Source organism: Erigeron canadensis, chromosome 8, assembly GCF_010389155.1.
Source record: "Erigeron canadensis isolate Cc75 chromosome 8, C_canadensis_v1, whole genome shotgun sequence".
Taxonomy (NCBI): Eukaryota; Viridiplantae; Streptophyta; class Magnoliopsida; order Asterales; family Asteraceae; genus Erigeron; species Erigeron canadensis.
This window is the reverse complement of record NC_057768.1, coordinates 46660255-46761779: the sequence shown is the minus strand read 5'-3', so window position 1 is coordinate 46761779 and position 101525 is coordinate 46660255. Positions and strand designations below refer to the sequence as shown.

Below are 101525 nucleotides of genomic sequence, written 5' to 3'. Positions count from 1 at the left end.
TACTTTTTAATGTTATTTTATGTTATTTGTGAACTTTAAATCTTATATTTTGTTATGAACAACGTATTTGGCATTATTTTTTGAGTGAATTATAATTGTATTTTGACTATTTTTGTTAGATTATCACAAGTTTTGTAAGATGTTTATAAATAAAATAAAATTAAATTAAAATAGTCGTACCGGTCGGTATTTCCAGTATATCGATAATACCGGAAAAAAATTCCACACCGGTATAACTAAACTACTGGTTTTTAAAACATTGGGTGTAACATCATTCCGCCTATCAGGTACTAGTTGGGTGGCGAGGGAATTGGGAGGGTTGCTCACGGTGAGTCACCACCTGATATGTCGTATTTTATACCCATTTCTCACTGATTAGTTAGTTGTTATTATATGCTTTAGGAGTCGTTTTCATATATATTTGGTGCGTTTATGGTATTTGTTAGTGTTTCAGGGTATTAACATGTACTTAAGTGTTAATCTGGAGAAAACCATATTTATGGAGTAAAATTAGTGCTTATGGACGCTTTACAAGGCACGAAACTGAAGTGGGAAGCAAGTCAAAGCTAGTCAACGAAAGTCAACTGCAACCTACGACACAGTGCTAAAACAGAGAAACAGACTGCTTCGCAATCCTGAGAAGCTGCGATGCAGTGGGACCAGACACAAGCCAGCCAAAAGTCAACAGTTGTCAAAGTCAATGCAAGTCAAACAGCACTGCGACGCAGTTTTTTGCAGTTTTGATTTATTTTTAGGAAACCTATAAATAGAGAGCTGAATTATTCCTTAACCCTAACTTTCACTTTCCAGACGATTTGAGGAGCTTTTGAAGCAGTTTTTCATAGGATTAATTATTTTCGAAGATATTCATTACAATTGGATTGATTCCGTTATTCGTTTTCATTCATTTGTATTCAGTAACGATGAATTCTCTTTATTTGATTTGTTATTCGTATTTTAATATGAGTAGCTAATCGCTTTTTCATCCATCTTGATGGAGTAAGACAATATGTATGGATTGCACACTTTAATAATCTAATGTTGATTTCATTTAATGTTACATCATGATCTTAGTGTATTTGTTTCTTATAGTTTATCTTGAATTGATTGGTGATTTATATGTGTCGTTAATGTTAATTATTGATTTCAAATATTTTATTTCAATTGTTTGGGTACAAATGGTTGGATCTATGACGAGTACGGTAGATAATCATTCAACGATAACTAGAATAGATGTGTTAACGGTCGGATACAATTGGTAGATGTAATTGCTATTTTAATAACCAAAACCATTGTTGAATTAGCAAAGTTATAAAAGATGTCTTGGGGTATCGGTCTTTGTAATGGAAATAGTTTATACAAGAGAGTCAAACGATCTTATTAACTTGACGAGTACGGGGTTGGTGCTTAATTTGAGTCTCGGCTATTTAATCAACTAAATTGGGTTTGAACTTCATTTTATGTGCAATCTGAACATGTTGTCAAGCGAAATCAATATGGATGTCTTTTAAATTATTGTTTTAAATCAAAACTTTCTCTCTTGCGATTAATCCTACGAGATTATTAACTTATTTTACTAACTATTTGCAACGTGACAATTCGGCCACAAAATCCCCCCTTTATTTGAATCATTTCATTTGAACAATTGCTTACAAAGTCCTTGTGAAGGATCTCGGATTTACCGGTTTAGTATACTGCATACGAACGGGTTCACTGCAGTGAGTGTGTTGTAGTCAGTTTTCTAGTAGTTCGTATTTTATAAATTTTATTACTCGATTAAACACATCACCACCTTCCGCGTATATGAATTAGCATATGTTCTTCATGACTCCGTCATACATGATTTATTGTATTTTTTTCGGTAAAAGGCTGTCACCCGTGGTTAGCTTTAGATTCACTATATATTTGGTTAATTGGTTAAGGAAAATGGTAATAATAGCCTTAAACCTTATCACTAACAACTTATTACATGTTTAAATACGTGTACATCATGTACTAAAAACCACCCCTCAAATCTTGTAACAAAGAAACCAATTTTAATGCACCAAATTAGTTTTCATTGTCCTTAACAAAACATATTAGTTAAATGGTAGACAATTACGGATGTTTTAGTTTCAACGTTGCTTTTTTTTGACAAAGAAAAAGAGGAATTCATCTAAAAAAGGAAGAATGATTATTTGTTTAAATAATATTTATGATTTATGAAGCGTCTAAATGTCTATTGAGATTATCTACGTGAAGCTCAAAAGGTTGAAGCAATCAAAGTTCATATATATGGTAGCACACAACGCAAGCCATTTTTTCCCCGTTTTTAAAACAAATTTTAGGTTCAATGGTATTGTCTCCTAATGTAATCAGTTTCAGGGGAAATTATCATGCCAGTTATCTAAAAAAGAACTTGTAGCTGTATGCCTGTGTATCAATTATAATATATACTCTCGTATAATTCTTGATTTATTCATTTCATAAAGATAAAGATAGATATGCATATAAGATGTTGTACATGAAATACTATAGATTATGTATCAACTTGACTAAAATGAATTCGTGTCCTTATTTTTATGGACCATTAGCGGTTGATTAAAGTTACACTCACATGGATGTGGATAATTATACCAAACGCCATCGTAATTTGATAAAAATACATATGCATATGATGATGCTGCTTTGAGCAATCATTACACAAGATTTGTTTAATGACTATAATAAGGCTGGACGGAGTCGTGTGAGGAGGGGACCGGTACCGGGCTGTACTGGATGGCACACCGCGCCGACCCCCGGTACCGGTGGGGAGGGGAGCGTGGTGCCAGATCCCGTGCCTCTCTTTTCGACCGTTACAAAAAAAAAATGGGGCCCACATGAAAACGGTACACACACCCACCACTCTTTCTTTCTCTTTCTCCTTTCTTCTTCATTTTTCTTCTTTTTTCCTCTGCCGCCGATCCTCTATTTCTTCTTTTTTTTCAATCAAAATCCACAAAAATGAACAGGGGAAAGAAAGTAAAAGACCTAAATTTCTCCAATCTACCCAAAAATGATTAAGTGTATGTTTGTTTGTGTTTGAATAAAACTGTATTAGTTTTAATTTTATAAATAAAATGTTTTAGTTTTAAAAATAAATAGAAATTAAATTAAATAAAAAAGGGTGGGAAGGGGAGGGAAGGGGTGGCGAGATGTTCCTAGCAAAAGGGGAGAGGAGGGGAGGAGAAGAAAAATCGAGGAGGGGATGGGAGGAGTGGGGAAGCTCTCCCCCCACCCTTGAGTTTTTATTAAAAGAAAAGAAAGAAGAAAATTGGATAGGGGAAGAAAGGATAGAAAATTACATAAAAAAAGGCATTCTCTAGTTGAAAGAAAAGAAAAGAAAGTTGAGAGTTGAATGTATTCTTGAGTTAGAAGTGAAGGAAAAGAAGGGATAAAAAGATACAATTTTACATTTATAGCCTTGTAGTAATTAAAATCTTTATATAAATTTAAGGGGTATAATAATAATTTCACCATTTTCTTTCCAAATCTTGCCAAAAGTGATACGAAAGTTTTGGGATCAAAACACCCTCTTTTTTCCTATCTTTCCCTTCCTTTTCTTTTAAAACAAAAACTCAAGAATACAAAAACTAAAAGTTTTTTACCCTTTCTTTTCTTATCTTATCAAAATAAAACTCAAGAATGGAGCTTTTTAAGTGATAAAATAAACATAAACAGTATTAGTAAAAGTTATGTACAATGATCTGAAAACACTATTGGTGGAACCAGTCTTCATTGACAAGGAAAAGTTTGATAAAGTCTTCAACTCTCGTGACAAACTCACAAGCCGGACCATGACCAATTCAAATACGAACACAATTATAATTATTTATTTATAAATATTTTGTTATAAACCTAACCAAGAAGGGTATCTAATTTTGTAGTCCAAAAAATCAAAGTTGATAGTTTTTTTGTGTGTAATTGTCCATTAAATAATCAGTAATTTTAAAAAGAAATTGTAAAACAAGTTAACCAACATTTATTTGTGGTAACGGTGTTAAGGTGATCATGTGTGCAAAAAGTTACGGAATTCCTAACCAAAAGCTTATGTGATTAAGTTAGAGCCAGATTTTCAGACGAACCTCCCCTGCCTTTAACATCAAACAAGACAACAATCATTTGATTATTCAGTCATGATTGATATACTAACATACTTACAAAACAACGACACTCAATAATCTGCCAGGGCATGAAATATAAATATCCCTTCCTGAAGTTTGAATAAGGAAAAGGAGTAACACACTTCATTCGTAATACATATTAAACCAGGAAGTGTTGTATGTGGTTGTGCATTTTGTGTTACGTTCAAGGCATCTCGAACCCTCAAAAATGCATAGCAATCAAAACTCTATATTAGAATAAAGAGACGAAGTTCCATCAAAACTGCTCAATAAATTAATAACATACAGAATCAATAGTTGCATATAGCCCACATTCAAGACAATGCAAAAAGAAACATAAAGTTTTGCAACAATCTAACGATATAAAAGTTCTATAATCACCACTTCACGATGGGTGTACGGAATTCAACTTTCCAATAAGAATGTATGTATAGAATTGGTTTCTAAAGAACCAAACCTGTCACTGGTGCGGGCTTGGAAGGGTGATGTTGGTCATTTGAATCAGGAGCAGTAGGAGACTCGGATAAATGAACTTCAGCATAATCATCAACCATCTTCCTTCTTTTTTCATCTTCTGCCTTTTCTACTTTCTCTTTAGTTTGTTGCCCGACTTCACCGGCTGCTTTTGCTACTTTATTGAATGCACCCGTTACCCATGATGCACTGGTAAAGACATACCTGTTTTTCATTATGGCAGAACCTGCACTGCTAACAGTGTTCTCAGCAGCCGTAAAGGCTGATTTGGCTTTCTCAGATACCTGCAGTTTTTGGTCAACTTCTTTGACTTTATCACTCACGATTGACGTGCCCACACTGACTTTTTCAGTGAATCCAATTTTCTTGTCTAATGAAGAAACTTTAGCAGATGCTGTGGATGTCAAACGATGCTTTTCATCAAAGGATTTTGCTTTGCCAACAGCATCTTTACCTAAGACAAAACCTTTAGCAAACATGCTGGTAACAACATCTTCAGCCTTGCGCAGAGCAGAGCCGTTTCCAGCAGGAACATTGCTTCCATATTGCTACAAAGAAATTTATGAAATTCTGAGAAGGAATATATTTGACAGTATAGGAGAAAAGGTTTGAAAAATTAATCTTACAGGAGAAGCAGCTGTAGCAGCTGGTGGAAGCTGGTATTCTGGGTCTAGGGTTACAGTGACAGTTGTGTCAACTATTGTTGCACCCTGATATAACACGAATTTAGGAATTTAGTAACTAAATCTTTATGCGTTCACTAAAATGCAAAATGTACCTAATCAAATACATATAGACTGATCAACAATACCAAATACCGCCATGGAGAGGAAATAGACTGATCAATAAGCTTAAATAATTTCTCGCTTCTCTATTCTCTAAAACTCACTATCATATCAGCTACGTCATCAGGATGGAGTTGAAAGTGTTCAATGGTTGATGATCTATGAGACCATTTTAACTCACAACAAATGACCTTCTATCAACGAATTTTCAATTTAATTTAATGTAATTGACTACCTGGTTAAGTTTCTTTCCCGGACTATGAAATTTAAAGAACCATGAACATTCAATCATTCTGTAACAACTTCACCAGATTTGGCAAAAAATGACGAGCCAAACATAAACGTGTTTTAAATTGATATCTATACAAGATACACCACTTACAAATTTTTAAGATATTGGTAAAAAATAAAGTAGGCAAAATTGTTGTGTATAAGTTTATACTACGATTAACCCATAGAAAGGAATCCATAACAATATTGAATCATTGGTATTAACTAAAAAAAGTTTAATACTATGATGCGTTTAGTTAAAGTAATGTAAAATTTTGGACTTTGTCGTAAAAAGGACCAACAAATTTAAAGCCAGAAAGCATTGTATCGGTGTTGAACGCATACCTTGAGTAGAAAGAAAAGAAATCATTCATATAACTAACTTCACCTAAAAGCACTTTTAAGTGGTATCTTTTATGGGCTCACTTTTGAAATGCACCTAAAGCATTTGGTGTCATGTGATACATGTGAGACGAAAGGTCCAATTTCGTCAGATGAATATAAATTAGAAAAATTACCGAAAGAAGAACAGCAGTCTCTGCTCCTTGACAATCAGTGAACGTAACAAACGCGATTTGGGAACGCTCATTATGACTGCAACAAAATCAGCCTTTAGTATTAACAATCAAAAACAAATTAACGAAAGTAAGTTAAAAAAAAAAAGTGATCAATTAATTAACCCAACTGACCTTTGTGTCTCAACATACACAATATCACCAGAAAACGAAAAGAACTCCCTTACATCTCGCTCAGACGCCCCTAGCGAAAGATTGCTAACTTTAACGGTTTTAACCTGTAGCCGATCAAAAAACTTATTTTAAAACAAGAACATGTTACATCTCTAAATGTTAAATACAATACATAAATCGTCAGCATAATAATAATAATAAACATATAATAAACTTTTGAATCAGATCCTTGTAATAATAAAAATATAGAAAAAGAATCATCATCCACAAGTCCACAAGTCAAAGTTGTAGCTCTCAAATATATATGTTGCCTGACTACTAATCTACAAGGATTTATAATTAACTATTCGAACTCAATAATCAGATCGATCTACTACGTACACTAATTTAACTAAAATATAAAATCAAGCTCCAAAAATAAATTTGTATTCAATAAAGAACAAACATTTTTGAGATGATTGATACTTACAGACATTGTATTTGTATGTATTGATCAAATATAAGATGTAAAAATAGGCGGAGGTTTTGTTATCGATGACGGAGATATGGTCACCGTAGGAACGCCGACAATGATATATATGAAATTAGAAAAGGTCTGCGTTGACGAGTAGAGAGAATTTTTTGTATTTCTGAAATGGAATAGAATGGAATGGTGCGGGTTTATATATAAATAGATGGTACAAGTTTTGATGCACAAGGTATGAGTCGGGTTTTGCTTTTATTTGATGTATTTGCACGTACAAGATAGGTAGGCAACTTCTGACGTGAGTTCTTGCAACACGACGTGCGATTTCGAATTATACGGTGAGAGGATTTTATTACACAACAAATCAGAATACTGCTCCCCACTTTTCCGAATTTTTTAAGTATTATATTTTATTTATTTAATATGAAAAATTTACATGCATAAAAACTTGTACATTATATATTAAAAATTGTCCCCTAATTTTTTAACAGCAAAATACAAATTTTAATGCACCCAATTAGTTTTTACTGACAACCCTAAAGGCTATCACTAACAAAACCCATTTAATATTGATTAGGTGTTATTAATTTTTATTGGGTTGCGTTAAACTTAGTCCTAAGTGTTTTCGTTAATATACATTAAATAGTTGTACACTTAGCATAAAATTTAAGGAGTGAGTTTTTTTTAATATGAAAATGTATAACTTTTTTATGCGCGTTAAATGAAGCCTTAAGGGCTTCTTTTAATATTTTTCATTTTTATATTCATTCTTTTAAATATAATAAATTTGTTATTAATAGATATTCAATTAGTTTTTATAAAAAATTATAAGTTGAAAGGTAGAAAAAGTATATATTGTTAAAATGTGATGATATATTATGAACAATGTATGGTAAGGAAAGCTTTTACTTAAATTTAGGAAGATACAGGTTCAAGTTTAGAGTATAAGGTTTTTCTTAACATATTGTCGTTTATTTTTACGGATTATTGGGTGGGAAGACATTTTAGCATGTAGCTAGTTAAAGCCACATAGTCTTGATTCTTCGTCGTGATATTTGACCGATACTTGTGTAAAAAAAAAAACTCATTTGTTATTTTTGGAAAAAAAATATTTTGAAATTGTTTTGTTAGGGAGTGGGGAATGGGTCGATGAGGGGAGCGGTATCTCTTGTATCACCGGGTGAACACCAATCCTTCAAATGGGTACCGTGATGAGGGGAGGGAAAAGGAAACAACGGTCATCGACTACCTCATGCACATTTGACTGTTGATTGGATGTATATATCTGTATGTATATGTGGTGAGAGGAGGGGAGAGGCATCCCTTGTGTGAGAGAAGGAAAGGAGCAGAAGAGAGAGAAAGTGAAAAAGTGGGGAGGGGATAGGATACACTCCCCACTCCCTTAAGGGATTCCCACCTACTACGATTAGGTGTATGACAATATTATATTCATTTTAACCATATATTGTTTACACATAGTTTTTATTTTATGTTTTTTACTATTTAAATCACGATATGATTTTTGAAATTATAAATGAGTCAGACATATAATACACAATTTGACAACTATGATTACTAGTATCCTTAATTAATTAATTAATTATCTTTTTCCAAATGATAGATAGACAATCAAAGGCATTTTTAGTTTTATCAAAAGTTTTTAGTTCGATCCAGGAAAAACAAGTGTTTTTTTCCCCCCGAATACTTGTAAATGAATAATGGTCAACATCTCATTATTTAGAATACGTGTAAAGCTTTATCACTATACGATGAAGTTTTATTGATTTCGTATCACGATTGAATGTTAAAGAAAATTAGTTTATCTTTGTTGTAAAATATTTAAAGGAAAAACATAAAAAAGAGCGCTAAGTGTCGAGATTTCGCGTGTGAGTTTCAATTTTTTAATTCGGAATCATTGCCGGCTATACATGCTCTGCCAAGTCCCACCACCACCACATTGCAATTCCTACAATGCCACCCAGTATGTATATAATAATAATAATAATTAAAAGTAAAAAGTATTCGATTGGAGATGCTCTTTTAAGGTTTCAATTAAAATTGCGCTCTATTTTCCTATACCTACATTACATACTGTGAATATATATATATATATATATATATTGATGAATATTGACCCAAAGTTTTTTGTCCCACATTGGTGTAGGTAGAAAACTACATTTGTGTCTTGCCTATATAAATAGGAGTTATTGTTAGAGGTTCATGTACTTCATTCTTGTGTGAGAAAGAGTGAACTTTGGTGAGGATTTATAGATTGTTGAGAGTGAGCATCTCCATTCTTGTAATCCAACGTTTGTAGTGATTTTGTGGTAATGGATTAGACTATTTGAGTCGAGCCAAGTAAATCGTTGTGTCGTTTGTTTTTTCTTGTTTACTTTATTATTGGTTATTTGTGTGTTGATTTTTTCGTTTGTGGTGATTGATCCCAACATATTATATATATATATATAGACAATCAAATAAGAACAATGAGAACACCTTAAAAACATTATTTTGATGCATTAAAAGTCCATAAAACTAACATAGTGCAGAACTAATTATCATTATTAAAGTGTTTAATAACACATTGATTTATCAAAATCGAAAAAATCACATTTTTTGTTGGATGTATCATTTTGATGATTATGCATCTAAGATGGATGCACAAAACAAAAAACATGATTATTTTGATTTTGACAGATGAATGTGTTGTTAAACACTTAAATAAAGATAATTAGTTCTGCACTATGTTAATTTTATGGACTTTTAATACATCAAAAAGATGTTTTTAAGGTGTTTTTACCGTTCTTATTTTAAAACTTTCTCGAGTTATATAATATACATATTAGTTAATAAATATTTTACGTCAATAAGTAAGAATGAGTTTTCAAGATATTGAAGCTGGTCGTACTAAAAACAACGGTGGGGTGTAATAATCTAATAAATTGATTAGTGGGATACGAACTTTATGACAACAGAAGTATACGTTTTAGGTCAACATATATCTATGTCTGCTCTTGATGAGAAGGAAATTACAGGATCCGACTCAGGCGGTAGCTTTTGGAATATTCCAGATAAATACAGTTGTCTCTACCTTTTACAGGCTTGTTAATTCACTCGGTACTCCTAAAGACACTCCTCAACTTCGTGATAAGCTGTATGTTGTTTTTATCCTCTCCTCAACTTCACATTTCCACAAATAGATAGATTATGATTATTGATGATGAAATATGTATAAGTATAAATTTGTTTGATGGTGTGATTTGATATGAAAACATCTTCGTAATTTGAAAAAAAAGAATTGGGAACGTTGAATGAGGTTGAATAAATTTGGTAGAAAGGTGACGTGACAACTTATTTAGCATTACATATCATTATTTTTAAAAGAAGAATTTATGTATAATGAAAACAGAGCGCTACGTGTCAAGATATTGCGTGTGAGTTTATTGGTGTATATATAGAGGGGGAATAGAAAACAGAGCGCTACGTGTCAAGATATTGCGTGTGAGTTTTTGAATCAATCGCCGGCTATACCTGAAGTCCCACTAACACCACCACCGTCACCTGTAATTAATAATTGGAAATAGAAGGGTATTTGCTTCGAGGCTCTGCTTAGGGTTTTGGTTTCAATTGAAATTGCGCTTTCTTTTCCTATTCCTACATTACATACAGTGAATATATATATATATATTAACAATAAATATTACCACATATAGTTTGATATTATAAGTAAGTAAGAATGAGTTTTCAAGATATTGAAGCTGGCCGTAATAAAAACAAGGGTGGGGTGATGAGAAAGAAATTACAGGATCCGACTCAGGCGGTAGCTTCTGGAATATTCCAGATAAATACAGCCGTCTTTACCTTTCAAAGGCTTGTTAATTCACTCGGTACTCCTAAAGACACTCCTCAATTTCGTGATAAGCTGTATGTTGTTTTTATCCTCCTCCTTTTTTTTTTAATTTTTTTTTTTTCAGTTTTCGTTCTTATTTTTAAAGTGTTTCAAGTTCTATGCTTTTAATTAAAGACCAAGTCAATTAGTCAATTTATAACCAGGATATGGCTGAGCTAAATATAGAGTTTTAGATGTTCAACAAAAATCATTGGTAATTGGTCATATCAATCAAGGACCAACATGCGTTTTCCATAGCTGTACCGAAGGTCGTAAATGTAGGTATGTTGTCCTGCTCCAATCTGGGACACGAGTCTAGGTAAGTTGTGTGTGAATTTGTTGTTAGGAAAACATGGTTCTATAAAATATTAGCTAGATGAGTGAGAATGATCACTCGAGCTATTGATTAGGGCCGGCAGCATGAGAGGTTTCAATGTGTTGGACGAACTTTGTTGTATAGGTGCCTTTTTGATTCCATGTGTTTATAATTGAAATGTCATGTCACATGTAAAGGTCCACCCCAATTTTGATGGACGTGATCTTAAGTTGTTGGACTCGTATAAATTTAATGTCTTGCAATGAGTTCAGCTTCTTTTGATTGTCATTCGATTGTCGTTTGGTGATTGTTACATGGAGATTACTTAAATGGCAGGCACAAGACCAGATTACATATTGGGCAATTAGTGAACGATACTTCTGACAAACTAAAGCAAGCAAGTGAAACAGATCATCACGCCAATGTTAGTGTAAGGAAACCCCCTGAATTTACATCACATCACATACCAGACCCATTCTTCTTAAATTAATCGTTTGTATTTCTTCTTTGTGTTTTGGAATCATTCTCTTTTCTGCAGGCTAGCAAAAAGATCACAGATCGTAATTTTGCCCAAGATTTCCAAGTACTTTTGGAAGAATTCCAGAAGGCACAACGGCTTTCAGCTGAAAGAGAGACAGCTTACACACCCTTTGTTTCTCAAGTTTCCCCCTATTCAGGGTAAGATGTAAATGAAATAATGACTACCAGAATGAGCAAACAGATTTGTGTGAATTCCCACTTCGGTTTACTTACTGCACCAATTAATTTTACTCTATGTTCAGTGATCCGTCTAGTGAACTAGATGTAAGCTCAGGCAGGAGTCAAGAACAACATGCTCTTCTCGTGGACTCTAAAAGGCAAAACTCTCTACTATATTCTTTATTAGCAACAAGTGAAGTTGCATTTTACTTTAATAGAATTGAAAAATGCCAAGCAATTCATTAGTAGTATCTGTAGAATTCATTCCCTGTTGACACAGCTAACTATTAAACTATAACCGGGACGTTATAATTTGTAGCAGAATATATATTGATGGTAGTATTCATATTGTTGGCTTTGAAAATGTACGATTGTTTGTTGTTAATTGTGTTACCATCTCAATTTATCTTTGTAGGGAGGAGGTCTTACTGCTGGAAAATGAGATTGCATTTAATGAAGCTATTATCGAAGAAAGAGATCAGGGAATACAGGAAATCCAGAAACAAATTGGAGAGGTCAACGAAATATTTAAAGACCTTGCTGTTTTGGTTCATAAACAAGGAACTATGATTGGTAAGGATTTCTCCCAGGTTACTTCTTGTGTTAAACTCTTCCTATGACAATGATGCATTACTTTTCAACAACTCTTTATCAGATGATATAAGCTCCAACATTGAGAATTCTCATGCTGCGACTACAGAGGCAAGATCCCACATTGCAAAAGCTTCAAAGACTCAAAGATCAAATTCTTCCATGGTAAATAGTTTGATAAATTTCTGGTTTTTAACGTGTACTAATATCTAAAAATCACAATTCTTCCATGGTAAAGTTTTCTCTAGCTATTTTGCTTGCTAGAACTGGTAAATATCTGATACACTTCTGGTTTACAATGTCTACTAATATCTTCAAATCCTTGACTGCATGATGTCTTTGATATCTTCATCCTCTATGGAGGCTATTCATTTGATGAGTACAAATACATGTATTTCACTTGATCAATAAGAAAGTACCATGTAATTTTGTTTACCTTGTTAGGGATGACATGAGACATATACGTGGCAGTGTTGCAGTGGGGTATTCCTTAATATTGTAGGATGTTGTTTATCAGTCGATGAATTTCATTCAAATATCAAAATATTGGAAACATAATGTATCATCTTTTACTTCCTCCGTCACAAAATAAATGTAATGATTCTGGATGCCCCCTATTACATGTTAGATACTTACATGTCCTTGGTATATTTTATCTCTTCATCTGTTCCTAATTTGCAATTATTACACTATCTTAGTGACTTTCTTCTTGGTCCACAGGTATTCTCAATTTTCTCTCCTTTGGCAGGTAATTTAGATATCAGATTAGTAGTTAAAATCTCTAATTTAATATGCAGAATGAGTAAAGAATATTAATCAATATGAAAATCAAGTATAAATAGATCATCACCACATAAAAGGAAACCACAAATGGATATTGTGCATTTTCTTTTATTTTTTGTAAAGCAAAAAATACAATTGGTTTTTTTTGGCTAGGTGTAGCCATTATCTGCTCTACATCGTCACAGACATGCCTGTTACATTCCCTTCATTTTTCACTTAGATTCACCCTGTGCCTGGTGGCCAAGGCCACCCAGTTCATCACTTTTCTTGTGACAGTATTACTCGTCTTCCAGTTCCTATGGTGCTTATCAATTTTGTCACTCTTTTGTGCAGACTTGTTTGCTTTTGGTGATACTGGGAAGCGTACTTCTCATTGTGATCATTGTTCTTGCAGTTTGACCCCAAAAGCATGCTCGTATAAATAAACTAAAGCTTATTAAGGGGATCCAATAGCATTTTCAAGATGACCCTTTTCTGTGTGGTGGCTGGTTTTTAAGTTGTCCCATCTGCATATCAGTGTCGTCATGTCATGAATTATGTTTGATTTTAGGGGATCTTTATGTAAATCGAAAATATGTCATGTTAATATTTTGTTAGTAGTTTGTAGAAACTGAGAGCTTGATCAGCTCTTCGCGCCCACCTCTTGAAAGATGGAAGTTAGTTCAAAATGCTAACTTGTGGCCTTTTTTGCCGAGGTTTAGTTAAATGTCACTCTTACAGTTGATGGGAAATGTCATGTTTGTTGCAAATAACCTGATTTGCTGATTGCTTATGATAACTGAATTAGAACGGTCAATTGCAAAAAAAAAAAAAAAAAAAAAAAGGGTTTACTTACAGTAAATTTGTCAAGAAGTGTATGTTCATAGTCGACCAATCATTCTACATTTCGTAGAACTTGGCAGGGTTGTGAAAATTGGCCCATAAAGCCGATTTCCCGGAATCGGATCGTCTATCGGTTAGGTGACGATCCGAGTTTGTCAGGTTAACCTGGTCAAGACTTGGGTGTATTGGTCAAAAATCGGGTGATTTGCTTAATGGACTTATGCCATTAGCTTTTAAGGTGGTTCCTCTAATATTTTGTCGAATTATTATTGTAACATTTTCACGGATAAGATAAAACTTAAAGAGTTAAAGATAGCCCGCCCAACGTTAGAGTTGGTTGCTAACGGGGTAACGTCAAAAGCACAACCTCACACGAATAACCATAGGAGAACCTTGTTAATCTAGTGTTTTTGGGGTAGAGTGCAGTTTGATTAATGACTTGTTACACACACGGTCCGTTTATTTGCATCACGACACAAATGGGAGGTGGCAAACATCAAAACATAAGGGTTTTTTGTATTATGTATTCGTATCATGACATTTATGTTACCGTTCAATGGACCCAACATACAATATAACGTTGGGTTTAAGCTACCGCCAAAATATAACATGGAGCAGATGCACATTAAATATTGGGAAAGATTTCATTATGATGAATGGTATGGGTAAAAACATCATAAAAAGATTTCTACATCCTGCTCACTTGTCTCTACACAAACGAAATTCTCAACTTTTTAAGAATTGGTACTTAGATTCCACATAGTTTTCTGCATCCCATAAAAACGATCCGAATGCGACTGCCTCAAGAACCAGCATTGTCAATCCAGAGAATGTCACAGAAACCACTTCGTCATTAGACGCACCTAATGAACCGTCTTCAGAAACCTTGATATCAGGCCTTCCAAACAGAGACTGGGTTTGCTTTTCTATTAACGAGATTGCTTCTTTAGATCTTATTGTAGCATACCTCTGAAGTGTCTCTGCATCTAAATACATAACATATGATCTTAATCTATATGATTTACCATCATCACCAGAACCACCCATAAAACCCCCATCCACATCATCATCATAGTCTGGCTGGATCTGTATCAGTGAATCAGGATCCCAAAAGGGGCTTTGTGGGACTGGTGGTTCTACAACACTTGACTGCCCCTCCTTGAAACCGTCCGGCAGTGTGTTCATTGACCTCTCAAGTTGAAATCTCTCATCAACCCGTTTCAAGAAATATCCATACATTATGGATGCAGCATACAATTTCCCGAGTTTTATTTTGCTGATCTGGACAATGGACTCTAAGGGGCCCACAAGTCGGTCCCCGATGACAAGGGCTACATGGTTCTGTATCATCTCGAGTGCTTCGGCTGAGTGTACTGATTCCAGCTTCATTTCTTGGTTAGGCCAATAATCAATTCTTCCTGTAGGATCTGAAGTTGATGTTACTTTTGGGATCATCGAAATTTCTTTGTCAATGAACTTATGAACTATCCAGCAATACATTATTTCTTCCAAAATCTTCTGCCTATCCCTTTCTTTCACTTGAGCTATTCTCCTGAAATTTGGTAGCTGCTACATATTATGTATGTTTCTTATGGAGATCACTATCCAAGAGATCAAAATGATATTACTTACTTGTAAAGGCTATCTGTAGATGATGAGGCAGGTTCTTCTTTATGAGCCTCTCTCTCATTTTGAAGGTTCTCGAGCTGCTGATCAATGGCTGCAGGAAGCAGATGAGGGTGGGTTTGCAATATTTGTTCCAGGAGCTGACCAACCGGGGACTCAAGCTGAAGTGGTGCTACTGGAGCCAAATTTTGACCTGAACCATCTGATGCTTTTACTATACAATTCCTTGATCGGTATGATTCTCCTCCAGCTCTCGACACAGGGAGTGAAGAGCCCTATGACACATAGGAAACATGTAGACAATTGAGTGCACTTGATGACATTGGGAAGAAAGCATAAAATTAAGATCTTCACTAATCACTATAAGGTTAAACAACACAAAATAGCAGACATACAACCATGCGTATGCAATAACAGATTTTCCATAGGAGAGCCGCATGCTAATATTAGCACCACTACAGGATACCAGAAAATGTCCCTTCAAGCATAATGTGAGACCTCTGAAATGCATACCCTCGCTTTAGATTTAAGAATTTAACAAAGGTAAATGTAAGGAGATAAGCATTAAGAGTGTCGGTGAGGTGTAAAGTCAACCCTTTTGATCTCCTCAGTCCTCACATGTAAAAACTAAACAGCAACGATTTCGACCAGATGTAGGAAAAGGTACAGAGACTCATTGTACCAGGGAACAGAGCATTACAGTTGAAAAGGCTGGAGGTAAATGACATATGCATTTTATGTCTGAAGAATACACAATGCAAAAATTTACCACCAAGGCAATAGAGACATTAAGTGTTTAAGTATATTTACCAAACAAAATCAACATTCTGATTCCGTACCATGCAATAATTTAGCAGAAAAAAAAAAACAAGAACATGGCTTCGCAACTCTGGTATAGAGTTTCTAAGGCTTAGAATCAGAATCTGAGCAAGGTTTAAACTTCAAAACAAATGATTTTCAATTAATGAATTCAGCTCAGCTAAATTCTGTTCCACACACATTTCCTAAACCAGAGATACTGTCTTACTTAGCGGGCATCCTTCAGTCGGATTTAAACAGTCGAAGAAACGAAAACATGTGACACGATCAGCCATATGAAAATGGAAATGAATAAGCAATGAAGGTACGACTTACTTTGAGAAAGCTGAGAGAAGGAAGGGGGCATAGAGTCAGTATATATATGCTGGCCAAAGTAACAAAGATGGATACAAGATGTCACTGACAATATTTGCATAGTTGGTGGTCGTTGGTATTTGGAAGAAAGGAAAAGAAGCGGAGGACATTAGTGATAGACACTTTTGTTGAATGAACGTTAAAAATGAGTCCAATCCAGATTTTGGTTGTACAAAGGTTACGCTACGTGAGGCAATTGTCACTTCAAGCACATGGAAGACCGCTAATAAGCATACCCTGGCTTTGAAATACACAAAATTTAGTGTAAGGAAATGAGCATTAAGTCTGCCCGTGAAGTATCAACTTGATCAGAGATCGGTATGGTACAGGGTACGTAAATACGGTAATGGTACCAAATGAGTATTGTAGCGGTATTTCGGTACGATTAGGATCAAAATAAGTGGAAGAGTGGCACACTTCCAATTCTTATTTTTGCTTCTGTTTAGCTACTGACATGACCTATGAAAGTGCAGCAACATATCTGGTAAAAAAAGGAAGATTTTTAAACAAACACATATCCAATAGGCCTAACAAAAAAAAATTAAGGGTTGATTATTGATGATGAATCAAATTTATATGGAAATGCAGAGCTCACGCAGTTGCTCAAGTTTGAGACCTGATCATACATACTGCATAGGAATGGGTACCTATTTTAGTCCAAAACTCAAACCAATACCTCACCCTTCTCTCTCTTTGCTACTAAGTTTCGGTACGAATACTCGGAACCATATGCTCGTCCCTAGTATCAAGTAGGACCCTTTCAGTCACCTCATAGCTAAAAAGATTTTGCCCAAACATAAAAATATAAAAGAAAGACGTTTAAGTTAATCTATCATATCCAACAGAAAGAATACGGGAAAAGTCGAAAACAGTGTTGGAAGGGAGAAAAGGGCATGAAGTAAAACTACATCATCATATTTGGGGCCGAAGTCTGGAGAGTACATAATGTTATCAACAAGTCAATTTTACTCGAGACAGTATCACACTAGACTAGCCTGCATAAATATTGGTTCTTTCCTATGTATTGTTATCATTTTCATTTGTATATGCTAATAAATAGTTGATTCTCAACATTAAAAGACTACCATTTATCTAAATTTGAAGAGCATTTTATCCATATCTTGTGACTTAGGTTAGATTGTTGGATGGAATATACTTATCTTAAAGAAGGAAACATGTATCATTGTATCCCATAAAATAAATATAAAAAAAAATATTAACTTCTACATTAACTTTCAGTGAACATTTTGACTAGAAATAATACTAAAGTATAGTTATATAACTTCATTCATTCATTCATTAGTATATTATATATTATAATAATGATAATAATAGTGATAATCACTAGAATAATACCTAGCACACCACACCATACACTCAGCATAATTAATACTAACAGATAAAGAAAGAAAGAAGAGATAATAAAACAACTTACTTTAAGGAAAGGGGGAGAAGGAAGGATGGATTTAGAGTCAGAAAAGGCATGAACATGTGGCGGTGACCACCTAGCTGCTGGTGCCGGGGACGGGTAGAACACGTCCGTGAATACGCTGCCGGAGATTTGCATAGCCGTTGGGTGATTGATTGGAAGAAAGAAAGAAAGAGGGGACTGGCAAGAGAGAGGGGGCAAGTAATAAGATATTTTTGTTGTATGAAAATATGAATATTCTGGAGAGCAAGAAAAATAGAAAGAGAAGCAAGTCACAGTTGAAAATTTGGGGTCGGAGTCCGCCCATGGCTTTAAACAAAATACGACTATATCTTTGGCAGTTTAAATTAAGAATAAAAAAACAAACTTCCGAATGTAAGCCCAAAACCGGTTTTTAATTTTTTAATACGTTAAATATAATACTAGTATAAAATATCTTGATCTATTTTATTATTAGAAGTAAAGGGGCAGAGTCAAACATTGGTTCTTTGGTTAGTTTTTAACCAATGAGAATATGCTATGCTTTTTTTTTTGCCAATTTGTAGCCAAAATTTATCAATTTGAAGCTAAATCCTAAGGTGTAGTGCCAACTTCTTTTTTTTTTTCCCAATTCTTGCAAAAAAAAAAAAAACAAATCAAGAAAAAGCAAAAAGAAAAAAAAAAAAAATTCTTGCTTTATGAATGTTGTTGCCACAATCAGCCAAATATACCCGATCAAACTTGTCAATTCATCGTGTCAATGCTTACCAATACACATGCTACCAGGAAGCCAAATAGCTAATAGAAGCCAAAAAAAAATTGTCAACCAAATGTCGCATGAGTATGTCTAATATTGTTAAAAAAACATGCAATAAAATATGACAAAAACAGTTTTAAATTAAAAAAATGTTATATCTATAAACATATTACAAATAAATGATGGTATATGATGTGGACCAATCAACAAAGAAAGAGAAAGAATATTCGAAACACCAATAACATTCAATTAGGCATGCAAAACTTGAATCATGCATGTACGGAATAAAACACAGATCTTAAAATGCTGCCCATCCTCCCCCGATAATGCATTTGCTACAAATTGTGTGTCATATTTTTCATGATGTAAGTTACACATCATGTAAATTGTACCAAAGAGCGATTTTATCGACCCAAGTTATTTGATGATGTAGGTCACACACTAATTTTTTCAACGAAAGTATTCTAAAACATTCGACGAGCTACAATAAAAAAATCACTCTTCAAACAGATATATTTTAATAGAATGATGATGTAATTTCTCATCACTACCTTGTATGTTGGTTTCGGGCTACAGTATATTATTTATTCTATATATATGAAACGATGATGTAATTTCTCACTACTCCTTTAAATTATTCAATTGGATCCCTTTGTTATATTAATCCTCTTAATTCATAAATCCTTAAATTGGATCCCTTTGTTATTAATTCTTTTAATTCATAAATCCTCTTAATTTATAAAATGATAACACGTAGAAATTCAAGGCAATGTCAAATATTTAGGCTAAAGTTTGACGAAAATTAATATTTTTCTTATTTTATATACTCATATTTGTTTCATAATGTATATGCAAAAATATGAATATATAAAACACAAAAACACACTTGGTAATTGAAACAAAGCTGTTGCGTTTCTGGTAATCACAATTGCACGAGTTCATCATATTATACAACTCTTGATGACCTAACAAATATGCATAGATTCATATATAAATATTAACGTACATAAAAATAAGTCACTGCGTTTATCTACAATAATCAAGTATTTATTTATACATATACATACCATATATACGTGCGTACGTACGCCTAAAAGTTTTACAGAGATTTAACAAGACAAGAATAAAGAAGAGTATAATTAAATTGGAAACTCAGGGTAGCTAGCTAGGGGATAGGCTAAACTAGATAGCTAATACTGAAGAACAAGGCGTCGGGAACAGAGAGTACAGAAATACTTGCGTTTGGTCTTGTAATACATAGGCACGAAACACAATCTCCATTGACTTTCGACATCCATCTCTTTAATCATCCCGCCGCAGTACGGACATGATCCCGCTGCTTGTTTTTGCCCAACTATCATCTCATCTTCATCACACACAAACACCAAACACATACTTCTTTGATCTCTTTTATTAGTCTGCTTTTTTTCAAATATATATTATATATAGTTTTTGCCAAACTATTTGACAGTGATTACTACTATTTATAGACCGAGGAGAATGTTTGATTGATTTGTCGACTGATGAAGACTCGAGAATGTTCTTCCAAGAGGAAAATTAGATACTCGTAATTCGTAATCTAGAATATTTCAGGTGCTTTATAGAGATGTATGTTATGCAAATAGAGTTGTATATTTATTTTCGTGCTGCGAATGCGTGTTAATAACGTGTAAATGTTTGTTTTTATGTCTGCGTGCACCCAACGCTTGACACGTCACATGCTTTTTTATGTTTTTTTTTTTTATTCTATAAAAAAGGAAATTTGTCCATACTCTTTTTTTTTTGTAAAAATAAAAAAGTGATTTCAGAATGGTAACAACACAAACCAAATGGCCACTCTAAACGCACCACGTTGCTATTTTACTCATTTGTGTAAAACACCCGATACGACGTCGTTCTACGGGAGAAGAACCCCCCTTTACCAATCACTCAAAATCCGCCGCCACTCTTCGACTCCCATGGCCTCTACCACCACCGACACGGCGGCAGAGGTCCCGACCACATCCGACGTGGTAGTTCAGTACGTTGTTCTCCGACGAGATTTAATCGACACGTGGCCGTTAGGGAGCGTGGTTACACAGGGATGTCATGCCTCCGTGTCAGCCATCTGGACACACAAAGATGATCCTCACACTATTGAATATTGTAGCCCTGATAATATCGACTCAATGCATAAGGCAAGCACCTTTAAATTCTTTTTGTTGATTTCATTTTTTATGAATTATTTTAGAGTAAATCTCAATTGTGTATGTAATAATGACAAAACAAAAATCACATACAGAAAGCTACTTAGTCGATTACGAGAAGGTTAATTCAACTGCATTAAAGTATAATTTTATTTTACTTGGTAAATAGATATAGATAGTGATCCCTATATAGCTTCCTGGAGCCTTCCTCGAGACTTTGACTATGATGTATGCAAATTATTATTAATCTAAGCAAAATTCTAGTAGCTTTTGCCTAGACTTTTCCCCTTTGCTCATTTTTTCCAGAACGTTTATCTAGTTGTCTCTTATTTCTTATCACTAGACCACTTTGTAGATAAAGTTAAAAGATGAATTTTCATATATTTGAAGTTGTTTCGAAATTGAAGTTATATTTTTATTTATTTGAAAGAGCAAATTTGTTATGACGGGGTAATAATTTGTAGACATGTTTGAGTTGGATTGAATAAAATAAAAGGTTTTTCTTATTAGTCATAAAAAGTAGACCCAGATTGGTTTCAAGTTGAATTTGGATAATAGTATCAAGAAGATTATATGTGCTGGGATGGTATGGTGCAGGTAACTCTTGAGGTAAAAGGAGAAGTGCAGCTAAAGAACTTGTCAGAGAAGCTGACTAGCAATAACATTGATCATAAGCTGTGGATCGAACAACCCGAGAATTATCCAACATGTCTTGCCACCAAACCTTACCCCAAATCACTTGTTTCCATGTTTTTTAAGAAGCTCAAACTATGTAAGTGATACAATTTCATGGTTCCAATTTGCTGAATTAACTGAACTCTGATGTCGTCCCTTTTATTATACAAACTACCATTTTATGTGCCTGACTTGACTGCCTTCTAGTATTTAAGTTATAATAGAGTGCTGGGTTTTTCTTCAGTTATAGAAATATCTGTTAGGAACAGCCCTTAGCCATAGCACAACGGAAGCAATTTAACAAGAAGATAACAACGGAAAATAGATAAACGACACACGAGATTTAACGTGGTTCGGCCCCAGTGGGGGCCCTAGTCTACCGGCTGCAACTAGGTTATTTTATTAAGCTCGGAACCATAAGATTACAATTACAATGAGGAGGAATATATATAGGAGGACAACTAGGGTTTCTTGCTTGGTGAACAAGGAAACCTAATGGGCTTCCTAAACAGCCAAATAAAATAGCCCTAAGGCCAAACACAGGCCCGCAAGGCCTTCACACCCAACAATCTCCCACTTGAAGGCTTTCCGTAAAACTTCAACCCGCCATTCAAGCAAACAATATCTCGATCAAACTGTAACTCCAGTAATCTTTAGATAACAGAAATCCTTCAAGCCTTCGGTTCCAAGAACAAACTAAAACTTCAAAACAGAAGTTTTCCAAGTCTTTAGTTCTCCATGAACAAGCTAAGATTTCAATAAAAACGGATAGGAACAGAAGTCTTCACAGGTCCAACTCCCAAGAACAAACCAAACTTCAATCCATGCATCGAATGTATACCTAGTTGCAACGGCGCTTTTCATTAGTCACCTGAAAGGCCCATTGAAGCTGTAAACCGCTTCAATACAGTCAGACACAACTGACTCGGTCATGGCAAAGTCCACCAATGACTCATCCTCAATCTCAACGGGCTCCTACTGATTTCAAATACCGGCTCCGAGACTCCAGAGGAACAACACTCTCCACTAGCCGTAGCCTCACAGGAGAGATTTCATTCGGAAAATTGGTCTTTAGAACCCAACGTCGATTTCAACATATATCAAAACACTCCTCGTGCTCCCACTGTTATAAAATCCCGTCCAAGTTCAAACCTCCGAATACGTTCGAACAGATTACTTGAAAGTCCCAGAGTCCTCTACCGCACACTAGACTCGTATAACTCTCGAATCCGCGAGCCAAGACTTTTCTTCGAAAGTTGGTTCAATTATTCCGGTAGTGCAGCAATCTGCACACTCCAAAAGTCTAAACAACAGACCAGTGCTTCACTACAGTAGGTAACATAAAATGAAGCAAACCAAAATCTGTAACAAGAGTCTTCACTGCCTTCCAATGAGCTCCAATGCATCAACCTAGACACATTCTCATAAGCATAGTTTTATCAACCTCGGGCAACTCTAAAACCCTGAGCACCGCATGCAACCCTACATGTCAACTACGCACGGCTCCCACTCTTTCTGTTATTCCAACCCATGCTAAACCAGAGTTCATGAGACGAATCTCCACTCGTATTCAACCAGCGAAAACCTTCACCTAATGCCTATACAAAGATCCACTCAAAAGTCAAACCAGCGAATGTATTTTACCGGCATCTAATCCTTACGGGTGAAATGATGGAGATCCAATGTGATTTCGGGCACATGATGCCCTCCTTTACCCTAAAAGTAAGATAAATAGTCGTTCTAAAAATGATATAATAATAATCTACTATGTTCGATTGTGATTTTATTTAGTTTATTAAGTTAAATTTATCAGATGTTATAATTTTAAGTAATTAGAAGAAAAGTTCTAAATTCATGAACATAAACAAACGCAATAATAGAAATTGAACAATCATAAATGAACTTATGAACTTTTATCTATTATTTTTGTTCATTTAGCTGATTAGGTAAATAAATATATTTTTTTTCCTTTGAGCGTTCATGACTAAACTAGCAAATATAAACGAATTTTCTCTTGAATAACTCATAAACGATACGAAGTGCATTAGTAAGTAAGCCTATTATAATTGATATCTTATTTTATATGATATTTTTGGATAATAATAATCATGTGAAATGTTCATTTGAAAATTTAATTTTTAGTAAAAATTAAAAGGAAAAAAAAAACATGTGATATGAATTTAACAAAATGTGTTTTAATTGTGTTTTATGTGTTAAGTTTTAAATCACATTGTGATATGAACTTTACACAATGTGTTTTTATTGTGATATGAACTTAACACAATGTTTTTATAAAAACACATTGTGTTAAATTAAGATCACGGTATGTTTTGGTTAATTTTTTAGTTGTTACGAAAGTTTTAATTTTCAAATAATCATAACCCTAATAATTATAACAAACAAAAAAAGAAGATATCTTCGATCTTGTATTTTCAATCAAGATTTAAGTCTTATATTTGTGATGATGAATAAAGGTTCGGTATTTGTGATGATGAATAAAGGTTCGGTTTCTCAGAAGTCTTGGGTTGTATTTTAGATAGTTTGCCGTAATGGGAAAAAACCTTATCAAAACTTAATTTATCTTTAAAAGATACTTCATTCATGTCCATATCAATCAACTTTGTCATAGCCTTTGTAACATAGTGTGATGAAGAATTTCTTCATATTATGTTATATACGAGTATATAAATTTGATTTGATTTTATCTATACCATTAATATAAAAAAAAATCTTGAAACACATACTGAATACTCGTATATCTTTGGTCAAATGATAATCGTACGTTAATATTTGATATACTTACCACAATGGACATATTTCATACTTGTAACACATTGTTCAAGTATGCAATGCATAACGGTGGTAAATTTATCAATATCTATGGTACGAATATTACTTCTCATATTTTTATTGTAGATACAATATTCAAAAATTTTAAAACTGTCATTTTTTTAAGCAACGAGTTAATAGTTAGTATTCGAGTCACCAATGTGACATCCAATTGGGTAGTATTTGAAAATTGAACCACGCATGCCCGAGATGAAATCCAAGACTCGAAAAACCCCCAATAATCCATTCTTACAAATATAAGAAATGAGATTCGAATCTTAGTAGATTTCTTTAAGTTTTAAAATCTTACCAACTTATTGACTAATAAAACTGTCATTTTAGATTTTTATTCTGTACTCATCAATATAATATATTGTTTTTGGATAAAAGACTTTGTCCCGGTAAATGTCAATATAATATAAGATGAAATAATAACACATTGTTAGTTACTCCGTATAATTTGTTTTTACTTGTGTCTATTGTGAACACGAGATAGTAATCTAGTTTTAAAACAAAACCATATGCTACTGGATTTGTAAGTGTAATTTTCTTTCTACAGACATCATGTTTTGCACTTTTATCACGTAAGGTACAGGGGAGGCCTAAAGGGTGTGCAAATCCAATTCTTTGGTCAGGGCATAAATTTTTGAAATTTTTTTTTATATATATATTATATATAAAATGTATAATATGTTAAAAGATGTGCTATCGAGAACGAAATCTTAGAGAACACAAATTGTGCAAAGCTAATTAACCAATTTGCTATGAAAAATATAAGAGAGCTTCACGGATCATCGGGTAAATAAGAACTACCATGGTATGTAATTCTAAAATTATGATTTTGTTATGCATATATAATTATTTGTTATAATACTAACTAGATTTTAGACCCGTGTCCGACACTGGACACGGGGTTTATGATATTATCAATATTAGATATTCATACATTTAATTCATAAAAACTTATAATTTTGAAAATATACGGTTCTAAGTGTTATACTTTGCAAGTTGTAGTACAATAACCACATGTTCGTTACTGTCATTATTAGCTGATACATATTGATGGGATTGTTTGTCGTTGTCAATCCACAAGGCACATGCTACAATAATTTTTCTATTATATAATTTTTTGAAACCAATTGTACTCATAATTTGATATTATTATGAAAGATTATTAAGAATTAAAATATAAACATACTTGTGATCCTGTACTTGACATTTAAGTATATGTGTTTGATCATGATACGACCCATAACATGAATATGTTTATTTTCAATCACTCTCCTATGATATTTAGATAACAATTAGGATTGTTTTCATATTGTTTGATAACAATTAGGACTTTTGATTTGAGTGACAATTGTAACTTTAAATAATTAAATATAAATACTTTTTGTTACGTTTTAAAAAAATTTAAGAAAAAAATTCTCAAATTGATGGCTAAAAATAAATATAAATTAAATATTTAGGGTTAAAAAGTATAAATTATTGATGGAAAACAAAAAAGTGTAAATTAATGAGACTTTTTCTACAAAATAATATAAATACTAATATAATAATATATTTGGATAATGATTATTAGGATTTTTAATTTATAGTTAATCTAAATGTTGACATAAGCGAGAACCAATTTGATAAAATTGAGCGATTTGATTGGTTAATAAGTTATTAGTTCAACAGTCTAATAGTATATATTAAGATTATTGTTTATAAAAAAAGTTATTTATAAATTTGAATTCAATTAAAGTTAGGACATAATTTTTTTTTCTCGGGGTGTTAAAATTCTTTACCGGAATAAATTGCAAGTTGGTGCCAACATATTCCACATTGGAAACAAATTATACGACAAACATTAATAGCGGACGAAGGTGACCCTTAATTTCTTTTCACCTATATGTAAAATTCTAACCGATCTTTGCCCTATATAAACCAAGCGATATATCTCACTTGTAACACAGCAAAACCACATACAATGACATCCTTCACTATTTCCGCTTTCCTTCTCTTGACACCACTTGTTTTTCACTTAGCCAATGCAACATTGTTCAACATTAAAAACAATTGTGGTCATACCGTATGGGCCGGTGCCGTCCCAACAGGTGGTGGCAAACGCCTTGAATCCAGGCCAATCATGGCCTTTAGAAGTTGCACGGGGCACCACATGCAACAGCCCCAGCCCATATATGGCCACGTACCGAATGCAACTTTGACGGGTCAGGTCGAGGTAGTTGTGTGACTGGTGATTGCAACGGCGTCCTTGAATGCAAATCATTCGGTGCAACACCAAACACAGTAGCCGAGTTTGCTCTTACAGATCATGATTACTATGACGTACATTTCTATAATCGACGGGTTCAACTTGCCAATGCAAATTAGCCCCAATTCCGGTGGGTGTACCCGAGGTATTAAATGTGCCGCGAACATCAATGGTGAGTGTCCTGCCCAGTTACGACTCGTGGTGGGTGCAATCACCCATGTACTGTGACCAAGAGCGATAATGATTGTTGTCTCGGACAGTTCAAAGAAAGTTGTCAGCCAACTCGTCTTTCAAACTTTTTCAAGGATCGTTGCCCAGATGTTTATAGCTACAAAGGTGACAAAACTGCTACGTTTTCATGTCCAAGCGGAACCAACTACGACGTTATATTTTGCCCTTAACTAAAACCATTTGATTATTTATGATCAAACAGGTCGCTCGATCCAATTCAATATATATAAATCAGTAGTGAAATAATTGCACGATAATGCATTAATGTATAAGTTAAACTCCTAGATGAGGGTCCAGTATCTTTGGTGTTTCTATAATATAATGTAACAAATTAGATTAAGGTGTCGTAATTTATTTTCTTACCGTAATATATGAGTATGTATTCTACAATACGATTAAGGTGTAAAGTTAGAAGTAGTGAAAGCTTGGCTCAAGCCAAGTCCGGTTAATTTGGAGTTCGGAAAATAAGTGAGCTCGAGCCCAAATCTAAAATTTGATAAGGTTTTATCTTGGTCATGCCGCATGCGTGATTCAATCTATACATATGGTCTAATTAGATATCACTATAATTAGATATCACTATAATGTCTCGAATGTAAACTAATAGTAACAATTAACTCGTTAAATAAAAAAGTAAATAAGATATATACCTTAGATCATGAGAAATGACGTAACAAATATATCTAAATCTCAACTTTCTATCTATTTATTTTTATTAAACTCGCATTAACAAAAATAATAAGATTTAAATATGAATTGAAAATTGTGCTAAGGTGTTCGTTTTGTAAAGAAGTTGGGTTAGTAAGTAACTGCTCAGTGCCGTCTTCTGCGGGTTTTGAGCCCCAATACTTCGACGGTGTATGGGGAGGTTAAGATGTAGGCAGACCTAACCTCTACCTAAGTAGAGAGTCTGCTTCCAGTTTCTACCTAAATGGTAGAAAAGGCCCTCCAACCTTTGCATGAGATGAGGATCGAACCCATGATCTCTGTCTCCAGAGTCGAGGGTGTTTACCACTGATCCAACCATGCTTCTAAAGAAGTTGGGTTCTTCTAGGTAATTAGGTTTATAAAAATGGGTCAAAGTCTCCATTTTGGGCTAATAAGTTTAAATATCAAGTGGGCTTTAATTATTAAGCATACTATCGCTTGTTCTGCTTTGTTGGTTGTTCACTTGTTCTGATCTAGTGATCTACGTTACCACCTAGATGTGAAAAAGGTCCGGCTCAAGAAACCTAAAAAATTGGCTTGAAAATAGCTCGAAATCGGTACAACCCCGAACTTATTTGGCCGGGTTCGCGGTCCTCAACATGGTTGTCGAAATATTTATCGAGCCAAGCAATGCATTGAGATTTTTTATGACGTATCAAGTCACGTTGACATTTAATAAAAGATTAAGCAAAATAAAACTGATAAAATTTCTCTTTTTTGATAAATTTTTGAAACATAATGTTTTAATATTCAAAATAGAAATACATTTTTTTTACTAAGAATTTTTATAAGTAGGTTATCTTTTTATAAATTTAACTAATTTAAAAACAAATTTCTATTAACATTCGACTCTCAAAGTATGTTAAACCCCGAACAACTCATGCAGGATGTGATTGCGGGGATTTAGGGGAAAAACCCCATAGGCTTAATTATCACTTTGAAGAGTCGAATCCAAAATCTATAGTTCAAAATCAGAGATGTCTCTTCACAGTTTTCACGTAATTGGTTATTCATCTATGCCTCTAAATTAAAAACAATTAAGAACTACTCATTTCGCTAAACAACAGGTGGATACGACCCTCTCTTCCAACGTGCCGTTAATCAATGGGTGTTTGCTTGACATTCTTCAAACCAAAACCACCTCCTTCCAATGGGTCATGACCCGTTAATTATTTAATGACTCATTCTCCAACCCGATCCAACTTGAACTGAAAAATAATCAAGATTAACCCAGCATATATTATCATATCATGGAGTTTGTTAGGCTAATAGGCTTGTAAACTCGTTAGAGCATCCACAATATAATGAGGTGTGTTGGTGTAGTTTAAAAAAGATTGAAAAAGTCTACGTGGCGAGTTTAATCCATTGCAAGAGGACCAAATCAACACCATTAATTATGTCAATAGCCTTGTGTCTCCAAACGGATTAACATCTGTTGAATCGATCTATGGCCGAAACCTTATATTTTAGACAACCCTGACATTAATTTGTTTGACAGTGGTATTTGACCAATAAGATTGAACATTATGATATTATATTGTAAAGGAATATTGTGGTACCTCCTAATAAGCTCAAGTGGTTGAGCACCTGATTTATAAGCAGGAGGTCTTGGGTTTAAAACTTGGGAAGTACATAGGTAATCTTTCTATGAAGGCTTGGCTTGGGTGTACCTAGGTTCAAGTTTGAGAGGGCAGAGTTTACCCTTATTGATCGTCGTGCCTTCGGGCGGATTAGGAGGGAGTTTTCCCCAATCGGGTATTTGAAATAGGCATTTCTACTTCGAGGGAGCTCTCTAACGCGGACCCGATTAAGACAACGTATGTTAGACCTCCCGCTGTCGAATCACGACACGAAGTTTTCAAACGAAATTCACCTTTCAAAAAAAAAGGGAAGATTGTGAACTTACCCTGCATTAGAATATCATATATCTTAATTATCCTCATCAATCAGTACTAACAATCACATACATTCCAATAATTCTGAGATTAATAAGATTGAAAATCTTAATACCTTTTACATAATGATATTATATTGTAAAGGAAGATTGTGAACTTATCCTGCATTAGAATATCATATATCTTAATTATCTTACTCACCGTATTTTGTGTTCAGCCATCATTATACGAGTTATTTATTTATTTATGATCACCCTTTGTTTATTGTTATACATCATATATGAAGAGCAAGCTAGTAATAATTATTTATACTCGTGTATGTTCTTAATTAATATCGATCAAGGGCAAAAGACGACTTTATATTCGGTTCCTCCGGGGCAGGTAAATGTGCTGGTGGCATCATCCTTAGGATAACTATACGCATCGGGACAACGTTCTTTGAAAAACATTGAATAAGTAGTTGGTCCGCAAGTTCCAGAGTTACAACAATATTCATCGGTCTTGAACACGGTACAGGGGTTATTGCACCCACCAGGAGCCCGTAACTCGTTAGGGCATTGCCCGTTGATGTCTGCACTACACACTATTCCCCGAGTGCACCCACTAGAAGTGGGACTAAATTCCAATGCCAAGTTGAATCCGTCGACAAGAGATATGTCAATGAAATCAAGATTATTGAATTGATTCAAGGCAAACTCGGCTAGGGTGTTAGGTGGTGTACCATAGTTTTGGCACTCGAGGCGACCATTGCAGTCACCGGTTTCACACCGTCCTTGACCAGAACCATCAAAGTTGCAATTGGTTCGTGGCCATATACGGCCTCCTTGGGTGCCAGCTGGGACGTTTAAATACCAAGACTGGCCCGAATTAAGCTGTCGTCCCCCACCAGGTACAGCACCAGCCCAAACGGTGTATGGACAATTGTTCTGAATGTCAAAGACTGCGGCATTGGCAATCTGGAAAACAAAAGGCAAAAGAAGCAAACAAGAGATAATGGTTGAGAATATTGTCATATTAATTTGCAATTGTGGGTTGAATATATGTAAGTGTTGGAACCACATTAATGTGGCCGTCATTGATCGTTTATCATTCGTGATATGATAATTGACGATAACTGAAATCCTTATGTCTAGTAACTATACGATGGGCGTATTTACTCTTAAAGACATATTATAGGGTTTCTCATTAGATGATTAGAAATACGGGGACTTATATTGCACATACTAAACACCAGAGGGCTAAAGTTGTAAATGATCTCTCTATAAATAGAGAGTCATTCCCAACTATTTTAACTCTAATCTTCCATTTAATACCACTTTGCTTTGAATTTAACTATGTTTAGATGAATTGTGATCCTAGGAACTTCACGTTCGTTTTTTTTTTAAATAGTGTTTTATTGAATTCAATAATATTGTAGCTCTATTAATTTCTTATAGGTATCATCAGTTGGTCAAAACACTATATATGATTTGATATCTCGTTATTTTCTCTCTGATCCTTAATTTGTCTTGATTAACTTTTTTTTTTTAAAGTAAACTTTCTATTAAAGAACACCCCGGTAACACACCGGCGGTAAATATATACAAATTATTTACAATACATTGAAATTACACCAATCTTCCCAAGTAATACTTTTATGTCTCGACCTCGTACTATACCATAGATATCCTAATGATTTGATGTTTTGAAGAGTCCTCATGTCGTTTCTTTTAGCATTATCGAACTTGATATCGTTCCTTGTCTTCTAAATGCTCCAGCAACTTATCATTACGATTCCTTTTATAACTTCTTTCTCTTCCTTGCTTCTCCCTGGTTGCTCGTGATACATCAGCAAATCTTTTATCCCGAAAATAAAGAATGGTGTCGATCTACACCATCTACTAATGGCATGCCACATTCTTGCTGCTAATGCGCATTCACAGAAGAGATGCTCAATACTTTCGTCCCCTTCTCCACATAGAACACAAGTTAGATCCCCATTGAAACAGTTCCTAATCTTGAGTGCAGCCATAGTAGGGATACGATCTAACGCGGCTCTCCACATGAACACGTTACATTTTTTCGGAATCCATTTACACCATTCTAGAACTACCCTGTTCTCCACGTTTAAATTGCCCATCAGGAACTCTTTGACGTTTCGGACTGTCATCACATTTGTCTTGATTAACTATTAGGGATATCTTTGAATTTCATAGATAGCTCCCAGCAGCTCTCTACTATCATTTGTTAATCTAATTAAGTTGACCAATAAAATTATCTTCCGCCTATATTGATCAGCTACTTATCAGTACTCATATCCCAAATTTCTACTGTGTTATTTAATAAACCAACAAACTGTACACATAATTTAATGTCGCGTGTAAGTTTGCTGGTCTGATTTCGTTAATGTTTGGTTCATCTTATTTTGCCCATTCTGCTCTGACATATCGGGTTGAAGTGACGTAAAGTTGACAACATTATAATAAAAAATGTCAGGTCAGATGGGGCGAAATTCGCCCCTTCTGAGAGGTGTCAATAGACAAAAAGAAGTGTTAATAGTAAGCCCCTATAAAAAAAACTAAAGGTGATTTTTCTTTTCTTTCTATTTTTCAATGTAAAGTTTGTTCATTGGGCACAAACTCGTGTTTTTTCAGAGAAAAAGTAAAAGTTCAAAAGATTGGCATACTTATAGTGGTTAACTGGTTATAGTGGTTTTAAAAATAAGGTGACATTGATGTAATATTTGATTCCTTACTTCTTTCATGTAATCTATTATTTTTGACCAATCACAAATGAACTTATGAATTTAATCTATTATTTTTGCTCGTTTAGTTGATTAGTTGAACAATTTTTTTTTTCTTTGATCGTTGGATACTAAACTAGCAGATATAAACGATTCGAAGTGCATTTTAAGTAAGCCTATATCTTACTTTATATGATATATTTTTGGATAATTGTAATTGTACAAAAGAAAAATATCTTGCATTTTTTCATCAGGATTTAAGTTTCACTTCTCACATTTATAACAATGCATAAAGGTTCGGTTTCTGATTGGGTTATGTCTTAGATATTCTTGTTGTTTAAGAGTATGAATAAGATAGCTTGCCTTTATTTTAGAAACTTTATCAAAGTGCATCAATGAGTAAGCTTATTTTAAAAAGCTATTAAGTGTAATCATTTGAAAACTAAAATTTTCGTGAAATTAGAAAACTGACGAAAACACATTGTGATCTGAACTTAACACAATCTGTTTTCTAAAAACACATTTTGTTAAGTTTCAAATCACAGTGTATTTAACTGGTTTTCACGCACATCAAAAACACATTGTGATTTGAAACTTAACCCGATGGGTTTTTTTTTGTTTTAAAAAACATATTGTGTTAGGTTTAAATTACAGTGTGTTTGATCAATTTTTTAATAATCATAGAAATTTTAGTCAAACTTTCATTTTTAACTTAATTTATCTTAAAAAATACTTCAGGGTCTATACCAATCAACTATGTTCTGTAAATATCAATATAATATTTTACTCTGTATTAATTTGTTATTACGGAAACAAAGTGATATCACAAAAGTTGTATTTTTACCACATATGTATTTTATACTATGTTATAAAAGTTGTACTATGTTGTAAATAAATCATTATTTAAGGTAAATAAATCACTATATTGTAAACACGAGATAATAATTTAGTTTTAAAACAAAACCATCTGGTACTGGAATTGTAACGGTAATTTTTTCTGTGCAAACATCATGTTTTGCTTATCACCTTGTGCACCACTCATTTGGACATTGGGTTGCCTTTGCCTCCACGATGCAAATACCGGAGTACAAGGAAAATGCTAACATATTCCACATATAATTAATGCTAACTAACTACGACCTAGCTATTGGAATTTGGAAACAAATTACACGACAAACATGAATAGCCGACGAAGGTGCCTTAATTTCTTTTCACCTATATACAAAATTCTAACCGATCTTTGTCCTATATAAACCAAGCGATATATCTCACTTGTAACACACCAAAACCACATACAATGACATCCTTCACTATTTCCGCTTTCCTTCTCTTGACACCACTTGTTTTTCACTTAGCCAATGCAACATTGTTCAACATTAAAAACAACTGTGGACAAACCGTTTGGGCTGGTGCCGTGCCAACTGGTGGAGGCAAACGCCTTGATCCAGGCCAATCATGGCTTTTAGAAGTTGCACCGGGCACAACAACAGCCCGTATATGGCCACGTACCGAATGCAACTTTGACGGGTCAGGTCGAGGTAGTTGTGTGACTGGTGATTGCAACGGCGTCCTTGAATGCAAATCATTTGGTGCAACACCAAACACAGTAGCCGAGTTTGCTCTTAAGCAATACGCAGATTATGATTACTTTGACATTTCTATTATCGACGGGTTCAATTTGCCAATGCAATTTAGCCCCAATTCCGGTGGGTGTACCCGAGGTATTAAATGTAACGCGAACATCAATGGTGAGTGTCCTGCCCAGTTACGGACTCGTGGTGGGTGCAATCACCCATGTACTGTGACCAAGAGTGATAAGGATTGTTGTCTCGGACAGTTTATAGAAAATTGTCAGCCAACTCCTCTGTCAAACTTTTTCAAGGAACGTTGCCCAGATGTTTATAGCTACAAAGCTGACAAAACTGCTACGTTTTCTTGTCCGAGCGGAACCAACTATGATGTTATATTTTGCCCTTCTTAAAACCATCTGTTTATTAAAGAGGTGCAGTGGCTCGATCCATATATATATATATAAATAATGAAATAAATGCACCATGATGCATTAATGTATAAGTTAATCTAGATGGTAAATATATCTTGATGTAAGAGTCTCGATCTTAATTTGGTGTTTTAATAATATAAGGTAACAAATTAAATTAAGGTGTTGTAATTAATTTCTTTTCTTACCACTAATAAACGAGTAGACTATAATACGATTGGGGTGTAAAGAAATGAAAGCTTGGCTTGAGCCAAGTCTAGTTATTTGGATCTCGATTGATAAGTAAGTGAGTTCGAGCCCAAATTAATTTCAGATTTGATTAGGTTTTCGAGATCAAACTTAATTAACGAATATCTTATTTAAAAAAAATGGAAATATATACTCCTATTAACGAACAAGTAAAGATTGAGCCTACAAGCTAGAATACTCACGAGTCAAGTCGAGCTCGCGGAAGCGCTCTCCCTCTCTCTCTCAAATAAAACTGGACGAATTTAAGCTAGTCTATTGTCTATATGCTCGTTTAGAGGACTAGCTAGCAGTACACAATATAGAGAGTATATCTTTATCCGTAAAGTCGTAAACAAATGAACGAATATGATTTAAACAATTCTATTGTTAAGGAATAAAACAAAAGAAAAATTCTTTCTTACATGAAGTAAAATTTAAACGATCGGCCATTGGGGTGATAACCCAGTGGTTAGGAACTTTCCACATTGTGGTTTATTCCTAGGGGTCATGTATTCAAATCTTGTCACATGCAAATGTGGTGAGAGGACTTGTGGGCACATCAAAGTTAGAGGCGTTTGCCATTTATCCGTTTTTCCTTTAAAAGAAAATAACTTTAAACGATCGCTTAATTATTGTAAAGAGTGAAGAAAGTTTTGCTACTAAATTCCTATTTACAGTTATTGGAAAAGACTTTTGATTTGAATTAATTGTGACAAAAGCAATAATAAGAATTCTAAATTTTTTATAATATTAATTTTTTGGCAAGATCCTATAGGAGATATACAAAATGGTGAAAAATGAAATTGCATGTACATGAACTAGTAAAAAACAAATACAAATAATACTGATAGATCCTGAAAAATGACGTAACATTATATCTTAGTCTCAACTATTTATTTATTTTTGTTAAACTCACATAAACAAGAATAATAAGCATTTAAATTTAAATATGATATTTCATATTTGTGCTAAAGTGTTCTTTTGTCAAATTAAAGAAGTTGGGTTCTTTTAGGCTTATAAAAATGGGTTAAAGTCTCCGCTGTGGCCTAGAAAGTTTCAATATCAAGTGGGCCTTAATTATCAAGCAAACTATTGGGCTATTGGCTGTTTACTTGTTTTAGGTTGTTGGTTGTTAACTTCATGATTTTATCTTACCACCTAATGACCTAAATGAGAGTAGGACCCCGCTCAAGAAACCCATATACTGTAACTAACTTGAAATTTGAATATAGCTTGAAAGCTACCGACACTACAAACAATATTGCATTTGTTTATACTTTTAAGTGAGTGCGAACAAATTAAAAATTTTGTCATGCTTTTTAGTGTGTAGAAATATATTGAATTAAAAGTGGAGTAAATTACACTTTTCGTCCCTGAAATTGACACGTTTTTCACTTTTCGTCTCTTAAGTGAAAAAATTACAATTTTGACCTTAAAGTTGACTAATTTTTTCAATCATCGCCCCTCGCCAAACGTCGTTAAGTTTCAGCCGTTAAGTCGGGCACGTGCAAAACACGTGAGGGAATGAAACTGCAAAAAATGACAAGTTCAGGGACGAAAACTGAAATTTAATTTTCTGTTGTCATCATCTTCATCTTCTCTGGCTGACTTTCGTCGGAAAATTCGCCAGAAAACTTAAAAACCGATATCTCACTCGTTTCTTTGAATTAGACCACAAAACCACCACCAAACTTCTCAAAATTAATTTCCGCACGAATCCTAACCAAAAAATATTAAAATGTCGATATTTTATGAAATGTAAATGAAAAGCGTCGTAAATGAAATTGTAACCAAGACCAGTTGACCAAAAAACTCAACAAACTAGCATGAAACTTGTATGAACTGACAACTTTGAGTGCGAATAACTTATAACCGAAACGAGATCCAATGAATCGGTTGTCACACCCGAATTCTTTATACCTCAATCTACTAATCTAACTATTGTAATAACTTAATAACCTTAACGATTGACCAGTAAACTATATCGAAAACCTTACGATGAAACTAACATCTAACTAAATCGGCAAAAATGAAAGGTAACGAATCGCTATGAAACTTAACACAATACTAGATATCAATAGTAAACTTGTAACAACTTTTAGAATGAGATTTCGACTTAAGGATTTCACGAACAACGGATTTAAAGTTTCTATACAAAATATAAAACAAGAGCTATAAGCAACCAAATGACAAACTGTAAATTGCTTTGAACTTCTATTACATAAACTAAGAATCAGGTGATGATGATCGGAATTTTTGATCTGAAATATTTGAGTTGCAGGGGCTTGTCAGGCCTCCTGGTCATTTCGTCCCTCTTTGTATATATTTCTAATTTTTCGATCTTATGTCTTTGCCTCATTGACAAAAACCGAACCCACATGAAGGTCTCTCCCCATTTTGTACTTTTTTTTTTATGGTGCAGAGCTTATGGAATAAAAAATGAGACCCACCATTGGTGTCTTAGTGAGGAACACATACACCTAATCCAACATGGACTTATTTGCGAAAACAGAAATATTGCATTTTTGGAACAAGCTAAATCGTACAGAAAGATTGCTCAAAATCCATGTTATGGGTATTTTGAATTTTCCGGCAAGTGTTGAATCTGAAATCTTTTGGTTAGGATTCGTGCAGAAATTAATTTTGAGAAGTTTGGTGAATGTTTCGTGGTCTAAATCGAAGAAACGAGTGAGATATCGGCATTTTAAGTTTTCCGGCGAATTTTCCGACAAAAGTCAGCCGGAGAAAATGAAGATGATGACAACAGAAAAGTAAATTTCAGTTTTCGTCCCTGAACTTGTCCTTTTTTGCAGTTTCAGTCCTTCACGTGTTTTGCATGTGTCCGACTTAACGGCCAAAACTTAACGACGTTTGGCGAGGGACGATGATTGAAGAAATCTGCCAACTTTAAGGTCAAAATTGTAATTTTTTCACTTAAGGGACGAAAAGTGAAAAACGTGCCAACTTTAGGGACGAAAAGTGTAATATACTCTTAAAAGTGTATAGAAATTTCTCCACACTAAAAAGTGTGTATAAATAAAAGTTTACACTTTTTAGTGTGAACTTTCATACTTATTTTGTCACACCTCATTTGTTGATGGTAACTTTTTTAGTTACCGTGGACAAATGGAGTGTGACAAAATAATTATGAAAGTTCACACTAAAAAGTGTGAACTTTTATTTCTATACACTTTTTAGTGTGGAGAAATTTTCACACACTTTTAATTCAATATATTGCTACAAACTAAAAAGCGTGACAAAATTTTTAATTTGTTTACACTCATTTAAAAGTGTGAACAAATACAATATTGTTTGTAGTGCGAACTTAATTGGTCCGGTTCCAGCTTGACAACATGATTGTCACAGGTTTTCTCAAAGTTTTCACCGAAGAAAAGTTGAAGAAAATGATGATGACATGTAATGTCAAGTTAGCAATCCACATGTATTATTTATGACATATTAGGTCACGTTGACATGTAATGAAAGACTAAACAAAAAAAATAAACGATATTTACTTTTTTTTTTGTGTTAAGTTTTGATAACATTTATTCTTTTAATATTCAAAATGAAAATACAATTTTTTTACCAACACTTTTAAAAAGTAGGTAATCTTTTATGAATTTAACTAATTTAAAAACAATTAATAACTACTAAATTGCCTTAACAACAGGCGTATACCATTATTTCTTTGAACATGCCTTTAACCAACCGGTATGTTATTTAAAGTCGTTCAAACCCAAACCATTGACTGTTTAATGACCTAATCTCTGAGCCTATCTGACTTGAACCGAACCATCAAAATTAACCCAGTATATATCATCATGGAGTTTGTTAGCTTGTAAATTTCCATGAATTGAAATTGAAATATAATGACGTGTGTTGGTGTAGTTCAATAAGAATGAGAGAAAAAGTCTCCGTGGCGAGTTTAATCAATTGCATAATGACCAAATCGACACAATTAATGTCAATATAGCCCTGTGTCTCCGAACAAATTAACATTAGTTGAATTGATCCACATCTGAAACTTTTTATTTTAAACCATGCATCATGAACCATGGCATTAGTTTGTTTGACACTGGTAGCTGACCAAGAAAAGTCAGTGATAGCGCTCTTTTTAACCATTGAATATGTTTCCGGCCACAAGAGGCCTAGCTATATTGACATTAATAAGAACATTACAATTACAAAAAGTATACATTACCCATAAAAGTCATGAGAACTAGTTTTCATGTCATGATTATTAAAATCCCACAATAATTAAGAAATAGAAACAATGGATTGGAACACGTCATCAACATTAATCCGGTGAACAACCTGATTTATATATGTGCTCATATCCCAAAGCGATTACCGGCCATCACACAAAACATGGGTAGCTTCCAAAATTCTTTCAAATCTATAGATGGAAATTAACTGATAAGCATGAATCCACTCTACCAACATCTTTGGTTTAGCAATAAGCATATCTAATCATATGAAACCAACTATATCTAATATATAGTAATATCTACGCTAGCTGGATGGAGAGAGTACGATGCGAGTATGTATAGATGTTCATCAATAGATTCAGCATTATGGTGGCATAACGGGCATGAAACATCATCAGTGTCAAGATTAACATTTGCTACTAGGATTTGAAGAATCTCGATATGCATGTATATATGTTTCATATAAATTCATAGTTGTATTCATACTCGACAAGTTTTGATCACTCAATACCGACTGATCAATCCGGCCATATATGATATATCATACTGATATTAATCATGTTTAGGAAGGAGCTGAGTATATATACACTAATTAAGTCATTAGTATTAAGTCGAAAAGGTGACATATATTATCAAATAAACGGAGAAATTAAGTTGCCAAGGAAAACAAGGTAATTAACATTATATATGATCCTCTTATAAAATTCTCAACATCAGTACCAACAATCATATCACATACTACATATAATATAGTCCAATAATTCTGAGATTAATAAGATTGAAAATGATAATACCTTTTACATGATGATATAACTTTGTAACATTCATACCGAAGATCGTGAACGTACCCTGCATTAGAATATCATCTTATCCTATACAGTATACATTTGTTATTGTTATACACTTGTACATATATTAAGAGCAACTATATTATATATATATATATTCTTAATTAAGAAAGTGGTCGGCCGGATGATGGATTGATTAAGGGCAAAAGACGACTTTATAGTTGGTTCCTCCGGGGCAGGTAAATGTACTGGTGGCATCATCCTTAGGATAGCTATAAGCATCGGGACACCGCTCTTTGAAAAACATTGAATAATTAGTTGGGCTGCAAGTTCCAGAGGTGCAACAATATTCATCGGTCTTGAACACGGTACAGGGGTTATTGCACCCACCAGGAGCCCGTAACTCGTTAGGGCACTGCCCGTTGATGTCTGCACTACACACTATGCCCCGAGTGCACCCACTAGAAGTGGGACTAAATTCCAATGCCAAGTTGAATCCGTCGACAAGAGATATGTCAATGAAATCAAGATCATTGAACTGATTCAAGGCAAACTCGGCTAGGGTGTTAGGTGGTGTACCATAGTTTTGACACTCGAGGAGACCATTGCAGTCACCGGTTTCACACCGTCCTTGACCAGAACCATCAAAGTTGCAATTGGTTCGTGGCCATATACGGCCTCCTTGGGTGCCAGCTGGGACGTTTAAAGACCAAGACTGGCCCGAATTAAGCTGCCGTCCCCCTCCAGGCACAGCACCAGCCCAAACGGTGTATGGACAATTGTTTTGAATGTCAAAGACTGCGGCATTGGCAATCTGGAAAACAAAAGGCAAAAGAAGCAAACAAGAGATAATGGTTGAGAATATTGTCATATTAATTTGCAATTGTGGGTTGAATATATGTAAGGTGATACAAAGAGTTGTTTATATATAGGTAAAGATCGATGGGTTAGAAACTTCAAATTAACTTAAGGTTGAATTCATTGGCTCTGCATTTATGTGAAACTAGCTAGCTAACTAGGTTAATTACGTGTGTCGAATATATGTTAATACCACTTTGCTTTGAATTTAACTATATATGTTTAGATGAATTGTGATCCTAGGAACTTCACGTTCGTTTTTTCTAAATAGTGTTTTATTCAATTCAATAATGTAGTTCTATTAATTTCTTATAGGTATCAGTTGGTCAAAACACTATATATGATTTTATATCTCGTTATTTTCTCTCTGATCCTTAATTTGTCTTGATTAACTATTAGGGATATCTTTGAATTTCATAGCTAGCTCCCAGCATCTCTCTACTATCATTTGTTAATCTAATTAAGTTGACCAATAAAATTATCTTCCGCCTCAGCTACTTATCAGTACTCATATCCCAAATTACTACTGTGTTATTTAAAAAAACCAAGAAACTGTACACATAATTTAATGGTGCGTGTAAGTTTGCTGGTCTGATTTCGTTAATGTTTGGTTCATCTTATTTTCTATAAATGATGTTTTTTCCTTCTGCACCGGCCTGTAAAATATGTATAATTTACGTGTTATTATAACTAACTTCAACTAACTTTGTCAAACATATTTTAAATGTTTATCGAATGAAGATTTCATTCTCTGGAAAAAAACATTCAAAGCAGAATATGTATATATATTTGTATGTGAAAAGGAAAATGATATATCTTCTTAATCAGTTTTCTTAAAATAAAAAAAAAATTGGACTATTGGGTCATGCATGACATGTGTAAAATTGTAAAAATTAAAAGATTGAGATTATAAAATGGAGTTAAGGGAATACAATCAATATACATGTGTAGGTTTTGATGGTCAGATTTTAGGATGATTAATTTTTTCCATGTCAAATCTCAAAACATCTTATTATTTAAGCGTGAAACTTTTCCATTTGAATTATTCAACAACTAGTGGGATACCCCGGCGTTGCCCGGGATCCCAATTTTATGTGTTTTAGTACTTTTGTTGTCTATATCTTTGACGTAAACAAAGTTAGTTTATAGTTAACTTATGGCGAAGTACACAAATTGATCAACAACGGAGTACTTAGGATGAGCCAACGAAATATTTTTAAGTGGTTTGTCCATCCTACCTTTTTTATAATATAAAGTTGGATTTTGAAAGTTTGCTAGTAAATAACATATGTTAGTCGTATAATAACTAGAAAATTTATCAAATTATAAAACATTGTTTACTTATTAATTTATAGTTCTTATAAACCATTTTATTTACGTGAAATATATTTTTTATGACACAATTGATTTTGATACTTTGATGTTTACCTACTAATTTTAGTAGTATTTATAAACAAATTGTTTACAATATAAAATGAAATGTTTTGGCTCATAGTATAACACATCTGATATCGAAAAAACTGGCACAGAAAAACCCAACAACAAATTTTAGAATTAAATTAAAAACCAAAATTGAAAAGAAAAAAAAAAATCAAAACTAACACGCATCAGAAGAAAAGGCTCCACGTAGTACCCACCCACCTCCTAACTCCTCACCAGCTATACAAGTATGTTTTTTTTTTTGTTTTCTTAATATTATCACACATATATGTATGTGTCTCTCAAACACATAAATACACAGTATTTTTGCTTTCAAACCTGAAGTTTGAAAAACTTTAACGACATTTTTTGATGGTGAAAAAGTGGGTTTCCGATCACTCGAACATGTGATCATGATGATTTTAAAGATTGATGAGATTTTGCGGTGGAGTAAGTGGTTATTCCGGGTGGGCGTCGCCATATATGTGACCATGATGATATAGACGATGATGACGTCTAGAGGCGGAGTAATTGGTTATTCCGAGCCGCCGCTGCCGCCCTCATCGAAATCCGCGGATCCAGGCGGCTGGAATGTTGGAGATATCATCTATTAATTGTTGATAATGAACATCTCTTTGTGGCGATGGTTGTTCCGAAGTGGTTAAATCCCGCTTTCTGTATAGTACTTTCTTTTTGGAATTTTTTCCCCCTTTTTTATAGTTTAGATCTATGGATGTTCATTATAATGATGTTGCCAGATTCGCCGCCGCCGTTGCTCCTAGCAGTGAGTTTTACCGGTGGTGGTTACGGAAGTATTGTTTTTGTAAGTACATATCTTGTTGTTCATCCTGCATATTTGTTTGTTGCTACAAATTCGACTTGCTACAGTGCCAACTTTGAGTTGAAATAGTAGCGACTCGCACTGTACCGGGTCGAGTTGCTACTGTACCGAGTCGACTTGCTAGAGTACCAGGTTGAGTTAATACAGTACCGGGTCGAGTTGAAACAGTAGCGAGTTGCTACAGTACCGATGACCCGACCCACTACTATAGCATCCGACTTTTGGATTGTTATATATATAATGACGAATTGGTAATAATGAAGCAATTAAAAGCCAAAGGATTCATGGCACATTCTAATACTCAAATTCTAAGTTAGCCAAACTATTCATACTTGTTTTGTTTTGTATGGTTTTTAAGGAATTTTACTACTTAGCCTATCTCCAATGTTAAGGACTGCCACATCATGTCCTTACAAATCCTTATACATCCTTACAAATTCTTCAAATTTTATAATTTTATCTCCAACCATACAAACATCTTTATATATCCTTACATATCTTTTTACCTCCACTAAAAACAAAAATATATTAGGTAAAGACAAATAAGGGGGTAAGGGCATCCTTTAAAAAATCCTTAGTTTTGGACAAGCTTCAACGGCAAAGGATATCTGGCACCCAAGGGCACTTCATTGGAGATAGCCTTAGTATAGTATTTATAATACCAGAGTTTATATGTGTTCACTACAACAAAAATGTCATATATTCACACTTATTTTTAAGAGGTGTGAAAAAACTTCTTAATTTGTTCACACTTAAAAATGTTTAAAAAGTATACACATTTAAAAGTGTGAAGAAATTTAAAAATTTATAATTTTTTCACACTTATATATGTGGAAAGAAAAAGTTCACACTCAAAAGTGTGAACAAATGTCAAACATGCATATTCACATTTAAAAGTGTGAAAGTTATATTGTATCACCTAAATTCTTTACACTTCTCTTGGAAAAAATTTAGTGTTACAAATTAATCTTCACACTTTTAAGTTTGAATAATTAAGATACTTTTACACACTTAAATGCGTGAAACTTTTTTTTCCACATATATAAGTGTGAAAAACTTATAGCTTTTCAAATTTCTTTATATTTTTATAAGTGAATACTTTTTACACTTTTTTAAGTGTGAACAAATTAAACAATTTTTTCACACTTGTTAAAAGCAAATGTGAGAATAAATGGAATTTTTTTTGTAATGGTTACTACGTAATAATATAATATATAGTTTTGAACCAAAATGTAAACAAAGCGGAAATTATCTCAACCAAAAACTTTATACTAATAAATGGAGTGATAACTATACTTATAACAAAAGTGGGAAAAATATATCTACGAGAACGGAAGGATTTGCGAGTGTTTGCGTGTGCTTTTAGGAAGATAATAGTAGGAAGTGGCCGGCAAGTCGTTGGGAGTTCTTTCGACTCGATCTATCTCAAGTTCGTTTCTGGTGGATTAAGGAGCCTGTATTCGTTCACCCACGGAGGTACTTTTCGACCAACACTCTGGTGAGAACACTTTTAAAATAAGAACGGTAAGAACACTTAAAAACATCATTTTGATGCATTAAAAGTCCATAAAACTAACATAGTGCATAACAAATTATCATTATTTAAGTGTTTAACAACACATTGATCCTTCAAAATCAAAAAAATCACGTTTTTTATTTTGTGCATCCATCTTGGATGCATATTATCAAAATGATGCATCCAAGAAAAAACGTGATTTTTTTCGATTTTGACGGTTCCATGTGTTGTTAAACACTTAAATAATGATAATTAGTTATGCACTATGTCAGTTTTATGAACTTTTAATGCATCAAAATGTAGTTTTTAAGTGTTCTCATTTGTTCTCATTTTAAGTTTATTCTCATTTGATTGACACTATATATATATATATATATATATATATATATATAATATATATATATATATATATAGGGGTGAGTTATTTTGAGAACTCCTAAAAAAAAGGACTTAGGAACCTGGACCATACATTCTTTCCCTCTTTCTCTCTCTTCATTTAAATAATAAAATTCACTCAAATCATTCAAAATGTTCTAACTCACAAACCGTAAATCGTTAGACGAAACAAAAAGCATGGGTAGTCTTAAAATTTCGTCCTCTTTCATTAGAGATCCAATTCGGTATACTTTTGACGACTTTTTAATTTTCGTTTTTTTTTGTAGTTACACATAACTTACACATGGGTAGGTTGAACTTACACATGGGTAGGTTGAACAAAAATTATGATTCAGAATGGGCTTCGCCCTTAAGGATATTCATAAACCAAAGCTAGTGGGGGTGATAGGTCATAGAGGGTGATAGGTCATAGGGGGTGACCAGTGAGGGGTGATCTACCTAACGGGCTCCGCCCTTAGCCGCTATGGCTCCGCCATGGACTGACGGGCTCCGTCCTTGGCCACCATGGCTCTGCCATAGATTGATGGGCTCCGCCCTTGACCTTCATTGTTGTGTACATATGTTCATTTATTAATTTACATGTGAAAACAATGATCCTACACATGTGTAGGATAAACCTACACATGTGTAGGATGAACGTGATGGGAAAAAAAAATGAAAATTAAAAAGTCGTCAAAATTATATCGAATTGGATCTCTAATGAAAGAGGATGAAATTATAAGACTACCCATGTTTTTTGTTTCGTCTAACGATTTACGGTTTGTGAGATAAAACATTTTAAATGATTTGGGTGAATTTTCTTATTTAATGGAGGAGAGAGAAAATATAAGAAAATGAGTGGTCCAGATTGGTTCCTGAGTTTTTTTTTTTTTAAGAGTTCTCAAAATAACTTTCATATATATATATATATATATATATATTTTGTTTCACTTAAGTATATATGGCCGTACGTACGTTGTTAATATTAACTCACACTTAAACAGTTAAACGATAGTTTCGATCGGGTCTTAAAATATATAGTTAACTTAGCGAAATCGGATCCTATAGTTAATAGCCGGCCATGTCGCTGAAGATGTTTAAACTACATATATTCATGATGAGAGTACGTCTAAACGAAAACTTGCGTATATGTATGGAACAATGCAGATGAACTAAATAATCAATCATTGAGAACCTGTGCATGTTAACTTTTGATATAATTATTAATTTGAACTCTTTCAAATATAATATATTAGTCGATCTGTATAACCTACAATAGAAAAACCTTTTATAACTTTGGTTCTTACTGCTATTTTGAACTACATAATTGGTTTTAAAAGCCTGTTGGCATCATGAATCAATTTATTTATATACACTATATTTAATATTTAATTTAATTATCATAGATAAGGAAACTAGTTTATACTCGTATTAATTATCTTGATATGGTTCTCAAAACTCCCGTATGCTAGCACTGATTTTATCCGAAAATATATAATAATACAATCATTACAAAATTCTAAGGCTAAGCAGAGTGGTAGCAAACCCGGTAGCAATCCACTAGATTTCCCCCCAAGTTGCCGGCTACACCACCCCGCGGTAACAACCCACACATGAAGCAACCCACAGAGGTTGCAAGGGAGAGGGGAGGATTCGAGGTAACCCACGTGCATCTTTCCTTTTCTTTTGTTTTTTTTTAGACTTTATGTATTTTTAATTAATATTAAATGGCAAAAAAGAAAAAACAAAATATAAATCAATCATTAACTTAACCCACCTTTCAGGCAATATCACTCTTTCTTTTTTTCCCAAGTAACCCCCAGCAACCCAGGATGCCACATGGCGCGATGTGGTGAAAGTAGCCCAACCTCCGGCAATACCACTCCGGATAGCCTAAGTTAGCCAAACTATTCGTGTCGATTCTGTTTAAAAGTGTTGGTGCATCGTTATCTGTTTTAGGAGCTTTTTGACACTTATTGAGGTACGGATTATGAATTTTACTTAAATATTGAAATTACGATTTGTATTCCGTTTATTCCTTTCGTTTCGCGTTACTCTGTTATTAAAATGATTTATTTGTATAAGTTACTCTGTCTTTTAAGGCCTCAAAAATGTTTTATTTGTATAAGTTGTGATGTGATAAACTATTTTACTTCAAAAGTTAGCCCTATTGTTTCTTTGACATATTATAAATACTGTATGCTCTCATTGAGTCTCTGTGATTCCTTTTACATTATATCCTTATCGTTTGTACTCTGGGTATGCGGGTTATTATCCACCTATGAGGGTACCATAGGCACATCATTCTGGCACTAATGGTGTGACACTTCTATAACAGTGTGATTGGTTACTCGACATCTTCTTTTTGTTGGCCATATAATGTTTTTAGGGGACGTAAGGATAGATCCTAGATAGTGTATTGATTGTGATTGTGGATAGTGGCGTGTGCCAACACACTATGATCACCTGTGTTTGGTCATGTGGATCTGCAGTCCCATGTTTCCATGTATTGTATTGGTTAATGTTTGTTGTATTTAACACACTTGATATGCAAGTATTGGTATTTTGGACCTAGTTTGACACACCCCATTGGCCTCTCAGTTCATTTCAGCTAAGTACTTTGATTCATTGCTATAGCCTATAGATATCTCATTTGTTATCAGATTACTCATCATTCACTATCTATAAATAATTATTTAGTTTCATAGAAATCTTTGTTCAAAAATATATTGCTATTCGTTTTGCTTTCAATGTATCCGCGCACTGAGCGTTTGACTCAGCCGCAATTTTTTTTCCCTGTAACAGGTATAAGAAAGGTGAATTGGATTTTAGCTAGCTTCCGCGCAAGTTGGATTGTTGAAGATCAAGGTTGAAGATCTCGTTCGTTGTATTGAATTTATTAGAAAAGTCTCAATAGCATTCTTGTATTATTGTTTTGGTTCGATCGTGACACTACATTTTTGGAAGTAAACGTGGGGTGTTACAGTATTAAATTGTCTTTATTGGATGAATTGTCGAGTAATAGAAATCGATAAAAATAAATGTAAAAAAGGTTCAAAAAGAAGCAAAAGATGAAGAATTGAGTTTGACCAACAAAACTCAATACAACATGCGGAACAGAACACCAATATGCATTGCGGGAGAAAAAGACAAGGCTACGACGCAGGATGCATGCATATACGCGGCACATGCATGAATAAGTCAAAGAACATTATGGGAGAAAACTGGATCGATATGATGCAATATATATCTGCATGGAAAAGGCGGGCACAGGCAGGAAGTTAGTCGATCGGTCTAAGATATCTAGATACGATTTGAAATGGAAGTACGTGACGTAAGACAAAGTCTAAGCTAGGCGCAGAATATAACTTTGAACGTTGTAGTTTACATTTTTTTGGGAAAAAAAAGAAGCTTAAAACTGTTAGCTTTCATGATCAAACAAGACTTTTCAAATTTGAAATTCTATGTTATGAGTGCACCTCTTTCTTGCCTTACTTGAGTTCTTCAAATTGAACAATGTCTTATTATATCCGCTAAATATTGTAATTATGATTTAATTAAACAAGACTTTTTAACTATGACTTTTCTTCAAACATTAATTAATTTCTTGTATATATCGACTAAGAGTGCAACTCTTTATTGCCTTACTTGAGTTCTTCAAATTGAACAATGTCCTAGGGGTGTTTGGTATTGCGATTACAAAACAAAATATGCGTTTTCAAAATAAATTATGCGTTTTCAAAACTGCGTTTTGAAAAAGCATAAAGCATGTAGGTACATGCTTCTCTAAAACTGCGTTTTCATAGCCAATAATCATTTTTCCATACATACACTTTTTTAGATTATTTGCATTTTACAAACGTAATAATCAGATAATCACTTTATAACGCAATCTCAAACACCCTCTTATTATATCATTGGCGGAACGTGAATTTTTATACTGGGAGGGCCAGACACAATTAAAGTATAAAAAAAAATTCATTAAGAAAATTAATCAAACTTAAATAAATGATTTTCTTTCTACTTTAAATGAATAAACTAAAGTTATTAGTAATTCTACAAGGGAGTTATATGACACTAACTTTAATATGAAGGACCATATGTACATACAACTAAAACTATAATAAAATCAAGTGGGCCCTAATTCTATCTTGTACATCATCTTGTTCATTTGGATTCTGTGACTCTAAAACTACATTCACCGTAAAAACAAAATCATATAATAGTAAAAATGGCAGAAAATATCCCTAAAACATAAAATATATCTACTACATCAACCTCAAATCTGGGATGGCCACAACCCTCCCTAGTCTCTATTACGTTCCGCCCCTGTATTAAACAAGACTTTTAACTAAATATTGTAAATATTATATCCACTAAATATCGTAATTATGATTGTAATTACGTTCCGCCCCTGTATTGATCCTGTTGATTCTAAGAATATTCAGAAACAATTCTTCTAAATTTTCATTGATTCAAACTGAATACCGAAATTTAGGGATTTCACACTAGAACATACACATGTGATTAGGAAAAAAAATGATTTTTTTATTATCTGAAAACTGATCACGTTCTCATGATTACAAAAGTATAAATAAAGCTGTAAAATTCGAATGGGCCCTAAAAGACAAGCGGGCCGAAAGTTATTACAAAAATAAAGTCCAAAAAACACCGAAAAACTAATAAAAAGGTCAATAACTACTAGAAAACAGCATTTTTGGGCCCGAAGACTGACCCTTTGTCAGTTTGCAACTTGATGTTCCTCTTCCCACGGCCGTTTCGAGTGGTCACACGTCGAAATCGGAGCTCTGTAGCAAAAGTTATGGCCATTTTAGTGAATGTCTCTTTTTGTCTCGATTTTCTAAGTACAAAAGGGCATGATCTTCAATACGTGGAGGTAACCTACAAAAATATTATATTTGTACATATAAAAAGCTAGTACAATGATATTAATAAGAAATATTTAAAACCTATATAAACTTACACAATAATAAATAAATTAAGAACAATTACAATTAACCGGTTATTTTTTTTTCCATAAATTAACCATATTATAAAATAACTTTAAAGACTAAGGTTTGACCATCCAACTGTCAAGTATATTTTAGTTTCTATGTAGTATCACAAATGATTATATTTTTACACATTACGATATGCGTTTTTTTCCATTGGGTTGAAAGTTAAAAAGTTTAGCCCAATGTAAGAAAGTAGTTAACTACGTATAGACGTATAGTCACAAAATTATAAGGATTCATGGTATCCATAAAATAATCTAAAAGCATGTAATCTCCATAGCGAAGTTATTGATTTTCGTAACGTCTCCTTCATCAAAGAGATACTCAAATGGGACATTTTTGGGTTGTACTTATACGCCTCCTTCCAAAGTAAGACGATTTTAACCCGGATGTTCCAAGATTCCTTTTATGCATCGATGTGAGCCACCCTATAAAACACAATTTGATCTATCATGATATTATATATGTTGAATTGAAAGCAAAAATTTAATATTTATTTTGCTAATGTGTAGTTGATGTACAAAACTCATCATACATTTTTCATATCATGATAATGGTTGTATGTTAAAATATTTCCGATAAGCTCATTTAAATGATTCACATTAAACTATAATAACCATATTTTTCAACCTTGATTATATATCATCAAGTTTATAGTTATAAATCATAACATAAGGTTAATTCATACTATTATCAGATACAAAACTTTTTGTTATTAATTATTTGTAAAAAAATCAATTATGAAAAATAAATTATATTGGAAAATGGATCATAATATTACTTGACACATATCAAGAAACTCTAATATATAACTGCTAATACTTGTTAGAAAATCAAGTAATAAAAAATTAAACGAAGATATAATTTTTGAAACGATAGCAAATCAAAATAATATAAACGGTAAAAGGTGTAATGAATAAGTATACATATGTCTAAGCTTACTTCAACCATTTGTTAACATACAGATCATCATGTATATATCTTTTTCTTAATCTTCATTATTATTTTTACCATGTGTTTACTTTTTCTTCTTAGTTATATTTTTAGACATAATATTTAGGGTTTAATTACTGGATGACCAACAAACTTTTTTTTTTGTACATAGTTGCCAATAAACATTTTTATTGATATATATGCCCCACAAACTTGTACAATTTGTACATGGTTCACCAATTTAAGAAAGTTTTTGGGCAAGACTAGAAAGGAACTCGCCCTTTGACACCAAACGATCCCTAACACCTGTAGTTATGGGGATCGCCTTCGGCCGTTTGAGTTTTGCTTCTATAGAGAAGATGAGACGCTCAAAATGAAAGTGACCAAATCAAAATAAAGATGTAGGCTTAACTAAAGCCCAATGCCAAGCAAGGATTAACGGATGGAAGGCCTGGTTTCTCTCTTTTGGTGGTAAGCTCACTCTCTTAAAATTTGACATATTACCCTTGATAGCCGGTTTAATGAATATTTCCTTTGATAAAATTATGTCGTGGATATTACGTGGAAGAAAAATTAAAGAGTTTAGTCACCAGAATACTAACGAACTTTTCCATTTATACATAGTTGCCCAACAAACTTGTAAAACTTTTGTACATATTTCACCAATTCATGCCTTGTTTATCGATTACCCTCTTTTTAGGTGTCATGGCACTAATTAGTTGATAATGACGTGTAATAATAATAATAAGATATGGAATCCAAATCACCAAAGATGTATATAAGAATAAAATGTTCGTTCTCTTTTCCCCCAATTGGCATGAACCATAAACTAAAATATGTCTTATTTGTTATCTAATATCCCTAACACGGGGCGGGGGGAGAGGGGGGGGGGATTAGGTTATATATATAGGGTAACATTCCAGTGAGAACACTTTCAAAATAAGAACGGTGAGAACACTTAAAAACATCATTTTGATGCATTAAAAGTCCATAAAACTACATAGTGCTTAACTAATTATCATTATTTAAGTATTTAACAACACATTGATCCGTCAAAATTGAAAAAATCACGTTTTTTGTTTTGTGCATCCATCTTGGATGCATATTCATCAAAATGATCAATCCAACAAAAAACATGATTTTTTCGATTTTGACGGATCAATGTGTTGTTAAACACTTAAATAATGATAATTAGTTAAGCACTATTTCAGTTTTATGGACTTTTAATGCATCAAAATGTAGTTTTTAAGTGTTCTCATTTGTTCTCATTTTAATTCCATTCTCATTTGATAGTCACCCTATATATATATATATATATATATATATATATATATATATATATATCTTTGTTGATTCGGAATTAATATCAAATGTTTGAATAGTACACATCATTGCGAGATCACCTAAAAAGATATTAATCGGTAAACAGGTCAACAATCGGTGAACCATGTACAAATTTTACAAGTTTGTTGGACAACCATTAACAAATGCAAAAGTTCGTTGGTAATCTGGTGATTATACTCTTTAGTTTTTTTCCCCGCGTAATATCTACGTCACAATTTAATTAAAGGAAAATTGCATTTAACTGACTATCAAGGGTAACAGGTCAAAAATTGGTGAATCATGTACAAATTTTATAAGTTTGTGGGAAATATATATCAATAAAAATGTTTACTGGGCAACCAAGTACAAAAGGAAAAATTAGTTGGTTATCCGGTGGTTAAACCCTAATACTTAATTATATTAAACTAGGTATTGTACCTGCACGATGTGCGGCTTGTTATAATTATTGTTCAAAAAGGTTGAAAAACAAAAGCTAAGATAAATATGTTATTGTTCTCTTTTTTTTCCCCCTTTTTTGTTACTATTTTATACATAACCATTTGGTAAGATCAAAAGAAATTTTTATCACGGAAAATAATCACATATATTTCGATAGCTTATTTTGTATATCTAGTTTATTAGTGATTTTAGTTATAAAGTCTTTGTTGATTTATTTTTATTTTCTTTGAACATTAGTTGTAAACATTATTAGGTTTACTTAATTTTTATATGGAGAGATCAAAAAGTTGCAAGTTATAAAAAAAATACTGGATCACTTTTTTCGGGGTTAATCGAACCTTCTTTCCCATGCATTTCTTTCCCCCTTTTTCCGCTGACTTTTTGGCCTTAAGAACGCTGGTTTAGAAATCCTGGGCGATGGAAAACGTTGCAGGACTCGAGTTTTCCAAAACATAATTAATTAGCTTGATGCTTATTTTTTTCTTTTTTTGTTTCTCACAATTATCATAAAAGGGTATAAGTTTTTATGTGAGAATATTTAAGTAAAAACTTTGATCGGTGGCAACTTGATAAACTCAAAAGATATGAAAAATGTTCTTCAACATTGATATGTTATTTTGTGGACACTAAAACCACCCTCCTTATAATGGTCGAGGTCCTTATTACATAGATTGCACGAACAAAATTGTCATAAATTAGGTGGATTAGTTCCACTTGAAGTAAATCCGCCAATATTTTTATAATTATATATCTATAACACAACAAATGAGGTTGAACACAAATTCAACGCATCCAGGTTTGATCCTTTGTAATTCATTATCAAAATTGAAAATGAATTTTTTTTTTTTTTTAGTTATCATATATTACATACGGCCATAAGAGGCCAGATTTATATATAAGATTTACTTTTTACTTTTTCAATATTTTATATATTGCTTTTATTTAATTAGATTTAATAAATAAGATTTGATAATTTTGATGGAAGATTTTTTTTGTTGTTGTTTCTTTTAATTTTTTTTATAAATATAAGATAAAATATTGTTAAAAAAGTAGGGAGACGACACATTGGACAAATCCTATGTGGCAATTTTTTAGCATAGATTTGAATTTGAAAAATGCTTTAGAAAATTCGGTTAACTACTGTTTTAATAATTATATAGATATTTTCCAATTAAATATTCATATATCATTTTAAGTTAATTGGATGGAAACCCCCTAATCTAATGTACTATTTGATACCCACTAATATCCTAGTCAAGCTAGTGTCTAGATGAATCTCAACCACTTAATAATCCCATTATTATCTAAAATTTGCCTTTGACAAGACTCGAACCCAGAACCTCTCCTAGGAAATAATCACTTTATCAATGAGAATAATCACATATATGCATGCAGTACTCCAATAATTCTGGGGTTATTATTTATTAAGATAAAAGATCGCAATACCGAGATTATTAAGATAAAACATCGCAATACATTTTACATAATGATATTATTATAGCATTAATAAGGAAGAACCCTTCGTATTAGATTATCATCTTATCTTATTCACCGTACGTACGTATTCGATCGGTGTTTAATTAGGTAATTAAGTTCTTAAGTAATTATTTCTTAATCCAGTGGCCGGATGACGGATCGATCAAGGGCAAAAGACGACTTTATAGTTGGTTCCTCCGGGGCACGTAAAAGTACTGGTGGCGTCATCCTTAGGATAACTATAAGCATCGGGACACCGCTCTTTGAAAAACCTCGAATAAGTAGTTGGTCCGCAATTTCCAGAGTTACAACAATATTCATCGGTCTTGAACACGGTACAGGGGTTATTGCACCCACCAGGAGCCCGTAACTCGTTAGGGCACTGCCCGTTGATGTCTGCACGACATACAATGCCCCGAGTGCACCCACCTGAAGTCGGGCTAAATTCCAATGGCACGTTGAATCCATCGACAAGAGATATGTCAATGAAATCAAGATTATTGAATTGATTCAAACCAAACTCGGCTAGGGAGTTAGGTGGTGTGCCATAGTTTTGGCACTCGAGGCGACCATTGCAGTCACCGGTTTCACACCGTCCTTGACCAGAACCATCAAAGTTGCAATTGGTTCGGGGCCATACACGGCCTCCTTGGGTACCAGCTGGGACGTTTAAAGACCAAGACTGGCCCGAATTAAGCTGCCGTCCCCCACCAGGCACAGCCCCTGCCCAAACGGTGTACGGACAGTTGTTTCGGATGTCAAAGACCGCGGCATTGGCAATCTGGAAAACAAAAGGCAAAAGAAGCAAACAAGTGAAAATGGTTGAGAATATTGGAGTCATTTTTGCAGTTGTGTGGATGAATGTAAGGTGGTACTAAGCGTTGTTTATATAGGCAACTAACGATATATGGGTTAGAAACTTCAAATTAACTTAAGACCAGTTGAATTCATTGGCCCGGCATTTACGTAAAACTATATATATTCTACGTCGTGTACGTGGAATATATGTTAGCAGACTATCAGTTTGCTTTGAATTTAACTATATATGTCGGGGAAAGGTTAGGTAAAGTATGCATTACCTAATTTAGGTAAAGTGGGGGATTATGTAAAATTCAGGGGCTATGTATGTTTATTAAATTTGAAGGTTTAATTTGTAACTTTTTTTAAAGTGACAATATGTAAGCTTAGATAAAGTTGCGGGATTATTTTCACATATATGTTTATATTAATTGTGATCATAGGAACTTCACTTACGTGTACGTTTCTAAATACTGTAGTGTACTATTCAATTCAATAATGTAGCTCTAATGCTTAGGTATCAGTTAGTCAAAACACTCTATATGATTTGATATCTCGTTATTTTCTCTGATCCTTCGTCTTGATCCTACGTTTTAAAATACTGTAGTGTACTATAATTTGTTAATCTGAGTTTTTACTTTTGAAAGGTAGCTAGCTAACACCCCTAGTTTTCTCTCAGGCTTAATGGATATAACATAACTAAGACCCACTTATCAAATTTGCATTTGCTAGGACTTGAATCTTAATTTACTAATCCAAGAAGAAACCACATGTAGAAATCTCCACGACCAGTAGTGTGCTAACTGCTAAGACGACCCCAATGGTGGTTAGGAGTTGATCAATAAAATTATCTTCATTCCTATCATTTAATTCATTGAATACAGATACATATGTGATATATCGTGTTCAAAGAGGTTTAAAAAAATGTTATCGTTTTCCACGAATTTGTTTCACAATACCATCATGCATATGGAATTTGTTTTAATTAGACTTTGCATTATGGATGCTTCGAAAGGACTTCCAATGTTAACATTGAATTATTGATCTTCCTGTACTAATTTAGTATGAAAAGTCAAGAAAGTCTTCCACTAAGAGCAAAAGACTTATGGTTGGGTCGAACGTAACCAATACGCTTAAAACTTACTACACGTTTTTACCCTCTCTATATATTAAACTGAAAATATACGCAGTATTATTATATAGGATAGAGATAAGGAAAAAAAAAAGATATCTTAAGAAAATAAGTTAAAAGAAGATTCGTTTTTGTTTTCTTTATTAAGCTTGTCTTTATGATTTTATTTTATTTTTTTTCCATTTTTTTTTAATTAATTCATTTCAGAAAAACAAAAATAAAAAAATTCCTAATTCAAATTAGAGAGATATACATATAAAGGTACATGTACGCATTTCCCCCTTAAGCGTGTTAATAAGGATATCTAGTGGGAGTGATGGGTCATCGAAGATGATAGGTCATAAAGGGTAATCGGTAATAGGGCGATCTTAACATAACGGGTTCCGCCCTTAATTATCATCATAGCACCTACATAGACTAAACAATTTTCGTCTATGGGCTAAAGACCACGACGGTGGCGACAATTTTTTGGCGGTGACGGTGGTGACGATTATGGGTGGTGATGACGCGCAACGGTAGCGGCGACAGTGGTCATTGGCAGTGGCGGAGGCAGCGTTTGGTGCAGTGTTGGTGGAGACAACGATGAGTAGTGTTGGTTATTGATTTTATGTGGTTTTGATGGATTGTTAAAAATATATTGTTAAAAGGTTAAATTTTAAAATGTAACATACACTCAAAATTTGTTTTTTAATAAAGTATAAATTATAATATACGTAATTATTATATGTATCTACCCATTTCAAGTCTACAATATTACTAGTTAATTAACCCGGCTTCAATCCGGGCTTATTAATAAAAAAAATTTAATATTAAGTTATGTCGATGTCTAAAAACTATGAAATAGTTCAACCATACTCAGAATCTCAAAATAATATACCTTATATTTCAAATATATATAATTAGATAGTCGTTTAAAGAAAAATAATAAATTAGATAGCTACATTTTAATTTACATTAGGCTACAAATGAAATAAATCATTAATTAATTAAAAAATAATTTAAACTTTAAATAGGATGATGTCATAAATCAAGAAAATAGAAAAGAAATACTTGATATAAATAAGTACTCGTATAATATTGACAAGTAAGCATTATTTAAAGAATAATAATGTCATAAGAATCTTATTTTATTTATATAATAGATTTTTGGCCAATTTAAAAAAAAAAAAAAAAATCAATTGGATGGAGATCCTTTGTTGTATCATTTAATACCCAATCATTATATCACAAAATATACGTTAGGTATGATATATCTTTGCTTTAAAAATAAAAATGTGTTAATGAGCTGTGATAAAGTTATTAGTGTATATTATTTTATGATAAAGAAATACGAGTAATCATCATCCTAACCATCAAAAAGAAACACCGTTAATTTTTAATTAATGATATGTCAATTTATTAATTCATCGTTAACTTAAAATTTTTGACTTCACTATTATTTAATCCTCCAAGTTTTCTCATTATTCAATTTTTGATTATGTCAATTTTGCAATATTTAAATTTATATTTTTACTAATCATTTTCATTAAAGAAATTAATCTAAAAATTTGTATTTTTTAACCAACTTGTAGAATTTTTTTTATATAAAAAATTTAGAATCATTACTATCTTAATAATATTACATTAGAATAAGACATGTTATACCATGTTATAGAATTATTATTGAACTAGTATTATACGCGGCCGTTGGCCAGGGATAACAAACGTTAAGTCGTTAATTGTGTTTTTATTCAATAAAAATTTGCTAAATATTGTTTTTTGCAAATTGATGTACTAAAACCTAACACAGTTGGTCGGAGATAACAAATACTAAATGATTTTTTATTTGAATAAACCGTTAAAGAAACTTTTAAAAACTAATAACCAAAGTATAAAGTCGTAGTCAAAAAATCAATCCAAAAGTTATTGCATTATCATGTATCATAATTGAAATGGATTGTAAACATCCAAAAACCAATAAAATATAAAAGTTAGTTAAATTCATGAGGGGAAAAAAACATAAAAAGAAAAAAACTCCTACAATGATAAAATACAAAGTTTACTATATATAATAACTAAACTTAATTGTTTGAAATAACTATAACTATATTATTATATATAATAAAAGTTACTTTTCAAGTTTGACATTCAAATAAAAAAAATAAACAGTTTTAGTACATATAATTCACCAAAGCCCTAAATTATGACACTTGAGGATGGTTTAAAAAAAAAAAATCCTTTAAGAAACAATATTGAAAAAACATAAAAAAAAACCCAGGTGGAGGACCGAAGTCAGGCTTCAGATTCCGAAGGTATGGGCGTTTGCCACTCCAACTAATTGTAACTTTGTTTTAAGTTTGCTATATCTAATATCTAATATATATATACTAGTGTTCAGGTCCGTCCAATGGATAGGTAGTCTCAAAATATATTAATCAAAGCTAAAAATTGTAATTCAAATATATTAAACAGATATACCAAAATCAACTTGAAAATTTGCTAGCTGAATAGTTACACCTCCGGTCAAAATACTCCAAAAATTATCCGTCCAAAGAAGAAACATACGAAAGTTAACTCCATATAAATATTGATTCCAATTTACCTTTTTTTTTCCAACTTTAGTTAAATAAAAAATTTACAGTTTCTTATATTTTAAAAGTGTAAACTATATAAAAGTATAATTAATTATTTTTAAACTGGCTTAAAGTGTAAATTGGTGATGGAAAATCAAAAAGTGTACGTTGATTAATTTAAATTGGGTTAAAGTGTAAATTGGTGATGAAAAACCAAAAAGTGTAAATTAATTGTTTTAGATTGGGGTTAAAGTGTAAATTGGTGATGGAAAACCAAAAAGTGTAAATTAATTTAGATTTATACTAAAAAATTAGAAGATTAATAAGAAGGGAGGATTAGACTCAAGAAGGTGGATTAGGGGTGCCAAGTGTACCCCCAACCCCCTCTTTTAGTTATATTATATATATATATATATTAATATGTAATTTTACGGAAATTATCGTTCACCTGAAAAATCTTTAAATAGGTAGTAATGATATCTAAATTAACAAACTTTTAATTTAAGTGGTTATTTAAGACTATATTTTAATCTTTTGATAAAAACTATATTTCTATGTTCGATGTAAAATCAAACACATATATTGAACTACCTAATTATCAATATAGATATTAAAAGAAACTAAGATATTGCACATAAGGATTCTACCTAATTATCGATATAGATATTAAAAGAAACTAAGATATTGCACATAAGGATAAGATTAATGTGAGAACTAAAATATAAAAAAACCGTGAATCAAAATGTAAGAGAATCGTGAGAACCATTAGTTTTCCTCTTTCTAATTTTTAGTATGGTTTTTTTATTTTGATTTTTGATTTTTTATTTTTGAGGAACTTTTTTGTTTTTTATTCTCTTTTAACAAAACCCATTCCAACAAACAAAATAATATTTTTAAAAAAAAATCATATGGGTTACGTGTTGAAAACGTATAGATACGGTACGGGCGTTGCCCTCATCCGTTCTAAAGGGGTTGTCACCGAACGCATATAAGAATGATATGGATTTGATGTGCGACGATCTAAAAGATGGTGACGGTTTGATACAGTATGGGCGTAGCCCTTGGAGATATTTTTTAGTGGTTCTCATGGTTCTCACCATTATTTTGATTCTCACTTGCTCCCTTCACTTTTTATATATATAGGAAAAAGTTCATGTGAGAACCATTTGAATTAATATAACCACATGAGCCTTTAAATTATAATTTGATGTTCATATATGAATGATATATATGTACAAATTCATTCACATATGAATCGATTAATTTATATTTCATATTACCTATGTTCATAGATGAACGGTTCTTACATGAAACCTATATATGTGTGTGTGTTTTGAATGTATTCAAAACTTAAATTTTTGTTAGCCGGAAAATATGATAGATAGAAAATCACGATGCTGTTACATCATGAATTCATGAGCATTATTAATGAAAAGGTAAAACATAGAACGATAATCATATCAAAACACAAGGAAGAAGAGACTATAAATTATAAGTCTATCATCTTATTCTATTTAATTACTCGTACCATATATTAATATAATGCATTTATGAATGATCACTTTGTTATTCTTGTTATTATTATAGTTATACATATAGATATATATTTAGAGCAAGTTTCACGTTCATAGTCAAGTGGCCGGGTGATGGATCGATCAAGGGCAAAACACGACTTTATAGTTGGTTCCACCGGGGCACGTAAAAGTACTAGTGGCATCATCCTTAGGATAACTATACGCATCACGACACCGATCTTTGAAAAACTTTGAAAAACTAGTCGGCCCGCAACTTCCAGAGTTACAACAATATTGATCGGTCTTGAACACGGTACACGGGTTGTTACACCCACCGGGAGCCCGTAACTGGTTAGGACACTGCCCATTGATGTCTGCGCGACATACAATGCCCCGAGTGCACCCTCCAGAAGTCGGACTAAATTCCATGGGCACGTTGAACCCGTCCACAAGAGATATGTCAAAGAAATCAAGATTATTGAACTGATTCAAAGCATACTCGGCCAACGTGTTAGGTGGCATACCATAGTTTTGGCATTGGAGACGACCGTTGCAGTCACCAGTTTCACACCGCCCTCGACCAGAACCATCAAAGTTGCATTTGGTTCGTGGCCATATACGGGCTCCTTTGGTGCCAGCTGGGACGTTTAAAGACCAAGATTGGCCTGGATTAAGTTGTCTTCCACCACCCGGCACAGCACCAGCCCAAACAGTGTATGGACAGTTGTTTCGAATGTCAAAAATGGCTGCGTTGGCAACATGAAAAACAACAAAAGGCAAAAGAAGGAAAGTGAAACTAGTGAAGGTGGTCATTTTGGTAGTGAGTGAATGTAAAATGAGAGTTAAGCCTTGTTTATATAGGTGAAGACGGGTTAGAATTTTGTGACAATAGAAATGGAATTAATGAATGCGTAAATTGAATTAGAAATTTCAAACCGTACGTATATGTAAGCAGTCGGTCCGTCCTATTATACGTATGTGCATATTATATGGGGAATGATATTTAGACAACAAAATTTTGTCACTGTATTACGTAGTGTATAATTGCATTATGCAGGATTTGTTGTAGATAAATAAAATTTATTGTATGAATATCATTTTCCATATTATGTGTTGGTCTTATTTTCTCCAGTTGTGTGCGTACGTATGTACGTTTGGTTGGTCTTATTTTCTATGCCGTCAACTTTCGAAATACATATTAGTGCCATATACTGTATGATTGTATGACGTAATAAGATAATCAATGGGAATAACGAAAAGTCTAATATGCCTATGTGGCTATGTCTAGAGGTGAAAAAAAACCGGTTCACCGAACCGATTCGAAAGTTAACCTATAATCGCAACCGGTTAGTAACCGATACAGTACAAACCGATTATAGGTTAGGAAAAACCGCCGGTTAGTAATCGATTTGCACTTTCAAAACCAAAAACCGATTCCTAATTGGTTAAGCGATAATCGGTTTTTATTTTTAGTTTTAACCGGTTAATCGATTAATTATATATAATTGGGATTGTTTTCTATTTTATACTTACCACTCACCACTTACTAAGTGATATATATATATATATATATATATATATATATATACATCGAGATATAAAAAGAAAAATGAAGTCACATACATCTGGAAAGAAAGAAAAAAGCATCGGAGACCGGAGAAAGAACCAACTGATCACTTCTTCAAGATCATCACAACTATTACGTATTGTGTGGCTGTGTGTGTATGTGTGTTCCACTAACCGCCCAGACATATATATATATATATATATACATCGATATATGTGGCGGCCATGAGGGGTAGATGATGATGAAGAAAAGTGGTGTTATCAGTGGTGTTTGTAGGTAGATCCAGACGGAACAACTTGTTTTATGTTGAAAAAGAAAACCCCTTTTGGCTTATATATTATTGATAGTGGGCGCTTAAAAAAAATAACCTATTAGGTTAACCGGTATCGGTTAACTGGTTATTATTAACCGAAACCGATTACACCGGTTATAGTTTTTTAAAACCCAAACCGGTTATTAACCGGTACCGGTTAACCATAATCGGTTTTTTTTTTAAATAACCGGAATCGGTTACTAAAAAAAATAACCGGAACCGGTTAACTGGTATTTGCACCTCTAGCTATGTCTAGATCCTAGAACAAGCACAAGCCCATTAAATAGTAGTCCACTATAGTTAGCCCATTATTCTTTAAATAGCCCACGCCGACCAGCTTATAAGAATATCAATTTAGTATACTGGTCAGCCTGGTCTACAATAAAAATCAAGAAACATACGTAATTAAAAGTATTCTAATTGTTCATCATAACTCGTACGTGTTTTATAGAGGGAGCCACATGAGGTTTTTTCAATTAAATATTGTCGGTTCGGACCCAAGTTTGGGTGTAATAAGATTATATCTCGACAAGGTGGACTACTTGCCCTCTTGTAGCTGGATTTCCGACTCTTTGGAGTTTATTCACAATCAATGAATTAATAAAAGTTTTTACCTAATCTCTATACTAAATAAAAGAATATTGTTATGACATCAGTATTCTATATAAATAGCTGATTTGTCATCTTCAAATTCATTCTTAAAAGATTTTTCTTTTTTATTTTATTACTTATGATGTCATATATATATAAGCACTTTTTTTTTTAAAATTTATTTCATTTTTATTTTTGTTATTTTATTGAAGGTGAAGGGTCTCTCTAACGCGAACCCGGTAATTAAGATAACGTATGTTAGACCCTTTGTTGCGAGTAATCCACACTTTTAAACAAAAAATTACGTAAAACTTATAATTGAAAGATGTTTCTCCATCTTTTTAGAGCATAGTATAAAATTATTTTTAACATACAGCTGGAATTTGAAATTTGATATCTTTAAATACAAATTTTAGCCGTTCTTTAAACAAATGATTGATTTTTTAGGCTATTTCTATATTATTTATATATATGACATCATAAATAAATAAACATTTTTTTAATATATATGACATCATGATTAAATAAAAAGAATTTTTAATTGAAATATGGATTTGCCACATAAACAACTTTTTAATAATACCTATAAAAAACAATAACATATATTCAGGGACCACGGTTCCTAAAAAAATCAAGAGAGGGATTGTCGTTGTAAAAAGTAACAAACCACGGGAATCATTCTTGCATTTAACTCTAACTTTTATTATTATGTTCGGATTAATTAGCTAGTATATAATATAATAAAGAATATATATGGAGTTACATACAAAAGATGTTGTCACTTTATTCTTAGTAACTTTATTGGTAGTGTTAGAAATTAAGAAAGAAAAATTTGTAAATTTACCTTTAAAATTAGAATGTACAGTTATTTTTAACATCCATTATTTAAAAAATATATTACGTACAAGTTTGTATAAAAATCAACAAAATATACTACTCATTTTGGTTAAGAAATGGTGTTAAATAATGTACGTAATCATCTTAATTGGCCGGCATCATTTTTGTAATTAGTACGTACTTTAATGAATGGGTATATGACATATTTTTCTTTTCATCAACTTAATTGGCGCGTCAATAATGACTAGTCCAACTGGTTAGAGACATCTCAAGTTTTATCCAAGATCTTGACTTCGCTCCTTAAGGATGACAAGTCTTGGGGTTTTTTTCTCCGAATACTTGTAACGGCCCATGATCAAAATCTCGTTGTCTAGGGTATGTCCAAGACTTCATCATTATATGGTAAGGTTTCCCTAACGTTGCATATCGACCGAATGTTCGAAAAAGTAATTACTGGCGCATACTAACTCTTCTTATTTGTTACGACTTACCATTTGAAGGGTTTCCGAGTGGCAGAAAATTAGAACACGTACGTACGTACTATTGAGTATTGACCCAAATATTTTTATAATTTTATTTATTATATATTAAAGATTTAGTAGTGTTACTATAACAATTTTCGATATATATACATTCTTTTTATTATTGTAGTAATAGAAATTTATTCACTGGATTTTTGTGATCATAATATGTTTGTTAGGAGGTTTTATGTTTTCCGTCAATTTTGCCGTACATCCTTTTGGCAAGATTATGCATGGTAGAACATGTATTATGTATGAGTGTTGTGTTTTTATAAATTTTTAATTTTTTTCTCGGTTTTACCTAATGTTGAGTTTGATCCTTATGAATGACAAGGATTGAGGTTTTCTTTCCGAATACTTGTAAGTTGTAATGGCCTATGGTCAGTTGTCTAGGGTACATGCACGGATTCCCTATTATACGGTAAAGTTTACCTGATTTCGTATCCCGACTGAATGTTAAAAAAAATATTCATTTAGGAAAGCAACGATTATAATCAATTGAGATAATTATAGCTCAATATATTTTTGAAAACGTGTTATCTTAATTTGTCTCAAATATTATACTAGCAAAAACACAAGAAAGTTAGTTATAAGAAAACTGTTGACATTAATATACAACTAGTTGTGTATCCAAACTCTAAAAACTCCTAAATACTCGGATTTCAAAATGCTAGATAATGTCATGAAGTAGTTTTAGTAAATTTCAAAACTTAACCACTTCTTAATCTATAATAAATGGTTAATTTTCAGCCCTGCCTATATAACCCTGTTCTCACTACCCATCAATATCTCGTTATCCTCTTGAACCCATTCATGGCATTCCCAAAAGCTATAGCCATTCTTCTTCTTCTCACCATTTTCTTGTCATGCAATATCACAGCTTCCACCAAAAACTTGCCGCTTTTTGCGTGCAACACCAACGAAAACCCAACCTACAAAAGCTTTGCATTTTGTGATACCTCATTAGATATTAAAACAAGGGTGAATGATTTAACCAAGAGACTAACATTAGAAGAAAAAGTTGGCTTCTTGGTAAACAATGCTAGTAGCATCCGCCATCTTGGAATACCTGGCTACAAATGGTGGTCCGAGGCTTTACATGGTGTATCTAACGTCGGGCCAGCCACTTATTTCTCTAATGTGATCCCTGGAGCTACCAGCTTCCCTCAAGTTATTCTAACTGCGGCTTCATTCAATCAAACTTTGTTTAAAACCATTGGAAAGGTGGTTTCAACTGAAGCTAGAGCAATGTATAATGCTGGGTTAGCAGGGTTAACCTACTGGTCACCAAATGTGAATATTTTTCGTGATCCACGATGGGGAAGAGGGCAAGAAACTCCTGGAGAAGATCCGATCTTAACAAGTAAATATGCAATAGATTATGTTCAAGGTCTGCAAGAAAGAGATGATGGTGATAAAAATCGTTTAAAAGTTGCAGCCTGCTGTAAACATTACACTGCTTATGATGTCGATAACTGGAAAGGCGTTGATCGATATCATTTCAGTGCTACGGTAAGTTTAATTTGCTGTTCATTAAAATATGGATAAGTATAAGAATACATGCATGTCTTGCTTTTCATTTGCTACTTGCAGTATTTCTAGAAATCAATCATGTTTTTATGATGACAGGTATAAAGATTTTTTTTTCTTAATGGTTAGGTTACAAAGCAAGATATGGAGGATACATTTCAACCCCCATTTAGAAACTGCATTGTGAATGGAAATGTTGCGAGTGTTATGTGTTCTTATAACAAAGTTAACGGCAAACCAACCTGTGGTGATAGGGATCTTTTGGAACGCGTTATTCGTGGTGAATGGAAATTAAATGGGTAAGGTATTGAAAAATAGTTTGTAAACACTACAAGTACGTTTTTTAAGATAATCAGCTTTCGAGTGGTGGTCTGCAGGTACATAAGTTCCGACTGTGATTCACTCGACGTCATGTTCAGATCACAGCACTGGGCCCAAACCCCAGAAGAAATTGCAGCGGATGCATTGAATGCAGGTTTGGACCTCAACTGCGGGGACTTTCTAAAGTTTAACACATTAGGCGCGGTACAAGGTGGCCTAGTGAAAGAAACAGTTGTTGACAGGGCTGTTTCAAACAACTTTGCTACACTTATGAGACTAGGATATTTTGATGGTAACCCAAGAAAGCAGTTGTATGGTAACCTTGGCCCAAAAGATGTGTGCAGCCCGGCTCACCAAGAGCTAGCCCGTGAAGCAGCTAGACAAGGAATTGTGTTGCTTAAAAACAGGCCTAGTTCATTACCATTATCTCCAACTTCTATCAAATCTCTAGCAGTAATTGGCCCCAATGCTAATGTCACAACAACCATGATTGGCAACTATGCAGGTATATATACATATATTTACTCCTGATCAAGATATATATTGGCGAGTGTTTACTGGGTAAGATTTAGAAAGTTGAATTTCAGGGATTCCATGCAAATATACGACTCCTCTACAAGGTCTATCAGCCTCCGTTAAGACTGTTTACCAATCAGGATGCCGTAATATAGGATGTGCTACAGCGCAATTTAACAGAGCAAAGAAAGCGGCTGCTGCAGCTGATGCTGTGGTTCTAGTAATGGGTGATGATCTCTCTGAAGAGGCAGAGGGTCGAGATAGAACCAGTGTAAGTCTTCCTGGACAACAAAACCGTCTTATTACAGAAGTTGCATCCGTGGCTAAAGGACCCGTGATTCTTGTTATTATGTCTGGGGGTGGAATGGATATTGGATTTGCAAAGAAGAATACGAAGATTGGTAGCATTTTATGGGTCGGGTTACCTGGTGAAGCTGGTGGAGCTGCATTAGCTGACATCATTTATGGACGATATAATCCAAGTAAGATATAACATTTTCATCAAGTGAGGGGTGTTTGGGTTTTGATACTAATTATCTGATTATAGCCATATAAAATCACAAATTATCTTATTTGTCACTAGATTAAGATAATAATCTGACTATATATATGCAATTTCATTTTAATTATGTTATTTTGGATGTGTTTTTGCAGGTGGAAGATTACCCATGACATGGTATCCGCAATCATTTGCAGACACTGTGAGCATGACAAACATGAATATGAGACCCAACCCAGCCACAGGCCACCCTGGTTACACCTACCGTTTTTACAAAGGTGAAACGGTTTATCAGTTTGGATATGGGTTAAGCTTTTCTCCATTTATTCAACAAGTGGTTCAAGCACCAAAGCTCATTCAAATTCCCCTAGACGAAAATCATGTTTGTAGTTCTTCTGAGTGTCAAACGATTGAAATGGATGATCATCATTGTGGCCATTTAGGATTCAATGTTGTGATTAGGGTAAAGAATGTTGGGAAATTTGAGGGAAGTTATACCGTGTTGTTGTTCTCTTCACCTCCTCAAGTAACTCCGGACGTACCTCAAATCCAACTAGTCGATTTTGAGAAGGTGTCCTTGGCTCCACAACAAGAGAGGTTGGTTAGATTCAATGTGGAAGGTTGCAGACATTTGAGTGTTGTTGATGAGGATGGCAATAGAAAGGTTGCATTGGGGGAGCATGTTCTTCATGTGGAAGATGTTAAACATTCTTTAACTCTAAAGATTTGATAGGAACTTAAACTTCTACCTCTTTTCAAATTATTATTACCATTAGGATATATAGTACGAGTAAAAAAGATATACGTGAATGTGCCTAGACGAATTACAAATAAAAATATAATTGTACTTTGAGGGGGTGAATTCTTGCAATTTGTCAGCATCAATATAGTTTTTTTTTTTTTTTTTTTTTTTGAACCAACCCCTGTCTCCATTCTTGGGAGCATTTTGCTCACACCAGGATTTGAACCCAAGACCTCCAGTCTCAGACTCCACCATATACCAATCCATTTATAGTTATCTAATTGCAGATCATTTCCTTCCTACCACAACGAGTAATTAGCACATATAAGTCTTCCACTCATGCTTGCACAAGTGACATTTTTCATTTGCTCTTTTTCTTTAGCCCCAAATTTAGTGAATCAATGACATCAATACAAAGCATGCTGTAATTTTCTTATTAAACGAAGATCGTAACATAATTTCCAGTAAAAACATAGATGTAAATACAAGTATAGTCCCAAGTAAATTATCTTATATATATATATATATATATATACACAAATCCAAGCCTTAAACTAGAAATTATTAAGTACTGTATATATTATGCATCACTCCTGTTGGCTATATATTGGTTGGTTTAAACCAAACCACCCAACGATAAACAGCATACGAAGATTTTAACATAAAATTTCCAACTATAAATTTTTTTTAAATAACTTGGAGTTGGAGTTACCTCAAGGGATGCGTTTTTAGCAAGAAACTACTCATAAGTGCTCCGAATGTGACTTGTTTCTTTGACTGTAAGAGAAACATTTTCATGTCGCCTAGTCTCCCACATTAAGTCAACATAAATTTCCCAAAGAAACTCCTTAACTTTGGAAGAAATATAATATTATACAGCTAAAATATCCCGACCCAATGCACTTAAACCCCAAGAGAAGAATAATGTTTCCTTTCCTCTCTTTAAAGCATTTAGTAGAGATGGTAAAATGGGTGGTCAGACACTAATGGGTCAGTAACTGTTGGTACATTGGATTGACCTGGAAATGGAATACTTGTGTCCGAAAGATTTTATAAATAAACGATTACTGTGTCAAATACACAAATATAAGTCAAATTACTTTTATAAACCATTTTATGTATTTTAACTATATGACCTGTAGCCAGCATAAGTCTGTCAAACAAGACTCCTCTGATAATCATCACAATACACAGATTATTTCTCATGTCCTTTTTGAGAATGTAGTTAAAGAGAACAGTTGTTTGGTTTAACTCTACATTTACATGCATTTGAGAGAAACAAAGTTCTTTTCCGGGAAAAATCTAATGTAATGTTGATTCATTGCATTCTTGTGATATGGTTGTTGTTAGGACGTTTTACTAATTTCTGTCAATTTTACGTACATTTCTGGTACAACGATATTCTATCACGAGTTATGTGTGTTAACAATATATGTATTAATTATTGATATAAATTAAGAACTAACTACATATGAAATCTTCAAATATGAATTTTAAACTAGCTTAACTTTCAGCATTGCCTATATAAAACCCGAAACTGCAACACCATTATTTTCTCATTTGTTGATTTTCAAGCTCTTCCCATGGCGTTTCAAACTGCTCTGAATTCCAATACTATAGCCACTGCTCTTCTTCTCGCCGTTTTCTTATCATGTCATATCACAGTTTTCACCAGACATGTACCACCTTTTGCATGCAACACCGTTGAAAATCCAAACTTAATGAACTTCTCGTTCTGTGATTCTTCATTACCTATCGAAACAAGGGTCAACGACTTGATTAGCAGACTCACATTAGAAGAAAAGATAAATAACTTAGTGAGCAATGCTAGTGGTGTCCCTCGTCTCGGAATACCAGGATACAAGTGGTGGTCCGAGGCTTTACACGGTGTTTCTAACGTTGGACCTGCCACTCATTTTTCTAGATTAGTCCCCGGAGCCACCAGCTTCCCTCAAGTAATTCTAACTGCATCTTCATTTAATAAAACCTTGTTCAAAACCATTGGGAAAGTGGTTTCCACTGAAGCTAGAGCAATGTATAATGCTGGGTTAGCAGGGTTAACCTATTGGTCACCAAATGTGAATATTTTTCGTGATCCACGATGGGGAAGAGGGCAAGAAACTCCTGGAGAAGACCCCGTTTTAACTAGTAAATATGCAGCAAATTATGTTCAAGGTCTACAAGAAAGAGATGATGGTGATACAAATCGTTTAAAAGTTGGAGCTTCTTGTAAACATTACACTGCATATGATGTAGATAAGTGGGAAGGCGTTGATCGATACCATTTTAATGCCATGGTACATTTATTCTTGGTTATGCAAACTAAACCTTACTTTAAAGTTTAATGTATTATTAACGTATTAATCATATCACAAATTATGTCCAAGGTAACAAGGCAAGATATGGAGGATACATTTCAACCTCCATTCAAGAGCTGTGTTGTGGACGGAAATGTTGCAAGTATTATGTGTTCTTATAACAAAGTTAATGGCAAGCCAACTTGTGGCGATCCTGATCTATTGCAAGGTGTTATTCGGGACCAGTGGCATTTAAATGGGTAAATCTTTCTAGTAGTTTTAGATTCACATATGGTAAGAAATATTTCAATTGACTTACCCGAATTGTGGTTCTGCAGATACATTGGTTCGGATTGTGATTCGTTAGACATCATGTTCCATTCCCAGCATTGGGAACAAACCCCAGAAGAAATTGCAGCGGATGCATTGAACGCTGGTTTGGACCTCAATTGTGGGGATTATTTAAGAGTCAACACACTTGGTGCTGTAAAAGATGGTTTAGTTGAAGAATCGGTTGTTGATAAGGCAGCTTCAAACAACTTTGCAACACTTATGAGACTTGGGTTTTTTGATGGTGACCCAAGAGAGCAAATGTATGGAGAACTTGGCCCGCAAGATGTGTGCACTGAGGCTCACCAGGAGCTAGCCCGTGAAGCTGCTAGACAAGGAATTGTGTTGCTCAAAAACAGCTTTGGGTCCTTGCCATTATCTCCAAATGCCATTCAGTCACTTGCAGTAATCGGCCCAAATGCTGATGCCACAACAACCATGCTTGGAAACTATGCAGGTAGACTGGTACCTGAAATTACTTGTTTTGACCCGAAATCATTTAGAGTACTTTTTGGCTAAGATCTAGATATTGATTTATTCAGGGATTCCATGCCAATATACAACTCCACTACAAGGGTTAGCAAACTCAGTTGAGACTGTTTACCATGCGGGCTGTAGTAACCCGAGATGTGCTACTGCACAACTAGAAGAAGCAAGAGAAGTAGCTGCTGCAGCAGATGCCGTGGTTCTAGTAATGGGAACTGATCTTTCGGTGGAGAACGAGGGTCGAGATAGAACTAGTATAAGCCTTCCAGGACAACAAAACCGTCTTATTTCTGAGGTTGCTTCTGCATCAAAAGGACCCGTGATTCTTGTTATAATGTCGGGAGGTGGAATGGATATTGAGTTTGCAAAGCAGAACCCGAAGATTACTAGCATCTTATGGGTCGGGTTACCTGGCGAAGCTGGTGGAGCTGCTTTAGCTGATATCATTTTCGGACGATATAATCCAAGTAAGATGTAAAACCCACTTTTTTAAGTAATATATATCTGATACATATCCAAAATTAAGATCCAAATGTGCCCTGAAGCTAGCAAAATAGCAGATCTACTTTTCCTAATTTTGGAAATTTGAATGTGAATTTGCAGGTGGAAGACTTCCCATGACATGGTATCCACAATCTTTTGCAGAAACGGTTAACATGACCAACATGAACATGAGACCAGACCCAAGCACGGGTCACCCAGGTTATACCTACCGATTCTATAGAGGCGAAACGGTTTATCCTTTTGGATACGGGCTAAGCTATTCTATTTTCATTCAGCGGGTACTTAAACCACCAAAACACCTGCATATCTCATTAGATGAAGGTCATGTTTGTCGTTCTTCTGAATGTACAACAATAGAGGTGGGTGATCTTAATTGCGAAGACTTGGCATTTGATATTGTGATTGGGGTAAGTAATGTTGGGGAAATGGAGGGAAGCTACAGCATATTGTTGTTCTCTTATCCTCCTCAAGTGTTTCCAAATGTTCCTCTAGTGCAATTGGTGGATTTTCAAAAGGTTTTCTTGGCTCCAAAAGAAACAACTTTTGTTAGATACAATGTGGACGCCTGTAGACATTTGAGTGTTGTTGATGAAGATGGCAACAAAAAGGTCGCTTTGGGGGAGCATGTTCTTCATGTGGGAGATGTTACACATTCTTTAAATCTCAGCATTTAATATACTTTTCAGTTTCCTCTTTTGTCGAGTCATTGTAAGGGGTGATTTTTTTCTCTTGATATTGCTTGTATATCAGCTACAAATATGAATAAAAAATGATAGTATCTAATGCTAGTGGTCATTTATAGCTGTTTTTCCAACTGAACCTAATTTACTGTCTATGAATCCTTTATTGGTTCTGTGAGAAGAAACTCCGCAAATCATAATTTAATGATTTATCTTGCATTAAATATTTAAAGAAAGAAATTAATAAGAGACTCGAGAGACCATAACTTGGTCAACAAAAAAGCTGCAAAAACCAGATACCTCTGAGCCAGACAGCATGGACAATGCTCAGTCTCCAGAATGACAGGACTCATTTTGCCACCACCCGTTTGCCTAAATTAGTAAATATATGATCAAACTCATTCTGATGAAATCTGATCCACGATAACCCAGATTGGTAGGTTTCAAATACTTTCAATAAAGTTGCAGCATGCATAAACGTTGGATGGCATATTTATCAACCATATTTAGACAGTACAATATCCAGAAGGCTAAGATCTACCCTGTGTAAGGGCATGAAGATCACATTCAACTAGAACTAGTTATCCAGCTACCTCAACCTCAAAAGATTAGTTGATTCACAATAATGAGGATAGTTACAAGTAATATTATCTGATAAATATCCTGCCATCTAAAAGGATCGTGAGAAAAATAGGTCAGATCAATGGCTATTCTACTACATCCTACCACATAGAAACATGTGCAACTAACTTCGTTCAGTTAGGTTAATCACCCTGAAAAATATAAGATGGCCAGAACATCGTTAACCACTCTGCACAGGTTCACTTTGACCATCTTGATTAATCATATTTTGCTCATTTCTAGCTTCTTCTTGCCCAGGAATTTCCCCTAGCCTCTCCTGAAAAATAACAATTTAAAAAGAATTATACACGGTTCAATTGGTTGTTCAGCCTGTCTTAAGGTTTGAGTTCAGCTTTGGGCCTTACATTACTTGAGGTCAATGAACCATAAACATCAATTTCCTTTCAGTTAATTGAAACATCCCACTATCTTAGACTTTTCAACATACGAGAGATAGTGCCCGTACGTTGCGGCGGTGAGATGGTGGGATGATAGGTCAAGTCATAGAGTATGATAGTCAAATGCCTTAGCCGTACAGGCTCCGCCCTCGGATTTAAAAATTCGTCGAAAGTATATCAAATGACATCTCTAATGAAAGAGCATGAAATTTTAAGAACACCCATACACGTTTTATAATTTATTGATATACGGTTTTTGAGATAAAAGATTTTGAATGAATTAGAGGAATAAAATGATTTATGGAGAAGAGAGCAAAAATGAGTGGTTGAGATTTAAGAAGGGAGAGAAAAAATGAATTGTTGAGATTTAAGGGTATTATAGGTATATTAGGTATAGAGTTTATATTAGTAAATAGAGAAAATGGGTAATTTAAGTAGTTCAATTACTTAATTGAGATTTGAAAAAAAGGGCAAAATGCTTTATAATATAGTATTAGATATTAGATATTAGATAGTATTAGATATTTTAAGGATAATTTGTGAGGATTCATTGAGTAGTTATTTAGTGTGAACTTCTATAATACTTGATACAAATAAAGGGTAATGACATGAATGTATGAATCCATCAGTTCAGTACAAATATTTACATAAAAATGAACTCCTAAGCTAGAAATAAGTAAAAAAAAACTTGGAGATGTTTAGTTAGCTTTTTAAAGGGCTTAATTGCCAGTAAATAGCATTCTCTTAAAGCTATTAAGCTTCTTTAAAAGTGTTTATATGGGATTTTGTCATAGAGCTCAGCAAATTCTCATTTGGCCATTACTAAACACCCAAACCACCAACTATGAACAGCTATAAAAGGGGAACTGAAACTGAACAATCTTTATTTTAGAAGTGTTGTATCAGTGTGTTTTGCTTCCACAATTCTGGTGTTTCTTTGGTCCACCAGTCACCCTTGGGGAAAATGATAACCATACCACTATCGATAGGGTTCTTTTATGACTATCATACCAACTAAATATTTATTGTATATTAAATGACGTCATTTCTGAAAATTAATTCCCATCTTAACGTAGAAAAATTAGCAAAAACATCAGTCTTCCAAGAAAGAAGCAGGTTTCAAAAATTGCATAACTTAGAGTTGGATATTACCTTAAGAGATGCGTTTTCAGCAAGAAGCTGCTCATAATCATTCCTAATGCGACTTACTTCTGCCCTAAGAGAAGCATTTTCTTCGTTCAAGGCCTCTGCCCGCTGAGCTAGCTCGTCACATTCCGCCTGACATCGCAAGTAATAAAGTTAACATATATTCCACGAACGATTGACGTTAATTTTGAGAAAATAGCTAAAGTACCTCAACCTTGTGCACCAATCCCCTTACCCCAAAAGAGTAGAAAAACTGACCTTTCTTTACAATACTCAACAGATATAGCAAAATGGGTGGGTCACATGGGTCTGGTAATTGGTAGAAACAGGTCAACATTCACACAGTTATGTTGACTGAAGGATCTTGTCCAGGAACTTCATAAAATTGATACCTTTTCAGTTGACTCATAAAATGTATACACTTAACTTTAAAACTAGTTTCTTTATTTAACCATTTAGCCTGTTAGAGATTACACAACCCAAACCCATTTATAAGTGGATGAAAAAGTCACCTCTTTCATTCAATATACAAGATTCATCATTCATACTAGACACACCAAACAAAGAGCAGAAAAAGGGAGAGACTGTTGAGAACTGCCAAAAAATTTGCTTACCTGCTTACGCAATCTGGATCTGCGAGCAGATTCCCTATTGGATTGCTTCCTTCTCTGTCTTTTTAGCTCTCTTTCATCCTGATATAAAAATATCTATCAATAACACTAGGAACCATCATAATGTTACGAGTAATTTTCTTTTGCTTAACAAGTTACGGGAGCAGTGCCTGTATAACATGATCCATGAACAAGCATAAAACAAAGTACTAATATGACAATCAAAGAAGCAACAATTTGGCCTTTTAAGAAAAAGAGCCTATATTCAACTATAGAGATTATAATACTCTTCTTTCCTAGTTCAAGCTTCACATAAATTACTCAATATAAAAATTATGTAAACCAAAAGCACATTAAGTGACTGAATTGTTAAATAGGAGCACCTTGGTACTAAGAACTTAAATAACTAGAATAAAAAGTAGAAGATGAAACTCTTATCAATAATGTATTCACCATATGCTATATAACATGCCAATTAGAGCAGTTATCCCAGTTCCTATCTAGACTAATCATCACGTTGTTGATTGGAAGCTTAATGTGCATAATCAGGCACAATTATCAAATTTACCAATACAATCATAGCATGGCTCGACTCCTGAACACTTGGAAAAAGAAACTAATAGTCCGTACTAAGTTACTGTGGAAAGAAGCTTAATAATCAAGCCTTGCCACACCAGATAATTTTTTTAACTGGAGATGGCAATTTGCCAACATCCACTACTTATTAATGGGTTGAATTACATTATACTTGATCTCTAACGAGTCTAACAGATATAATAAAATTGCTTCATATGCAACAGGTCAAATGGAAGACCTGTAGCCAGAGTTGTGGTTGCATGCTCTCCCTTGATCCAACAGTAACCATTCCCCCTGCAACTGAAATAGAAGTTATATTTCCATGAGTTGCATGAATATTGGATGAACTTGGACCACTCCAGTACTCCATACCCATATTTAAGTTAGTAGTGGGACCAGCAGCAGCGACTGGCACAATGGTCATTGATTGGTTGAACAGTCCATTCTGGGAACCATGTACATCGTTTCCATTTTGAAGTGCTTCACCTGCATCATATAACATGATTATAACAACTGAATATATTACACGAAGCAATGCACAATGTCCTACATATAACTCATAGTGAATGGTACCGAACCTTCAATGGAATCTTGCCTAGATCCTGATATCATTTGTGAATTCTGCAAAAAGAACAGCAATATTGTAAACAAATCAGGAAAGTTATGGCAAGTTACAATATGCATATGCCGTCTCTTCTTAGTATAGACTTGAATTGAACAAGACATCAAAGCAGTACTTAAATCTTTTTTTAACTAAAGCAAATAAATTACAATCTTTTTAGTAAATCTTTTAAGTAATATTAACGGCTGGCAAAGTCTACACTGATATATAAGAATGAGGAATGGGAATATGTGGTTGTTAGATACCTAAGCTTGGGTATAGAACCCCTCACATCTTGATTTTTTAATCCATAAAAAACATATGGGCCCAATCATTTATATATTTTACAATAAATATTAAAAAAAAATAGAATGTGAGGGGTTCTATACCTAAGCTTAGGTATCAAACAGCCATATACTCACTTTTCTCTATTTTAATAGATGATAATGCAAAGATTAATCATATAGTGGAAGGGAAACGAATAAAGTTTCTATGGGAAACACTTATCCAAATTCTCTTTAATGAACTCCGTGGAGAAAATAGAGGTCAAAGGTAGATTTAATAAAAAAGACGGAATGAATAATACAGATAAGGAAACAGATGTATACACAACAAACAGTATGTCCAGATGTCTATTGACCAACTAGAAATAACTATCATGAACTCCAATAAATTTATTGAATCTCTTTCTTAAAGGTACAAAAACAAAAAACAGGTAGCTTAACCAAAGAGGTGTGCCCTCATAATGCAAAAATACCTACATTATCAGAATTCGCATCACTTCCTTCACTAGAACCTTCACTTCCACTCTCGGCACTGAAAATTCAATATCAGTAAAGCCCATTAATGTAATGTAATGTTGTAAGTTCCCATATTAAAAACTTTATACGTGTTTATTCATCTACTGTATACCTTTTTGGATAAGATCCATTAGCAGATGCTCCTACATTCTTGGGCTCATTGTTTTTGCCTGTGGTCATATTTAAACTGCCAAGACTTCCCTTTGATCTTTTAATAGGAAGTTTTTCCTTCCCCTCGGGTGACTTACCATTCACTTCCATACTAGCAGGTGTATTACCCTACATGCAAATTCAGGGGTTGTCCTTAAGATCTTTCAATAGAAAATTTAGAAGTTTATTAGCTGAGGCCACTCACAGAAGCCTCAGGGACACCATTTGGAGAGGGCATTGCATATGGACTATAAGGATATGATCCCTGGTTAAATTTAAAATAGGTTTCAACATCAGTGCCTTCTCTAAAGATTGAATTTCCAAAATTACAAAATGATAACAAAGGTACCGGAGGCAAAGATGGATGAGGGTATAAGCCACCATGGGGATACATAGCAACATATGGATGAGGCGCAGTACCATAGGGTGGCATAAGATGCTGAAAGGACACGTAGATATTAGAAGATGTAGATTTAGTCAACATATTGTAATGATTGGGATTTACTTCAGATGATTTAAATATTTACACTTTCCAGTGAATTCTACTATCATGTTGGCAGAACAGTCGAGTGATCCCTAAAACAATTTCTCAATTTAGAAATCAAATAAACCGTCACAATGATTTTAGATATGGTAGTTACTCATTGTGATTTAAGTTTAACTATCACTCTTGTAAGAAAGCTTCAGGCAAAACTATAACGCATGATGTGGGGTAACTTTTCTTAATGAAGACCCTCAATAAAGCACAAATGTACTAGGGATATAGAATACCAACCATCCCACCTACAATAGAGTTAGATATCTTTCATTTGACAGAGCATAAAAAATTTAACACGTTCATCAAACACGAATATGAACCTAAAAACAATTTAAGTATGTCAAACATAAGAATCCAAGTTCAGAACTTGTAAACGGAAGCATCAACAATGGTATTAATATAATAAGAAATGCTAAAGTAAGACCAAAAGTTTTATATAAAGTAAAGAATTCATGCATATAAGCCAGGTACTTATAATCAATTGTTATTGTGTTGGAACTGCTCTTCACTTTTCATAACAGTTCCTGCTAGTATAATTACAAACAGTTCACCTGACCTTGAAATCCATATTTCATACCCCAAGATCACAAACAAACGTTCCAAGAAGCCAATACAATTAAATACATTTTAAACTACGGTCTTTTTCCATGAATAATAGGAAAAACCATCAGGGATATCGGTATTGGTGAAGCGTTGTATAGTTACGCCATTGCATAAAGATGAGGAAACACTGACCCAAGCACAACATATTAACACTACAAATTAACATACTTAGGTCATTATCAAATAGTGTATTTCTTCAAGTTGAAAATATGTAACTGATTATACTAAGAATATATTAATTGTAAACATGAAACACACATGACCAAAGTGGATGAGGCAAAATAGTTATAAATTAATAGTAAATATGAAACACACATGACCACAAGAAAGCAAACAAGACTGCAACATAATCAATTAATCATAAGTCTGAACCATACTAACATAGTGTCCTATAGCGACAAACATAAAGATCAGAATTTAAAAATCCAAGAAAGCAAGAAGCCTAGTACCTGAACACCCCACATGTAGGGATGAGGTTGAGGACTTGCTGCTAAATACCCATGTGGAGGCATTGAAGAATAAGCCTGTGCAATATGTATATACCAACTAGATTTAGTCAAATAACTCACTTCATACAGGCGCCGTTTTGCAAAAGCTTCAAAGCATTATAATTTACGAAACCTGAAACCCTGTCCAATCCGGTGGCACCGCCCCCATGGCATTACCTGAAGACTGCTCCTACAGAACATAACATACACATTTTGCCCAGTCAGTAGTAACATACATGTATATACGTATATGAGTATACGATAAACATAGATTCATAGCTACAACAAAAGGGAGATAAACTCACCTGGGAAGTTGGAGTTTCCTTTGCCGGGTCATTCGTCTCCTTAGCGGGCTTATCCGTCTCCGTACTTCCCATAACTCTCAAACCAAGAACAACACTTGAAGCTTAACCTACAACCATCCTATTACTATAGTTCAAGAATATATATCATATTGTAAAAAAAGAAAAGTTTAAAACTTCCTATAAAACAAAATTTGTTTCTCCAATTCCAGTTTTAGCACAAAAAAGGACATAAGCCAGTCAACATTATTCAATTAAAAAAATAAGCAAAAAAGAAGTCAAAATTGACAGCTCGTCATCACAGACACAAAAAACAACATACATTAAATGTATCGAAGAGATTAACTTACCTTGAGCCAGTAATTTCAAAACGGTAGGTAAAGAAAAAAAGAATTTCAGGTGTAATGAAAACCCTAATTAGGGCTAAATTGGAATTGTGGGTTCGATTGTTGGATGGAAGGTTTTGTAGATTTGTAAAGCCAGAGAATCCCCGTCCGGCGAGCGACCTTTATAATTATTTGTAATTGCGATGATGATTTTAATTTTATTTTAATTTATGATTTATGAAATATGAATGAATGGAAGGAAGTTTTTCCAACGGTAGATTTAGGCTGACGTGTGTATATATGACAAGGAAATAAGACCGCCATCCATCCAACTGGACGAGCATATGACTTGAAAAGGCGAAAACTTGTGATCTGGCCTAGACCCACCTGAACTCGGCCTGTCCAATAGATAACGGGTTGGTTCATGGGTTTGATTTGTTACTCAGCTGGGTTTCGTTTCGGATTAAACCTGAGAACAGTGTAAATCCGTTTGAACCCGACCGAAACCGACCCGTCCGAATGGGTAATGAACTAGATCACGGGTTCAAATTTATTACTTTTCCTAGTCACAAGTTTGTAGGGGTCGGGTCAATTTTGACCCGGGCACATGCTTACAACGGACTAACATGTGATGGTGATGATCGATTGGTTTGGTGATGGCAGCTAATATTAGCGGTGGTTGTGATGTCAAATAGTATAAGTTGATTTAAATTTAATTTATGTAAAGGTAGTAATTGAGAATTGAGATTGAGATATTTTAAAAGATAAAAACTTAGATTATAAATTAATGATAAGGGTTAAAAGGTTGAAGGGTCTTTTCTACCATATAGGTAGAAACTGAAAGCAGTCTCTCTACTCAGGTAGGGGTAAGGTCTGCCTACATCTTAACCTCCCTCATACATCGTTGAGGTATTGGGGCTCAAAACCCGCGAAAGGCAGCACTGAGCATTTTCTTTCTTTCTTAAAATTTATATGAGGAATTTTTCTTCTATGGTGAGGAGACGTTCTAACGTGATCCCAGTTAAAGCAACATAAGTTAGATCTCTTATTGCGAGTAATTAATCCATACTTTAAAAAAAAATTAAAAATTTAGATTAAAAAGTTCAAAAGTTCATTAAATATATATATATATATATATATATATATATATATATATATATTATATGTACTAAAAACCAATAAAATATGTACAAGTGTTTACGGTAAAGTATAACAAACTATTATTCAGGACTCTCGACAAACCATTATTAATCCACCCTTACAAATGTAAAAAGTGGAGCTCGAACTCAAGTGGATCCCACAAGGTCAAAGACTTTACCAATAGGTCACCAACCCCATTGGCTATTATTTATGAGGGTTTAGTGCGCCGAAATAAAAACAAACTATGCCTAAAAAATTATAGTGTGCATGAACTAACATTTTTGTTTATTGTATGCATAAACTTAGTAAAAAAGTTTAAATTATGCAATGTGTATACGTGGCAGCCCATATGAGTTGCCACGTGTAAAAAAAAATATTTTTGAACAAGCCACGTGTAAGGTTTTGATTGGTCGGTCACAAAAAGTTACATGATATAAACATTTTTACTAAGTTTATGCATACAATAAACAAAAACGTTAATTAGTGCACACTATAATTTTTTGGGCATAATTAGTTGCATTCTGTCGCACTAAACCCTATTTATGATATTTGATTTTGTATACTAAAATATTTATCTTTTATTCATTGTATAACTTTATGTACTATATAGCTCAACACCTTTTAACTTTTTACTTTCTTTCTTTCTTTTTTTTTTCATTTTTACCGTTCAAATTTTTATCTTTTAACTTTTGTCATCCATTAAAGTTTTTATTTTTAATTTTCTAACATCAAACTTTTGGGTTCTCATGTTACTATCAAACAACTTTCACTCGTACAGGGTCCTATTTTTAAACATTTGATTTTGATTATTTTATTCTGTTTTTTATATATAATTTTTTTAATATATAAGAATTTTCGTCAGCATTACATTTTAAGTTCATGTAACATTTATATGTTTTTCATACATTTCTTTTATTCTTATTGTTCTTATAAGTTATTTTTATAATTGATGCATGTTTGATTGTTTTTCTTCAAATATGGGTTAAAATATTTGACATAAAATATTTGTTTTACAATGTTATTATTATATATTGTATACATGTAAAACTTTATCTTATTTTTATAAGATAAAGTTTTGGATGTATACAATATAAAATTATCTACTTAGTATTTTTATGGTTTAGTTATCAACTTAGTATTTTTCAATAAATTAATTATCTACTCATTTTGATAAAGGCTAATGAACTAGTGAATAATGGTACATCTTTTTAATTTACAAGCTTAATAAAAAAAATAATAATAATAAAATGGTAGATATTTGAAAATTCAAAAAGAAAACAAATTTAATAAAATTGATATGTTGTATTTACGTGGTTTTAGAAAAAGTTTAAATAAAAATTAGGTAAAAAAGAAGTGGAGTGAAATAATAAAAATATTTCTCGAATACCTTGAATGCGAGAACTTAACGGAAATATGCACCAAACCACATGAATGATTGAAATTGAAGATCTATACTACTTGTATTTTATAATAAAAATATAATTCCATTGACCTATACATCATTTTAAGCACATATAGAAGAATTTGATGAACACTTTATTTAAATGTGTAATATTCACCTAATACTCTTTAAAATAATTTCATTTACATTAACCTTGAACATTAATGAAAAGTTAATCAATATTTTATCTTTTAAAATATGCATTAACTATTTACATCAATTATTTACACCACATTTATTTCGATTAGATACACAACTCGATCGACACCCCATCCACCACCAACAATGGCCCCATCTCAAATATTCATTGGCACCCCACGCTACATTACGCCGATAATAGTAGAAAAAATAAAAATAAACCATAAGGATGGTGAATTTGTCATGGGAGTCATGGTGCGCTTTAAATTTTGGCTATGCCTAGGATATAATATAGGTGTTTTGGGGTTTTAACGTTTATGTATTATGTATTCGCTAGCTCTGGATAGCATTTTGGATGAAATAATAGAAAGTTTTGTTGTCCCTTAAAAAAAAACCAAAAAACATCGAAGTAAAACATGTTAAAATGCAACTGACAAACCACCGATTCTAAAACGTTGATTTATTTTGTTAAATAAAAAGTTATTCTACACCACCACAGACTTTAGGCCTGTGTTTGTAACTCCGGAGAAGAACAGGAAAAAGAAAATGGCAAACGCCGCCGCAGAAGAAGAAGAAAACATGAGCATCAGCAAATGCGAATCCATCCGTCTGAAAAGCCTTGCCGAGCAATCTTACATTTCCGCCGACCTCAAATCAGCTCTCAAATACACCAAACGCGCCCACCGCCTCTGCCCAACTCTCGACGGCCTTCCCGATATGCTAACCACCTTCAAAATCCTCGACACCGCCGCTGACGGAACCACCCAATGGTACAACATTCTTGAACTTGAGCCTTTTTGTAATATTAATTTGATTAAGAAACAGTATAAGAAACTAGCCCTAGTTTTACATCCTGATAAGAATAAGTCGGTTGGTTCGGAAGAGGCGTTTAAGTTAGTTAATGAAGCGTTTAGGGTTTTGAGTGATAAGGTATTGAGAAAAGAATATGATGTTAAACTTAGAGTTGAAATGCATGATGAGGTAGAGGGGTCCAAAGAGGTAGTCGCGTTGGAGACGTTTTGGACCGCGTGTGAGGCATGTAGGCTGTTGCATCAGTTTGAGAGGAAGTATTTGGGGCATAATTTGAGGTGTCCTAATTGTAAGAAAAGTTTTAAGGCGGTGGAAGTTGGGGAGGATGGGAAGGAAGTCGAGAGGAGTTCGGAGGAGGAGGATTGGAATCTTAGTCGGTGTAATTCGAAGAGGAAAATGAGTAGTGTTGGAGATGTTATGAAGAGGTCCGAGAAAGTGGAGGGGTCGGGAAATGAAGTTTTGAGTAAACGTTTGAGAGTTGTGAATAGTAGGGTTAGAAGTAGTGTGAGAGTGAAGGGTAAAAGGAAGGTAGTGGATGATGCTGATGATGAGGAGATTACGTTAGCTGAAATGAAAAAGTTTGGGAAGAATGACGTTGATAATGATGATGATGAAGAAGAAGGAGATATGATGACGTTAGCTGAAATGAAGAAATTAAGTAAGACGAATGTGAGCAATGATGATGAAGAAGTTATGACGTTGGCAGAAATGCAGAAGGTAGTGAAAAAGAATGTGAATAATGTTAACTTGAAAGTGAGGTTCAAAGTGAAAGAGAAAGATACAGCACCAAAAAGTGGGTCAAGAAGTACGAGATCAAAGAACAGGTCAAGTGAAGAAACAGAGAATCGGGATGTTGATATCATGACGGTAGAGGATTCAGATTTTTATGATTTTGATAAACTAAGAGTCGAACAGAGTTTCAAGAAAGGACAAATATGGGCATTATATGATGATGATGATGGAATGCCAAGGCATTATGGTTTGATTAACGTAGTGGTGTCGAAATCTCCATTTGAGGTGGACATGTCTTGGTTGGACCCCCAAACCAACACTGAGCAGGAGCTACTTAATTTAGAAAGAACAGGATTTCATATATCGTGTGGGAGGTTTAAAGTTGCAAGTAAAACTTTAGTTGGATCTCTTAATGTGTTTTCACATAATGTTGATTGTGAAAGAGCAGCCAGAGAGGTTTATAGGATTTATCCCAAAAAGGGTTCCGTGTGGGCACTTTACAGTGAAAATAGAGAAAGGGAAAATGAATTAGTAGGGGATAGAAGACAATATGATATTGTTGTGTTTTTAACAACTTATAGTGAAGTACATGGATTGAGCATGGGGTACCTTGAAAAGGTCAACGGGTTTAAGACACTTTTCAGGAGACGAGAGATTGGCTGTCATGCTATTAAATGGCTTGAAAAACATGAAGTTCGGTTGTTTTCACATCAGATTCCTGCAAGGAAGCTAAGTAGGGAAGAGGTTCCGGATATTTCAGGAGACTGTTGGGAACTAGATCCTGCCTCACTTCCTTCCCAGGTAACCCGGTGAAGTTTGACAGCAGGTAGTTAAAGCCTTATTAGCTTCTTATGAATGGATACGGCTCATGCTTTAGTTAAAATGGTTGTGCAGACTGATGTGTTCTTATTTTTAATGCGGTCGTTACACTTGCTTACAAAAAAACAATTTACGAGAAGCTTGATATGATTCATGTGATATACATATAGTTGATTTAAGGTTTAGTTGGATGCAATAATTACATAGCACCATATCAGTTAGCTATGGGTTAAAACTTTGTTCACAATCACTATTGAAATAAAATTTGTATATATGTTAGGAGGATAGTTTTTTGAAAGTTAGTTGTTTTTTGGGAAGATAGGGTATATCTTTGTCTAGCAAAAAATGCAACGCGGCAATCGGAAATTGCCTTATATCTGAAACAATCGTTTCTGCTTACAAACATTTTGGCGTATAATTATTATTATTGTTATGCAATGTTATCTTCTTCTTCTTCTTGTTATACAAATTTTGCTTCTTACATTCATCTGTTTTAGTTTTGGTGTAACCTTTCTTAATCAAGGTGGAAATGGCATAATGTTAATCACCATCAGTCATGCCTTCTGAACTAGCTGTCTGTCATAGATTGTATGTAACCTTCTAGCATAAAGATTCTGGTATTGCGATACAATTTTTTTTTTTTATATAAAGTGCTTTTAACTGTAAAATACATGGATCCTTTCTTCTTAGTAAAAAAGCTAATCGAGTGAGAACTCTCTCGTCCCATGTAATGTCTTGGTACCCAGAGCGTACGCCGCATAAAATTTATGTCTGATGAAGCATCATCTTCACACATGGATCAAGGGATATTGTTTCTTCATTTGTCTTTGACAAGTTTCAAACCTATGACCTACAGCCTTCATTTATTTGCCAATGTAGTCACATGGTGGGGGTATCCCTTTGATTCCACTCTTTTCGTTCCTTTCTTCTTAGTATAATGATTAAAAAACAAAAAACAAAACAAAAAAAAAACAGACAACACTTTATTGTAACTTTGATGATGATAAACCAAAAGACCGTGTATTATTGTTACCCGGACAACATATTGTTCATCTTTCAAATTGTTATATTACTAGGTTATGCTAACTTGTTTGTATATTTAGGACTTGACAGGTCAAATCCTAACCTATTGTGCTTCTATATAATATTCAAACTTAAGTTCATTTAATAATGTAAATAAAACTTCAAAAAATTTGAGGGCTACAAATATATACCGAGAAGCCTGTTCAGGCCCACCTAACACATTGGCCGGCTTGTTGATGTTGTCGGCTCACACACAAATACAAGTATATATATAACAAACAAAAAAAAACCCACGCGCCTTTGTTTCTTTTGTAAACTAAAAAATCGACAATGGATTACGAAAACAATACGTAACTTCCGACTCTTGTTTTTTTATTTCACTAGGGTTTAGATTCGATTATTAACTGATTAGATTTTTTGACGAAGATGTCTTGGAGTATGCCCGTGAATTGTATCAACCCCATCGCATTGATCATAACAAAAACAACCATTATCAACAGCCACAAAAACCACATGAGGACCCTTCCTCTAGCAGAAACAGCATTCTGGACAACAAAAGCGACCATCAACAGCAACGAGAACCACATGACGACCCTTCCTCTAGTAGAAACAGCATTCTGAACAACGACAACAATACGTAAGTTTTTCCAGCTATTTCACTAGGGTGTAATTGTGTAAAGCATTAACTGACGAGTTTTTTCTTAAAGTTACAGCGATGAAGATGTCTTGGAGTATGCCCATGAAGAATATCAACCCCACCTCATTAGTCATTACAAAATCGACCATCAACAGCAACAAAAACCACGTGAAGACCCTTCCTCTAGTAGAAACAGCATCCTGAACAACGACAACAATACGTAAGTTCCGACTCTTGTTTTTTTAGCTATTTCACTAGGGTGTAAATAGTTAATTGACAAGTTTTTTTTTTAAGTTACAGCGATGAAGATGTGTTGGAATATGCCCGTGAATATCAACCCTATTGCATTGATCGTAACAAAAATTACAAAAACAACCATCAACAGCAACAAAAACCACATAAGGACCTTTCCTCTAGCAGAAACAACATTCGGGGCATCAAAAACGGGCCTCTACAGCAACAAAAACCACCTAAGGACCCTTCCTCTAGCAGAAACAACATTCGGGGCATCAAAAACGAGCCTCTACAGCAACAAAAACCACCTAAGGACCCTTCCTCTAGCAGAAACAGCATTCCGAACAATGACCATCAACAGCAACAAAAACCACCTAATGACTTTTTGTCTAACAGCATTCGGGAACAGTATGGTTGGCATTATAAACACAACCATCAACTACTTGTTTGCCATTCTAATCTGATCGAAGAGACAACAAAATCTCAAAAATTTGTAGGAACTCGCTTGCTCTGTCACACTTTTTAATTTTTTTACTATATGTATAACTCTTATATGTATGAATATATATTCTTAATGAGGCTAATATATAGTATGATCTGATAATGTAGAATGAAGAACTCGATGATGATGCTAATTATGCTCAAGATGGTGACATTATTTTGTCTCGTAGAATTGGGGAAGTTCTTGGCCGTTATAACAACAACAATCAACTACATGTTTGCCATTCTAATCTGATTGAAGAGACAATGAAATCTCTAAAAATTGTAGGAACACGCTTGCACTGTCACCCTTTTTAATTTATACTATATGTCATACTGCTGTTTTACTATATTTATATTTGTATTTGTATTTGTATATGTATATGTATGTATTCCTAATAAGGCTAATATATATTATGATCGATCTAATGATGTAGAATGAAGAACATGACGTTGATGATGATGTTCATCATGATGACATTACCGAACTTTTAAAGCTGGGAGACGACCCTCGGAATAACGGTGCAATTGCGCTACATGTTAGAAATATTATATCTGAACTTGAGATTGCAGCAGAAGAGGATGTGTATCTAAACCGCAGATTCGATAAACAACCAGAGATCTATAAACTTAAAAAGCTGCTTCTTCTAACTCGAGTATTATCCACGTGAGTTTCATTATATCATCATAAGTTTCGTTATATCATCATACTACTTTCAAAGGTTCAATTCGTTATAGCTTCGATCATGTTTATTTGTTATTTGCAATTATTGATGATAATATATTCTCTCAATACAGGAAACAATTTCAGTCGAAGTTCTTGGATGGTGGAGTGCTGAATCTTTTGAGCAAATGGCTTCAACCTCTCCCGGATGGAAGGTTGCCCGACGTAAAAGTACGTGCAGGAATATTGAACATCCTAACTGAGGTATGTATAGTACAATTAACCTGGATTTATCATACAGCTTGATTTTATGACTTTATGTTTGTTAAATTGATTTATTCTTTAATCTGTCGCTTTTATCATGCATGTAGTTTCCGATTGATTTAGCTAATTATGGAACAAGAAAAGAATTGAGCATGAGTGGACTAGGAACGGTACGGTCTTGTTTTCTTTAATTACATTAGTGATTTTAATTAGTGATTTCCTTTTGGTGTTAGACTGATTAATGATCGGATCATATTGTTTTTCGTTCAGGTGCTTATGTCCTTAATCGAGTCTAATGAGGAGACGGATTCCAACAGAGAGCTTGCTACAGACTTGGTTTTTGAATGGGCATCTGTGGGAATTCGGAATTCCTATAGTGTAGAATAGCCGATTTCTAGATAGTTACGTTGATAATTTTATTTCTAGCGGAACAGAACACTACTGGTAATCTACCAATCCGTTACTCATATGTCCTTATTGTGATTTTAACCCTGACACTCTAGTGAAGTTATTGTACTTACAAAGATTTATTGGGTTATCTATCTAGTTAGCCATGTTTTCATGATACAAGGATGAATTTTGTGATGTTGGACGCTATAATTTTGGAGCGGATGGTTGTCATATTGTTTATCATAAAATTAATTTCTAGGATAATTGTTTGTGTTTTGAAAGAGGAGAGGGAATATTGTTTATGCCATCCCTTAGTTGCACCTTTGGTTTCTTTATTAATATCAAATATGGATTAATCTTACAAAAATGTTGCGGCACGTGTTTTGAGTGAGATAATAGACAGTGGTTTTTGCAAAATGATATGACAAGTGTATAGCCGTCAAGACTAAAGAGTGAAGAGATGAGTGAGAGATATTTAACGATGCCTTGGTTGTGTACAATAGGCCATGTCAAATGGACTGCTCTTACTGTTGAGATGACAAAGATATTTTATTTTTTTTTTCTTTTTTAACAGCAATAGTGGTATTTATTAATAACAAACGCTAGCAAGAGGCTAGTACAAGAAACATAGTACATAAAGCAAAAAGATTATGATAAACAAGGTCTATAACACCAACTCTCCCATGCTATATCCACCATTTTTGCATTATTAGAAATCCACAGGTACATCATTGATCGAATTTCTTCAAAAACCAAGATGGGAGTGCGAGAAACTTTGTTGTGAACAACGTTATTCCTTGCCCTCCGGTTTTTGTCTCCCGGTAAATTGTTGTGCAGGCAAAGAAGATCAAAGACCTAGAACGCAAAAATGGGATTTACTTTACACCAAGAACTGATTAAGGACCAGACCTCCATGGTAAAAGAACAACCAGTAAGAACATGGTCAATAGTTTCGTCCTGCGAGTTGCACCAAACACAAAGCAGTGATGGAGTAATCGCCCTCTTGATTAGTTGAGTGAGTGTAGGTAATCTATCCCGACTCGTCCTCCAATTTCTTATGTTCACTTTTTTTGAAACCCAATTATTCCACTGAAAATAATGGCTCGAGATGCGGTCGCCAATGTCATCAAATTTCGCCCTCAAGTCCGCCACAACAAACTCATTAGTCTCAATAGTCGATTGAGTCACAATACCTTTATTAACCAAAACGGTTGTAGCCTTAACCACTGATTTCCAAGTACCACCCATTCTCATATTTAATGGTAGCTCTGAATCAATGCTTGGGTTTCCATGTAAGGCAATCACCACCCGCCTCCAAAATCTATCAGTTTCATGTTTTAGCCACCACCACCATTTTGTAAGTAGAACAATATTGGCTCCCTTCAAGGATCTCAGTCCAAGGCCACCTTGATGTTTGGAGATGAAAACATCACGCCAGGCAACCCAATTGATACATTTAACGTCGGCCTTGCCAACCCAAAAGAAGCACCTTCGAAACTTTTCTAGTTGTTTGATTATTTTCTCCCGGGCTTTGAACAAAGAAAAGAAATATAATGGGAGGCTAGATAAAACAGATTGCGCCAAAGTGAGTCTTCCACCAATAGATAAAGTCTTAGCTTTCCATTTTGAGAGGCGTTTTTGAAAGACCTCAATTTAGGCCTTGGAAGAAGGGTATATACTACAACGATTCTGATCTTCTCATCTTTATATAGCATGTTGAAAATTTCAAGACAATTAAAGGAAAAACATGATCCATAATTTTGTTTTTCTTTATCTCACTTCGATTTGTCGCATTAGATATTATAACAATGATTAGTTGGTTTAAAAATACACAAACTATAAGTTAATACTAACGGAAAGTTCTAAAAGATCTTTTAACTAATCAAATTACACCATCCATAATTTGTTCATTCATTGTGGTTTTGTTATTTGACAAAATCACAATGCATATACAATTTGATAATAATGCCAGAATCAAGATATTTTATTGATTTAACGAAATATTATTATATCGATAAATTTTATATTAAAGAGGTTTTACGATGTAAGTTGTGGAGAAGACATCGTAAATTTAAGAACTTGATCGTGAGTATACAATATCAACACTAAATGGATATGATCACTTGCTAGATTATCCTGATGTAAATAATGAAGGTTATGAGGTTCAAAGCATTAAAAAAATGATGGTGAAATCATTCAAAATCGGGTTGATGATGAAGTTGAGGATGATCTAATAGCTTTAAAAACTTTTTTGTTGCAATACGAAAAAACAATGCTGCAACTCTTTAATACATTAAGAAGATTTAAAGATAAACTCAATATAGTTTTAAAGTTCAATAAAAAAAATGATTTTTTACTATGCAATATTAAAATTTGAAACCTCCTAACAATTATTAATTTATAGTTTCATGGAACCAATATAAATACATTGAGATTCTAAAAAAATTATTATCTTATTTTTTTTATCGATTAGAGTGCTAATTTGTACTGGTCCCGAGTTGGGACCGGACAAATTATTAGTTTTATCGAGGTTATTATTTTATCGAATATCCATTTATAATAGTTCGACTGTATGAGAATACATATACCAAATCGCATGCCTCCATTAAGATATATAAATAAATGGTCGGCTATTTTTCCAATGCGACTTTGCAACCTGTGTCTCGAGCTACATACTAACCTAGTGCAAACTCCCACTCAAAAAACCTACCTATATCAAAAAGTTCTTCGAAACACATAAGTCTCCACATCTCTGCCCCACAAAGAACAAACCAATCAGCCATGAGTTTAATGATTCTCTCCTACATTTGGACTATTTGGAAAACGATATACGAATGCATCTTCTCCAAAAAGATCGGTCAATTTGCTTTGTAACTAAAGACATTAAGTATTCAAGTCTACCAGTTTCTTGTGGTTGTCTAACACATCAACCAAATCCCACATCGAGTGGTCACAATGGAAATAGTTTTAAAGTGTAGTTTACGTTGTCCAACAGATCAACCAAATCCCACATCAAGTCCACCAGATCAAACAAATATGTATAACGACACATCATCAATAACAAACACATAACCATAATAACTTAAACTATGCATACACGCGGACGGTAACTAATATGTTTTTGCCTTTTAATAAATATATTTGATATGACAAACTTTAAATAAAACTGAATGATTTTTAATTAGGCTATTAGGCCTTTCTTTATAAGCCCCTTATTTTTCATCTATTCTTAGTGTCACGTCAGCTTTTTTCTCTCTTAAAACACCCCAAGAACATCCCATTCTTTATAAATCCTTATTCTTCACCTATTCTTTCAATATTTTATTCTTTCAAACTTTTACACAAAATTAAATAAACAACAATTTTTCTTATATAATTTTATTTTAAAAAAATACAAATAAAATAATAAAATGTAAAACACAAAAAAAGGATAAAGAAATTAACCTCAAGGGCTATAGTAAAAAGTTGTCAAAACTAAATACAATAAATCATAAATTTGATAATATTTTAGGGGCTAAATTGAAAATATATATAAGACATCCCACCTACCAAATACACCATCATCTTCAACAATGAGATACTTGCAAATTTGTGTGAGAAAAAAAAAAAACTAACAAAAACACACATATGAAATTTTAGCTTTTTTGTACAAATAAACCCACCTACAAAATCAATCAGCTACATATTTATAATATACCACAAATTTATTTTATTTTTAATATTTATTTAGAAACGAAAACAAAGCAAGCGGGCCCCACTTTTATACCTTGGATGCGCGTCTGAAAAAGAACAAACAGCTTGGACGCCAACAAAGACGAGGTTGTGCTTATAGTGTCTAAACTTGGCAACGCGTCGGACGCCGTTTTAGACGCTTTATAAGTGACAGTCTTAATAGTTTGACGCAAATACACTAAATAAGGCAACCGTTTCAACACAACAAGTAAGGGCACGGTCTGCACGAAATTTACTAGTTTTGTACTCCTTCGTCCTAATTTAAATGTCCAAGTTTAATTGTACGAGTTTTTTTTCCCCGTAACTTTGACCATTAATATTATTGTTTGTGTTTTGTAATACTTAGTGTAAGTTACATCAATGTAAAATACATTAAAAGCTCAATCGATTTATATACTTTACATCAATTATTACGTAACACAAATGAAAAATTAGACAGTTAAAGATAAACAAGTAAGACCCAAAATGTCTGATATTTAAATTGGGACGGGGGAAGTAATTATTGTGATGGGTTAAGTCCCTCATATACATAGTTGTTCCAAATATGTCCTTCATACTTTTGTCCAACTCCCAAAACACCCCTTTCCTTCTACGTAGTAAGCTGAGGGAATTTATTTACAGACTAGTGCTTAGACCCCGTGCGATGCACGGACAACCCTAAATAATTTTTCTTAAACTTTATTTTAAGATTGTATCAATGAATAAATATAACTGAGTTGGACATAATAAAAATATTCTTATGAGTTGATTAATTTAAGGGATTAGTTTTTTCGAATGTAAGAAACTTTGAATGAATGTCTATTGTAGAAAATAACTAAAGTTGTGTGTATTGTATGTAAACAACTTTGAAATAATGTTTATTGTATGTAAGAATTTCGTTTTAACCAATTAAAATCTGACAAGTGGCACCTGTATATGGTTGCCACGTATGTTTTCTTACATACAATAAACATTTTTTCAAGTTGCTTACATACAATATACATAACTTTAGTTTTTTTCCTACTATAGACATTCGGTCAAAGATAGTTACATTCTAGGAAACCAATCCCTTAATTTAAAGAAGAAGAATGCTAGATATACCTTGGGATTTATTAATGATACACGAGGGCTTAAAACGCGTACATTGCACGCCGGAGAGAAATTATAAAATGGATTGCCCATAGTAGCGCATATAAGAAGGATTATGTTGGTTACCTGGATGTGATAGGTATTATGAATTTTCACCCACTTTGATATATAGACCCACGTGGATACGCTATAACTTTAAATAATTTCTTTAAACACCAGTTTAAGCATGCATATAGCGAAGTAAATGTACTCCTATCACAACTAATGACCATTTTAAAAAAAATTAATGACTTAAAATGCATAAAAAAGTCTTATTTAGCACTAAAATAAACCAAATATACCTCATAATTTTCATCACAAATTTGATAGGTTGTTCTTTGTATAAGATTTGAAATTTGTTGATCATTCATTTTAACTCCAATAGCACCAGTGGCATCTACAATTCTAACTTGCACATTAAACCTACCAAAAAAAAAACAGAGATACAATTTTACCACACAACTTAATGATTATAGAGTTTTAATATGAAATATAAATATAAACCTAGGATTGATGAGAACTCCTTCCTTGTTACATGAACAACAAATCCACATTTTGTTGTCCCTTAAAGCATCAATAATGTCGACTGCATCCATGTAGGGATCGGTCAACTTAACTTCTTGAGAACAGTTCACACATTCCATTGAATACCATAACTGGTCGGTTGGAATAAACCGATTGTTGCAACAACAACCACTTTATCAAACTGTCAAAATGAAAATGTTTATACATTAGAATGTTAAAAGCTAGTTATAAATTCGAAATAAAGTTATGTTAAAAAGTAATCTAATCAAAAAAGAAAAATTCACAAACAATGAATACTTACATGTTCGTCCATCAGGATCATCTCAATACTACCTATGTTATTAACATCTCCATATAGAGGTTGCTTCCATAACCGCAAATTCTAACCGTTATCGTACATGACTTATTATTTGGACGCAAATTTCTAATTGAAACATGGTTTAGTGAAGCCATGCTAAAATTGATCTGTTATGTGTTTACGTTTTGAAATGCCTTAAAACTGAATGGAAGTGACCTTATATACACATAGACATGCAAGAAAGTAACCGCCACAAGCAATACACGAACGGTTACATATTCAAATTTTTGAAAATTTGAACTTTTGAAAGCATAACTAATCCGTTTTCAAAAATTTGAACTTCTTATAAAAGTAACTAATCCGTAAACCTTCCAAGGAACAATATTGTAATGATTTTTAGGCTTTCTTGTATTTTTAAGCATGTTACATAAGCAATAACTAACGAATTTTGAATTGATATTTATATAATGCAGTTCTAGTCAATTTTCCCAGCTTGTTCATCAATAACGCTTTCCATTCTCTCATAGATAAACAACCAACCAACGAACCCAAATAATTATTCACAAACTATATTCTCAAAATTTTAACTTTATTCGACAATGGGCTACGAAAACGATATGTAAGTTCTTATCTTCTCGAATTAGGGTTTTCTCTTCTCCAGTTATTTTAAAATTAGGGTTAGGGTTAGCCAAACTGTTTCAATTATGCTTTTTTTTTCTTATTTATTATTATTATAATTAAAATTCAATTATGTAGGTATCGCGATGAAGACGGTGAGCCGTTGATGGATCCTGACGACGGATTTCAATCCGATCAGGGCGACGATGATTTCAGCAATCAAAATCAATATAATCATCATCTGGTTGATGATAATTTGGAAGATGAAATTGAAGAAGATGATTGGAATAAAGAGCCGCCGCCGCCACCGGTGTACAACGAATCCGATTCCAAAGCTCGACCTCGAAAACGGCTGATTAAGAAGAGCACGGCTGTGGAGCCGCCAGTGCCGGATTTTCCGGTGGATGATGATGTGGCGACCTTTGTTAGAGATGATTCCGATAGTGGTGGTGAAAGGAAGAAGTTTTCGAGTGGCGGCGGAAGTGCGAGTGGGAGCGGTAAGAAGAAGGAGAAGAAATCGAGTTTTTCTAAGTCTATGAATAAAGCAGGAGGGAGAATTAGTGGTGGTGAGAAGAGTGGGGGGAAGTTTAAGGGTAATGGGAGGAAAAGGAAGTCCGGTGATGATGCAGAAGTTAGGGAGATGTGGGATACTGTTGCTGGAGGTGCCGATTCGGAGGTATACTTTACATTTGTATATATTTGTTATTGTTATGTATATATGTGTCTACATTCATATATCAGCTGATTGTACAAGTCTTATTGTTAATCTTCTTAGGGAGATTATGTTTTTGCATCAGGGAGTAGTATAGACTATAGAATATATTCAAGTGGCTAAGCATATGATGTTTGTATTGTCATTTAGTGAATGTTTTGCTAGAAGTAGAACCTTGTTTTAGTAGGAGATGGCTTGTGTTGAATGTTGGGTTATGTAAGGATTACGTTATACACGCTGGTTGTTTTTCGTATTATATGATTTGCTATGCTAGCTGCTTTGATGGTAATACTTTTGGACGAAAAGTCTGTGTCTTATACGGAATCTCAAAAAGATCTGTAAATGAGTTAACAACTGGTACCAGAGGCTTGAAAGCTGAAAGAAAAAATGCTTGATTGCAAGTAGTAAGCTTTTTTTGTGGACATAATGTTGGTTATCTGAAGGAGCCTTGTTTGACTGCCGCAGGATGACAAAGAGGGTCCAAGGATGGCAGATGATGATAACTTCATTGATGATACCGGTGTCGATCCAGCTGATCGTTATGAAAGTGACCATGGAGGTTATTCTCCCAGTCGTGCTCCTCAGGTAAAAGCTTGGTCATGCATTATGAAACATGTTTTCTTGGCTATTTTAATTACCAATGCTCTTTTTCTTTTATCGTTTACTGTGCCTGTTACATTTTCTCTAGCTTATATATTCTAATAATGTAGGCTGAGGAGGGTGAAGATGATGAAGTCAACAATCTTTTCAAGATGGGTAAGAAGAAGAAGAAGACTGAGAAGAGCGGTGCAGAGATTGCCTTACTTGTTGAAAATGTCATTGCTGAATTAGAAGTTGCAGCAGAAGAAGATGCAGAACTAAATCAAAATTCAAAACCTGCTATCACTAAACTTAAAAAGCTGCCTCTTCTAATTGAAGTACTATCAAAGTAAGTGTGTTGTTTGCTAATGTCAAAGCCGCTTATCTACTAAATTGTATGTTTATTTTATGTCCCTTCATAATTTTTGATACAGGAAACAACTTCAGTTAGAGTTCCTGGATCATGGAGTTCTAAATCTTTTAAAGAAGTGGCTTGAACCCCTCCCCGATGGAAGCTTGCCTAATATAAACATTCGTGCCGCAATATTGAAGATCCTGACTGAGGTATAAAGCTTGATCAATGCTAAAGCTTAATTGTATGTTTTTTTGTTTGTGAAAATGTGTAATTAAATTTTGTTGCTTTTATCCTGCAGTTCCCAATTGATTTAGATCAATATGACAGGAGAGAACAACTGAAAAAAAGTGGACTAGGAAAGGTCAGTTTGTTGTGGCATTAGGGTTGATTGTCCTTTTCTTTTTGGTGGTAGTACTGTCGGAGTAATGATTCTTAGTTATCATCTTATTTCTGTTCAGGTCATTATGTTCTTGTCGAAGTCTGATGAAGAGACCACATCCAATAGAAAGATTGCTAAAGAATTGGTTGACAAATGGGTATGTGTGGAAAGTTCTTTCTGACTGATAGAATGAATTTGTGAATAAAGTCTCCAGTCTCTAAATGATCGAGTGAATTGTGAATGCCATCTCTACTTAGAAGTCTGATTACCCTGTCTCTTCTGAATTGAACCTAAATAAGATACGACAAATACCATGTGATTTAAGTGATGTTCCCAAACAACTGCTAAGTATAACTAAGCTAACCTCCCAAAAAGGGCATTTAAAAGCCCTTAGAGGTTGTTAAAATGGAAGCTTTTGTACAGAGGGTTGAAATAGAGCCCCAGCTTCAAGCCCCAGCTCCAAACTCTAGTTCCAGCCCATGCCCTGCCCGCCCTGCCCCAATTGTTTTCGCCAAACATACTCTATGTCTTACGATGGTCTTTCCGGTCCATACTTTTCATGTATTAGCTGTTTTAGACATTTTCAACTGTTGTGGTGATTTTAATTAGTGTTTGCATCTTACTTGTGATGCAGAGTCGACCAATATTTAATAAGAGTACCAGATTTGAGGACATGCGAAACTATGAGGATGAGAGGACCCCCATCCGTCGGCCATCAATGAAAAAGTATATTGCATGTTTGCATTCAATTGCATAACATATAGTTGATTACATGATATTGTCTTCTTCTGATTTATCGCTACATTTACAGGCCGATGAATAAGGCTTCAGGAATGCAGTCTAGAGATGATGATCTTGATTTGGCTGAATATTCTCAGTAAGTTGTTTCATTGCTACAATATTTGATGCTTTCTGGTCAAGCATCTGTTGATAGTATATGTTGTGCAATTGTTTCCTGCTTGATGTTTTGGTGGGGTCATTGCAGGGAGCCAAAGTCTGGAAGTTCATCTTCTAGGGTACTTACATCAAGGCCTGAGGCAATGTCATTAGATTTTGTTGTCCGCCCTCAATCTAAAATCGACCCAGATGAAATCAGAGCCCGAGCTAAACAAGTTGTGCAAGATCAACGTCGGCTCAAGGTCTGTTTTTTACTTGATACTTGTATTCGGTAATTGACCCTAGACTGCTGAAAAATGGGTTTGCAACTCGACTTTTTCATCATTACTATTTGTAATAAATGCTAAAACAGAGGTAGACAAATGAACCACGATGAATATTATATGTATCAATAATTGCTACCGGTGCTCGTGGGAGTCATGGTTATGGTTCTCGGTAGTATATGACCATCTTTTTCCATATGCTTTTAGATGAACAAGAGGTTGCAACAACTAAAAGCACCTAAGAAGAAGCAGCTTCAAGCCAGTAAGCTTAGTGTGGAAGGTCGGGGTATGGTCAAGTACTTGTAGACCGTAATCAACTAGGCACAATGATATTGAGATTAATCACCCAGATAAATTATGGGTCAGAACAGCATTGTTTGTTGGATGCAAATTGAGCTTCTCGCGCTTGTGCCAGCGGATGGTTTGTTGAGAGATTGAATGCGAACAGTGTGCAACAAGAGAACACTTCACATCTGTACTGCTAACTTGATTTATACCATCAGTTAAAGTCTTCTTTTTTAATACGACTTAAAAATATCACTTTTTTCTGGTGGAAGTCAGCCGGAATCACATGTATGATATGATAAAATCCTTCCTTGTGCTACATTGTTCTTAATTATGTTCTAATTATGTTTTCAACTCGTGTCATTAATCCTATAGCTAAATGGATTGTATTACTTTTGGGACATTAAAGTTCAATAATTTGTGCTTTGTTAAGAGCTATGTGAGAAAAATGTATTTACCAAATGTTTTCCTGTTTATTGAGCTCTGGCATCAAGATTTTTTCTTTCTATTTATCAAGAAACAAAAGACTCTAGTTGCTCTTTGACAAAAAAGGAAAGATTTATTCAATTTTAAATGACGATTTGCTTGTGCACAATTACTTGGTTATAAAAAATGAAACTGTTAATATATGACCAGAATCTTACACTACACATACGGTGTACGCTGATTGATGTTTTGTTATATGTTTTTGCACATCAAAATTTAAAATAAAACTCTTAAAACTCAACAAGAACGTTGTTAGACCATTTGTAAGAGTTGTTAAGCGGTGGTAACAATCTCAATGAAAAGGATAATGTGGACCTGTGGTCTTACAATCGGTGAACAAGCTCAGTGAGAAGGATGATATGGTCAGGCAAACTGACATGATGTCAATAAAAAAAGATAAAAGGATAATGTGGACCTGTGGTCTTACAATCGGTGAACAAGCTCAGTGAGAAGGATGATATGGTCAGGCAAACTGACATGATGTCAGTAAAAAAAGATAGGTGAATGATAGTCAGTGGTTAATATGATCGGGGTGAATGATAGTCAGTGGTTAATATGATCGGGCTTCGTTTTTTGCAAATTTATTATTTTATTATTTTTTTATCTTTTATTTTTTAGGGTAATTATTTTCCACTAAAAAAAAATTCCTTTTATTTGTTTTTTTTAACAGCCGAAAAAATATATATAAATAATAAGGTTAAAAGGGTAAATTTACCACTTAAAATATATGTAAAGAGCAAATTTGTCACTCTATTTTTTATAAAGTCAAATTTACCACTAAAAATGCATATAAAGGACAAATTTATCACTCAAATTGATCCTTATGTGCAGTCTTGTTATTTTTTTTTTATCGAGTTGATGATTATGTTGACACTCAAAAATACCGCCCGAAGAGAAAACTGGAACCCGACTTTTTGGGCTAGGCTTAAGTCAGAGTATATGGGTTTTGGGACAAGTATCGGATGATTTCTTTAGCGGGTTCAGAGGTTGGAGATGGTTTTATCCATATACCGGAAACCCGACCCAAATAAAAGCATACACCCGACCCGTATATATTATACTACGAAATGACATCTTTATTTTCCAATGTGTATTAAAAAGTATGAAATTTTAATTGGGCTCACACTGTAAAACTACACAAATTTAAAGTGAGTGAACTGTTAAAAAGAAAGAAAAAATTTAATGAATCCCCGATTAATCTATAGGAAAACCCGTTACTCGAAAGGTAGTAAGTAAAAGAAGATCCATTAGGTCCAAATTTGGGGTGGTGAGATTTTTAATCAAGTTTGGGTCTAAAATCACTTAAACCTAACCAACATCTGATTTGTTGTCATCCCTAATAATATGTCATATCGGACTCTAAATTTCTAGTCAACAACACAATTATCAACTTGATAGAAAAAATGCAAATTTGGTCCTTACATGCACTTTTATTGGCAAATTTGACCTTTGAAAATAATAATTGGCAAGTTTGCCCTTTACATACATTTTGAGTGGCAAATTTACCCTTTTAACCTAATAATAATAATAATAATAATAATAATAATAATAATAATAATAATAATAATAATAATAATAGTCAACTAGCAATTATAGACCAAGTGAACAATACAGTCTAGAGTTACAACAATTACGTATTCTAAATTCAACTCCTAAGTTTAATAAGTAAGTTTGTAAAATGGATGGAAAAAACTCATGTCAATTACCGACAAGACATGAGAAACCCCCCCGCCAAAGAGGGTCACGTCATCAATTTTCACTCTTTAGTGCTTTTGATACAACCCAAACAAGTCATGAGATACAACTATCTTTTTATATTCTCTTATTTGAATTAATTTATGATTTATTTGTTCTTATTTGCAAACTATATGGGATTTATTTGTCCTATATTTTATTATTAATTTAAAAAAAAAACAAAGCGAGTAATCCTATGTCGTCTTTCACGGGGTTTGGATCTTAATACTAGGAGAGTTAGTGGCTATCCCACTTATTCATTAGAGCAATGGTAGGGTATTTAACCGCTGATGTTTGGAGGATGTTTAAATATAAACAACTTTACCCTTGACCCTTAGCTTTAGAGCAAAAGTATTAAGCCGTAAGCATTTGATCTAACTTTAAAGCTTTATTTATTATTTTATTTATATCACTTAATCTATATTATTATGTTTATTTTTGTATTTATGTTATTTTTCTAAATAATTTAATGTTTTTAATTTAATGTATTTTGAGTTTAAATTGTAATAAAATATGTTACTTTTAAAATATAGTTGAAGCTTAAATGTTAGGTTAATGATTTAAAGGGGGGGAAAATGGTGATAAATGAGAGAAAGTAAATTTGACATGACATGAAAAAATGTTTTTTGAGAATAGTCTGAAGGTAGGTGAAACTTAACTAATTGTTAATATGTACAGGTGAAAGGAGTGAGTAAAGAATGATGGATTGATAGGTGAATTGATTCACTTAAATGAAATGAATATAAGTGGGGTCTATTCATTTTGTTTTATATTATTGTTATGTTTTATTTGATTTTATTTGAGTATATCGTGGGTATTGTGGAATATATTATGTGTATTAAATTCGTAATCAAATGGTTAAAAAAAAGAAAAAAGGTAAATACATGTTACCAAAATGAGTGCATTGAATATTACATGAATTACATTTGACATATCTTTATCAAAATGTTAAGTCTATATATAAGAACCTGAATACGGGATATAGTTTTAATTGTTCAGTTGAAATAGAGTTTAGTTATATATGTGAGTTTGAAGGGTAAATGAATGGGAACATTATCTCGTCCATACTGTAGTGGATGTAATTTTTGACATTAATAATAAAAGTTAGACGGAGCTGGCATATCGTGTTTAACATGACACAAACACAATAAGACACAAACTTGTTAAGATCAAATACGAACACGAAATGATAACTAATCGTGTCAATTATTCCAAACTTGAACACGACATGATATTTAACAACTTACACTATAAGAAACTTGGTAAGAGACCAATTAACAAAAATCCTGAATTTGAACCAGTGAACAAGTTAAAAAATCTGTTGAAGACACGATAAAAAAAATTCTTGTAGTAGACCTGTTAACAAGTCTTATTGTTTCTTAACATGTTCCTTAACAAGTTTTCATTTTGTACACACACATATATATTAATATATGTATTACACGTCTTAACATGAGTTTTCTTTAGATGACTTTTCCATGTCTCGAACTCGAGATCTTTAACATGTAAAGCTGATATTTAACCATTGAGTTATAATGGAAAGTAATTGTTTGGACCTGTTAGCTGTTAAGGCTAATCACGAAACGTCTTTACATCTGTTCGTATCGTATCGTGTTAATATGTTTGTGTGAGAAATTTTCTAATCTATATTACTTAGTTAAAAAATACACCAAAAAATATTTTCCTGTTGCAAGTTAAACAAGGGGATTCGTCTAAAATACCCTTACACAGGAAAAAGAAAGCCCTTTTTCATTTGCAGTCATTCACGCATACGCAAACCTCTCTCAATATCTTTATCTTTTTTTCATTTATACTCTGTTAATGATATACGCTGTAAAGCGTATATAACATACTAATCTATACTATATTATAAAAAAAATAACCCATTTTATTTATGGAAGTGTTGAAAATATGTAATATTTTCGCTTAGCACCCCTTAAAATATTTTAACATACACTACCCCATAACATTAATGATTAATTTACACTAGAAATCCTTTATTCTTTAATATATTTTCGTTAACCATTTACATCAATTATCCACACCACTCGACGCCGTCTCC

General features: G+C 33.7%; 16 protein-coding genes and 1 pseudogene across 22 annotated transcripts; 9 read left to right on the top strand and 8 right to left on the bottom strand.

Annotated features, from left to right (window-relative positions):
• Nucleotides 1-4393: 4393 nt before the first annotated feature.
• On the bottom strand, nucleotides 4394-6978 carry LOC122578273 (binding partner of ACD11 1-like). Its single transcript, XM_043750194.1, has 5 exons — nucleotides 6830-6978; nucleotides 6361-6464; nucleotides 6190-6265; nucleotides 5243-5326; nucleotides 4394-5164 (listed from the first exon to the last, which is right to left on the bottom strand). Exons 1-5 carry the CDS (start codon nucleotides 6833-6835, stop codon nucleotides 4586-4588), a joined length of 849 nt encoding a protein of 282 aa, XP_043606129.1. The 5' UTR covers nucleotides 6836-6978; the 3' UTR covers nucleotides 4394-4585.
• Nucleotides 6979-10562: 3584 nt separating this feature from the next.
• LOC122610998 (syntaxin-22-like) lies at nucleotides 10563-13760 on the top strand. Its single transcript, XM_043783951.1, has 7 exons — nucleotides 10563-10750; nucleotides 11368-11461; nucleotides 11570-11709; nucleotides 11814-11888; nucleotides 12146-12303; nucleotides 12386-12486; nucleotides 13438-13760. Exons 1-7 carry the CDS (start codon nucleotides 10563-10565, stop codon nucleotides 13501-13503), a joined length of 822 nt encoding a protein of 273 aa, XP_043639886.1. The 3' UTR covers nucleotides 13504-13760.
• A 785-nt stretch (nucleotides 13761-14545) lies between these two features.
• Nucleotides 14546-18434, bottom strand: LOC122611333 (UV-B-induced protein At3g17800, chloroplastic). The gene is made up of 3 exons (XM_043784348.1): nucleotides 18161-18434; nucleotides 15559-15827; nucleotides 14546-15478 (listed from the first exon to the last, which is right to left on the bottom strand). Exons 1-3 carry the CDS (start codon nucleotides 18290-18292, stop codon nucleotides 14653-14655), a joined length of 1227 nt encoding a protein of 408 aa, XP_043640283.1. The 5' UTR covers nucleotides 18293-18434; the 3' UTR covers nucleotides 14546-14652.
• A 1459-nt stretch (nucleotides 18435-19893) lies between these two features.
• Nucleotides 19894-20462, bottom strand: LOC122580194. Its single transcript, XM_043752469.1, has one exon. The coding sequence runs from the start codon at nucleotides 20282-20284 to the stop codon at nucleotides 20081-20083; it is 204 nt and encodes a 67-aa protein (XP_043608404.1). The 5' UTR covers nucleotides 20285-20462; the 3' UTR covers nucleotides 19894-20080.
• Nucleotides 20463-20688: 226 nt separating this feature from the next.
• Nucleotides 20689-21942, top strand: LOC122579417 (putative peptidyl-tRNA hydrolase PTRHD1). Its single transcript, XM_043751590.1, has 2 exons — nucleotides 20689-21067; nucleotides 21674-21942. The coding sequence occupies exons 1-2, from the start codon at nucleotides 20720-20722 to the stop codon at nucleotides 21854-21856; spliced, it is 531 nt and encodes a 176-aa protein (XP_043607525.1). The 5' UTR covers nucleotides 20689-20719; the 3' UTR covers nucleotides 21857-21942.
• A 4584-nt stretch (nucleotides 21943-26526) lies between these two features.
• Nucleotides 26527-27238, top strand: LOC122580215 (annotated as a pseudogene).
• Nucleotides 27239-30009: 2771 nt separating this feature from the next.
• LOC122580216 (thaumatin-like protein) lies at nucleotides 30010-30703 on the bottom strand. The gene has a single exon (XM_043752491.1). The coding sequence runs from the start codon at nucleotides 30682-30684 to the stop codon at nucleotides 30010-30012; it is 675 nt and encodes a 224-aa protein (XP_043608426.1). The 5' UTR covers nucleotides 30685-30703.
• A 2980-nt stretch (nucleotides 30704-33683) lies between these two features.
• Nucleotides 33684-34553, top strand: LOC122578386 (protein P21-like). Its single transcript, XM_043750335.1, has one exon. It carries the CDS (start codon nucleotides 33691-33693, stop codon nucleotides 34372-34374), a length of 684 nt encoding a protein of 227 aa, XP_043606270.1. The 5' UTR covers nucleotides 33684-33690; the 3' UTR covers nucleotides 34375-34553.
• A 5025-nt stretch (nucleotides 34554-39578) lies between these two features.
• LOC122578778 (thaumatin-like protein) lies at nucleotides 39579-40529 on the bottom strand. The gene has a single exon (XM_043750812.1). It carries the CDS (start codon nucleotides 40485-40487, stop codon nucleotides 39813-39815), a length of 675 nt encoding a protein of 224 aa, XP_043606747.1. The 5' UTR covers nucleotides 40488-40529; the 3' UTR covers nucleotides 39579-39812.
• Nucleotides 40530-53750: 13221 nt separating this feature from the next.
• On the bottom strand, nucleotides 53751-54701 carry LOC122578672 (protein P21-like). Its single transcript, XM_043750689.1, has one exon. It carries the CDS (start codon nucleotides 54670-54672, stop codon nucleotides 53995-53997), a length of 678 nt encoding a protein of 225 aa, XP_043606624.1. The 5' UTR covers nucleotides 54673-54701; the 3' UTR covers nucleotides 53751-53994.
• A 3644-nt stretch (nucleotides 54702-58345) lies between these two features.
• On the top strand, nucleotides 58346-67252 carry LOC122578573 (beta-xylosidase/alpha-L-arabinofuranosidase 1-like). 3 transcript variants are annotated; one of them, XM_043750557.1, is made up of 6 exons: nucleotides 58346-58361; nucleotides 64537-65168; nucleotides 65316-65485; nucleotides 65564-66012; nucleotides 66095-66505; nucleotides 66678-67252. In XM_043750557.1, exons 2-6 carry the CDS (start codon nucleotides 64905-64907, stop codon nucleotides 67250-67252), a joined length of 1869 nt encoding a protein of 622 aa, XP_043606492.1. In that variant the 5' UTR covers nucleotides 58346-58361; nucleotides 64537-64904. The 3 variants fall into 3 exon arrangements, with proteins under 3 accessions (XP_043606492.1, XP_043606490.1, XP_043606489.1); XM_043750555.1 differs by lacking the exon at nucleotides 58346-58361 and having other exon boundaries at nucleotides 64518-65168; XM_043750554.1 differs by lacking the exon at nucleotides 58346-58361 and having other exon boundaries at nucleotides 64518-65168; nucleotides 65543-66012.
• On the bottom strand, nucleotides 59930-60640 carry LOC122578574 (thaumatin-like protein). The gene has a single exon (XM_043750558.1). It carries the CDS (start codon nucleotides 60638-60640, stop codon nucleotides 59969-59971), a length of 672 nt encoding a protein of 223 aa, XP_043606493.1. The 3' UTR covers nucleotides 59930-59968.
• Nucleotides 67253-68883: 1631 nt separating the features above from the next.
• Nucleotides 68884-71555, top strand: LOC122580012 (beta-xylosidase/alpha-L-arabinofuranosidase 2-like). The gene is made up of 5 exons (XM_043752281.1): nucleotides 68884-69561; nucleotides 69652-69821; nucleotides 69900-70348; nucleotides 70434-70844; nucleotides 70981-71555. Exons 1-5 carry the CDS (start codon nucleotides 68986-68988, stop codon nucleotides 71553-71555), a joined length of 2181 nt encoding a protein of 726 aa, XP_043608216.1. The 5' UTR covers nucleotides 68884-68985.
• A 476-nt stretch (nucleotides 71556-72031) lies between these two features.
• Nucleotides 72032-79014, bottom strand: LOC122611322 (bZIP transcription factor 68-like). Of its 5 annotated transcripts, none has more exons than XM_043784335.1 (14): nucleotides 78746-79011; nucleotides 78399-78505; nucleotides 78227-78283; nucleotides 78055-78129; nucleotides 76814-76903; nucleotides 76670-76729; nucleotides 76427-76593; nucleotides 76276-76330; nucleotides 75492-75534; nucleotides 75286-75399; nucleotides 75152-75207; nucleotides 74341-74418; nucleotides 73733-73858; nucleotides 72032-72459 (listed from the first exon to the last, which is right to left on the bottom strand). In XM_043784335.1, exons 2-14 carry the CDS (start codon nucleotides 78468-78470, stop codon nucleotides 72364-72366), a joined length of 1089 nt encoding a protein of 362 aa, XP_043640270.1. In that variant the 5' UTR covers nucleotides 78471-78505; nucleotides 78746-79011; the 3' UTR covers nucleotides 72032-72363. The 5 variants fall into 5 exon arrangements, with proteins under 5 accessions (XP_043640270.1, XP_043640269.1, XP_043640267.1 ...); XM_043784334.1 differs by having other exon boundaries at nucleotides 75152-75213; nucleotides 78746-79009; XM_043784332.1 differs by having other exon boundaries at nucleotides 75152-75399; nucleotides 78746-79014.
• Nucleotides 79015-81919: 2905 nt separating this feature from the next.
• On the top strand, nucleotides 81920-84239 carry LOC122579139. The gene has a single exon (XM_043751251.1). It carries the CDS (start codon nucleotides 81987-81989, stop codon nucleotides 83793-83795), a length of 1809 nt encoding a protein of 602 aa, XP_043607186.1. The 5' UTR covers nucleotides 81920-81986; the 3' UTR covers nucleotides 83796-84239.
• A 915-nt stretch (nucleotides 84240-85154) lies between these two features.
• On the top strand, nucleotides 85155-87703 carry LOC122610997 (protein IWS1 homolog). The gene is made up of 9 exons (XM_043783950.1): nucleotides 85155-85174; nucleotides 85237-85461; nucleotides 85538-85681; nucleotides 85762-86188; nucleotides 86305-86460; nucleotides 86613-86842; nucleotides 86974-87103; nucleotides 87211-87273; nucleotides 87374-87703. The coding sequence occupies exons 1-9, from the start codon at nucleotides 85155-85157 to the stop codon at nucleotides 87488-87490; spliced, it is 1512 nt and encodes a 503-aa protein (XP_043639885.1). The 3' UTR covers nucleotides 87491-87703.
• Nucleotides 87704-93662: 5959 nt separating this feature from the next.
• On the top strand, nucleotides 93663-97597 carry LOC122579261 (protein IWS1 homolog 1-like). The gene is made up of 11 exons (XM_043751388.1): nucleotides 93663-93774; nucleotides 93912-94449; nucleotides 94951-95070; nucleotides 95196-95413; nucleotides 95499-95628; nucleotides 95718-95780; nucleotides 95878-95955; nucleotides 96433-96524; nucleotides 96610-96675; nucleotides 96784-96937; nucleotides 97166-97597. The coding sequence occupies exons 1-11, from the start codon at nucleotides 93755-93757 to the stop codon at nucleotides 97262-97264; spliced, it is 1578 nt and encodes a 525-aa protein (XP_043607323.1). The 5' UTR covers nucleotides 93663-93754; the 3' UTR covers nucleotides 97265-97597.
• Nucleotides 97598-101525: the final 3928 nt, after the last annotated feature.

Coding starts and splice junctions, on each gene's coding strand:
- LOC122578273 (XM_043750194.1), bottom strand. Junction 6,266..6,360: donor GTGTATGTTGAGACACAAAG/GTCAGTTGGGTT, acceptor ATTTTGTTGCAG/TCATAATGAGCGTTCCCAAA. Junction 5,165..5,242: donor CTGCTACAGCTGCTTCTCCT/GTAAGATTAATT, acceptor ATTTCTTTGTAG/CAATATGGAAGCAATGTTCC.
- LOC122610998 (XM_043783951.1), top strand. CDS start 10,563: ATGAGTTTTCAAGATATTGAAGCTGGCCGTAATAAAAACAAGGGTGGG. Junction 11,462..11,569: donor ATCATCACGCCAATGTTAGT/GTAAGGAAACCC, acceptor TCTTTTCTGCAG/GCTAGCAAAAAGATCACAGA. Junction 11,889..12,145: donor CTTCTCGTGGACTCTAAAAG/GCAAAACTCTCT, acceptor TTATCTTTGTAG/GGAGGAGGTCTTACTGCTGG.
- LOC122611333 (XM_043784348.1), bottom strand. CDS start 18,292: ATGCAAATCTCCGGCAGCGTATTCACGGACGTGTTCTACCCGTCCCCG. Junction 15,828..18,160: donor CTTCTCCCCCTTTCCTTAAA/GTAAGTTGTTTT, acceptor TATGTGTCATAG/GGCTCTTCACTCCCTGTGTC. Junction 15,479..15,558: donor TCTACAGATAGCCTTTACAA/GTAAGTAATATC, acceptor ACCAAATTTCAG/GAGAATAGCTCAAGTGAAAG.
- LOC122580194 (XM_043752469.1), bottom strand. CDS start 20,284: ATGTGTTTGGTGTTTGTGTGTGATGAAGATGAGATGATAGTTGGGCAA.
- LOC122579417 (XM_043751590.1), top strand. CDS start 20,720: ATGGCCACTCTAAACGCACCACGTTGCTATTTTACTCATTTGTGTAAA. Junction 21,068..21,673: donor ATATCGACTCAATGCATAAG/GCAAGCACCTTT, acceptor GGTATGGTGCAG/GTAACTCTTGAGGTAAAAGG.
- LOC122580216 (XM_043752491.1), bottom strand. CDS start 30,684: ATGACAATATTCTCAACCATTATCTCTTGTTTGCTTCTTTTGCCTTTT.
- LOC122578386 (XM_043750335.1), top strand. CDS start 33,691: ATGACATCCTTCACTATTTCCGCTTTCCTTCTCTTGACACCACTTGTT.
- LOC122578778 (XM_043750812.1), bottom strand. CDS start 40,487: ATGACAATATTCTCAACCATTATCTCTTGTTTGCTTCTTTTGCCTTTT.
- LOC122578672 (XM_043750689.1), bottom strand. CDS start 54,672: ATGACTCCAATATTCTCAACCATTTTCACTTGTTTGCTTCTTTTGCCT.
- LOC122578574 (XM_043750558.1), bottom strand. CDS start 60,640: ATGACCACCTTCACTAGTTTCACTTTCCTTCTTTTGCCTTTTGTTGTT.
- LOC122578573 (XM_043750554.1), top strand. CDS start 64,905: ATGTATAATGCTGGGTTAGCAGGGTTAACCTACTGGTCACCAAATGTG. Junction 65,169..65,315: donor GATATCATTTCAGTGCTACG/GTAAGTTTAATT, acceptor CTTAATGGTTAG/GTTACAAAGCAAGATATGGA. Junction 66,013..66,094: donor CATGATTGGCAACTATGCAG/GTATATATACAT, acceptor GTTGAATTTCAG/GGATTCCATGCAAATATACG.
- LOC122580012 (XM_043752281.1), top strand. CDS start 68,986: ATGAACTTCTCGTTCTGTGATTCTTCATTACCTATCGAAACAAGGGTC. Junction 69,562..69,651: donor GATACCATTTTAATGCCATG/GTACATTTATTC, acceptor ATTATGTCCAAG/GTAACAAGGCAAGATATGGA. Junction 70,845..70,980: donor TTTCGGACGATATAATCCAA/GTAAGATGTAAA, acceptor GTGAATTTGCAG/GTGGAAGACTTCCCATGACA.
- LOC122611322 (XM_043784332.1), bottom strand. CDS start 78,470: ATGGGAAGTACGGAGACGGATAAGCCCGCTAAGGAGACGAATGACCCG. Junction 74,419..75,151: donor AACCACAACTCTGGCTACAG/GTCTTCCATTTG, acceptor TTTTTATATCAG/GATGAAAGAGAGCTAAAAAG. Junction 73,859..74,340: donor GATCCAGATTGCGTAAGCAG/GTAAGCAAATTT, acceptor TTGCGATGTCAG/GCGGAATGTGACGAGCTAGC.
- LOC122579139 (XM_043751251.1), top strand. CDS start 81,987: ATGGCAAACGCCGCCGCAGAAGAAGAAGAAAACATGAGCATCAGCAAA.
- LOC122610997 (XM_043783950.1), top strand. CDS start 85,155: ATGGATTACGAAAACAATAC. Junction 85,175..85,236: donor ATGGATTACGAAAACAATAC/GTAACTTCCGAC, acceptor TTAACTGATTAG/ATTTTTTGACGAAGATGTCT. Junction 85,462..85,537: donor CTGAACAACGACAACAATAC/GTAAGTTTTTCC, acceptor TTAAAGTTACAG/CGATGAAGATGTCTTGGAGT.
- LOC122579261 (XM_043751388.1), top strand. CDS start 93,755: ATGGGCTACGAAAACGATAT. Junction 95,781..95,877: donor AAAAAAGTGGACTAGGAAAG/GTCAGTTTGTTG, acceptor ATTTCTGTTCAG/GTCATTATGTTCTTGTCGAA. Junction 95,956..96,432: donor AAGAATTGGTTGACAAATGG/GTATGTGTGGAA, acceptor CTTGTGATGCAG/AGTCGACCAATATTTAATAA.